General features: G+C 44.1%; 2 protein-coding genes across 2 annotated transcripts; both read left to right on the top strand.

Annotated features, from left to right (window-relative positions):
* Nucleotides 1-10,847: 10,847 nt before the first annotated feature.
* On the top strand, nt 10,848-66,827 carry slc13a3 (solute carrier family 13 member 3). The gene is made up of 13 exons (XM_033041863.1): nt 10,848-11,264; nt 15,616-15,881; nt 24,679-24,857; nt 35,821-35,878; nt 37,236-37,418; nt 38,261-38,386; nt 39,925-40,014; nt 42,075-42,179; nt 45,759-45,856; nt 50,860-50,972; nt 57,255-57,416; nt 61,354-61,491; nt 66,329-66,827. Exons 1-13 carry the CDS (start codon nt 11,154-11,156, stop codon nt 66,482-66,484), a joined length of 1,785 nt encoding a protein of 594 aa, XP_032897754.1. The 5' UTR covers nt 10,848-11,153; the 3' UTR covers nt 66,485-66,827.
* Nucleotides 66,828-82,399: 15,572 nt separating this feature from the next.
* LOC116986381 (osteoclast stimulatory transmembrane protein) lies at nt 82,400-98,400 on the top strand. The gene is made up of 3 exons (XM_033041862.1): nt 82,400-82,496; nt 92,670-93,729; nt 96,791-98,400. The coding sequence occupies exons 1-3, from the start codon at nt 82,456-82,458 to the stop codon at nt 97,172-97,174; spliced, it is 1,485 nt and encodes a 494-aa protein (XP_032897753.1). The 5' UTR covers nt 82,400-82,455; the 3' UTR covers nt 97,175-98,400.
* Nucleotides 98,401-100,972: the final 2,572 nt, after the last annotated feature.

Here is a 100,972-nt window from a genome sequence, read left to right as displayed (position 1 = left end):
TCATAGTCCTACAGCATGGAAACAGGTCCTTCGACCTAGATTGCCTATTGCCCATCTACACCAGTGCCACTTGCCCACGTTTGACCCCCTGAACCTTTCCTATCCATGTACCTGTCCCAATGTCTTTTAAATGTTGTAATCATACCTACCTCAGCTACGTCCACTGGCAGCTTATTTTATTTCCCCATCAAATTCACAATGAAAAAGTTGCTCCTCAGATCAGTATTAAATCTTTTCTCTCCTACCTTAAACCCATGTCCTTTAGTTATTGATTCCCCTACCCTGGAAAATAGGCTCTGTGCATTCACACCTCATGAATTTTTACATCTCAGTAAACTCGCCCCTCAATCTCCTGTGCTCCAACGAATAAAGTCCCAACCTGCCCAACCTCTCCCTACAGCTCAGTTCCCTCAAAATCAGCACTCTTTCCGACTTAATAGCATCATTCCTATTGCAGAGTGACCATATAATACTCTAAGTGCGGCCTCACCAATGTCTTATACATTTAGGTTTAGATTTATTATTGTCACATGTACCGAGGTACATTGAAAAGCTTTGGTTAACATGCTATCCAAACAGATCAGATCTACCATAAAATGATACAATCAGTTCAAACTCAAGAACAGTATGGTGGCATGGTGGGCACAGCGGTAGAGTTGCTGCCTTACAGTGTTTGCAGCACCAGAGACCTGGTCTAGAACAAGAGGGCACAGCCTCAGAATAAAAACATGTACCTCCAAAATGGAGAGGAGGAAGAATTTATTTAACCAGAGGGTCGCGAATCTGTGGAATACATTGCCACAGATGGCGGTGGAGGCCAAGACATTGGGTATTTTTAAAGTAGAGATTGATGAGTTCTTGATTAGGAAAGGTGATAATGGTTACAGGGAGAAGGCAGGAGCATGGGGTTGAGATGGAAAAAGAGATCAGTTATGACTGAATGGCAAAGTCAACTCAATGGGCTAAATGGCCTATTTTTGCTTCAATGTCTTATGGTCTTATGGCACGTTTTTGGAGGGGATAGACATAAAAAGCTGGAGTAATTCAGCAGGACAGGCAGCATCTCTGGAGAGAAGGAATGGGTGATGTTTCAGGTCGAGGTGGAGATCTGCATGGGTGCAGAAATGATAACTGTGGGAGTCGGTGGGTTTATAGTAGACCCAAAATATAGCTCTTCGAAACAAAAAGTTTTTGAAGAGCTGGCAAAGAGGATTTATGAGGGCATTGCAGCAGACTTGTAGACATGGGCTTTGACAAGATATCACATTGTAGGCCAGTCTAGAAGGTCACATCAAATTGGGTGTAACTAATTAGATACAAAATTGGCTTAAAAGCAGGAAGCAGAGGGAGGCAGTAGAGAGTTGTTTTTTAGAGTGGGGGCCTGTGACCAGTGGTGTAACACAGGGATCGATGTAGGGTCCACTCTTGTTTTTTCTTTATTTTAAGGATTTGGATGTGAATGTAGATGGCATCATTAGTAAGATTGCCAAAGACACTGAAATTGGTGGTAGAATTGGCAGTGAGGAAGATTATCTATAATTACAATGGCATCTTGATCAATGGGCTAAAGAGTTTCAGATGCTGTTTATTTCAGATATATGTGAGTTTTTGCATTTTGGTCGGGCAAACTAGGGCAGTATTTACACAGTAAGTGGTAGGCTCCTGGGAGGGTTGCCAAACAGAGCAACCTAGGGGTGCAGATACATGTTTACCTTGAAAGTGGTGACTCGGGTAGACATTGTGGTGAAGAGATTGTTTGTCATTTGCCTTCATCGGTCAGGGTATTAAGTACAGGGGTTGGGATGTCTTGTTAGAGCTGTATAAGATGTTGGTAATGCCATATCTGGAGGACTGTGTACAGTTTGTCCTGCTATAGGAAGGATGTCATTAAACTGAAAATGATGCAAAAAAAGATTTATGTGGATGTTACCATTTCTGGAGGATTTGAGATATACAGAGAGACGGATAGGCGAAGTGTCATCTACCCATGTTCTACAGAGATGCTGCCTGATCTGGCATCGGAGTTACTCCAGCACTTTGTGAGTTGTTTTAACATACATGAAATGTACACATTAAGAACAGTTTGCACCTTTCTGTGAAAAAAGTGGATATTGTTAAGCTTTCCTCATTTAATCAAGAACAATTGGTGAGATATTGCAAGGATACACTTAAAGATCTGGAGTAACCTGCTGCCTATTCCTGCATAAGTTCTAAGTGCACGTGCATGGGTGGCACAGTAGTGCAGCTGGTAGAGATGCTGCCTCACAGCGCCAGAGACCCAGGTTTGATTCTGACCTCGGCTGCTGTCTGCGTGGAGTTCGCACGATCTCCCCGTGACTGCATGGGTTTCTTTTGTGTGCTTAAGTTTAATCCGTGTGCGTCAGTTTCCTCCCACATCCTAAAGACGTGCGTGTTTGTAGTTTAATTGACCTCTGTAAGAAAAATTGCCCCTAATGTGTAGGGAAGGGATGAGGAAGTGAGATAACAAAGAACTAGTGTGGACAGGCGATTGATGGTCAGTGTGGAACCAGTAGGCTGAAGGGACCGTTTCTGTGCTCTATCTCTAAACTAAGCTAAACTAAGTTTGGGAAGTCGCCCTTGTGTAGAGATGTGAAATCGGAACTTACTGACAGTTGTTTACTGACAAATCCAAATCTACTTCAGTAATGAAGTGCAATGTTGCAGCAATTTCCCAACAATTGTTATCGGGAAGTCTGTTCAAACAGTTTTTGTTAGTACAAGGTGATCTGCTCTATTAATTTCAATAAAGGAGAAAACATATAAGAGGTTTGTATGAAATATGAAAGTGTTCATATGTCTAGGTATATCACTTTGGCCAATCTCATACTCTAACACTCTTCTTTCCTCTCGGAGTCGTCATACGGCAGGAAAACAGGGCCTTCAGCCCAACTTGCCCATGCCAACCAGGATGCCCCATCTACACTAGGCGCAGCCGCACGCATTGCACACACATCTGTCTAAACCTTTCCTATCTATGTATCTGTCCAAATGTCTTTTAAATGTTGCTATAGCATAGTTTTAGTTTAGTTTATTATTGTCACGAGTACCGAGGTAAAGTGAAAAGCTTTCTTTTGTTTGCGATCGTCAGCAGAAAGACTATGCATGAGTATGAGGGTCTCCAATGAGGTACCACTTGCACCCCTTTATTCATTCTTAAGATGCTCTGAAATGTTTTCCCATATAAAGTCTAACATCAGAGTAATTTATTTATCTACTGACTGGATTGATGTTTTACTTCGGAGTCACGTGAGTGACTACGTGAAGAACCCGCTCAGCGCGCATGCGCGACATTAACGCCAGCAGTGCAACAGCGGCTGCAGCGGGAGTTAGGCGCTCCCGCTACAGAATGAAACAGACCGTCAGGTGAGTACCCTGAGGTCGGGTTTCTCTTACAAGGGAGCCTTTTTCTGCTTGTGTTTTACAGGCAGAGAAAAAGGCTCTGGAACAAAACTGTCCCCCGTTCGAGGAGGAACGTTTTCCGTCGGGAAGGGGGGCAGCAACAGGCGGTAGGAGCATTTACTCGGTGTTCCGCTATACCCCGACACCGTGCCGAGCCCAGCCCGCTAGTACCTGAGCAGCGGGCTGGATGCATAGCCACCCGAAGAGGCATCCGGCAGATTTGGGACGGGACGTCTCTCCACCCGCACGGGGGGAGAGAGAGCCATCTGAGCCGCTGGAGCGGCTCTCGGTGCAGGTGCCTGTGAGACGCGCTGCTTGAGGGGCGCTCTCGCTTCTACAAGGCACAAAAGCTCTACAAGAACCTGTCCCCCGCTCGACTCCAACGGAGGAGCGTTCCATTGCAGGGGGGGCAGCAACAGGCGGTAGGAACAAATACCGGGCGCTCCGCTATCCCCATCACCGCGCCGAGCCCAGTCCCGCTAGTGCCTGAGCTGCGGGCTGGATGTTTAGCCATCCGAAGAGGCATCCGGCCGGTGGCTTCCGACTTGTCGGAGGGGACGTCTCTCCACCCGTATGGGAGAGAGACAGCCGCCTGAGCCGCTGGAGCGGCTCCTGGAGCAGGAGCTCCTGCGAGACACGCTACGTGAGGGGCAGTCTCGCTGGAGGGTTCAGGCATACCCTCCACAGTGCCTAGGCACTGCCCATCGCTTCCTCCTTAGTGTGGTTAGCTTTGGGGTGACCAGGGCTGGGCTGGTCATGAAGAGGGGGTCGCTGGCTGAAGAATTCGGGAGTATGCCAGGGGTGCAGGAACAGGAAGAGCTGCTGGGTGTGTGTGGACCGCTACGTGGCTACCCCACGTGCAGGAAGGCCATTAGAGCCTAAAAACTAACGGCCAGCATTGACCACCTCTCCGACAGGCACCTACAGGAGTAGGTGGTTAATAAGGCTTAAAATGTACAGCTCGAATGAATTATAGTCCTTCAAAGTGCCGGCAGTCAACAGCCAAATCTGGGGGCACGTCGGGACAAATACTCGGACAGGAGCTGATACTGCAGCGGATCCTCAGGCTCCTGACGTCAGCCATCACACCATTTGCTTGTTTTCTGTGGACAATACGGAGATGACCACTAACTAACAAATCACTCTTGCACTATTGTGCAACACGCAGAGCGAGATAAATTACCTCCGTATATAAATCATAAGACCTGCCCTAAATCCTGAATTTGGGTTGTGCTAAACCCCAGTCAGCCTCACTGCTCTTTGGCAAAAAACCTCATGGGAATAAACTTTCGGCCTCATGAGGGCAGGCCCCAGGACGAGCAAACCCCAAAAATACAATACCCAAGCGGCAGCACCCCATCGCGTCCACCAGTCGACGTCTACCATATGGGACTGGTGAAAGCTCGGGGTCCGCATTTTTTTATGCCCGGGAGTCTTTTAGACCACGGCCCAGAGCAGGACCCCATGGAAAATGCGCCACCCCCCAACATCACTGCCACGTCAGACAACGCGCCAGACTCGCTGGTCTGGGAATAGACAGAAGAAATGCCCATATCCATGGAGGTAGGTGGGTCTGGTGCCTACAAGAATATGTAAAATAAGGAATCTAATTTCTAAGGATACTTTATGGCAAGCATTAGCCTCAAATATGCTTACTATTCAGTACCCATTCAAAAGGATCTACGCAGATACCTAAAATTTACCTGGATAGGGCAACTATGACAGTTAAAGCATTACCCCATGGGGTAACGTCAGCTCAAGGTTATTCATCAAGATACTAAAACCAGCCCTGGCAAAACTAATAAGAAGACCATGGAATTGGCTATGTCAGCTGTTTTTCAGCTACAAAACAGTTTTCGAAACCCTGGGGTTTGTTTTACATCCAGATAAATCAAAGTTGAAGCCATCCACTATCATGGACTACTTAGACTTCACAATTAATTCAGTCCATATGACTGTAACTTTGCCAAAAGACAAAACGGTTGAATTGGCACAATTATGCCACAATTTAATGGTCAACAAGCAACCAACTATTCGACAAGTAGCAAGAATAATTGGGAAAATGGTAGCAGCATTCCTGGCTACACAATTCGGACCATTGCATTATAAAATCTACAAAGAGCAAAGGTACAGGCATTAAAATATCATGCAGGTCATTATGATCGGGTCATGAAATTACCCACTGAAACTATATCAAAACAGTTGGCATAGTTTCAGCCCTATCATTATCTAACAGGTGGTAGATGGACTAACCTAAAGTCATCATTACTACTTACACGGGGCATTAATTATTTAGCGATGTTGGGTGCCTTTTATGGATTAAAAGCATATACATCAAATATGCATCACTGCATGTACGGTTACAAATGGATAATACTACGGTGGTGGCCTACATTAACCATATGGGAGGCATAAAATCGTTATCATGCGACAAATTGGTCAACACAATTTGGCAATGGTGTGTCAAAAAGACATATTTGGCTGTCAGCAACTTACCTATCAGGTAAGCTAAATACAGTGGCAGACACCAGGTCACGCAAATTCAATGATAACATCGAATGGATGTAAAACCCAAAGTATTTGCAAAAATTATCAAGCTATATGGCACGCCAGATATCGATTTATTTGCATCAAGGCTAAATCACCAGATACCTATGCATGTCGCTTGGGAACCAGACCCAGAGGCAGCAGTGGTAGTAGATGCCTTCACGCTGGATTTGGGAAATTCCTTCTATGTTTTCCCTCCCTTCTGCCTCATCAGTCAGGTACTACGAAAAATACAGATGGACTCTGCATCAGGGTTTGATAGTACCCGACTGGCCTACACAGCCATGGTTCCCAGTACTGCATGACATGTTTGTTGAAACACCGATGGTATTCCCCAGTGACCCAGAGTTGTTAACTAACCCGGTATCAGGCATAAGCCACCCATGCCATGAGAAAATCAAACTCATGGGTTGCAGGGTTTTAAACAGACCTTATCTGGAACTGGGATTGTCAGAACAAACCATCAACACCATGTCAGCATCCCTTTCGAACATCCACTAAGAAGCAGTACTTAACCAGCATCAAGAAATGCGAGAAGTACTGCCAGGAAACAAGGACCACGTACACAACAGCAACAGTCACCAACGCACTGGAGTTCCTGGCCTACCTACACCACAAAGAGGAATCAGCTACAGTGCCGTCAACACAGCAAGGAGTGCCCTGTATGCTTATTTGAAACCAGCACCAGGACAACAGCCGATGGGATCCCATCCACTGGTGGTCAAATTAATGAAGGGCATCTATAACATCAAACCCCTAGATCAAGGTATACCCATTTATGGGATGTCAGTGTGGTCCTGACGTACCTCAGGGGATGGCCACCAGCCAGATCCCTCAGCCTCGAACAAATTACCCTGAAAACGCTCATGTTGATGGCACTTGTATCCACTCAGAGGGTCCAGTCACTACATCGATTGCGACTGGACAACATGATGACCACCCCAGACCAGATCTCGTTCATCATCCAGGGTCTGGTAGAACAGAGCAGGCCAGGTATAGCCAATCCAGTTGTGGTGTTCCGGGCTTACCCGCCAGAGCCGCGGTTGTGTGTCATGACCTATCTACTATATTATATAAACACAACCTATAACATCAGAGGGAGTGAAAAAGCCTTATGGGTCAGCCACAAAAAACCTCATGGCCGGGTAACGAGCCAAGCCATTGCAAGATGGCTCAACCAGGTACTAAAGGCTGCCGGAATAGACTAACTTTTTTCAAATCTCATTCCACCAGGGCAGCGTCTACATCAACGGCCGAAAGAATGGACGTACCGGTTGACCATATTCTGACGACAGCAGAATGGTCGAGGGAAACGACATTCAGAAATTTTTACAATAAGCCGTTGACGAAACCTGACTTGTTTGCAGAAATTTTTTACAAACTGCAAATATTTAATTTAAGCCCGGGGGAGCAAATATAATTTGTTATTGTTACTAAATACCATTTTTGTTTCTCGAAAAACAGATTCATTGGTTGGTTACGATAACACACTTCCTCCCTCAAGAACTTCGGCAGTGAGTGAACTAAAATTGTTACACGGTTTGAAATCACAGAGCTTTGAAGTCTTCACGTAGTCACTCACGTGACTCCGAAGTAAAATAGTAAGATTAAACGAGAACTTACCAGTTTGAAGTTTGATCTGTATTTTATGAGGAGTTACGATGAGGGATTACGTGCCCTCCGCTCCCACCCTCATAATATAGGTCAAACTGATAACTGATGTCTCCTTTTCATTACTATGTTTACTTCAATAACTGTGTCTATCTGTGATTCCACACCGCTGCTTGGAAGTATGCCGCACATGCGCGCTGAGCGGGTTCTTCACGTAATCCCTCATCGTAACTCCTCATAAAATACAGATCAAACTTCAAACTGGTAAGTTCTCGTTTAATCTTACTATTTTAATGGATCATTAGCTGGTGGTTAAAGTGTTATTTCAGCAGTTGTTTTTGTAACCGTCCATCATAAAGTCAACCAGCAGAGATGAAAGTTGACAATTTTACACCTCAGAAGAAAACTCAGTTCAGAGGATTGTAAGAAAGAATCAAGAGTGGAAGAGATAAGAATGTAAGAGCAGGACAATCTGAATAGATTCTTTATATTTTCTGCATCAGAGAGGTAATATGACCTAGTAAGATGATTGTTTAGAGTCAGGGACACAAAGGGCTGCAGGTTAATCAGCAGGTCAGGCGGCATCCGCAGAGGCAGAACGATGGGCAACGTTTCAAGATTTATCTTCTTTCAAGGTTAAAAGCCAGCACATCAGAAGCCGATCCTTGTGTGTTTGGAGATTAACCTTATGGTCTGTTCCTTCCACAACATCCAGGCATTTCTCTCTCTTCCTCACTCATCAGATTTGGCTTGGCATCAACGTTGCGACATTTTTCTCTGAAAATCAAAAACGCTGCTAATGTTGAAAATCTGAAACAAAGGTGGCAGATTCTGGAAATACGCAGACAGCACCTGTGGAAGGAAAAGCAGCGTCAACGTTTAATGCTATTCATCTTTGCTTTTCCAATTTCTGATCTGTCGAGATTGCGTGGATTGAGATTGATGTCTGTTCACTGTCTCCTCAAGCTAGGGTTATAGTTATTGGTCATGTACTTCCTGCATTCTGCATCATGAGGTCCATTTTAAATGTCTCTCATGTGCTGTCACATGTGGCCCCCTTTACATCTCTTCTCATTCACTCTTGAATTGGTGCCAGGCAAGAGTCAAGAGTGTTATATTGTCATATGTCCCAAAAGGGAACAATGAAATTCTTACTTGCAGCAGCACAACACATATGTAAACATAGTACCCTGTATAACCCATAATAAACAAAAAAAAGTTATACATGTGTGTGTGTGTGTGTATCATACATTTATAAAACAAACAGACAATAATAGTGTAAAGTCAAAAATAATACTTTTTTAATAAGTCTCTATAGTTTGGATCCTATTTGGAGGTTGTGGTGTTTAATAGCCTGATGAGTGTAGGGAAGAAGCTGCTTCTAAACCTGGACGTTACAGTTTTCAGGCTCCTGTGCCTCCTTCCAGATGACAGGAGTGAAATGAGAGCGTGGCCAGGGTGGTGTGAGTCTTTGATGATGCTGGCTGCCCTTTTGAGGCAACTCTTATCGATCCCTTCGTTGGTGGCGATGTCGGTACAAAATGTTCACCACTTTTTGCAATCTTCTTCATTCCTAGGCGTAATTATAATATCACGTATGAAAATCCAGCCATCAGCCCCATGATATTCAATGGCATTAACATCACTGAGTTGCCCACCATTTGCATCATGGAGGTTATAAATGACCAGGAACTGGCCTGGAGTTGTCAGATACACCATGTGGCTACAAGACCATGTCAGAGGCTAGTAATTCTGCAGTGAGTGACTGATCTTGTAACTCACCAACATCTCTCCGCCATTCACAAGCCTCATATCAGGAGAGAGATGGAACGCTCTGCACTCACCAGCGTGAGTGCAGCTTCAACAACACTCAAGAAGCTCGACATCGACTGGATAGGCACCCCATCCACAACCATCCACTCATCCCCAAGATCGACACACAGAGACATTAGTTTTGTACCATCTACAGGATGCACTGCAGTGACTCAACAAGTTTCCTTAGCTGAAGAAGGGTTCCAACCCAAATAGTCACCTATCCCTTTCCTCCAGAGATGCTGTCTGACCTGCTGAGTTACTCCAGCATTTTGTGACTATCTTCAGTATAAACCAGCATCTGCAGTTCCTTTGTACACAAAATTCCTTCAAAACCCACCACCTCTACCAGCTTGAAGGATAAGGCCAGCAAAAGCATGGGGAACACAACTACCTGCAATAAAAAGGAGCTGCAGATGCTGGTTTAGTACATCAAAGATAGACACAACATGCTGGAGTAACTCAGCGGGTCAGGAAGCATCCCTGGTGAAAATGGATAGGTGACGGTTTAGATCGGGACCCTTCTTCATATAGTCTGAGGAAGGGTCCCGACCCAAAGCATCACCTATTCATGTTCTCCAGAGATGCTGCGTGATCCATTGAGTTACTTCAGCATTTTGTGACCACGGCTAGAAGATGCCCACCAAGACCCACTGAATTGGAAATAAATCCCTGTTCCTTCACCATCACTGGTCATGTCAAGAACCCTGCACTTACAAACTGAGACTTGGAAATGGCTCCAAAAACTGGCGACTCTGTCTACTATCTGAGTATACCTCTGCTGTATAATTGTACTGTATCTGAGATGCTTATATAAGAGTTCATGAGCTCATGTTACAGGAGCAGAATTAGGCCATTCGGCCATTCAAGTCTACTCCCGCTATTCAATCAAGGCTGATCTATCTTTCCCTCTCAACCCCATTCTCCTGCCTTTGCCCCATAACCCTTGACACACGTACTAATCAAAAATCTATCAATCTCCACCTTAAAGATATCCATGGTCTTGGCATCCACCGCCTTCTGTGGCAATAAATTCCACGCATTCAACATCCTCTTGACTAAAGAAATTCCTCCTCATCTTCTTTCTAAAGGAATGCCCTTATATTCTGAGGCTATGGCCACTGGCTTTGGACTCGCCCACTAGTGGAAACATCCTCTCCACGTCCACTTTGTCCAAGCCAAGTGGAGGGTAGTGTTAGTGTGCGGGGATTGCCGGTTGGTGTGGGACTCAGTGGGCCGAAGGGCCTGTTTCCGCGCTGTATCTCTAAACTAAACTAAACTTCACTAAAAGTATCTAAAAGTGCTTATGTGCAGTGATACTTGTACTGAACGGTATACAGCAAGTAACGTTACGGTACGTCGGTACGTGACAAATACAGTAGCATTGAATCATTGAAGCACAGGGTCAAAATCCTGGAAGTCCCTCCCCAGTGGCGAAGCGGGTGCAGCTCCCCTCAAGGCAATTCACCAGCACCCATCATCTCGAGTGGTGTTATCCCCAATCATTTTATTCCGCGATCATAATCACAATACCCAGTGCTCTTTGTCAAAAACGCCCATATTAATCATCTCTGGTTGAAATCCATAACAGGGTCATCTATTTTAGCCAGACACGGACGGCGGTTCGGTGACAAATACTTTGGACCGAGAGGTCGGGCGCTTTGGTTAAAGTCTCTCCCAGCTTTCACGTGCTGCTGACACTGAAGGGGGAGAGAGAGAGAGAAGGGAGAACTGAAAGAGATCGCCAAAGTGCCATTGGAAGTATGGTGAAGATCGGGGTATTCGCCAAGAAGGTTTGGAGCCTCCGTAAAGCCATCGTGGTCTTCGTCACACCTGTGATACTTTCCCCTATTTTGTTCTTCGTAAGTCCCAAGGTAAATAACACTCTGTAACTGCGGCTGTGGACGGCGTTTGACCCAGTCGTGTACAGCAATTGCTTTTAAAAAAAAGTTTGAAGCGATAAACTGAATCGATTTAACTTGTAATAACTTGAATAACATAATAATTCGTTGAGGATTCAGGGTCTTGATACTTGAGTCTTGATTAGGTGAGGATGAATTCTGCCCAACTGTCCCGAACTTCTGAAGAAGGGCCCGTCCCAACGCGAAACATCGTCTGTCCATCTTCTAAGATAGACATCTCCATGATCTACATTTACTTCCATCTACATTTCACTTAAGTTCGTGTACATTGGAGAGCCGCGAATGTAGACACGCGGGTTGGATGGGACACGAGAGATTAACATCTTGAGAAGAAAGCAAATTAGACAGCATATGTGGAGGGAATGGGCAGACGAGATTTCGCGACGGGACCCTACTTCAGACAATAATAAGACTTTAATTAATAATTTTTGGGGGTACAGCCAGCGCTTGAATTGAAATGGTTGTCCAGGTTTTTGCTCACCGGTTGCTGTCATGTTAGGAGCTAGCGTTTGTGGTCAGTGCAGCGGGACGTTGTTTAACATGTTCTTGCTAAATTGGGTCACTTTTTAAGTGGAAATGACAGCTGTAATTTGGATGAGTCAGGAGTTGGAAGTCAGAGTGATACAGTGTGGAAGGTACACAAAATTGCTGGGGAAACTCAGCGGGTGCAGCAGCATCTATGGAGCGAAGGAAATAGGCGACGTTTCGGGCCGAAACCCTTCTTCAGACTGATGGGGGGGGGGGGGGGGGGGGGGGGGGGAAAGAAGGAAAAGGGGAGGAGGAGGAGCCCGAGGGCGGGCGGATGGGAGGGTGGGAGGAGACAGCTAGAGGGTTAAGGAAGGGGAGGAGACAGCAAGGGCTAGCAAAATTGGGAGAATTCAATGTTAATGCCATACGGACGCAAGGTCCCCATACGGAATATGAGGTGCTGTTCCTCCAATTTCCGCTGTTGCTCACTCTGGCAATGGAGGAGACCCAGGACAGAGAGGTCGGATTGGGAATGGGAGGGGGAGTTGAAGTGCTGAGCCACCGGGAGTTCAGGTAGGTTATTGCGGACTGAGCGGAGGTGTTCGGCGAAACGATCGCCCAACCTACGCTTGGTCTCCCCGATGTAAATCAGCTGACATCTAGAGCAGCGGATGCAGTAGATGAGGTTGGAGGAGATACAGGTGAACCTTTGTCGCACCTGGAACGACTGCTTGGGTCCTTGAATGGAGTCGAGGGGGGAGGTGAAGGGACAGGTGTTGCATTTCTTGCGGTTGCAACGGTGATACAGTGTGGAGACAGGCCCTCTGGCCCAACTTGCCCACTCTGGCCAACATGTCCCAGCTACACTAGTCCCACCTGCCTGCCTTTGGTCCAAATCCCCCCAAACTTGTCCCATCCATTGTACCTGTTTAACTGTTTCTTAAACGTCTCTTAACGATAGTCCCAGCCTCAATTACCTCCTCTGGCAGCTCCATCCATACACCCGCCACCCGTTGTGTGAAAATTTAGCCCTCAGATTCCTATTAAATCTTTTCCCCCTCACCTTATATCTTTGTCCTCTGGTCCTCGATTCGCCTACTTTGGGCAAGAGACGCTGTCATCTACCCAAAATATTCCTCTCATGATTTTATACACCTCTATAAGATCACCCTTCATCCTCCTGCGCTCCAAGGAATAGAGTCCCAGCCTACTCAACCTCTCCTTATAGCTCAGACTCTCTAGTCCAAGCATCAGGAGGTTGTAGGTTCAATTAACCTACATATTTAGAATGTGGGAGGAAACTGAAGCACCAGGAGGAAACCCACACAGTCACGGGGGGAACGTACAAATTCCATACAAACAACACCCGAGGTCAGGATTGAACCTAGGTCTCTGATGCTGTAAGACAGCAACTCTAGCGCTGCACCACTGTGCCGCCCATCATCACAGATACAGATGATCAAGTCGGAGGGAAGGCACATTTGCGCAGTTGATAGAGCTGTTGCCTCACAGCGCCAGAGACCCCAGTTCGATCCTGACTTCCTATGCTCTCTGCGTGGAGTTTGCACTGCTCCCTTTGACAACATAGCTTTCCCCCTGGTGACACGGTTTCCATAAGAAGTAAGAGCAGAGTTGGCCATTCAGCCCATCAAGTCTGCTCTGCCATTCGATCAAGGCTGAGCTATTTTCCCTCTCAACCCCATTCTCCTGCCTTCTCCCTGACACCCATACTAAACAAGAACCTATCAATCTCTGCTTTAAAACAACCCAATGACTTGGCCTCTACTGCTGTCTGTGGCAGAATTCCACAGATTCTTAACCCTCTGGTTAAATAAATCTCCAATCCTCATCTCCAATCTAAAGGTACAACCTTTTATTCTGAAGCTGTGCCCTCTGGTCCTAGAATTGCCCACAACTGAAAGACGTGTGGATTTCTAGGTCATTTGGCCTCTGTAAATTGCCCTTAGTGCGTAGGGAGCGGATGCAAACAGTGGAATAACATGCTGTAGAACTAGTGTGAACGGGTAATCAATGACCGATATGGGCTCGGTGGGGATAAGGGCCGCTTTCCAAGCTGTATTTTTCAATCAATTAATCAACTATTCCTTATAGCTAATTTGATCTAATCCAGGCAGCGCCTGGTGTAATTTGCACTCTTCAATTGCCAATGCCATCTTTAGGCCACTCATAAACAAAATGTTGGCATCATGAAAGTAATGAGGGCAAACCTGACGTTATGAGGAGTGTGATTATTATAAAGTCATTTTTATATTTCACTATCTGACTGGAATACATTTCAGATATTTACAGTCAGCCCCCGATGTGGAAACGTGCATGCCAAATTGTAGTTATAAACCGTACCTTGCTGGAAATCCTCAGCAGGTCAGGCACTTCTGTGAAAGGGGGAAGGGGATACAGTTATCGTTTAGGTTTATTATTGACACATGAACCGAGGTACAGTGAAAAGCTTTGTTTTGCATGCTATCGAAACAGATCAGATAATACTATACATACATAAATACAATCAAGCCAAACTCCGGTACAGTAGGTGGAGTGCAGGGAAAGATAGACTTTTGCTTTTCTTATTTCAGATTTTCAACATCTGCAGTTTTTGTTTTCTAATTGCTTACAATCCCAACTGTGGTCCCTGGCGCTGTAAGGCAGCAACTCTACCACTGTGGCTCTGCGCTGCCCCTCCAGTTCCCTGAATTATGCTTGAAGGCAGTGTAGAGGAACTGATTCCGGCTTCAACATTTTATTACATTTCATTGATTTCCTAAAGATAGCCTGAAAATGTACTGGAAGCAGATTCCTTATTTAGGGTAAATTAAATAAATACGTAAGTGTATAAAAGCTGGTAGAGCTGCTGCACCTGGGGGCTGGAGACCTGGGTTCGATTCTGACTTCGGGTGCTGCCTGTGTTGGGTTTGCACATTCTCCCTGTGATCGTGTGGGTTTCCTCCTGGTGCTCCGGTTTCCTCCCACATCCCAAAATGATTGGGTTTGTAGGTTAATTGGCCCTCTGTAAATCACCCCGTTGTGCAGGGAGTGGATGAGGAAATGGAATAACATAGTAGTGTGAACGGGTGATCGATGGTCAGTGTGGACTCGGTGGGCCGAAGGGCTTGTTTCCATGCTGTATCTTGAAACTAAACTTAACTTAAATATGAAGGGTGTATGTAAAACCCTCACTGAAAGAATAGGCATCGGTCAATTGGGTTTAAAAGTCCCTTTCATGCCCATTAAAAATATAATTTAAATAATCACTGCAGTTTTAAAAGGATGGTGACGTTTTGGGTTGGAACCCTTCGTCAGACTCTCCTCCCTCTCCCCTCCCCCTCTACTTCCAGTCTGAAGAAGGGTTTCGATCCGAAACGTCACCCGTCCTCTTTTCTCCAGAGATTCTGCCTGACCCGCTTAGTTACTCCAACACTTTGTGTTTATCTTCGGTATAAACCAGCATCTGCAGTTCCTTCCAATACAAGGTTTAGAGGAATATGGGCCAAACACAGTCAAATGGGATTAGTGTCAATAGGTAGGAAGGAGCTGCAGATGCTGGTTTACACTGAAGATGGACACAACATGCAGGAGTAACTCAGCGGGACAGGAGAGTAACTCTCTGGAGCATCTCTGGAGAGAAGGAATGGGTGATGTGAAAGATCACCTGAAATGTCACCCATTCTTTCTCTCCAGAGATGCTACCTGACCTGCTAAGTTACTCCAGCATTTTGTGTCTATCTTCAGTGTCAATAGGTAGTTTGGTTAATATTGATAAGTTGGGCTAAAGGGGTCAGTTTACACGCTAACTAAATCTATGAATCTATCTCTTTTCTAGGAGGGAAAATGTCTTTATGTGATTCTCCTGATGGCTTTGTACTGGTGTACAGAAGCGTTACCAATCGCTGTGACATCCCTGCTTCCCATCAGTCTCTTTCCTCTCTTTGGTGTCATGCCAGCCAGCATAGTCTGCCCACAGTACTTTCTTGACACCAACGTTCTGTTTATGAGTGGCCTGATCATGGCACTGGCGGTCGAAGAGTGGAACCTCCACCGGCGAATAGCGCTATTTGTCCTAATGCTGGTGGGATCATCCCCAGCAAGGTAAGCAATGGCAATACTAGCACATTGATCAACTGCAAAATATATTAGTAAATAAAGTTTATTTGTCTCTCTCGCACGTTTTTATTTGCTTGGTGAACTTTGGGAAGAAGACAAGAATTTACTGCTCCTAGCGAAGTCATTTTTTATACAGTAATCCCTCGTTTTAACGGACCTCTTTGTAACGGATTCAGTAGTGGAGGACGGACCTGATGTCTCCAAAACATCACCTATCCATGTTTCCCAAAAATGCTGCCTGACCTGCTGAGTTACTCCAGTACTTCGAGAACTTTTGTGTGTTAACCAGCAACTGTAGTTGTCCGTTTCTACTGCTTATCCAATGATAGTTACTTGCTCAGTTATATCGGACTACCGGCAATAACGGACACTGTTTCCCCCTCCATTGTCCATTATAACGAGGGTTTACAGTATATATATATATATATGTCCAGGATAATTCTGAAGAAGGCTCTCAACCTGAAACGTCACCCATTCCTTCTCTACAGAGATGCTGCCTGTCCCGCTGAGTTACCCCAGCATTTTTGTGTCTACCTAATGTTATGATTTCACACTTCTGGAATAATCATTCCTTAATGATGGATCTTGTCTGTTAAACTGCCAGAGGTATATTTTTACAATACGTCCTAACACAAACAAAACAAACTTAAAAGCTTAGGTACACAAAAAAAGCTGGAGAAACTCAGCAGGTGCAGCAGCATCTATGGAGCGAAGGAAAAAGGCAAAGTTTCGGGCCGAAACCCTTCTTCAGACCGAAATGTTGCCTTTTTCCTTCGCTCCATAGATGCTGCTGCACCCGCTGAGTTTCTCCAGCTTTTTTGTGTACATTCGATTTTCCAGCATCTGCAGTTCCTTCTTAAAAACTTAAAAGCTTTATAGATTACGTGCAATTCAAGCCTGATTTAATTACACATGGCTTTCCTGAAAGTGGTGCATTACTCTGTGCATTACTTTTAAACATGCTATCAAGTCTACTTGGTCATAGGATGCAGAAACAGGAATAGATTGAGATTGCTCAACAAATCTGACACCATCTATGAAGAAATGAAATTATTAATATTTGGAAGTCTTGCAGTTAAGTCCAGGATAGTTGAACCTAAATATAATGCCTATTTCACCCTCTGTGTGTCCTGCCAAACTTTCTAATTTTTTTATCCTCCATTTTACGTTTTCCTTTCCAATTTACATTTTGTGTGATATTTCTTTGCCCAGGAGGGAATTGTGAATGAAGATAAAATAAGTTGGGGCAGTAGAGTTGCTGCCTTATAACGGCAGAGACCTGGGTTCGATCATGACTACGGGTGCTGTCTGTGTGGAGTTTGTACGTTCTACCTGTGGCTACATGGATTTTCTCTGAGCGCTTCGGTCTCCTCCCACATACCGAAGATGTGCGTATCTGTAGGTTAATTGGGTTCTGTAAATTGCCCTTAGTGTGCAGTATGCAAAACTGGGATCACATAGAATTAATGTACAGGTGATTGTTGGTCAGCACAGATCCGGTGGGTCGAACGACCTGATTCCATGCTGTATCTCGAAACTAAACTAAACTAAATTGAGCTAGCATTGCGATGGCATGAATAGGCAGGGGAATGACGTACAAAACAAAAGGAACACGTGCTCGTTTAACGTCAATGGAAATAACTTTATGTTCAACACAATAAGCTCCCGAGAAAACACGTAGAAACAAATGTGAAAGGTACACAAAATTGCTGGGGAAACTCAGCGGGTGCAGCAGCATCTATGGAGCGAAGGAAATAGGCGACGTTTCGGGCCGAAACCCTTCTTCAGACTGTGTATTGAGTGGAACAAATGTGTATTGAGTGGAAAATTCTGCCAGGTTCATCTTCCCCAAATCTTTATTATTGGTTCATTGCTTTAGACCAGGAGTGAAACAAAAACCTTTCAATCAAATTCTGAATTAGTGCCTTTGACCTAATTTTAAACTAGTTTCTAAATCTCACAGCAATTGGACTTCGTACACATAGTAGGAGTGTTACAAAATTTTGAGATTTAAAAAATCAAGCCAGTAATTTATCCCATCAAATAAAGCATAAAAAGAACTTTAATTTGATACCCGATTCACTTTCATATCTTCAGCATTAAAAAAGGTATAGTAATTTTCATACTCGGAAATTAGCATCTTGTTCCCTATTGCTTTTACATTAACACAAAAGCTGTGATTGAGGACAGTCAAAAGCCCATAACTTTCTTAAAAGTTAAGAGAATGGAATGAAATTTTCAGTTATTATGGATTGAAGCATTCTGAAACAAATATGAAACATCTTACTTGGATGACCTGAAATTAAAGCATATAATTAGTTAGTTACCTAATTGTAGCTAATTACAAAATTGACCGTTATGACTGAAATAGTAATAAAAACCGAGACTACCTTGTTTTTCCTCAACTTTTCAATTTTGGCATTGTAAACTACTACAAGTTTTTGCTCTTCAAACCACGCATGACATGCCTTTCTGCCCACTACTTTCCCATTAAGAATGTCCTATAGACCATCAAATTTGCAGCAGTCCAAATTCGGATAATCTCTGCGAATGCTGTCTAAATCAGTCTCTTTTGCTGTGCATTTGGATTGACAATTTTGCATTTCTTCTTCGGAGACATCTATTTAAAATGTAAAGGAAAAAAAAAACTGAACAGCATTAACAGAAACAAGTTATTATTTGCAGTTTTAGAAAAAAAAGGTAGAAATGATAAAGTCAAACGCTAAAACAAATAGTAAATACTGAACAAAAAATTCATATTCATCAATCCAATCCAATCCAACTTTATTTGTTAAGCACTTTAAGACAACCAATGTTGACCAAAGTGCTGTACAGAAGAATAAACAAGACATCATAAACAGACAACATAACAGAACATAACATAACAGCTCACATAAGGCGCAAAAATTACATATGAAATACAACAATAAATTAAAAGACATAAAACATGAGTAAAAATAATAGCCACGCAATAAAGCAATCAAAATAAGAAATTAAATCAAGTAAATAAAGTCGACATCTTACTGGGTATCAAAGACCACGGAGAAGAGATGGGTTTTAAGAAGTGATTTAAAAACAGACAGAGAAGAGGCCTGTTTAATGTGGAGAGGCAGATCGTTCCATAATCTGGGTGCCGACACAGCAAAGGCACGGTCCCCTCTGAGCTTCCGCTTAGTTTTAGGCCCACTCAGGAGCAGCTGATTATCTGACCTGAGAGAGCGGGCGGGTGTATAAGGGTGTAGAAGCTCAGATAGGTAGGGCGGGGCAAGACCATTTAGGGATTTAAAAGCAAATAAAATAATTTTTAAATGGATCCTAAACTGAATAGGCAACCAGTGGAGTGAGGCTAAAATGTGCGAAATGTGCTCATGTTTACGTGTGCCAGTTAAAAGACGTACAGCTGCATTCTGTACCATCTGGAGACAGGCGATGGAGGACCCACTAACCCCCACATACAGTGCATTGCAGTAATCCAGCCGAGTGGTAACAAAGGCGTGGATTACCATCTCAAAGTGCTGCCTTGACAGAATTGGCTTTATTTTGGCCAGCTGCCTCAAATGGAAAAAGCTTGATTTAACAACAGCCTTGATCTGACTGTCAAATTTAAGCTCAGGGTCCACTTTAACCCCTAGGTTTGTGATGCTTGGTTTGATATACTGGGCCAGGGAGCCCAGATCTACAGGGGGGGCCCCAGTGGTGCCACCAAAAACCATTACTTCCGTCTTTTTATCATTAAATTTTAAAAAGTTCAGAGCCATCCAGGCCTTTATGTCGTTGAGACACTCAAGTAACAGTCCGACAGAGTGTTCATCCTTCTTTTTAAGAGGCACATAAATCTGACTGTCGTCTGCATAAAAGTGGAATGAAATTTCATGTTTCCTAAGTATGGAACCAAGTGGGAGCAAATAGAGAGAAAAGAGGAGAGGGCCAAGAACTGAGCCCTGTGGGACCCCACACGAGAGAGGAGCAGAGGAGGATACAGAGTCCCCAAGACTGACACAGAAAGTTCGATCAGCCAGGTACGACCTGAACCACTCCAGTGCTATGCCCCTGATACCCACCCACTGCTTCAAACGTGAGATCAATATTTCATGATCCACTGTGTCAAAAGCAGCAGTCAAATCTAAAAGCACAAGGGTAACACAGTCACCACGGTCAGTAGCTAAAAAAATATCATTAAAAACTCTTAAAAGGGCTGATTTGGTGCTGTGCAGGGATTTAAAACTGGATCAGTTTAATCTAATCAATTAAATTAATCTAAATTCAATTACTAGATCTAAAGATCTATCCATTTCTTAAGAAAAGGCTATTTTTTTTAAACGCATAAGCATTTAAATAACAAATAACAAACTGATCCCATTCACACAAGAACCACAATATAACATGATTTTTAAATCTCACTTTGTCATGAATTTATATGCTAAATGGAAGGAACTTGCGTGAAAGATATATCTTCTAGATGTGCTGGGACGCATCCTCAGTGATGTGACCTGGGGTCATTGGGTGTTTCGGGTCTCACAACATCAGACACCCTCACCCGGGCGACCCAGCCGGGGTTGATCAAGCCCCGACTTGCATCCCAGCAGCAACCGCCCACGGATCAGCCCACTTAATCCAAAGCCACCTAGTGGCTTTCTCTGCGGCTTCGCTTGCGGATTGAATGGCCCTCTTCTTTGCCAGCCCTGTAATGCCCAACTGCTTGAGGACTTTGCAGAGTGAGCGTCCTGCAAAGCCTCTACAGCCCACCTCTATGGGATCCTAATATGTCTTCCAGCCGCTGTCCTATCACATCTCCACCAGTTCCTGGTACTTTGCGCGTTTCCTCTCATTAGCCTCTTCAAGACGCTCTTCCCAGGGCACTGTCAGCTCCAGAATGATCAGCTGTTTTGTCACATCGGAGGTGATGATCATGTCTGGCCGCAGTGATGTTGCTGTGGAAATTTCAGCTGTTTGCCCAGATCGACGTGCAGCTGCCAGTCCTTGTTTTTGGTTGTGGTCGAGGCTTCTCTTCAGCTTTGACAAAAGTGATTGATTTCTTTGGGGCATGGTGGTGGTTGCTGTTACCGATGGCAGTGGCTGTGCTCTCAGCAACCACCATGAGCACCTGGTTATGGCGCCACCGATAGCGACTTCCCCAAGGGACTTGGGGCAGCTGCTGAGGAGATGTTCTAATGATCCTCTTCCAGAGCAAAGTGGGCAGGAAGGTGTCTCGCTCTTGCCCCAGATGTGGAGGTTTGCTGGGCTTGGTAGGGCATCATAGACAGCTTGGACAAGGAACCGGACACGCTGGAAGTCTGCCTGCATGATGTTTGACCAGGTAATCCTGCGCTGCAGTATGATCTCCCACCTTGTCCACGCTCCCTGCTGCCTGAGCCCCACCGTCCTGCTCACACGCTCTTCCTCCACACCTGCTCGGACCTCTTCCTGGATTAGTTGGTGTCTCTCCTTGCCCTGGGCCTTGCCAACAGGTGTCTTAGGGAAGTATCCCAAACCCGCTCTGCCAGTTGCCATGACTCCCACCAATGCCTTTTGCCTTAGGCGTGACTCTGCCACCTCCACTGCTTTCTCCGTCCTCCATTTCCTCCCTGTTCTCACCTCGATGCCAGTCGATGACACGTTCTGGTCCCTAGAGTCCCTGTACTGCAGAGCTTCTCATGTCCACGCCACCATAAACTCTTCCGTGAGGCCTCTGAATGGGAGCTGCAAGATGTTACTAGTCCCATACATTGCAGCACTGTTGAAACTGCGGGGAAGGCCAAGCCACCTGCGGAGAAAGCCGCTGATCTTCCTTTCGAGGGACTCAACTGTGGTCAATGGAACAGCGTAAACCAGCAGAGGCCACAGGGCTCGGGGCAGGATGGAATGCTGATAGATCCAGGCCTTGAATCTGCCAGGCAGACCTGACTTGTCGACTTTGGTGAGCCAGGCTTCAAGGTCTTTGATGGATTTTTGAATGGCGGCAGAGTCAGAGTTGCGTCAAAAAGCTTCCCCAAACTCTTGACAGGTTGCTCAGTGATGGAGGGAATGGCAGTTCTGGATAGTAAGATGTGGAATCTGTCAGTCACCTTCCCCTTCTTCAGCACCATGGACCTTGACTTTGTTGGCTTGAAACTCATCCTTGCCCAGGTGATAAGTTTCTCAAGACCTTGTAGGATCCACCTACTTCCTGGGACCGATGTTGTGGTGATAGTAAGGCCGTCCATAAAAGCTCTTATTGGGGGGCTGTCATACACCAGACTTGGTTAAGGGGCCTCTGCATTCCACCTCTGCTGACTTGGCCACCATGTTCATGGCAAGAGCAAAAAGAATAACAGAAATGGTGCCGCCCGTTATTATTCCTTTTCCAAGTCGATGCCAGTCTGATGTTTCTGACCCAGAAGTCACCCTGAGCCTGAAATTATGGTAATAATCCAGGATCAGGACCTTGATCTTGCTGGGAACATGGTGTCGGTGTAGTGCAAGCTCAACCAGTTTGTGCGGTATGGACCCATAGGCATTGGCGAGGTCCCATAATTTTAATTTAATTCCCATAAATTAATCCAGAAACATCCACTCTCAAGATAATCAAAATCATTATTTTTTGCACAATACATGACTAAAACTGTACTGTGGATATTTAGTATGAAAATATTGATCATAGATAGACAATAAGACAAACTATAGATGATTTAGATGTTCTTATGACATGATTGTCCTAAAAAAGAATGAATTTGATTATCTTGAGAGTGGATGTTTCTGGAATGTGCTCGATTGGAATGTTGCCGTTGCCGTTGCCGTTGCCATAAATTTTAAGCCCATATCGGCAGGCAAAACATGGCCGATTCGTATGGGGGCCAAAATAAATGTTTTCGCATTATAAGATTAAAATGAAGCCACACCAAAAAGCAAGATAATATGTTAAATAAAAGACATATCTTTTGTTTTGTCCTGATATTGCGTTCTGTGATGTTAAAGGCGTTGAAGGCGTTTTTAGTCGCGTTTAATTTCAATCCAGCGACGCAATCGTCCAGCAAATTAAATAAAAACACAGGAACGGAAGCGCGAATGATTTTTCTTCATCAGCTAGCAGCCCGAGGAAATCCCTCTCCGACAACCAATAGAAACCTGCATTATAATCCCGCCTCCCCTCCCCCAAAGCCTCCGGAATCGCACGCACAGGCAGTGGCAGATCTGCAGCGCCGCTGAAGGTAAGTTTTGTAACATCGCTACATATAACATTTTTTTTTTGTTCTGTCAGTAACTTTGTGGACTGTTATATTATATCCTTATAAAGAACATTTTTCACCAAATCCACTTGAGCAACAAAATGGCATTCAGTTGGATTATCGTGTTCAGTTTTGGTCACCGTGCTATACAAAGGATATTGTCAAACTGGAAAGAGTACAGAGATGATTTACGGGGATGTGGCCAGGACCTGAGGGGCTGTGGAGGTTGGGCAGGATAAGACTTTATTCCATGGAACGCATGAGGCTGAGGGATGGTCTTACAGAGGTGTATAAGATCATGAAGGGAATAGATGTCTTTTACCCAGAGTAGCAGAATCAAGAACCAGAGGACATAGATTTAAGCTGAGAAGGGAAAGATTTAATAAGAACTTGAGGGGCAACATTTTCACAGAGGGTGGTGGGTATTTAGAATGAGCTGCCAGAGAAGGTAGTTACTATAACAATATTTAAAAGGCATATGGACAGATACATGAATGGGAAATGTTTAGAGGGATATGGGTCAAATAGGAGCATGTGGGACTAGAGTAGAAGCGGGAACCTGGTTGGCATTGGCAAGTTAGACAAAAGACAATAGACAATAGGTGCAGGAGTAGGCCATTCGGCCCTGCGAGCCAGCACCACCATTCACTGTGATCATGGCTGATCATACACAATCAGTACCCCGTTCCTGCCTTCTCCCCATATACCTTGACTCCACTATCTTTAAGAGCTCTATCTAACTCTCTCTTGAAAGCATCCAGAGAATTGGCCTCCATTGCCTTCTGAGGCAGTGAATTCCACAGATCCACAACTCTCTGGATGAAAATGTTTTTCCTCATCTCCATTCTAAATGGCCTACAGATTATTCTTAAACTGTGGCCCCTGGTTCTGGACTCCCCCAACATCGGGAACGTTTCCTGCCTCTAGCGTGTCCAATCCCTTAAGTTGGGCCGAAGGGTCTGTTTCTGTGCTGTATGACTATGATTCTATAATAATTAGCTGTTTGTTGGATGAAAACAAGAAGCTGGTGCGACTTGGGTGAGGGGAGGGGGGGGGGGGGGGGGGGGGGGGGGGGGATAGAGAGAGAGAGAGAGGGAATGCTTACAGCCCTGTGGTATGAATATTGATGTCTCTCACTAGATCACCTATTCATTAAACAATCATGGTCATTTCCATTGCTATTATGAGAAATTAAAATTGGGTATGTTTTATAAAGGACTGGTTATCTGCTCCACATACTGTCCAAATTACAAAGAGAAACATTTCTTCCTCTCGTTCTTTATCCATTTCTCTACACCATCATCTGTATCTCTTGTGTCCCTTAATCCCTAACCCGTCTGAAGATGGGTCTCGACCCGAAACGCCATCCATTCCTTCTCTCCGGAGATGCTGGTTGTCCCGCTGAGTTACTCCAGCTTTTTGTGTCTATCTTCGGTTTAAACAGCATCTGCAGTTTCCTCCTACACATAATGTTTCAGGCCATTGTTTTCGCTCCATTCTAATTCAGAACTATTGCATAAACCAAGTTGTTTACTCAGTAGCGAAGATTTAGTGTTATTTTGTGTTCTGTTTTGTAGGCTTATCCTGGGAATGATGCTAACCACAAGTTTACTGTCAATGTGGCTTAGTAATACTGCCTCCACTGCCTTGATGATGCCAATAGCCAAAGCAGTGCTCCAAAGCTTATTTGGTAGCATGGAAACTACCCTTGAGTCTACTCAGCTTAAAGATTGCGAAGAAGCCTTTGAACTTAAAGGTACCCCTAATAACCTTAAAAACATTGATGTGTATTTGTTACAGCATGGAAACCTGCAATCTGGCTTCTGGTTGTGAAAGTGCTAGAAAGGACTAGACCAAGTGCAGACTTGTTGGACTTGTCCCCCAATGCAATATTCCACCACTCACCCATAGCCCCTAACTGCGCAGGCGCGGCTGATGGGTTCCCGTTGTGACGCCAGAGATCCCTATTGTGACGCGAGTCACGCAACCCTCACCCAACTGCACAGGAGTGGCCAGCAAGTGGGAGCGCAGCTGCAATGTTTTCAAAGTTTAAAATGGCAATAACTTGTAAAATATAAGATCAAGGTGAACGCATCTCACTCTCCCTCTTCAGTCCCCTATTCCCCTCCTCCATTATCCTCCCTCTGCCTACCTTTACCAACCCTCCTCTGCTTCCTCCACTCACCCCCTCCCTCCCCTCCTCTCTCTTCCCCCTCACCTCCTCCATTACCTCGCATACTCCCTCCCCCTCCTCTTCACCCTCCCTCTTCTTTCCCCTTTACTACTCCCCTCCCCCACTCACTCCTTCACCTCTCCCTCCCACTCTTAGGGAGAGGGATGGAGAGGCCGAGGCTGCAGATTAGTCCTTGCCCTGGGTCCCTCTCCTCTCCCTCCCCACTGGCCCGGTGCAGTAGAGCCGCCGCGGCCAGACCCAGCCCCAGCGGCCAGGCCCCGGGTCCCCGACGGGGCCTCTTCTTGACCCCGGATCCTGCACCAGATCCAACCCCAGCCCAAGGCCCGCGGGCAGAAAGGACCCCTGTAGGCGTTTGTAAAATGGAAGGAAACTTACCAGTGGAGCCGTTGGGTCCCCGTTTTGAGGGCAGGCAAGTAGACGTGAAGAAAAATGATGGCGATCTGAAAATCCGAAATGGCCCCAAATGCGCAGGTGGCTGGTTGTGACAGGCACAGGAACCCTCCCCCAACTGCACAGGCGCGGGTGGCAAGTGGGGGCGCTTTTTAAGTTAAGTTTTAAATGTTAAATAAATGTCAATGACTTGTAAAATATGACATGAATCTGAATGAAAATTGCTACTGCACATCCCAGGACAATGGTAAGTAAAGTGGGCCTAAAATTGTCGAGCTATCATCTACCATTTTTGCGCAGTTTCGAAAACAAATATATATAGGTGCAAACAAGATGAGAGTTTCAGTAATATACTAGAGCAACTGGGACCCGTTGGGTCCCTGTCACATGGGAGGCCTGGTCCCCCAATGCAACCCATTCCCCAACACTATATAGCACCACTAAATCGTAGCCCCCATGGGAGGCGTGGTCCCCCAACTGAAGTCATTCCCGAACATAAGATTCCAGCACTCCCCTGCCTCCCTCAGCAGTGAATTTTAAGAACTTTCAAATGCACCTACCCTGCCTGCTGCAGCAGTTCCAATTGCAATATCAATTGGCGCTCCTCCTCCTGTTGAAGGACTAAGTTCAGAGTGTTTCTGTCTTGCAACTTTGTATGGAAGTGTGTTGGAAGCTGTGAGGAATGATTTTAACAGTAAAAATCTTATGAAAATTGGCATTTTTAAAGCTTTAATCCTGTTGAAGGACTAAGTTCAGAGTGTTCCTGTCTTGCAACTTTGTATCGAAATGTGTTGGAAACTGTGAGGAATGATTTTAACAGTAAAAATGTTGGCATTTTTAATGCTTTAATCGCGAATAACTTGTGAAATTTAGGATCAAATCTTGTGAATCTGATCACTGCCTGGAGGGAGAAAATCTGAATCAGAATATGTAAAAATCTTATCGTTACCGTGTAGTGTTTTTGCGAAAATGTAAAGACACACATATACACACATGCAAGATGAGAATTTTAGAGTTATTTATAGATATATAGATACTAGACCAAGTGGGACCCATTGGGCTCCATTCCCCCAACGCGATATTCCACCACTCACCCATTCCCTCAACGAAACCCATTCCCCCAATGCAATATTCCACCACTCACCCGTTCCCCCAACGTAACCCGTTTCAACCAGTCACCCGTCCCCGCAACGCAATATTCCACCACTCACCCATAGTGATTGTGTGGTGGATCACTGCTGACAGGCAGTTTATGTAAATGAGATTCCATTGTGACATCATAGCCGCTAACTGCCACTGCAAGTTCAAATGATTTTTCTCAAACTGGATTTTGTGACGTTTTAAATGTGAATAACCTGAAAAATATAACATCAATCTGAACGAAACATAATACAAACCACCATGGGACAATGGTGAGTAAGGTGGTTCATAAATTGTAGTGCTATTGTGTACCATTTTGGCGTAATTTGAGGACATCACTGAACAGACATCACAGACACATACACATCCCCTTATCCCCCAGTACTCCCTCCCCCCTCTTCACCCTCCCTCTCCTTTCCCCTCTCCTCCTCCCCTTCCCAACTCCCTCCCTCACCTCTCCCTCCCTCTCCTTTCCCTTACCCTCAGTCACTCCCTCCCTCCCTCCATAACTGCTCACCCCTCCCTAACCACCTCCTCTCCCTCTATTAAACAACAATCCTCACCTCGTCCCCTCCCTCTCCTTACAACAATGCTACAAATCTCTCATTGGACTGGGAGTCCTGTCTTTGTTAACATTGTCCATGACCCTTCTCCCCTCCTTACCCTGTGGTTCAAGCCGGTGCGGGCGGGCCTGTGGGGAAGCTTCTCTCCCTCCCTCCCTCCCGTGGCTGGTTGCCTCTCGCTCTCCCTCCCCCTCCCGCGGCCCCGCACGAGCAGCATTTTAAAATAACTGAAAGTCAGTCAGTGACTTTTTGAAGCTGAGGTCTTGATCCGCGGGAGGGGGAGGGAGGGGGAGGGAGAGGGATGTGAGCGGCTCCGGGCCTAATCTTTGTCTGTGTCCGTGTCTGTGTCCAGTGTGCTTTTATCGGGGACAGCTAATTTTTAAATGTAAATGAGATCTCATTGTGACGTCATAGATGTAACTGCCACTGCACTTGAAGTTATTGTTCTTAAAGTGGGGTTTTGTAAAGTAAAAAATGTGAATAACATGTAAAATATAACATCAATCCAAACGAACGTTTGATACAACACACCACATGACAGTGGTGAGTAAGGTGGTGCAAAAATTGTAATCCTATCGTGTACCATTTTGCCGTAATTCAGGCTACAGGCCATGAATCACAGGCAGACTCACTAACAAACAAGGTGAGAGATGTAGAGAGAGAAATAGATAGATAAATATATAGGCAGACAGACAGACAGACAGACAGACAGACAGACAGACAGACAGACAGACAGACAGACAGACAGGCAGACAGACAGACAGACGATTCACTGGGATATTGTGCGAGATGGAGCATGAGGACCAAATGGAGAGGCTAAAGGGGCTGTCCCACAGTACGGGCTATTTCAAGAGCTCTCACGAAAAAAAATCAAACTCGTGGTAAGTACGTAGAATGTACGTTGCGGGTACATCGGAGCTCGGGGACGTCTCTTAGCGGCTTGTAACGCTAACGGCAGGTACTCGGGAAACGCTGTAAGCTCGGGAAGACTCGTGAAGATTTTTCAACATGTTGAAAAATGTCCACGAGAGCCCCAAGTACCTACGAGCGGCTATTACCGTAATTCTCCGAGTTCGAATTAGGGGAAACTCGGGAGAACTCTTGAATTAGCTCGTATAGTGGGACAGCCCCATTAGTTTATTTTCCCTAGCTATCATTATTCAGACTTTATCTTGCACTAAACATCATGCCCTATATCTGTGCATTATGGGCGATTTGGTTGTAATCATGTATAGTCTTTTCACTGACCAGATAGCACACAAGAAGTTTTCCCCTGCTTTCTACCTTGGTACATGTGATAATAATAATAAACTAAACTAAACTAAACTAAACCAAACAGAGGAGAGAGGAAATGACTGGACAGAGAGGGTAGAATGCAGGAAACTTTTTCCCCAACATCAGAAGTAGAACACAAACCAACCTCCCTTCCATTGACTACATCTGCACCTCACGCTACCTCAGCAAGGCCACCAGCATAATCAAAGATGAGTCTCACCCCGGTCACTCCCTCTTCTCCCTTCTACCATCAGGCAAGAGATACAGAAGTGTGAAAACGCACACCTCCAGATTCAGGGACAGTTTCTTCCCAGTTGTCATCAGGCAACTGAACCGGCATATCACCAACTAGAGAGCGGTTCTGACCTGCCATCTACCTCATTGGAGACCCTCGGACTACCTTTAATTGGACTGTACTGAACTTTATCCTGCACTAAATGTTATACACTTTATCCTGTATCTGTTCACTGTGGACGGCTTGATTGTAATCATGTGTAGTCTTTTTGCTGAGCGGATAGCGCACAACAAAAAGCTTTTCACTGAACCTCAGTACACATCCGAATAATAAACTGACCTAAATTATGTGTGGTCTTTTCACTGACAGGACAGCATGCAACAAAAAGCTTTTCACTACTTTCTACTACAGTGCTCGTGATGATAATAATAAAATAAACTAAACAGAGGAGGTTAAGAGAGGAAATGACTGAGGCAGATAAAACGGTGAGGGTGCAGATAGGATAAACTGCAGGAAAACTTGATGACATTGTTTTAAGGTATGGGATAAGAGATGTTTTAGGGTAAGGGATAAGAGATTTGGAAGGGATCTGAGGGGAACCTTCTTCACTCAGAGGGTGGTTCCTGGAATACACTGCTGGATAGAAGCTGAGTTGCTGACACCATTTAAAAATTGTCTTAACGAGCACTTCAATAGCCGAGGCATAGAGGGCTACAGGGGATTAATATGGAAGGGTGTCCACTGGTCAGTGTGGTCTTGGTGGGTCGAATGGCCTTTTTTTTGCTGAATGTCTCTATTGTTGCAGAAATTGCAGTGCCCTCTCTTTCACTGATATATTTTAATCAAGCAGATTGCAGGAGGACAAGAGGGAGAAAGAGTTGAGGAGAAAAAATTATGAATTAATTTCCCAAGGAAGCGAGTGTACAAATTCAAGTCTAGTAAGTCAAGGGTGGCAGAGTGGCGCAGTTGTTAGAACTGTCCCCTCGCATTGCCACAGACCCGGGTTTCAATCTTGACCTCGGGCGCTGGTCTGAATGGAGTTTGCACGTTCTCTCTGAGGACTCATGGGTTTCTTCAGGGTGCTCTTGCTTTCCTCCCTCATCCCAAACGTGTGCAGGATGTAGGTTAATTGGCCTCTGTAAATTACCCGCAATGCGTGGGGAGTGGATGAGAAAGGGGATTAACACAGAACTAGTGTGAACATGTGTTCGATGGTCAGTATGGGCTCAGTGGGCTGAAGGGCCTGTTTCCATGCTGTATCTTCATACTAATCTAAGTCAAGCCAAGTTTATTGTCATATGAACAAGTATGGTGAGGCACAGGTACAATGAACATTTAGCTTGAGGCAGCACCACGGGCACACTTACCCAGACAATTTGCAAACAAATTATACTTAAATTATACAAGATAATGAAAGGAAAAAAAACCTGTAAAAAACAGACTTTAGTGCTCCACTGCTGAGGTGGGATTAGGAGTGTGCAGGTTGGTTCAAGAATCTGAAAGTTATCGGAAAGATGCTGCAATCAATTGCTGGCACACTTCAGTATATAAACCACATCTGATGTTTGGCTGAGTGAGATTTCCTACTTTTCTCCCATTACTTAGATAGAAAACCACCTTCACACATAATAGGTTTCTACTAAGCCACTAAGTATCCAGGACTTTAAGTGGAGGTAGTGTTTAACAAATCCGCTATCCAAATAAACAAAATTTACAGTTACCTGACTCAACACATTGGCCCCGTATCTGAGAAGATATGTGCTGATGTTGGAGAGTGTCCAGAGGATGATCCCGGGGATATGATGAGCGTTTGACGGCACTGTGCCTGTACTCACTGGAGTTTAGAAGGATGAGGGGCTATCTCATTGAAATCTACCGAATAGTGAAAAGCATGGATGGAGTGGATGTGGAGAGGATATTTCCACTAATGAGAGAGTATAGGGTACCGTCTTGGAATAAAAGGACATACCTTTAGAAAGGAGATGAGGTGGAATTTCTTTATCCAGAGGATGATGAAGCTGTGGAATTCATTGCCACAGATGGCGGTGGAGACCAAGTCTTTGGATATTTTTAAAGCGCAGATTGACAGGTACATGCTCAGTAAATGTGTCATTAGTTATGGGGAGAAGGCAGGAGAATGGGGTTAAGAGGGAAAGATATGCTTGAGGGGCAGCCAAGATTGAATGGCGGGGTAGACTTGATGGGCAGAATGGCCCAATTGTGTTCCTATGGCATGAACTCATGAGCAAAAGGATTGCAAAAAAACATTTGGGTGCTGCATACGCATCTATTTAGGTCATTGCTGAGAGCAAGCGGTTTGGAGTGTTTCTTTTGGGTTTGCTCTTTGTTTCATGCCTGTTACTTTCTGCTTCAAATTTGGGTGTTTTCCAGCTCTTACTGTTGTCTGGCATAGTCTGCTTCGCCACTCGATAGCGCTGAACATGAAGAACACAAAACAGAGAGAGTTGGCCTGAGGAGGTTGCACAAATGGAGCCATGATTATGTGATTCAGGTCTCCAGCCAATAGACCATAGACTTGCACAGTTAGTGGGGTGTCCCGGTAATAATAATAATGGCAAGATTTTTAAGATAAATTTGGCAACTATTATTTAGGATAGGATTAGACCAATTACATACACTCTTCCATAATATTCTTACATAGAAACATAGAAATAGGTGCAGGAGTAGGCCATTCAGCCATTCGAGCCAGCACCGCCATTCAATATGATCATGGCGGATCATCCTAAATTAGTACCCCTTTCCTGCTTTTTCCCCCATATCCCTTGATTCCGTTAGCCCTAAGAGCTAAATCTAACTCTCTCTTGAAAACTATCTTTTATACTGCTCAAAACTGCACAGAAATTTGGTACACTTATGATACAGAGCCAATAAAATCATAGGTAGACCCCCTTCCGCTCCTGCAACGGACTGTTCCAGCTGCTACGGTCAGGCAAACGTCTCCGTTGCTGTGCTGTGAGAACGGAGAAGTTGAGAAGGAGCTTCTTCCCAGAGGCCATTAGGACTGTAAACTCCTATCTCACCAGGGACTAACTTTTACTGCACCACTCTACTGCTTTTTTTTAAATTGCTGTTTTTTTCCCTTTTTCCTCCCGCCCACAATATTTAATATGTAAAAGATTATGCGATTCTGTTCCGTTCTGTTTGTAGTTTGTTTGGTTGTTTGTTTGTTTGTCTTTTTGCACAAAGTCCACGAGCATTGCCACTTTTCATTTCACTACACATCTCGTATGTGTATGTGACGAATAAACTTGACTTGACTTGACTTTATTGATTGATACTTTAGTATTATGTGAAATGTCACAGTGAAATACTTTGAAATTCTTCTGTATGGTCCATTGGCTTCATGGTTAACCAGTCAGAGTCAGAATCATAAATAGGCTCTTCAGCCCACTGAGTCCACACCAACCATCAACCAGCCATTTACATTAATCCTATATTAATCCTACGTTCCCATCAACATACAAATCAAAGATAGACATAAAAAGCTGGAGTAACTCAGCAGGTCAGACAGTATCTCTGGCGATAAGGAATAGGTGATGTTTCGGGTCCCGACACTTCTTAAGACTGAGAATCAGGGGAAAGATAAAAGAGTGATATAGACGGTGATATAGAGAGATATAGAACAAATGCTTAGAACAAATACAAGTCATGTAAGTCAAGTGAAATTCATTTGTGGACGGCACATTGGCGCAGTGGTAGAGATGCTGCCTAAAGGGCCTGTCCCACGAGCATGCGACTCCATGCGGCAAGCGCGACCTAAAGGGCCTGTCCCACGAGCATGCGACCTGGGTTCGATCCTGACTATGTGTGTGCTGTCTGCATGGAGTTTGTACGTTCTCCCCATGACCACATGGATTTTCTCCGGGTACTCCGGTTTCCTCACACGCTCCAAAGACGTGCAGGTTTGTTGGTTAATTGGCTTCTGTAAATTACCCCTAGTATGTCGGATCGTTCTAGTGTACGGGGTGGTTTTTGGTCAGTGCGGACTCGGTGGGCCAAGGGCCTGTTTCCAAGCTGCATCTCTAAATGCCTAAAGACTAAAGTCTAAAAGTAAACTAGTAAGGTGAGGCACAGGGACAATGAAAATCTTGCTTTCAGCACCTTCACAGGCACATAGACTCAGACAACACACAAAACATAAATTATACTTAGATTGTACAAGACACTGATCTCGAGCACTCTCAAACGCGCTAGGGGCAATTACAGTGGGCAAATAACCATCAATCCTCACATCCTTGGGATGCGGGAGGAAACCCGAGAACCCAAAAGAAACACGTGCGGCCACAGTAAAAGCGTGTAAACTCCTCAGACAGCTCCCATGTTCAGGATTGGACTTCAGTTTCTGACACTATTAGCCAGCGGTTCTAGTCACCCAAGGAATTAGTTGCAAGTGACCAGGTTCAATACAATGGTAGACAAAAAATGCTGGATTGCAGGTCGTCTATTCCTTCTCCCGATAGATGCTGCCTCACCCGCTGAGTTTCTCCAGCATTTTTTGTCTACCTTCGATTGTTCCAGCATCTGCGGTTCTTTCTTAAACAACAGGTTCAATGCAATGGTCATATTTACTCTATGAATAAGTCAGGTCCGTGCATAACAATAGTACTTCTTAAGGTCAGCCACATACAGGACATTAATTAACACCGTTGTGTACTTTGTTCCTTGAGGATTTAAATAACACCTGTTAGATAATCTGAAGATTTACAGTGACTTGCAAAAGTTTTCATACCCCTTGAACTTTTCCACATTTTGTCACGTTACAACCACAAACGAAAATGTATTTTATTGGGATTTTATTTGATAGACCAACACAAAGTGGTGCAGAATTGTGAAGTGGAAGGAAAATGATACATGGTTTTCCAATTTTTTTACAAATAAAAAACTGAAAAGTGTGGCGTGCAAAAGTATTCAGCCCCCCTGAGTCAATACTTTGTAGAACCACCTTTCGCTGCAATTACAGCTGCAAGTCTTTTGGGGTGTGTCTCTACCAGCTTTGCACATCTAGAGACTGAAATTTTTGCCCATTCTTCTTTGCAAAATAGCTCAAGCTCAGTCAGATTGGATGGAGAGCGCCTGTGAACAGCAATTTTCAAGTCTTGCCAGAGATTCTCAATTGGATTTAGGTCTGGACTTTGACTGGGCCATTCTAACACATGAATATGCTTTGATCTAAACCATTCCATTGTGGCTCTGGCTGTATGTTTAGGGTCGTTGTCCTGCTGGAAGGTGAACCTCCGCCCCAGTCTCAAATCTTTTGCAGACTCTAACAGGTTTTCTTCCAAGATTGCCCTGTATTTGGCTCCATCCATCTTCCCATCAACTCTGACCAGCTTCCCTGTCCCTGCTGAAGAAAATCATCCCCACAGCATGATGCTGCCACCACCATGTTTCACAGTGGGGATGATGTGTTCAGGGTGATGTGCAGTGTTAGTTTTTCGCCACACATAGCGTTTTGCATTTAGGCCAAAAACTTCAATTTTGGTCTCATCTGACCAGAGTACCTTCCTCCACATGTTTGCTGTGTCCCCCACATGGCTTGTGGCAAACTGCAAATGGGACTTCTTATGGCTTTTTTTCAACAATGGCTTTCTTCTTACCACTCTTCCATAAAGGCCCGATTTGTGGAGTGCACGACTAATAGTTGTCCTGTGGACAGATTCTCCCACCTGAGCTGTGGATCTCTGCAGCTCCTCCAGAGTTACCATGGGCCTCTTGGCTGCTTCTCTGATCAATGCTCTCCTTGCCCGGCCTGTCAGTTTAGGTGGACGGCCATGTCTTGGTAGGTTTGCAGTTGTGCCATACTCTTTCCATTTTCTGATGATGGATTGAACAGTGCTCCGTGAGATGTTCAAAGCTTGGGATATTTTTTTATAACCTAACCCTGCCTTAAACTTCTCCATAACTTTATCCCTGACCTGTCTGGTGTGTTCTTTGGGCTTCATGATGCTGTTTGTTCACTAATGTTCTCTAACAAACCTCTGAGGCCTTCACAGAACAGCTGTATTTATACTGAGATTAGATTACACACGTGGACTCTATTTACTAATTAGGTGACTTCTGAAGGCAATTGGTTGCACTGGATTTTATTTAGGGGTATCAGAGTAAAGGGGTCTGAATACTTTTGCACGCCACACTTTTCAGTTTTTTATTTGTAAAAAAATTTGAAAACCATGTATCATTTTCCTTCCACTTCACAATTCTGCACCACTTTGTGTTGGTCTATCAAATAAAATCCCAATAAAATACATTTTCGTTTGTGGTTGTAACGTGACAAAATGTGGAAAAGTTCAAGGGGTATGAAAACTTTTGCAAGTCACTGTAAATCTTCAGATTATCTAACAGGTGTTATTTAAATCCTCAAGGAACAAAGTACACAACGGTGTTAATTAATGTCCTGTATGTGGCTGACCTTAAGAAGTACTATTGTTATGCACGGACCTGACTTATTCATAGAGTAAATATGACCATTGCATTGAACCTGTTGTTTAAGAAAGAACCGCAGATGCTGGAACAATCGAAGGTAGACAAAAAATGCTGGAGAAACTCAGCGGGTGAGGCAGCATCTATCAGAGTAAAGGGGTCTGAATACTTTTGCACGCCACACTTTTCAGTTTTTTATTTGTAAAAAAATTTGAAAACCATGTATCATTTTCCTTCTACTTCACAATTTTGTGCCACTTTGTGTTGGTCTATCACATAAAATCCCAATTAAATACATTTACGTTTGTGATTGCAACGTGACAAAATGTGGAAAAGTTCAAGGGGTATGAATACTTTTGCAAGCCACTGTAATTGTAAAGTTAAAAATTGTCAAACCATGTGATGTTGACATGATGCTTTCGAACAATGAATTGGAAGTCATTTAATGCATCTGCCACCTCTTTTCTTTTCCCCTTTCCAGACAGCGCTTCAAAGGAGTCACTGCCCAATGAGGGGTTACATTTGACATCTGAAGACAGGTACTTTGCAAAAATTGGTGCACATAAAATGTCAGCAAAGGTTGAATGTGCACTAAAAATACAAGGATATGAGAAATCGAAGGAGCAAGTAGCTCTTCAGTGTGATCAGCTGATAGTTGATCTACTTAAAGTCCTATTTCCTGCCTGTTATCCCCTTCCTGTTCACAAATTATCATTATGAAATCGGGCATAGTAATGCAGCAGTACAGTTGCTGCCTTACAGGGCCAGAGACCGAGGTTCAATCCTGGTTATGGGTGCTATCTGTACAGAGTTGGTATTTTCTCCCTGTGACCACGTCCGTTTGATCCAGGTGCTCAGGTTTCCTCCCACACTCCAAAGCCATGCAGGTTTGCAGGTTAATTGGCTTTGGTAAAATTGTAAATCATCGCTCGTGGGTGGGACAGTGCTAGTGTATGGGGTGATCGCTGGTCAGCGCAGACTCAGTGGGCTGAAGAGCCTGTTTCCCCGTTGTTATTCAAAAGTAAAGTCTAAACCTAACATCAAATGTGTTTTAATTAACCCCAAAGATAAAATAATTCCCTGGGCCTTTAACCTGCTTGTTCTAAGGTAACAGGTTCAATAGGTTTCAGGCATTCAGTTACGTGTTGGCAAGAACATACTGTACGGTTTTGGCTAATAATTTATGTTTACCCACTATTACTGAATCCCACACTCTTTCCTTTGCGCCCCCCCAACCAGTGCACACCCATTTCTCCCCGTGTCCCGCCCGAGTCACCCTGTTCCTTTCCCCCTCCTTTGTACAGTCATATCCCATCCCTTTCTGTCCTAGGCCTCCTCCATTGTCAGAGTAAGGCTAAATGCAATTTGGAGGAGCAGTATCTCATATTTCGCTTGGGCAGCTTACAACCCAGTGGTATGAATGGACATTGATTTCTCTAACATCAAGTAACCCCCCTGCATTCCCTCTCTCTCCATCCCCCCCAAGTCATACCAGCTTCAAAGTCACCTTGTTGAGTCTCATTGTCTGTACTCAATCTCACCTGACAAACAGCTAACTATGGCCTGCTTCCTTTATCATTGGTACTTTTTTGCACATCTTTCATTCATTTGTTCTATATCTCTCTACAACACCGTCTATATCTCTCTTTTCCCTTTCCCCTGATTCTCAGTCTAAAGGTCTCGACCCAAAATGTCACCTATTCCTTTCCTCCAGAGATGCTGGCTGACCTGCTGTTACTCCAGCTTTTTGTGTCTATCTTTAATTACCTATTTAAGTATCTATGCTATTAGTGTTCTCAGTCCTGAGAACAGCATTAGTTTAGCTTATGTTCGAACCTGCATTAATTGAGGAAATTATAGCACTGCCTGTATATGGCCTTTGGTTTCCTTCCACAGCAAAAGCCCAGAGGAATTTGAAACAAATGCTAACTTGACACTCAGGCAGCAGAAGGTTGCAGAAGACCAGAAGAAACTATGGAAGGGTTTCCTTGTCTCCATTCCTTACGCTGCAAGTATTGGAGGGACCGCCACACTGACTGGGACAACTCCTAACCTGATTCTGGTTGGGCAGCTGAAAATGTAAAGTGAAACTCACAATTTTGCTTTAAAATAAACATTGTCACTTTTGTCGAGCGATCCTGCAAGAACAGCGAATGAGGGTGATGAAAGTTCTGTCCTGATGCTCTGGGGGGGTGCTTTACTGAGACACAAGTGTTACACTGCTTCTAAGCCGTGTAATATGTAACCCGAGGTTACTTTCCAATATTATGAGAGATAAAAGAATAATGGTTGCTCATTGCTGCTCAAACTTTTAATTTTGGTTTTAAGTTCATAAGTTATAGGAGCAGAATTAGGTCATTCGGCCCATCAAGTCTACTCCGCCATTCAATCATGGCTGATCTATCTTTCCCTCTCCCCTGCCTTCTCCCCATAACCCCTGACACTCGTACTAATCAAGAATATATCAATCTCCGCCTTAAAAATGTGCATTGACTTGGCCTCCACAGCGTTCTGTGGCAATGATTTTCCACAGATTCAGTACCCTTTGACTAAAGAAATTCCTCCTCATCTCCTATCTAAAGGTACATCATTCTATTCTTTGGCTATGGCCTCTGGTCCTGGACTCTCCCACTAGTGGAAACATCCTTTCCTTTTAGTTTTGAGATACAGTTTCCCCCCACATCCCAAAGATGTGCGGGTTTGAAGGTGAATTGGCAGTCTAAATTTCCCCTAGTGTGTAGGGAGTGGGTGTGAATGTGGGATGATGTAAAACTAGTGTGCATGGGTAATTGTTGGTTGGCACAGACCCGGTGGACCAAAGGGCCGTTTGCAATTAATCTTGTGATTTTACAGATGATGTGCTGCGATTTGCTTTGTTTCTCCAAGTTATGAGACTGAGGGATAATCTTATTTTGTTTCAGTTATTTCCCTGCCTGTGACGACCTGAACTTTGCCTCATGGTTCATCTTTTCCTGCCCGCTCGCATTCCTCTTCCTGATCGTTGGTTGGGTGTGGATCGCTTTCCTATATGGAGGATTCAACATAAGGTATCAAGAAGGACATATGGAATAGGAACAATTCTGAGTTGAAATCTTCCTTGCGTGCCTTTAGTCCAGGCCTTGGCATCTATCTCCCACATATTCAAACATTACCGTTAGACTTTAGAGATACAGCGCAGAAACAGGACTTCCGGTCCACCGAGTCCGTGTCGACCAGTGATCACCCCGTACACTAGCACTATCCTACACACTAGGGACAATTTGTAATTTTACCACGGCCAGTTAACCTACAAACTTGTAGGTCTTTGGAGCGTGGGAAGAAACCGGAGCACCTGGAGAAAACCCCACATAGTCACAGGGAGAATGTACAAACTCTGTACAGTCAGCACCCATAGCCTGGATCGCACTCAGGCCTCGGGCACTGTAAGGCAGCAACTCTACCGCTGCATCACTGTGCTGCCCTATTTCAGTCGACCAAATGGAAAATCTCTACTGATCACAAGGTTTCACCAACAAATGAAGATACACGGATAGGAACGGTTTAGAGAGATATGGGCCTAATACGGGAAAATGGGACTAGCTTAAATGGGGCATCTTGGTTGGCATGGATGAGATGGGCCGAAGGGCCTCCTTATGTGCTGTATGACTCTATCTCCACCTCATTGTCAACCACACACTTCAGTTTGTTTCATCCACAAACCTCTTTATCATACCACTACTTTTAAATCATTATTATTTTAAATAAAAACCTAGTGACTGTGTACTGCGTCCCACGGAATAATCCTGGTAACGGCCTTTCAATCATAAAAACACCCATCTACATTCCACCTTTTGCCACTGTGACAATTTGAGATCCACTTTGCCACTCGCCCTTCGATCCCACGGTCTTTAACATTTCTGAATGCATCTAATAATGTTTTGATTGATTGAAATATGCAGCACTGAAACTAGGCTCTTCAGCCCACCGAATTCACATCAACCATCGATCACATGTTCACACTCGTTCTATGTTAAGCCACTTTCACGCCCACACTCTGCACACTAGGGGAAATTTACAGAAGCCAATTAACCTACAAAACCGTATATCTTTGTGATGTGGGAGCAAACTGGAGCACCCAGAGGGAACCCAAGCAATCATAGGACAAACATACAAACTCCACGCAGCCAGCACCCGAGATCACATTTCTCTGGTGCTGTGAGGCAGCAGGTCTATCAGCTGCACCGCTTTAACACATGTTAACGTATGACTACTACATGAAATATAAATAATATATTCAGAAATCCACGTCAACCTGAGTTACTTATGGACTGTTTGCCTCAGTGATTTATATAGAGGGCTGTGAAATAACCATTCTCTCTCAACAAATTACACAGGGATCAAATTCAGATTAAAAAAATAACAAAAGTGCAGAGAATGCTCAGATGTCATTCTATGTTCTGTGTAAAATGTGTGATCTTTTTGACCTAGCTTGGACTATGGTTTCAGAAAGTAAAATTCACTATTATCCAGTGTTGATTCTGTGCTGAAACTTTGTCGTAGTGATAATTCTAGCATTTATTTTCTCCTTTGTCGCTCCTCCCTTTAGGTCGTGCAGGAAGAAGGGAAATACTGCAGAAACTGAAGCCAGAGTAATGAGTGCAATAAAGTGTGAATACAGTAAACTGGGGCCATTCACGTAAGCATGGGTGGATCTACATTGGTAATGTGCTGTATGTTAACTAGCAGGGTCCTGCCAGTGTTTTCCCCTCAGGTTCACTGAAATCTGTGCAGGATTTAGAACAGATGTTTCCGAATAGGCCAACATTTCATAGTTGCAGTGGAGTGATTTATTATCAATTACTTCTGTTGCCAAATGAGATTGCCACCAGCAATACCAGTAATACCAGTACAATTATTTTCCCTTTCGCGGTTCCAAAACGTAATCACATCAATCCAATATCCGTTCCAAAATATAGGTCTCATTCCCAAAATCACATCCTATACCTCCAAGTAAGTTCAAACACAGCAAGCTACAAAATCTCAGCAGGTCAGGCAGCATCTGTGGAGGGAGAAACAGTCGACACTTCAGCTCTGCGAATTTAATGAGAAATCGTCAACATTCCAGGGTGGAAATCTCAAAGACTAGAGGGCACAGCTTGAAGATGAGAGGGGCAAAATTTGAAGGAGAGGTGCGGGGAAGTCTTTTTACGCAGATGGTGATGAATGCCTGGAGCGCACTGCCAGGGGTGGTGATGGAGAGAGATACAATAGTGGCATTTAAGAAACTATTGGATAGACACATGGATATGCAGGGAATTAATGCAGGGAGATAAAAGTTGGCATTATGTCCAGGCAGATAAGCGTTTGTCCTGGCATTATGTTCGGCACACACATTATGGGCCAAAGGGCCTCTTCCTATGCTGTACTGTTCTACGTTCTGTGTTCTAATCACAGACCTAAAGCATAGCCTGTTTTTCTTTACACAGATGCTGCTTCTCCTGCTGTTATTTTTCATTTTGTTTCAGATTTCCATCAGCAGTAGAAGGTTGCTTCAGCAACATTCCGCTTTGGGATCTGATCGGCACCATGTTTAGCAAAGCATTACTCTGTAGCCACTGTATGTGCCACCTGAGTCAGTTAAACTGACTTTGAGTCTTAGATTTTTAATCATTGCACAATAAATGGTTATAGCATTTTATGACTAAGTCTGTCGGCCTCAAACCTCTGGGAGGCAAAGTCAATCAATGGGCAATCTTCGAAGTTTTCTCAGAATCCCATTAATCTTTTGCTAGAGTTCCCTGTTCTACAAGGAGATGGTCAACTTGATCATTTTCTATTCAAATCATTGTACATTTCTTCCTCCTCCCACTCACACCATCTTGTTCCTCTATCCCGTCCCATGCTTCCAGCAACCATATTGCCCCACAAGATGTGGAGATGAAGGCCTTCCACAGAAGAGGATGTATTTGATCGAAGATGTTTCATTTTAATTAAATTATGTAATTCCTATTATATTTTCCCAAAGTACTCACCAAATTATTTAACACCAAATCCTAACACCCAGTCAATGAGGTCTTAACTTAAAGCCCTGTGTGTCCCCTTAGTGTGACATAAAAAACCCCATAACACTCTACCAAAGAATTGCAAGGAAGTTTTTGACAGTGGTTTTGACTTTAGCCAATAGTATAGATTCCTCAGTCAGCGTCATCGACGGTGGCACTGTGCCACACCTGCCTCACAGCGCCAGAGAACCCGGATCGATCCAGACCTGGGTGCTGTCTGTGTGCAGTTTGCACGTTCTCCCTGTGGCCATGTGTGTTTCCTCCAGGTGCTCCGGTTTCCTCCCGCATCCCAAACACGTGTGGGTTTGTAGGTTAAACAGCCTCTGTAAATTGCCCCTGGTGTGTAAGGAGTGGATGCAAAAGTGGGATAACATAGAACTGGTGTGAGCGGGTGATTGATGGTCAGCGTGGACAAGGTGGGCCGAAGGGCCTGTCTCCATACTGTATCTTTCCATCGATCGAAACAAACATGTCATTTGATCATTGTCACATTCAGCACTCCGGTTGTACATGGACTACCTGCTATTTTCCCACATCACCTCCATGTCTATACTTCAAATCGATTTAATTATAATTTAAGTGCAGTGAATAGTGTTCCCCAAATGCCAGGTTTGCAGAAAGTGCTTTGAAACTTCCTGAGATTGTGAAAAGTGCTGAATAAATGCTTGTTTGTTCTTTGTGAATTAATTTTCAGGTATGCAGAGGGTGCTGTCTCGATGTTCTTCTTCTTATTTGCGGTTTTGCTTTTCACGAGAGATCCAAAATTCATTACAGGTTGGGCCATTCTGTTCCCTAAAGGGTAAGAAGACCTTCTTTCCATTTGTTTAGATGAACTAAAAATATTATGAGAGATGTGTAATAGAAATAGAGACAGGACATGGTCATTTGGCCACTCAGTATTCCACTGTTCAATAAGATCATGCCCGCCATTGTCCCAAACACACGTCCCCACCCACTTCACAAATTTATTTTATATCCAACAACCTGTGTATCACTAACTTGAATATACTCAAAGACTAAACATCCTTGGTTATCTCAATAGAAGTGTGCAAAACATTACAACGGCATAGTAAACAACTCCTTCGTTATTGCCTCCAAAGACCATTACTAAGTCCATAACATCTACTCTAGGATCACAGAACCAAGAAAAATATTCACTCAGCCATTTATAGAGAGACCTCGAAGTAAGCTAATGGGTGGAATATAGATACAAGGAAGTGCAGATGCAGGTTTACAAAACAGACACAAAGTGCTGGAGTAACTCAGTGGGTGGGGCAGCGTCTCTGGAGAGCATGGATAGGTGATGTTTGCCCACCGTCTGCCTATTAAAACTCCTTCACCTGTATCAACCAATTCCAACCTATTACCTGGCAGGCTTTGTCCTGCCCTTCCTCTCTTCCAGCTTTCTTCCCCCCACAATTAGATTAAGGAAGGGTCCCGACTCGTAACGTCACCTATCCATGTTCTCCAGAGATGCTGCCTGACCCACTGAGTTACTCCAGTACTTTATGTCCATCTATGAGTGGAATACATTAGTTGTTTAACAAATCAAAGGAAGTAAGCCCAAAACTGACGAATGATCATGAACCCAAATCATTGATTCTGTGTCTCTCCCCTCACAGATGAATATTTCCTGTATTTTCAGATTTTTTTTTCCTTCAGATTTCCAGCATCTGTCTTTGTTTTGCCTTTCGGAACCCAAAACGAATCTTTCATATTCACCCGTGTAGATGCATGTCAGAGTTCAGGTTTATGTATTTAGAACAGTCAGAGAGGACATGTTTACTTTGGCATTTGGAATGGATTAACTGGTTAACAAATAGCTGGATGTTGTAATAGAGAGAAAATATGAGGTGAAGTTTGAACGGTTGACATCAATTACTGCATTCAAATCATTTATCTTGTGTTCAGATCAACTATGGATGTCTTCATCTTTCCTAACAATATAGAAGGAGCCATGTTGGCCCATCGAGTCTACACTGGTTCTCTAAACAATCCTAGTCTCCGTCTGTGGCTGGCCTTGATTTGTCTTGGTCTTTTCTCGCCTCCAGCTCTTCAAACCCCCTCCTCACCCCCTCCTTTCAATCTGAAGAAAGGTCCCGACCCGAAACATCAACCATCCCTTTCTTCCAGAAATGCTGCCTGACCTGCTGTTTTCAAGAGAGAGTTAGACATAGCTCTTATGGCCAACGGAATCAAGGGATATGGGGAGAAAGCAGGAAGGGGGGGGTACTGATTTTGGATCATCAGCCAATATCATATTGAATGGTGGTGCTGGCTCAAAGGGCCAAATAGCCGACTCCTGCACCTATTTCCTATGTTTCTTTGTCACTCCAGCACTTTGTGTCTATCACGAGTCTCCAATAGCCTATCCTCCCATATTCCCATCAACCTCTTCCAATTTCTACCACTCACCTACAGGTACATTGCAGGAACAGGACACAGCAATTAATCTACCAGTGTGGGAAGAAATTGAGCACCCAGAGGAAACCCGTGTTGTCAATTTACATACAAACAGCACCCACAGTCAAGATTGAACCAAGGTCACTGGAGTTATGAGACTCCGGCTGAACGGGGAGGATTTTACTCTTCTAGCTTTAATGTTCTATGATTAATTTATTACTATCATCGATTCTTATCATTATTAATGGCTTATTATTATCGGTTTATTATTGTCATGTGTACTGAGATACAGTGAAAGGTTTTTGTTTGCAATCTGTACAATCAAATCAGATGATACTATACATGAATACAATCAAGCCATTCACAAGCACAGTCATAGAGTCATACAGCATCGGAAACAGGCCCTTCAGCCCAACTTGCCCATGTCGACCTGACAGGTTTAGGTATATTATTGTCATGTGTACCATGGTACAGTGAAAAGCATTGATTTCCATGCTATCCAAACAGATCAGATATATTATACTTAAAATATACTCAAGTCAAAATAAAGCATAATAGGGTGGCATGGTGGTGCAGCGGTAGAGTTGCTGCCTAACAGAGCCAGAGACCGGGGTTCGATCCTGACCACGGGTGTTGTCTGTACGGAGTATGTACGTTCGCCCCGTGACTGTGTGGGTTTTCTCCGGGAGCTCTGGTTTTCTCCCACATACCAAAGACGTACAGGTTTGTAGGTTAATTGGCATCGGTAAAAATTGTAAATTGTACCTGGTGTGCAGGATAGTGCTAGTGTATGGGGATCGCTTGTCAGCATGGACTCGGTGGGCCAAAGGGCATGTTTCCATGCTTTATCTCTAAACTAAACTAAACTAAAGATAGAGCAAAGGGGAACACACAGAGTGTAGAATATAGATTCTCAGCATTTCTCACAGGAACTGGACGGCAGCATTTATCATCTATCCCTAATTGGCTTTGGACTGAAGCATCAGTTCGGAGTCAGCCACATTGGAGAGCCTGGGCTTATGTATAAGCCAGAATAGGCACAATAAATCTTCCTGCACAAAAGACATAAGTGAGCACTTTAGTTGAAGGATTTCGACCCAAAATATCAACAGTCCATTTGCATCCACAGATGCTGCCTGACCGGCTGAGTTCCACCACAAACACTCATCTTCTTTCACTCCAGAGTCCATTCTCTTGGGCCCAGTTTGTGAGCACCAGCTTTTTGTTTCAGATTTATTTGAATTCTCCAGCTGAGATAGTGGGAGATCAGACATCTTGCTCAATCAGTAGTCGAGACAACTACCTGTAGAGACTATTTTCAGTAATCCCAGATATCTCGCCATTCGATCTGGAGTCTGAGTTCCACTGGTGTATTTGAGGAGTTGGACAGCTGGTCCAGCATTGAGTGGAGCAACTGATAGAGTCACTACCTCACCATTTAACCTACCCAGGTTCGATCCTGACCTTAGGTGCTGTCTTCTGTGAGTTTGGGTATCCTCCCTGTGACACATGGATTTCCTCTGAGTGCTACCATTTTCTCCCACATTCAAGCCTCGCTGGTAGATTAATTGGTTACTGTAAATTGGCCCTCATATGTTCATGATGTGGGGAGGTGAAGGTTAGTGGGAATGGGGGTAGGAAGAATGAAATGGATCAGGGTAGGCTGCCTATCTTCCCTCCGCACTTTCAATCCTGATGAAGGGTACTTTTACTTCCACAGATGCTGCTTGAACCACTGGGTTCCTCCAGCAGCTTGTTTTTTTGACTGAGAAATAATTCTTCACACAAATGTTTAAGAAAGATCTGAAGAAGGGTCACCTATTCCTTCGCTCCATAGATGCTGTCTCATCCGCTGAGTTTCTCCAGCATTTTTGGCTTCACACAAATGGTTCTGTTTGCTCCTAACTAGGAGGTGAGGTCAATAGTAAAGGTCAACCTCCTCCTCTAAGCTTTGTTCCACAACGCTCTCTTGCAGTTATGTGTCGGATGCAGTGACGGGAATGACGATCGTTATTGTGCTCTGCTTCTTTCCATCCCAAAAACCTTCGCTGAAATGGTGGTTTAATCCAAAAGGTAGGTGAAGCTACGTACTTGGACTATGGACGAGAGGAGACTCCGTGAAGGGAACATTTGGGAAGTTTGCTTCTATATGGGTACATAATTAGGGTTAGTTTAGGTTCAGATTTATTATTGTCAAATGTCCTGGGCAACAGTGAAAAGCTTTGTTTGCACGCTATCCATACAGATCAGATAACACTGTACATGTGTACAATCATGTGAAACTCAAATACAATAGATGGTGCAAAGGGAATACAAAGTCCAATGTTCGCAATGGATAGAGGTGAATCCTAGCTCATGGAAGGAACCTTCAGAAGCCTGAAGTATTGAAGCCCGAGGTAACCAAGTATTGCTGCAGTTACCTCGGTCCTTAGTGAGACTGCACTTGGAATATTGTGCACAATTTTGCCTTTCCTTATGTGAGAATGAATGTATTGCAATGGAGAGCGCATGGTGAGAATGGGTCTGGGGCCATAAAAGCAGCATTGCTGTCTGAGCAGAGAATGAATAGATTGGGATTGTACTCCCTGGAGTTCAGAAGAATGAGAAATAATTAAATGAAATTTACAAAACAAACATAAGCAAAGAATCTTGAGCAAAACACAAAGTGCAGGCGTAACTCTGTGGGTCAGGCTGCCTGTCCTGCTGAGTTAAGTCCAACACTTTACATTTTTTTTAAATTTGCTCATTTAGTTACTACAACATGGAAGGAGGCTGTAGGAGTGGGATTGAAATTTAATGATCCCCATTTCTACCTTGTAGTGGTAAATTCTGTAAGGTCCCCGAGTCCAAGGAGATAGAGATTGCAGTTGAATTGTACGTGGCAATATGATAACATTCAAAAAGCCTGGAGCTGTGCATTGTGTGTGGGGAGATGGTAATGAAGATAGCTCTATAATTCAGTCTCATACATCAGCAGAGTTTGCAGAGGATTACACTGGAAAATTACTAATGTAACAAAATGTGAGTTGACGATTTACCTGTATTATCAAGGATAGGGTTACTCATTAAAATGGTTGATGTGTTCGAAAGAGTAAAACATTTACACCTAGAACACATACGTGTAAATGCTGAATCATTTGCACAATTAGAACATAACTCTTTTTTTAACCTAGACACCTTGCTGCCTGGTTGTCATATTCAGGGCTGCCAACTCTCACGCATTGAGCGTGAGACTCGTGCATTTGACAAAATTCTCACGCTCTCACGCTGATGTCAGAAGTTCTCATGCTCAATTTAAAAAATATATATATATATATATAAATAAATAAAGTCACACTCCTCCACACTCACCAATGAGAATAGTTTTCTGTCGGCGGGTTTCCCGTAAAGAACGAGCAATATTAGCTTAAGCCCATCGCATACTATTTAAAATGGCAATGTAGACAAAAATGCTGGAGAAACTCAGCGGGTGAGGCAGCATCTATGTCTGAGTTTGACCCTTCTTCAGACTCAAGCATTTCTCCAGCATTTTTGTCTACCGCTCTATAGATGCTGCCTCACCTGCATTCACATACCCGTGCAGATAGTGTGATAGGTGAGACACAGCGGTGGTCCCAGCACCGACCCCTGAGGCACCGCTCACACCTCCCACCATCACCTCCAGTGGTTCTGTGTCCGTCGGCCGCTCCGTCCACACCGCATGGAGTTTTAACCCCGGCCCGGAGCCAGGAGCTGACCGGGTGAGTGGGGGCGTCGGTTCCGCCTCCGGAGCCGCGGGGATGAATCTCGGGCTATAGCTCCGCTCGGATGCCCAACCCCCGGGTCACTGTCCTTCACCTCCCATGGACCCCCGAGTCACTTACCCTCACCTCCCCCGGACCCCCAGGTCACAGACCCTCAACTCCCCTGGACCCCAGCTGGACACAGAGAACCTGGGCCAGCCCGCATTCCCGGGGAGGAGGGGAGAGAGGAAAATGCTCCCCGGACACCACCAAGTCTCCACTCACTCCAGGTGTTGTCGCCGCTTCACTGATACACACTCTCACACACAACCTTACACACACCCTTACACACACACAAGGTTTAAAGGGATATGGAGCTAATGCAGTTAAATGGGACTAGTTTAGATGGGGCATCTTGATCTGCATGGACAAGTTGAGATGAAGGGCCTGTTTCCATGCTGTAAGACTATGACACACTGTAAAAAGGGTGCAATTGCTCTGGAGAGGATCCAGGGGCGACTTATGAACATATTGGCAGGCCTGGAATTTTTTTTAACTTTGAAGAAAGATTTGATAACTGGGATTGTATTCTCTGCAGCAACGGAGGTGAAGAAAATACTTCGTTGAGGTGAATACTATTATGAGTATAGGATCTGTTTCGCTTAACAAAGAGTGTAGGAAGGAACTGCAGATGGTGGTTTAAACTGAAGATAGACACTAAAAGCTGGAATAACTCAGCAGGACACGCAGCATCTTTGGAGAGAAAGAATGGGTGATGTTTCGGGTCGATACCTTCAGACTGAAGAGGTTGAAAACCAGCCATAATACACAATGGCTGGAGATGTGTGCTATCCAACTAAGGGCAGAAATAAGAATAATGTGTTCATCTTTATTGGCGTGACACCATAATAAATATATTACAGAACAAACAATTTAAAGGGGTGGCACAGTGGCAGCACCACAGACCCAGATTTGATCCTGACTACTCCTTATGACCACATGGTTTTCTCTGGATATTCCGGTTTCTCCCACATCCGAAAGAAGTGCAGGTTTGTAGGCTAATTGGCTGCTGTAAATGTTCCCTGGCATGTAGGATACAACTGGTGTATGGTAGATTGCTGGTCTGTGTGGACTTGGTGGGCCGAAGGGCCTATTTCCATATATATATTTTACATATATATCTTAATTTCATTGAACCATATACGGTTGAATATGTGGCATTATTTTCGTCTTGTTTCTATAGTCAAAGGGTAAGGTTGATTGATTTATTTGTGCAGAACAGTGATGGAAGACTGTCTCCTCTTGCCTTTTTTCTATGTTTTTGTTTCTCTATATATATGCATAACAGCATGAATTATAATCTGATTTCCATACATGAATATACTAAGGTTATTCATGTGCTGCGCCTGTTGATCCTGGCTCTACTGTGGAATGTAAAAGGAATGTAATTTAGCTTAACCTTATTCATACCTAATCCAATTTGAAGCATAAATGTTGCATTCAAGTGTAAGTTAAAAGACTCACTACAGTATGCACCAGATTGCATAATTTCAAGCTGAAAAATGCAAAAGCTCCCTACCTCACCTCAACTCTCACCCAATGTTGGCAGCCCGGCATATTTGATAGCACCATCACTGCCCATCCCCATCTTAGTTTAGTTACATTTCGAGATACAGTGTGGAAACAGGCCCTTCGGCACACCCAGTCCACACCAACCAGTGATCCCCGCACACTAACAATATCCTATGCACTAGGGACAATTTACAATTTTACCGAAGCCAATTAACCTATAAACCTGTACCTCTTTGGAGTGTGGGAGGAAACCGGAGATTACGGAGAAAACCCAAGTAGGTCACAGGGAGATCGTACAAACTCCATAAAGACAGCACCAGTAGTCAGGGTCGAACCCGGGTCTCTGGCACTGTGAGGCAGCAACTCTACTGCTGTGCCACCGTATAGCACCATCCCTGTAATGGTGGCCTTCTTTGCCTCTTCCTTAACTCAGCTGCTGCTGAATTTGCCATTCAAATGTTTTTCAGCTCTCGATTTGCTAGTTCCAATCGCACGCTACCCTCCTAAAGATATATCCTAACTTACCATTCCAACCTTCCATCTGCACTGTGTTTGGTGACCAAAGCTAACTCCTTCCAAGCCACGGCCTGCGAGAACACTACAATCTCATTGTTCCCAGCCTCTTTTAGAACTGATATTCGGGTTGGAGGAAGGGTCCTGACCTAAAACACCGCCTGTCCAGGTTCTCCAGAGATGCTACCTGACCCGCTGAGTTACTCCAGCACATTGTGTCTTTTTCTGATATTCCAGAATTTCAATTGATGCACCATTGGTGACCATGGCGGCCTAGACCCTGAACTCTGGAATTTCTTCTCTAAATGGTGTCTTTCAACTATTTCCCTCCCTCTTCTATGATATTTCTTCAACGTTAGCTCTTTAAAGCTGTGAACACCTGCCTTATTATTTTCTTCTATAGTTTGTGTCAAACATTGTTCACTAACATATCTGGGAAGTACCTTAATACGTTTTTGCTACAGTATAGATTGGGTGAGTGTACAGAGCCTTTTACCCAGAGAAGGGGAATCAAAAACCAGAAGGCATGGGTTTAAGGTGAGAGGGGAAAGATGTGATGAGCCCCGAGGGGCAACATTTTCATAAGGTGAGTGTATGGAACGAGCTGCCAGAGGAAGTAGTTGTGGCAGGTACTATAATGACATTTAAAGGACTTTTGAACAGGTACGTGGATAGGAAAGGTTTTGAGGGATAGGTGGTGCGAGTGTAGATGGGCATCATGGTCGGCATGGACAGGTTGGGCGGAAGGGCCTATTTTTTGCTGAATGACCATATGTCTCGATCACTCTAAATGCTCTGTGTAAATTGGTGGTGGGGGGGTTATATGCTGTTACAAATGTCAATCATCTTTGAGACCATTGAGATGATTAGCTTTAAGAACCACTGACATTTCTACCCGAATTTAGCAATTAACAAGCTCTTGCACAGACACAGGGCACCACAGTGGCGCAGTGGTGGAGTTGCAGTGCTAGAGACCCGGTATTGATCCTCATTAAGAGTGCTGACTGTACGGAGTTTGCATGTTCTCCCCGTGGCAGCGTGGGTTTTCCTCGGCTGCGCCGGTTTCCGCCCACACTTCAAAGACATGTAGGTTTTTGTAGGCTAATTGGCTTCCGTAAATATTTTAAATAGTGTAGGATAGTGCTAGTGTACGGAGTGATCACTGGTCGGCGCGGACTCGGTGGGCTGAAGAGCCTATTTCCGTGTTGTATCTCTAAACATAACTAAACAATAATGTGCTTGTTGTTATCCTCAATTGTTCTTCAACAGCTTCGGGAAAAACAAATCCACCGCTGCTTACTTGGTCAAAAATCCAAAGTAATTTACCCTGGAGTGTCATGCTGTTACTTGGAGGAGGCTATGCCATGGCAAAAGGATGTGAGGTACAGTTCGGAGGGATCTGATATCCTCAGTATTTTACATCCTAAAATATTGTACAAACAAAAAACAAATTTGCAATTTAATCTCCATTTTTGGTGTCTTTCCCTAAGCCTGTGGCAAATTTAAAAAAAAATGTTTTAAAATAAACTGCTCGGGCAGCTCACAACCCAACGGTATGAATATTGATTTCTCTCAATTCAAGTAATCCTTGCATTCCCCCACTTTCTACGCCCCCCGCCCCCTCCCTCCTCTCTATTTGTCCTGCTAGTTCTACTGTTAGCATTCCAAATATCCCTTCATTATCACCTCCTCCACAGCCAACAATAGACCATTGTGGGCTCTGCCTTTCCTTGGTCACCAGTGCCAGCCCTGATTTGTTCTGAACCTTTTCATGCCTCAGAACTGCTGTAGCTATGGGAGCAACAACAGCAGCAGGAGTTTAGCAAGAGATACGACTGATTGGCTCTAGCCAAAGTGGGAGGAGAGAAGTGAGTCAGTGCTGGGAAAACAGTTGAAAACTGTTGGTTTGTAAATTGGTAAATCAGGCAATTTATCAGTCAATTTAAGCAAGACTGCTCTTAGCGAGCGGCAGTGAGTGAGCGGCCTTGTGAGGGAAGTGCCCTGTGAGAAAAGTGTGAGTCTTTGGCTCGAGAGTCTTCGGAGAGGAGGCTGAGGAGAGGAGACTACGCAAAACACTGCAGAGGGAGAGACGAAAGAAGGAGATGTCAGGCAAGCTGATTCAGTGTGATGCTTGCAGTATGTGGGAGGTCAAGGACACCGCTGGTGCCTCTGGCTGCTACAAATGCGAAAAGTGCATCCAGGTAGAGCTCCTGAAGGGCCGTGTTGGAGAACTTGAGAAGCAAGTGGATGACCTCCGGTTCGTCCGAGAAACGGAGTCGTTCCTCGACAAGTCCTACAGTACGATTGTTACACCTAAGGTACTGGAAGAGAGAAGGTGGGAGACAGTGAGAACGGGAGGGAAGCATGGAATGCCAACATCCCCGGGTGTTGTACCTCTTGTGAACAGGTTCACCCACTTGGAAGCTGTCGGGACAGAAGAGGTGTTTACACTGGGCGGCGGACTGGCTTGCGATGCGAATAGGGCTGTTGAGCCAAAACCAAAAAGGCCTAAGGCAGGCAACGCCATTGTAGTAGGAGACTCCATTGTGAGAGGTACGGACAGGGGTTTCTGTGGCAACAGACGGGATGCGAGGATGGTGTGCTGCCTTCCTGGTGCCAGGATCCAGGATGTCACGGACAGAGTGCAGAAAATCCTCAAGGGCGAAGGTGAACATCCGGAAGTGGTAGTGCATGTCGGCACAAACGATGTCGGAAAGAAGGGGATGAATATTCTGCAGCGTGACTTTAGAGAGCTCGGAAAAATGCTGAAAAGCAGGACCTCCAGGGTTGTTATCTCCGGTTTGCTTCCAGTTCCTCGTGCTGGCGAGAGCAGGAACATGGAGATACGGGACCTGAATGTGTGGCTGAGGAACTGGTGCACGGGGCAGGGATTTAGATTCTTAGATCACTGGGATCTGTTTTAGGGTAAGGGGGAACTGTACAAAAGGGACGGATTGCATCTTAACAGGTGTGGGACCAGCATTCTGGCAGGCAGGTTTGCCACTGCTACACGGGTGGTTTTAAACTGAATAAGGGGGGTGGGGTGTCGAATGGGCTAGTGGAGGATGGAGTTAAAGGGAAAGGGTTTCTTAAATGTGTGAGCGTAGAGACAGAGGGGTGTAAAATGAGGGTAGAAGCAATAGGTAGCAAGGTGAAAAGTAAAAGTGGCAGGCCGGAAAATCCAGGGCAAAAATCAAAAAGGGCCACCTTTCAACAAAATTGTATAAGGGGTAAGAGTGTTGTAAAAACAAGCCTGAAGGCTTTGTGTCTCAATGCAAGGAGCATTCGTAATAAGGTGGATGAGTTGAATGTGCAGATAGCTATTAATGACTATGATATAGTTGGGATCACGGAGACATGGCTCCAGGGTGACCAAGGCTGGGAGCTGAACATCCAGGGATATTCAATATTCAGGAGGGATAGGGAGAAAGGAAAAGGAGGTGGGGTAGCGTTGCTGATTAGAGAGGAGATTAACGCAATGGAAAGGAAGGACATTAGTTTGCAGGATGTGGAATCGGTATGGGTAGAGCTGCGAAACACTAAGGGGCAGAAAACGCTGGTGGGTGTTGTGTACAGGCCACCTAACAGTAGTAGTGAAGTTGGCGATGGTATCAAACAGGAAATTAGAAATGCGTGCGACAAAGGCAAAACCGTTATAATGGGTGACTTCAATCTACATATAGATTGGGTGAATCAAATTGGCAGGGGTGCTGAGGAAGAGGATTTTTTGGAATGTATGCGGGATAGTTATCGAAATCAACATGTAGAGGAACCAACGAGAGAGCAGGCTATTTTAGACTGGGTATTGAGTAATGAGGAAGGGTTAGTTAGCAGTCTTGTTGTACGTGCCCCCTTGGGCAAGAGTGACCATAATATGGTTGAGTTCTTCATTAGGATGGAGAGTGACATTGTTAATTCAGAAACAATGGTTCTGAACTTAAAGAAAGGTAACTTTGAGGGTATGAGACGTGAATTGGCCAAGATTGACTGGCAATTAATTCTAAAAGGGTTGACGGTGGATATGCAATGGAAGACATTTAAAGACTGCATGGATGAACTACAAAAATTGTTCATCCCAGTTTGGCAAAAGAATAAATCAGGGAAGGTAGTGCATCCGTGGATAACAAGGGAAATCAGGGATAGTATCAAAGCGAAGGATGATGCGTACAAATTAGCCAGAAAAAGCAGCATACCGGAGGACTGGGAGAAATTCAGAGACCAGCAGAGGAGGACAAAGGGCTTAATTAGGAAAGGAAAAATAGATTATGAAAGAAAACTGGCAGGGAACATAAAAACTGACTGCAAAAGTTTTTATAGATATGTGAAAAGAAAGAGATTAGTTAAAACAAATGTAGGTCCCTTGCAGTCAGAAACGGGTGAGTTGATCATGGGGAACAAGGATATGGCGGACCAATTGAATAACTACTTTGGTTCCGTCTTCACTAAGGAAGACATAAATAATCTGCCGGAAATAGCAGGGGACCGCGGGTCAAAGGAGTTGGAGGAATTGAGTGAAATCCAGGTAAGCCGGGAAGTGGTGTTGGGTAAATTAAATGGATTAAAGGCCGATAAATCCCCAGGGCCAGATAGGCTGCATCCCAGAGTACTTAAGGAAGTAGCTCCAGAAATAGTGGATGCATTAGTAATAATCTTTCAAAACTCTTTAGATTCTGGAGTAGTTCCTGAGGATTGGCGGGTAGCAAACGTAACCCCACTTTTTAAGAAGGGAGGGAGAGAGAAAACGGGGAATTACAGACCAGTTAGTCTAACATCGGTAGTGGGGAAACTGCTAGAGTCTGTTATTAAAGATGGGATAGCAGCACATTTGGAAAGTGGTGAAATCATTGGACAAAGTCAGCATGGATTTACAAAAGGTAAATCATGTCTGACGAATCTTATAGAATTTTTCGAGGATGTAACTAGTAGCGTGGATAGGGGAGAACCAGTGGATGTGGTGTATCTGGACTTCCAGAAGGCTTTCGACAAGGTCCCACATAAGAGATTAGTTTACAAACTTAAAGCACACGGCATTGGGGGTTCAGTATTGATGTGGATAGTGAACTGGCTGGCAAACAGGAAGCAAAGAGTAGGAGTAAACGGGTCCTTTTCACAATGGCAGGCAGTGACTAGTGGGGTACCGCAAGGCTCAGTGCTGGGACCCCAGCTATTTACAATATATATTAATGATCTGGATGAGGGAATTGAAGGCAATATCTCCAAGTTTGCAGATGACACTAAGCTGGGGGGCAGTGTTAGCTGTGAGGAGGATGCTAGGAGACTGCAAGGTGACTTGGATAGGCTGGGTGAGTGGGCAAATGTTTGGCAGATGCAGTATAATGTGGATAAATGTGAGGTTATCCATTTTGGTGGCAAAAACGGGAAAGCAGACTATTATCTATATGGTGGCCGACTAGGAAAAGGGGATATGCAGCGAGACCTGGGTGTCATGGTACACCAGTCATTGAAAGTGGGCATGCAGGTGCAGCAGGCAGTGAAGAAAGCGAATGGTATGTTAGCTTTCATAGCAAAAGGATTTGAGTATAGGAGCAGGGAGGTTCTACTGCAGTTGTACAGGGTCTTGGTGAGACCACACCTGGAGTATTGCGTACAGTTTTGGTCTCCAAATCTGAGGAAGGACATTATTGCCATAGAGGGAGTGCAGAGAAGGTTCACCAGACTGATTCCTGGGATGTCAGGACTGTCTTATGAAGAAAGACTGGATAGACTTGGTTTATACTCTCTAGAATTTAGGAGATTGAGAGGGGATCTTATAGAAACTTACAAAATTCTTAAGGGGTTGGACAGGCTAGATGCAGGAAGATTGCTCCCGATGTTGGGGAAGTCCAGGACAAGGGGTCACAGCTTAAGGATAAGGGGGAAATCCTTTAAAACCGAGATGAGAAGAACTTTTTTCACACAGAGAGTGGTGAATCTCTGGAACTCCCTGCCACAGAGGGTAGTCGAGGCCAGTTCATTGGCTATATTTAAGAGGGAGTTAGATGTGGCCCTTGTGGCTAAGGGGATCAGAGGGTATGGAGAGAAGGCAGGTACGGGATACTGAGTTGGATGATCAGCCATGATCATATTGAATGGCGGTGCAGGCTCGAAGGGCCGAATGGCCTACTCCTGCACCTAATTTCTATGTTTCTATGTTTCTATGTTAGTTTCTCTCTACCCTCATTCTCAGTATGATGTAGGGTCTCAACCTGAAACGTCACCTATTCCTTTTCTCCAGAGATGCTGCCTGATCCACTGAGTTACTACAATCTCTGTGCTTCATTTCCATCATTCTCGATCAAACGTTGGGATGGGACTCTGCATAACTGTGAATCAATCTGCATAACTATAAATCCATTCACTCTCATTATCCATTGAGGATATATGGTGGAGAAAGGGATTGTACGATATGCCCTCAAATCATAAATGGAGTATAAATATGTTGGTAGATATCAGACAGCTCCAAGACAAATAAATTGACATAGGAGAGGATTTTAACTTTCTCAATATAGACTGGGATGGCCATCGTGTTAAGGACAGATGGGGTGGAATTTGTCAAATATGTTCAAGAATATTTTCCCAAACAATCTGTAGAGGATCCCTCTAAGTGAAAGTAAAACTTGACCAAAGCTAGATCAGCCATGATAGATTGGCAGAGAAAACTCGATGGGCCGAATAGCCTAATTCTACTCAAGTCATGGTTTTGACCTACTTTTAGGGAATTGGGCAGGGCATGTATTAAGGGCCCATTTACAACAGTCAGAACTCCTGATATACATCAAAGTGAAGCTGAAAGCAAAATAAAATGACTTTAATTTTGACCAGATTAATTTACTGCCGTTTAATATCAGGGTATTTGATGCACAAGGTGTTTTGAATAGTGTTTACAATAGAAGTACCAGCCCCTAAATTTACAGCCCAGACATTAATCAACGGGAGATGAGATTGGGGAAGTGAAAATGGAGAACCAAACTACCATTCAGTGCTGTGCTTGGGTTTGCTCCAACCATTACAATGTTACCGTTTTAGACTCTGGGAGGTCCACTATTAGCTTCATAGAGTCATACATCGTGGGAACAGGCCTTTCGGCCTAACTTGCCCATGGCAACCAAAATGCCCCATCTAAACTAGTCCCACCTGCCTGCTTTTGGCCCATATCCCTCTAAACCTTCCTTATCCATGTACCTGTCCAAATGTTTCTTAAATGTTGTGATCGTACCTTCCTCCTCTGGCAGCTTGCTGCAGCTCGAACCCCTTTGTGTGTAAATGTTATTGCTCAGGTTCCCATTAAATCTTTCCCCCCTCACCTTAAACCTACATCCTCTGGTACCCGATTCCTCTACTTTGGGTAAAAGACTTTTATGCGTTTACCCGATCTACTCCTCTCATGATTCTGTACACCTCTATAAGATCACCCCCTCATCCTCCTGCCATACAAAGAATAGAGTCCTAGCCTGAACAACCTCTCCCTGTAGCTCAGTCCCTCGAGTCCTGGTAACATCCTGGTAAATCTTCTCTGAACCCTTTCAAGCTTGACACCATTTTTCCTATTACAAGGTGTCTAAAGCTGAACACAATACTCTACATGTGCCCTCACATGTCTTATACAACAAACATGACTTCTCAAGCCAGTGAGCTTTACTGTGCCTGTTGTCTTTGTTTTCCAGGTCTCGGGATTGTCCATCTGGATCAGCAAATACGTTCATCCACTTGCAACCTTCCAGCCAAGCATTGCTCTTATTCTGATCTCAATGCTAGTCACCTGCTTCACTGAATTTGCCAGCAACACTGCCACCATTGTAATAGTGCTGCCAATTTTAATTAACCTGGTGAGTTCCCTCCTTTGAAAGTAATGGAAGGAGAAAGGAAATCTTTCATTTACATAGTGCCTTTCTCAACACATCGCAGATAAGACTTGCATTCTGTGTACTATAGGAAACATGCCTCCATTCTGCACACACCAAGATCACACAGACACCAAAGTGAAAGGAACTTTACTGAAATTAAAGTAAGCCGTGGCAAAATCAGGATTGGTGAGATTGCCCTTGCTAAAAAAATCATTTGTGGAGTCTTTGGTATCCACATGAGAGAGCAGAGATGGACAATCTAATGGCACATCTTAAAGAATCCAATGCCAACAGTGCACACCTTCACTGAATGCCACACCATTCTCATGCTTAAGTTCTTGATTAGAGTCAACCCCTCAGCAAATCAAAACTAAATAGAAAATGCATCAAATGTTCAGCAGGCCCAGCAACACGAAAGGAGGGAGAAACATTGCAGGTTTTACAAAAGGTAAATCATGTCTGACGAATCTTATAGAATTTTTCGAGGATGTAACTAGTAGCGTGGATAGGGGAGAACCAGTGGATGTGGTGTATCTGGACTTCCAGAAGGCTTTCGACAAGGTCCCACATAAGAGATTAGTATACAAACTTAAAGCACACGGTATTGGGGGTTCAGTATTGATGTGGATAGAGAACTGGCTGGCAAACAGGAAGCAAAGAGTAGGAGTAAACGGGTCCTTTTCACAATGGCAGGCAGTGACTAGTGGGGTACCGCAAGGCTCAGTGCTGGGACCCCAGCTATTTACAATATATATTAATGATCTGGATGAGGGAATTGAAGGCAATATCTCCAAGTTTGCGGATGACACTAAGCTGGGGGGCAGTGTTAGCTGTGAGGAGGATGCTAGGAGACTGCAAGGTGACTTGGATAGGCTGGGTGAGTGGGCAAATGTTTGGCAGATGCAGTATAATGTGGATAAATGTGAGGTTATCCATTTTGGTGGCAAAAACAGGAAAGCAGACTATTATCTAAATGGTGGCCGACTAGGAAAAGGGGAGATGCAGTGAGACCTGGGTGTCATGGTACACCAGTCATTGAAAGTAGGCATGCAGGTGCAGCAGGCAGTGAAGAAAGCGAATGGTATGTTAGCTTTCATAGCAAAAGGATTTGAGTATAGGAGCAGGGAGGTTCTACTGCAGTTGTACAGGGTCTTGGTGAGACCACACCTGGAGTATTGCGTACAGTTCTGGTCTCCAAATCTGAGGAAGGACATTATTGCCATAGAGGGAGTGCAGAGAAGGTTCACCAGACTGATTCCTGGGATGCCAGGACTGTCTTAGGAAGAAAGACTGGATAGACTTGGTTTATACTCTCTAGAATTTAGGAGATTGAGAGGGGATCTTATAGAAACTTATAAAATTCTTAAGGGGTTGGACAGGCTAGATGCAGGAAGATTGCTCCTGATGTTGGGGGAGTCCAGGACAAGGGGTCACAGCTTAAGGATAAGGGGGAAATCCTTTAAAACCGAGATGAGAAGAACTTTTTTCACACAAAGAGTGGTGAATCTCTGGAACTCTCTGCACAGAGGGTAGTCGAGGCCAGTTCGTTGACTATATTTAAGAGGGAGTTAGATGTGGCCCTTGTGGCTAAGGGGATCAGAGGGTATGGAGAGAAGGCAGGTACGGGATACTGAGTTGGATGATCAGCCATGATCATATTGAATGGCGGTGCAGGCTCGAAGGGCCGAATGGCCTACTCCTGCACCTATTTTCTATGTTTCTATGTTTCTATGTTAATGATCCTTCATTATTAAATGGTATTGAGCAGCAGTGATACTCAGGCTTTTGCATGGACTATGGAAGGTGATATCTGGCTAATTCATCCTACAGATATCGGCACCAAACATTAACCACTCTATGGGAAGAATAAATAAAAGCAAATCTGAAATAAAAAGCTTGTATCAGTAATCAGCTTGTATCTGTATTTGTCAGAAAATGAAAAATATGAACCACACTTCTGAGGTCTGGCTTCAACATGGGATGTATAAAAATGTAGTTAACACCATTACAATAGGAGCAGAATTAGGCCATTTAGACTGCTCTTGCATTTGATCATAGCTGATCTATCTTTCCCTCTCAACCCCATTCACCTGCCTTCTACCCATAACCTTTGAGGCCCTTGTATATAAAGAACCTATCCATCTCCGCTTTAAAAATACCTAACGTCTTGGCTTCTACAGTCGTCTGTGGCAATGAATTCCACAGATTCACCACCTTCTGGCTGTTGACTCTTATCTGCTCACTAAAATAGTTCAGAAAGTCACTCAGTTCCAGGACAATTAGGATTGGGCGACAAAATATCCGCATGGCCATTAATATCTACATCCCATGGCTGGACCTTCTTTTCACGAAAGTAACCAGCGATGTGGTGTGTCTACAATACTGTACTGCAAGTACTATTTAACACAGTACGTTCGCCTTTTCCATCTGTGGTTCAACATAGACATTGAACTAAAAAATTTTTTTCTCTCGGTTAAGATTTAATTTAAGTCGACATTTTAGGTGGTAAACTTCTCCCAAAGGTCGGGACGGTGGTGCAAAAATTGCTCCTTGACAGAGCCAGAGACCCAGGTTCAATCCTGACCATGGGTGCTGTCTGTACAGAGTTTGTACGTTTTCTCCGTAACTTGCGTGCGTTTTCCCCGGTTGCTCCGGTTTCCTCCCACACTCCAACGACGTACAGGTTTGTAGGTTAATTGGCTTGGTAAAATTGTAAATTGTCCCTAGTGTGCAGGATAGTGCTAGTGTGCGGGGATCACTGGTCGGCGCGGACTCGGTGGGCCGAAGGGCCTGTTTCGGCGCTGTATCTCTAAACAAAATAAAAGAATCTAAACTAAAATGCTTCATAAACCGCAGAAGAAATGTTGCCCTATTCTTAATGTAAAGAATTGTGCTCAATCCTTTATTTTACTTTTCCTCACGGGATGTTGGCTTGACTGGCAAGGCCAGTATTTAATGCTCATCCCTAACCAGGGAAAGGCAGGATGCACTTTTGAACCCTACTCCCTGCATGATAAACTTAGCAGTAGTTTAGTGCAAGTGAGGAGCACACAATCTATGGTCCAATGGGACTTCATTTGTCACATGTGGTACTGCACAGTGAAATTATTTTTGCATATTTACACGTGCGGGTGCCGCAATGTTTTGCCGCCATTTCCACAAGTCCAAAGTCCGGTCCGCCCATCCACTCTGTCTACAGGAGCAGTTCCCGATTCAGGCAAGCCCCAGGCTCCTGCGGGGCCTCCATCCATTGCCTTTGACTGGATCATCCTGCGAACCAACGGCCATCTCCTCGCCCAGCCATCTTTGTGTCCTGAGGGCTCCTCCTGCAGCCGGCCTTGACGGTGCTGGAGACATTACCCTCCTACCAGCCCTTGCTCCTCGCGTTTGACATCTCCAGCGGCTCCATCCTGGTATTGCGGACCACCGAGCCTTTGGATTCTTCGCTCGTCACTTATGGCAACATCATAACAATGTGATGGTGGAGATGTTGATGACACCATGGAGAAGTGACTGGACCTTCTCTTGTTGAGGATGCCCACTTCCTTTCCCCTGTACAACTTCAGAGGTTCATAAGTTCTAGGAGCAGAATAAGTTCATCAAGTCTACTCTGCCATTCAATCATGGCTGATTTATTTTTCCTCTCGACCCCATTCTCCTGCCTTTGCCCCATAATCCATGACAGCCTTACTAATCAAAAATCTGTCAATCTGACCAGCATTGTTGTATCTCAGGCAAATGCAGATGCTTGAACCTTGAGCACAATTCAGGTGCTGGAGGAACAGCATCTGTGCAGAGAAATGGACAGATTATGTTTTTGGGTGGGACCCTTCTTCAATTGATCAATGGCATTGATATACAGTGAACTGCCCTTAATCACAAGGACAATATCTCATTCTGTACTTGTTGTTTATTCCAGTCTTTCCAGATGACGGTGAATCCACTGTACTTCTTGGTACCAGCAACTATAGTATGCTCCTATGCTTTCATGCTGCCAATATCAACACCTCCAAATTCCATTGCATTTGCTACAGGCCACCTGAAGGTCAAGGATATGGTACGTAGGATTTCTCTTGTGGGCCAAAGAGGGGATTTTAATGACCTGATCTTGTACTCATATACTTACTTTATGGTGCAATGGAGGCACAGTAGTGTAGCTGGTAGAGCGACTTTCTCACAGCTTCAGCCACCCGGCCTCAATTCTGACCTCCGTTGCTGTGTGTGTGGAGTCATAGAGTCATACAGCACAGAAACAGGCCCTTCGGCCCAACTCGTCCATGCCGACCAAGATGCCCCATCTAAGGTAGTCCCGTTGACATGCATTTTAGTTTAGTTTAGTTTATCGTCGTGTGTACCGAGGTACTGTGAAAATCTTTTGTTGCTTGCTAGCCAGTCAGCTGAAAGACATGCTAGCCAGTCACTAGTTACACTACCGTGATTACAATCGAGCCGTCCACAGTGTACAGATACATGATAAAGGGAATAACGTTTAGTGCAAGACAAAGTACAGTAAAGTCTGATTAAAGATATTCCGAGAGTCTCCAATGAGGTAGATGGTTGGTTAGGACCATTTGGCCCAGATCGCTCCAAACCTTTCCTCTCCATATACATGTCCAAATGTCTTTTCAATGCTATAATACCTGCCTCAACTACCTCTTCTGGCTGCTCATTCGATATACCCACCACCCTCTGGATGAAAAAGTTGCCCCACAGGTTCTTATTAAATCTTCGCTCTCTCACCATAAACCTATGACCTCTGGTTCTAGATTTCCCAACCCTGGGTAAAAGACATTTACCCTCGATTCTCCTCATGATTTTAACTTGCATGTTTTCCCTGTGACCATGTGGGTTACCCCTTGGTGCACCGCTCCCCTCCACACATCTCAAAGCCACGTGGGTTGATGCTAATTGGTGCTAATGTGAGTGGTAGAATTTGGGACAAGTTGATGAGAAAGTGGGAGAAAACAGGCTACAGGGATAATTAGTTGGAAAATGGGGAAGATGCGTGAACCTGCATATGACATAAGGAAATATACTGTAGGTTTAGGTTTATTATTTTCACATGTACTGAGGTACAGTGAAAGGCTTTGATTTACATGCTATCAAATCACATCAGATAATTCTATACATAGGCAAACTCAAGTACAATAGGTAAACCAAAGGGGAAGATACAGAATGCAGAATATATTTCTCAGCAATGTAGCGCATCAGTTCCAAAGACAAAATCCAATTTTGACAATAGGAGTGGCGGTGAATTGGACAGTACCCTATAGAAGGACCTTTCAGAAGCCTGATACCAGAGGGGAAGAAGCTGTTCCTGAGTCTGGTTGGTGCGCATTATCAAGCTTCTGTATCTTCCAGCTGAAGGAAGTGGAGTGAAGAAGTAATGACCGGGATGGGACAATAGCTACTGTATGGAGGCCCTTTGCTGGAATGAATGCAGTTCTAGTTGTGAACAAGATATATGAAACAAGGCGAGGTCAGTTAATAAACAAACAGCTTTTCTTTAAATACTTTGAACACATATACATGTGTTGTCCATCTTTAGTTTAGTTTAAAGATACCACATGTAACCAGGCCCTTCGGCTCACCGAGTCCACTCCAACCGCTGATCACCCATTCATGTTAGTTCTATATTATGTAAGGCATTGCACTAAATCCCAAATTAACTGTTTTTTTTAATGTCTCAGCACTGAGAGCCATTCAGAACTGCAAGTATTGACCAGCAAGATCTAATCCTCCGCAATACAATAGATTTTTACTAATTTAAAGGCATTGAACAAAAAATCTAGCCACAAGGATTGGTGTCAAATTATGTTTGCTGATCCTTCTCGTGATGTACCTTGGGAGGTTTTTCTGTACTAATGGCGTCATCCCACTAATTGAACTTTAGGCTTTAGAGAAACAACACGGAAATGGGTCCTTAGGCCCACCAAGTCAGTGCCGACCAGCGATCACCCCGTACATTAGCACTATCCTACACACTAGTCACAATTTCCAATTTTTACTGAAGCCAATTAAGCAACAAACCTACAGGTACGTCCTTTGGAGTGTGGGAGGCAGCCGGAGAAAACCCACGCGGTCACAGGGAGAATGTCCAAACACTGTAAAGGCAGCACCCGTAATCAGGATTGAACCCAGGTTTCTGGCAAAGCAGCAACTCTACCGCTGTGCTATTGTTAGTTGGTGATCTGGTGGTTCAGTGCTTACTGTGTATACAACGGACTCAGCGATCACAAAATGGATGAACGTTTGATATCCACAATAAATGCAAGCAGCTCTAATAATGTACTGACGCTTAATTTTTTTAATTTTTTTAACTGCTACTTCAGTTCCAAATTATTCCGTTATGGATGTATTTAGCAAACTTGATGGATGGTATTAGCAGTGCCAAAACTGGTCTTGGCACATAAACAATTAACAGAGTTATGTTCACTGGAATCTGATTGACCTTTACACGGCCCATTTTAACCAATCCAATGATTTAACGCCCAACCCTCAATTCATTAATCTTTGTGAAATAATGTTACATTGATCGCATTAGGGCATTCACTTTTGGACCGGAAGGTCCAGCTCTAGCAAAAACACTACCTGTAAATTTCATTACTAAAACTTTAACCAGAAAAAAATGGTAGCTCTGGATCATTGAATTGTGAATATATAGTGGAGATGAGTCGGCAATTGTGTCTCTTTGAACCCTCCTATTTAATGTTTATAGTATATTATTGAACAGGCCTCTCATTTGAATGGATAGTTCTGCAGTTTAACTTTGCATGAATCTCTCTACATTGCTCACAGTACACGGCTAGCTGTTCCGTCCTTATTAATTTTGGACATGGTACAACTTGGAAATGTTTTATTTAGAGATACAGCTTGGAAACAGGTCCTTCAGCCCACCAAGTCAACGCTCACTGGTGATCACCCATACATTAGTTCTATCCTACACACGAGGAACTATTTACAGAAGCCAATTAGCCTACAAACTTGCACAGCATTTAGGATGTGGGAGGAAACCAGGGCACCCACACAGTCACAGGGAGAACATGCAATCTTCAGTACAGACAGCACCCGTGGTCAATATCGAACCTGGGTCTCTGGCGCTCTAAGGCGGCAACTCTACCGCTGCGCCACTGTGCCGCTCTGTAGCTTTTCTTAGCTACAAACAGGCAAACATTTTGATCAAGTCGATCATTCAGATTTTGCCTAAATATTTAATGAATTATTAAAATTATCTCACATAAAGGGTTGCCCATTTTGGGCTGAGATGAAGTGAGATTTCTTTAATCAGATACAGTGGTTGTAAACTTTTGGAATTCTTAATAATGAAGAGTTGCAGTGGATTGGAAAATAGTCCTTGTAACATGTTTATTCAAACATATAGTGAAGCAAAAGGCTGGAAACTACTGGCTTGTCACTTAACATTTACGTAATAGTCACACAACATGGAAACAGCCGCTTCAGTTCAACTCGTCCATAGAGTCACAGTCATACAGTGTAGAAACAGACCCTTCAGCACAACTTGCCCACACCGACCAACATGTCCCATCTACTCTAGTCCCACCTGCCTGCATTTGGCCCATAACCCTCTAAACCTGTTCTATCCATGGACCTGTCTAAATGTTTCTGAAACCATTAAACTACTCTAGTCCCAATTGCCCATAGTTCGTCCATATCCCTCTAAACCTTTCCTATCCATTTACCTGTCCAAGCATCTTTTAAATGTTTTTTTTATACCTGCCTCAACTATCTCCTCTGGCAGCTCAGAAAAGCTATTGCTAAAGATATTATAGCAGGGGACTTTGAAACATTCAAGAAAAGTCAACATTTTATGCAAAGAAAATCGTTTTTGGCCACGTTATTGAAGAATTAACACCTGATGTGGATAATAGGGTACCAATAGAAGCTTTTTGTTCAGAATTCAAGAAGGCATTTGATAAAGTGCCACACCAAAGGTTGTTGCAAATTAGTAAAACTAAGTGTAGGAGTGAACATGTTGGAGTGAGTGGAAGATTTGCTGGTTAATGGGAAACAGTGAAATATTGATGTTTTTATTTTGAGTGTCTAGATATAATGGTCGATGAACTACAGGGACTGAATTTGTACAGGGTCTCAACTTTTTACTATTTATATGGGTAGCATGGATGAAAGCACCAAAGTACTAAAGAGAGGTTGGCCTAAAGAAGGCAAAAAAAAACAAATAAGAGTCCACTCCATCCTGCTAGAGATGGTTAGAACACACAAAGTGCTGGAGTAACTCAGTGGGTCAGGCAGCATTTCTGGAGAACGTGAACAGGTGACATTCTTCAGACAGGAAATATCCTTTGTAGACACAAAATGCTGGAATAACTCAGTGGGACAGGCAGCATCTCTGGAGAGAAGGAATGGGTGACGTTTCAGGTGGAGACCCTTCTTCAGAAGGAAATATCCTTTGATTGGTCTTACTTGTTTCAGTGTAATGAATCCTTCTTGATGCACCAAATAGCTATTCCTTCTTCCCCTGACAATATTCTCGTCGCTATAGCTGGTGCTCAACATGTCCATCAGAAAGACCTGCAGAAATTTGGAGCCCCATTTTATACGTTTATGTTCATAAGTTGTACGAGCAGAATTAGGCCATTTGGCCCATTAAGTCTACTCTGCTATTCAATCATGGCTGCTATCTACTCTGCTATTCAATCATCCTTCCCTCTCAACCCCATTCTCCTGCCTTCTCCCCGTAACTCCTGGCACCTGTCCTAATCAAGAATCTATCAGTCTCCACCTTACAAATATCTATTAATTCAGCCTCCACAGCCTTTTATCACTTTGGTCTTTGGTTTTTATGAATAGATGTTGCTTTAAATTAATTAAAATCTACTGTATGTTGCATTAATCAATTGCATTTATTTGTGCAGGTGAAGTCGGGGATTATTATGAACATTCTGGGGATTCTCCTGCTCATGTTAGCTGTGAACACTTGGGGTAATTTCTTGTTCGATTTCTCCACTTATCCCCAATGGGCAGAGTCTATGCAGAATGTCACACGCAGCTTCGCTAATGGCACTGCGTAATACATGGCACCATGGGACTTCAAGTTACAAGCCCTGGAAGAGTCAATGCAATCCTGCAAAGATTGCTGAAGTGAAGAAACTGTCTCAAGATTAGACCAGATCCAACTGTGACAAATACCTGAAGAATTTACACATCCCATGCATCTTTTTTTTAAATGAGTATTAATCATTAATTTTTATATTGAATATAGAAGGATAACTGTTTTGACAAAAGAAGAACAGAAGTGCTGGTGTAACTCAGTGGGCCAGGCAGTTTCTCTAGCGAACCTGGACCCTTCTTCATATTATTTGGAAAAGTTATTTTTAGATTTATTTCTATTAATGACGATTGTTAAAATGTGAATGAGATAGTGTAGATGGTTTATGCATGCAACCTATAATGTAGGTACCTCCATACCACGCCCAGTCATCTCAGTGTAACTGTGATATCTTCCCCTTGCTCCTCCCTTGGTTCCAGTACGCCTGAAGACTAGATGCAGTCAGTATTGGGACGTGTTTGACATGTGCCTTTATTAAATACTCAGTAAAGTTACAGTGTGTCAGACTTGACTCCTTTACATGGTGTCAGTAAGTTAAACGCGCGCCTCCTGTTTATCGGGTTTTATTTGCCCCTAGTTTTACTAGTGTTTAATTCCCTATTCACCATGGCGTTCTCGTGCCGCAAGCCCTCTCCCCTTGTCTTTGACGCTGACATTGCGGAGCGATGGGCTACTTTCGTGTTGGACTACAACCACTTCATCAACATCGTGCACCGAAATGACCCTGATGCGATCAAAGCCTCACTCCTGCTGAACCTTGCCGGTCCCGATGCTATGAAACGAGCTCAGGCTTTCAACTACAATCCAGCGGTCCTGGATGACAACGACCAGGTCGTCGAGCCGGCGGAATCTGCCAACGACCCGGTATGTCTCTTACGCAAGTTTGCGGAGATTTGTGACTTGCCCTCCAACCGTATATTGGAGCGGGCTAGATTCTTTACAAGGAAACAGCAGCCTGATGAACCTGTTGAATGTTTTATCGCTGACCTGCGCTACCTTGCTCAGCGGTGCCGTTTCGAGACCATGCGTGATCAGCTCACCAGAGATATTTTGGTCACCGGCATACTAGATCAGAAGCTACGAGCAGATCTGCTGCGAAGACCGGATCTCACCCTGACTGAGGCCATGCATGCCGTATAGCTGAGGTGGTTGCCCCGCTACATGGGCAGAGGGGATCTGACAATCGGGCTATTAATCTGACTGGTGTTGCTATGCCCCGTCGCAAGCAAGACAACGTTCGCCCTGCACCGTGGCTGACTTATGCCGCTCGGGTCCCGCTTGTCAAGAAGTGCCACAACTGCAATTATATTCACTCCATGCAGTCGCAGTGCCCAGCATTTGGTAAAGCTTGTAATTTCTGTAAGAAGATGAACCATTTCTCAGCTGCCTGTCGCTCCCGTGGGAATGTTCCTCCAGCTCCCAGACAAGTTTTAAACAACCTTCAACAAGTTGATAATGAATTCGGTTCCGAGTCTTCTGTCGACACTGCTCTCGACTCTGAGCCCAGTATTTCCATGGGAGATGCCAGTGTTTATTCTCTCCTTCATAATCAATCTCGCCTCCCCGATCCTTCTGTGCTTGTCACTGTCAATAACAAGTCCTTCACTGCTAGGCTGGACACGGGGGCGAAAGTGAATGTTATGTCAACATCCCTGTTCAGGAAGATAAGAAATAATGAGCTGTTAACTGCTGATCGCTCCATATTGCGTGCTTATGGGGGAGAGGAGCTAAAACCTGTGGGGAGGGCCACCTTCCACTGTGTGCTGAAGAAATCTTCCCGTGACCTGTCGTTTTTCATTCTTGACTGCGACTGTGTGACTCTGTTGAGCAATCAGGCCTGTCAGGATCTCGGGCTGGTGTCCTTTGACCGTACTGTCCACGAAGTGCGGGTGATGCTGAATCCACTCTCCGAGTACACTGACCTATTCGATAATGATCTGGGTAAGCTGCCCCTTGTATACAAGATCACAACTGACCCGTCGGTTGTACCAGTGGTCCGTGCTCCACACAGGGTGTCGTTTGCCATGAAGGGCAAGGTCGAAGCCATGCTGAAGAACATGGTTGACATGGGAGTGCTTGAAGCTGTCAGCGAACCCACCGAGTGGATCTCCACCATGGTCGCCACCAAGAAGAAGGGTAAGAGCGAGATACGGGTGTGCATCAACCCCAAAGACTTAAATCTGGCAATAAGGCGTCCTCATTACCCCATGAGGACTGTAGAAGATGTTGCTGCCCAGGTCGGTCAGGCCACGGTGTTCTCTGTCCTTGATGCCAGGAGCTCATTCTGGCAAATACCTCTAGACAAACACTCCTCAGACTCAACCACTTTTGGCACCCCCTTCAGAAGATTCAAATTTTTGCGGATGCCGTTCGGCATCAACTCTGCCAGCGAAGTGTTTCAACGCTCCATGGAGGAACTGTTTGCTGGCCTGCCGTGTGCCATTATCGTGGATGACATCCTGGTTTATGGGAAAGATGCTGTTGAGCACGACCACAACCTCCGACGGATTCTAGACCGCGCTCGCCAGATCAACGTAAAACTTAACCCGTCAAAGTGCAAGTTCCGTGTAGCTGAAGTACCCTATGTTGGCCACATCTTCACAGCCCACGGGCTGAAACCTGATCCGCAAAAGACCAACACTATCTCCGAGCTGCCTGCCCCGACCGACGTGACCAGCCTGCAGCGTTTCCTGGGCATGGTCAACTATTTGGGGAAGTTTATCCCCGACCTCAGCGAGTTGAGCGCACCCCTGAGGCAACTGACGAAAAAAGACATTGCCTCGTCCTGGTTTCCCCAACACCAGCAGGCTTTCGACTTTCTCAAAACAAAGCTGATCAGCACACCGACTCTCAAGTTTTTCGATCTGCAACGTCCAATTGTAGTTACGTGTGATGCTTCCCGCTTCGGACTCGGGGCTGCCTGCCTGCAACTCTATGATGACGGCTCGCTGCAGCCCATTTCTTATGCCTCGCATACCATGACAGACACTGAGCAGCGCTATGCACAAATCGAGAAGGAGCTTCTGCCTGCTCCAAGTTCAAGGACTTCCTTTTCGGTACCAGGTTCACCGTCGAGACAGATCATCAACCCTTGGTGACCATCCTCAATAAGCCTATCCACATCGCTCCAGCTAGACTCCAGCGAATGATGTTACAGCTCCAGCGGTTCGACTTTCTGATCGTGTACGAGGGGAACCGAGATGCATGTGGCCGACGCACTGTCCAGGGCCCCCCGGTCCTCCTGTGACAGGCACCCCTATGAGCAGAAGGATCTGCAGGTACTAAATGTCAACTTTGTTCCAAGCAGCTGCAGTGCCTGGTTGAGCACACCGCCAACGACCCCGACCTGCAACAGCTCACAGCTGTCATCCAGCAGGGGTGGCCCAGCAGACGCACCTCACTGCCTGCGGGTGCCCACCCTTTCTTTCTGGTCCGCGACGAACTGGTGCTCCGGGACGGCATCATCATCAAGGGTCACAAGGTGGTCGTCCCTGCCTCCCTATACGACTTGTACTACAACGCTGCCCACATGGGGCATCCCGGAGCCGATGCCACTGTCTCACATGCCCAAGAACAATACTATTGGCCCGGCATGACCAAGTACATTAAAGCCCGAGTAGCCTCCTGTCCTGATTGCAGCACTCTTGCCCCACATCAGCAGTGCCAGCCACTTCTGCAGCAGCCTGCGCCTGCCATGCCCTGGACCTCGCTGGCTGCTGACATATTCGAATGGCGAGGCAAGCACTACCTGGTGTTGGTTGATTCATACTCCAACTGGTTCGAAGTAGATCTTCTCCCTGCTATCACCTCTGAAATGGTTATCAGTAAGCTGCGCAGACACTTTGCTACCTTTGGGTACCCGGTCCGCTTGCAGACCGACAACGGCCGCCAGTTCACCAGTGCAAAATTCCAGGCTTTCGCTGTGAAGTGGAACTTCACTCACTATACCAGCAGCCCCGAATACCCGCAGAGCAATGGCCTGGCCGAGCGAGCTGTCCGCAGTGCCAAGAATTTGCTCGAGCAATTTCGTCTCTCCAATGGTGACTTCTACCAGGGTCTACTAAACCTTCGCAACATCTCACGGGACCCTACCATGCAATCCCCTGCCCAGCGTCTGATGTCCCGCGTGCTTCGCCCACCGATGCCGATCGCCCAACAATCCCTGGTGCCCAAAGTCCTCCAGCCTGCCGCTGTCCAGCAACGGATTGCTCACAAGCATGAGGTACAGCGCCGCTCTCACGACAAGTCCTGCCGCCCGCTCTCACCACTACTGCCTGGCCAGGTCGTCCGCATGCAGACAGCCACCGGATTCTCCCGACTCGCAACCGTTGTTGGTGTGGACGATTCCCCGAGATCTTACCTGGTGGACTTTGATGGAACTGTCTACCGCTGGAGCCGCCAGCACCTGTTGGCCGTTAACGAGCCTCAGCCTCCTCCTGCGGATCCCTATGTTCCTCCGTTGCGTTTCGAGCCTGCCATTACTAATTACCCCACAGCTCCCTGCATGCCCCGGTCAGTTCGCTTGCCGCGTTCTCCTCCCTCTGCACTTCCTGGGTTCGGGCAGATGATCTCCTCCCCTGCTCGTTCTCCTTCTCCTCCTTCTCCCCCGTCTCCTCCTCCTGGATCACCCGTGCCGGTTGGGTCACCTTCCGCATTCCCGGTTGGGTCTCCGCCGACTTTCTCCTTCTCGGCTGCTACTGCTCCGCCTCCTCTTCTATCTGGTGGGGAGGGTGATGGTGCTATACGCACACGCTCGGGTCGGGTTGTCAAATCTCCTGTCCGCTACGGTGATTTCGTTTAAATTTGCATGTGTTGCATAATCACACTGCCACTGTTATAACCAATTTTAGATTTCTAAGGGAAAGGATGTAGATGGTTTATGCATGCAACCTATAACGTAGCTACCTCTATACCACTAACCATGCCCAGTCATCTCAGTATAACTGTGATATCTTCCCCTTGCTCCTCCCTTGGCTCCAGTACGCCTGAAGACTAGATGCAGTCAGTACTGGGACGTGTTTGACATGTGGCTTTATTAAATACTCAGTAAAGTTAGTGTGTCAGACTTGACTCCTTTACAGATAGAGAATGGAGACATCCTATATTTAAACTTTCTCTATGTTACCATTAACATGCAGAGTGATTGCTTCAGTTATCCATTCAGGAAAATTCAGCAACAAAATTATTTCCACTAAGTTTTGAAAAGACCGTCTAATTTTAGCTTTGCAAAATGGTTCATGATCAATGAGATTTATAAGGTTATATATTTTCACACTTAGATAAATCTGGGGTGAAAGGCTGATATTTGTTAGGAACTGGTGGTTAATTATCATTTTAATTATGATGGCAGGAGCATTTCTTAGCAAAAGTGGGAAATACCTGAAGATGTAGAAATAGTTTGAGGAATTATACAAGATTTTACCGAGTTGTATGCAAAACAAAGCATTTCACTCTACCTCTAGGTACATGTGACAACATAGTATAATTGAACTGAAGGCCCACACTGGTACAGACCAAGATGGAGACCTTGAATTATCCACATACACATACTTGCATATTCACACTCATAAATGTAAAAAATTGAGCAAATTGAATCCGTCTACAATTAAATTTGTAAAAATTAGATGTTCTTGCTTTATAACTGGCATTTCTCCTATCTGCAAACCTCCGACAACTGTCTGCACTCAGTGCTTAGACATCTTACAAAGTATTTTGTATTAATCAGCATATATCACCAGTATATTATATTCTGCATGCTGAATTGTTTTAGTATCAGAATCTAAAAATCTGCAAACTAATGACAGCACAGTGGAACAGCGGTAGGGTTGCTGCCTTACAATGCCAGAGACCCGGGATCGATCCTGACTACAGATGCTGTCTGTACAGAGTTTGTACGTTCTCCCTGTGATCGCGTGAGTTTTCTCCCGGTGCTCCGGTCTCCTCCCACACTCGTAAGACGTACAGGTTTGTTAGTTAATTGGATTCGGTAAAATTATGAATTGTAAATTGTCCCTAATGTGTAGGATTGTGCCAGTGTACGGGGTGATTGCTGGTCAGCGTGGACTCGGTAGGCCGAAGGGCCTGTTTCCATGCTGTATCTCTAAAATCTCCTTTCTAAAACTTGTGGTTAAATTTGCTGTCGCTGGAGTGCCGTGGTTTCTCTGTTTGGCTCTCTCTCCTGCCCTTAAGACAATTATCTGCACGGACTTCACTCTTAAGTGCTAAAAATTCTGTTGCTTCTCAATGCCACAGGTAGCTCGGTGAACCCTGGCAGCAGCATCCAATTCGTTTGGACGTGTGCGAGCTGTGAATCAAATCTAACAGTTTATAAAATGACTGGCTGCACCTTAAACTCCTAGCTTGTTCCAGCTCAGTACCAAAGACGATTAAAGCTGCTTTTGGAATGAATGGTGTTAGTGAGGCATGTGACATTGGGACAATCATGTACCACTTCTGAAAAGTTTAGCTTTGGCACAGTTAAGAGCTTACTTATATAACACACTAAGGGCACGAGTGATCATTCACTGCTGACTAGTTACTGATTCCAAAAGCAGAAGGTTGAGTCAAACCAAGAGCAGTGATGCATTCCAGGAAAAAAAAAAAACACACCCACACCCACACCCACACCCACACCCACACCCACACCCACAACCCCACCCCCACCCCCACCCCCCCACACACACCCAAACACACACCCCCCCACACACCCCCACACCCACAACAACACCCACACACACACACTCCCACACACCCACACACCCACACACACACACACACACACACACACACACACACACACACACACACACACACACACACACACACACACACACACACACACACACACACACCAATCAGGGTAAAGAAGGGGGGAAAAAAAGTATATTTCACAACTCATGATAACACTCATGGTTCACTGCCAATGGAGCACTTTTAATTTTGCATGTTGTCATCAGGAAACAGGATGCATAGCAAACTCCCACTACAGAGTGAGATAAGTGCTGAATAATGTTTAGTGATGGTGATTGAATAAAAGGATTTCACTGTCACATGTCATATTTGATATAAAGTATTCATTCATTCATTGGGAGATAAATATTAACCAGGACATCTGGGAATAATCCCAACTCTCATCCCAACCCACCATCATACGCATGCCCTGCTTCCCAATATTTCTATGTAAAGTGTTGTGGAATCTTTATATATCCATCTAAGAAAGCAAGTGAGCCTTTGGCCTTTAATACAGAAGCATTAATACACACATTTGACACAAAGCCATGGAGGGATGATATTATTAGTCATAGAGACTCGGAGAGTCATATAGCATGGAAACAGGCCCAACTTGCCCACACCAACCAACATGCCCCGTCTACACTAGGCCCATCAGCCCACACTTGGCCCATATCTGTCTAAACCTATCCTATCCATGTACCTATCCAATGTCTCTTAAACGTTACGAGAGTACCTGCTTCAACTACCTCCTCCATATACCCATTACCCTTTGTGTAAAAAAAGTTATCCCTCAGGTTCTTATTGAATCTTTCCCCCCTTTATTTTAAACCTGGTTCCCTCCTCTGGGAAAAAAACTCTGTACATTTGCCCAGTCTATTCCTTTTGGCTTCATATACACCTCTATAAGATCACCCCTCATCCTCCTGCACTCCAGGGAACAAAGTCCTAGCCTGCTCAACCTCTCCCTATAGCTCAGGCCCTTGAATCCTGGCAACATCCTCGTAAATCTTCTCTGCGCTCTATTGCCGATGACAAAAACGTTGTCAAAAGTGCAGGCAAATGGATCATCCTTAAGAGGGAAAGGCAGATAGAGATTGCAGAGGTGTGAGGAGGAAGTTGATAAATGGTTGAATGTTGGATACAGAGAAAGATTTGAGCCCTGGTGATATTGCAGGTTCAGAAGTGAAAGAGTTTGTTCCAGAACTAACTGCTCTGGCAGCTTAGTTGTCCAATTATATCTACTACACTGGGATCTACTGACAATATTGCAACAATATTCAAACTCGGCTTCCAAGTAGAGACATAAGGAACTGTAAATTCTGTAATCTCAAGTAAAGCACAAAGTGCTGGAGGAACCCAGCGGGTCAGGGAGCAACTTTTGAGGGAAATGGACAGGCGACGTTTCGGGTTCAGGTCACTTCTTCTAATTGATAGTAGCAGGGAGGAGAAAGCTGGAAAAGAAAGGTTGGGTTGGATAAAGCCCTGCAAGTGATAGGTGGATACAGGTGAGTTTGGCAGATTGGTGGAGATTCCAAGTATCCTGACTTGGAGGTATATTCCTTTGCCACCACTGGGTTCAAATCCTGCAACTCTCTTCCTAACAGTATTGTGAGTTTACCCACATTTCAGCTACCGTCAATTACGAGGTCACCCTTGAGGTAGGCCAAGGAATGGGAACCAGAGGAGGGGAAGAGGGAACCCAGAGCTAGAGAATGGTCCATGGGGCTGGATGGGGTAACCAGGGTGGGAATAACCTGGTTCCACCAATATTTCACTGAAATTTCACGAGTAATTAATATAGTCTTAGAGAGATACAACACAAAAAAACAGGGCCACCAAGTCCATCAACCGCCCATTTACACAAATCCTGCATTAATTCAACTTTTTTATTCTCTGCCCATTTCTATCAATTTCCCTCAGATTCTACCGTTCTGCTACACAGTAGCGACAATTTTCAGTGACCAATGAACCTACTGATCCCCACATCTTTAGCAGGTGGGAGGAAATAGGAGGAAACCAATGCTGTTGGAGGGAGAGTGTGCAAATTCCACACAGGCAGCAGCCATGGTCAGGATCAAACCCAGATCATCAGTGCAGACAGCTCCATGCGGAGCTCCAGTGTCATAGGTACAATCCAGCCCTCAGGTGCTGACTGTGTAGAATTTGCATATTTTCCTTGTGACTGCGTGGGTTTCCCTTGGGCACTCCTCTGCCATACCCCAACTATGAGTAGATAGCTTAACCGGATAGGTTCATTTCTTTCACTCAGAGTGTAATAATTCTTCGGAAGTCCAGCCTTCAAAATCCTTTTCCTTAACCTGCATGCAGCAATTAGCCCTGAAATAATAGTAAGCAGCATAAACAAACGCTGCGTCAGTGAAAAGAGCAGACTACCAACTCACAGTGGGGAGCCATTTAACAAATATGCTTCAGAAATAAAGATGACCACTTAACACATATAAAGTTATTTCCAGGAAGCTGGGGAAGCTCAGTCAATGAGTTCATTCAAACCAAAGATTGATAGACATCTGGACATTAAGGAAATCAAGGGATGCAGGATCAGTGTAGAAAATTGGTACTGAGGTAGTAATGTATAGTTCTGAAGATACAATTAAGATGGTTATGGTACAAAACAAGTATAAATAATGATCCTAGAGAGCATTTCATTTCTATGATGCTCCTATTTCTGAGAACGCATTGAGAAAGACTCACAATGTGGGAAACACCACCTATTTTTGACAATGTACTACATAACAGACTTATCATTGAAGTTGAACACCCAACCGAAAAGGGTCATTGATAGCGTGGATACTGTTAAGGGCCTGATCCACTTTCACGACCTAATTCACGACCTTTTTTACTCGTGGACATTTTTCATCAGGCTAGATAAAATGCCGCAACCTACTTGATGCCACGAGTACCTACGACTAGCATCATGACCTGCTACGACCTACCTACGACCTCCAATGACCTCGTGATGACCATGCTGCGAGTATGAGTCAAGGGCAAACTCGGCAGAGGTCGTGAATTAGGTCGTGAAAGTGGGACAGGCCCTTTAGGAAGCAGCAGCCATAATCACCTAATGTGTTACAGCTGGCATTAATACAAATGAAGAACTAGTTTTGAATCTGACTTCAAATGCAACCAACAAGCAGTTAGTAACTCCAAACTTCTAAGTAGGCTGCATCAAGAAACACTGCATCGATGAAGAGAGCGGACTACCAGCTCACAGTGAGAAGCCATTTAATAAGTATGCATTGGAAACTTACAAGGCAATCACTCAATACTTGTATAAAGATATTTTGTTAAATAACATAACATCCATCAACACTATTGCTTGTTTAAGGCAAGCCATGAGTAGAGAGACATTCAAAGCTCGGTACCATGGTAATACAGGCAGGAAAACAAATAATAAATTTTGCTATGGTATCTAGATTACGTCGAAACCTCTAGGATAAGATCAGGGAAGATTCCATACTATTATCCTCCATTTTCAACAAGATGAATTATAGGACAAAATAGCTGCAGTGGGGAGAAATTATTATCAAATGAAAGTTGAGAAAGTTTCCACAGCCCACCGCGTTCGCGCTGGCCATCAATCACCTGTTCACAATAGCACTTTCTCATCCTACACATTAGAGGCAATTTACAGAGGCAAAGTAACCTACAAACCCACACCTCTTTGGGATGTGGGAGGAAACCAGAGCACCCGGAGGAAACCCACGCGGTCACAGAGAGAACATGCAAACTCCACATTGATAGTGCCCAAGGTCAGGATCAAACCTGGGTCTGGCGCTGTGAGTCAGCAGCTCTACTGACTGTGCCACTCTGCTGCCCTTAAGATCAAAGTTCCTTTGGTCATTGTGTGAATGACGGGTTTTTTTCTGTTTGCTTCTAGTTAATGAAATACCTAGTCAAATAAACTGAGCTATATGATACTTATTCATATTTTGCACAGTTTAATACAGATTCAGTTGTTAAGATCTAAACTAACACGAAAGAGTGCAAAACTCAGGCTTGTCCAGAAATATGTAGCATTTCATACTTACTGTAAGTACAACAAATTTCCATATTCAGGGTAAATAATGTGAAAATTCATTATTTTTATTATTCATTTATTTTAGTTTATTATTGTCATGTAAAAAGTACAGTAGGCACAGTAAAAAGCTTTTTCGTTGTGTGCTATCCAGTCAGTGAAAAGACTGTACGTGATTGCAATCAAGCCTTCCACAGTGTCCAGATACAGGATAAAGGGAATAAGACCAGTGAAGACCAATTAAAGATAGATGGAAATAAATCCTGGTTTTCCCAGTGAAGCCCTAAAATCCTGAAAAACAAATAAATAAATAATATTGAAAACAAAGAACAAATGTGTTCATGATTATGAAATCATGTTTGGTCCTTCTCTCCAGAACACCAATGTTATCATAGGACAAAGAACTGTTCAGCACAAGAACAGATCCTTCAGCCCACAATGTCTGTGCCAAACACGATGCTAAGACCAACTCGTGCCTGCCTGCAAATCATCCAGTAATCCACAAAGTGAAATGTTTAGTTCTTGAAAAATTATGAAGAACGTTTTCTTCCGTTGTCCTCTGAATATCTCAATACCAAAGTCAAATAAAGGTTTTTACTATAAGTAATGTGTCTAGGTTTGAAGGTTTATCAGTCGGTGCAACCAACAAAGGAAAAGATAGAGGCCCTTGCCAGTGCTTGACAATAGACCAGCACTATGCTCTTTCCTGAAGATGGTCTTCAAACATTACTTTGGACTTTAGAGATACAGCGTGGAAACAGGCCCTTCAGCTCAGAGTCCACGCTGATTTGCGATCACCCCGTAGACTTGAACTATTCTACATTAGGGACAATTTACAATTTTACAGAAGCTAATTAACCTTCAAACCTGAAGGTGGACAAAAATGCTGGAGAGAAGGGTTTTGGCCCGAAACGTTGCCTATTTCCTTTGCTCCATAGATGTTGCTGCACCTGCTGAGTTTCTCCAGCACTTTTGTCTACCTGCTGAAGAAACTCAGCGGGTGAGGCAGCATCTATGGAGCGAAGGAATAGGTGACGTTTCAAGTCGAGACCCTTCTTCAGACTGAAGAAGGGTCTCAACCCGAAACGTCACTTATTCCTTCGCTCCATAGATGCTGCCTCACCCACTGAGTTTCTCCAGCACTTTTGTCTACCTTCGATTTTTCCACCATCTGCAGTTCCTTCTTAAACCTACAAACCTGTGTGTCTTTGGAGTGTGGGAGGAGACTACAGCAACCGTAAAAAGTCCACATGGTCACAGGGAGAACGTACAAACTCCATTCAGACAGCACCCGGAGACAGGATCGAACCCGGCACTGAAAGGCAGCATCTCTGTGCCTCCCCCTAAATGGTACATTACTTGAGATTCCTTCTGGATTTTGGTCAGACCATCTATCAATTGTTGAAAAAGAATGTGAAATGAATATTTGCAAGAAGCATGAAGTGAATATTGTGAATGTAAGAACAGATTAACTAGAAAAACTCTCTTTATTCACTAAGTGTAAGTTTATAATAGCACTTGATGCATCAAGCTATGGTGGAGGTGGAATAATGAGCAATGTGATGAATGATGGACAAAAAAACCCTGTGACTTTCACTTCTCATACTCTCACAAAGGCCACAAACACAATTATGCACAAATCAATAGAGAAGCGTGTGAAATGGCATATGAAATCAAAAAGTTCTATCAGTTTCTGTGAGGCAAATCCTTTGCCCAAGCAATGTATCATAAGCCACGACCAATTATATCGGGTCACAATCCAACAAAGGATGCAAAATAGGCAATCGTATGCAATACGACTGTACAATTAACAGGAACAGGAAATGAATCATATGATGTTGATACTCATTCCTGTATTTGTATGGGACTCAACATTTGAAACTGGGTGTTTTTTTAAAGTTTAAGACACAATTAAAAAAATAAACCCTGCTCCTTTCCCCTCATCTATATGATCATCTCCCATCCCGGATTTCCTTTTATCCAATCTTTTCCCTTCCCTGTCTCATTGCACCAATTTCCCTACCTCCAACTCTCTATTTCATCCCGTCTTCTCTCCTTATTTGACACCCCTTTGTCTCCTTCTCACCTGTTGCCTTTGCCACTTACTCCACCCATCTGCCAATTAAATTCCACTCATTTTATATGTGTAGTGGCCATTTGGTTTAATTTTGTGTGTCATAAATTATGGCATTTGCCTTTGAATTTAGTCTGCCCGTAATTATGTGGGTGGGATTTATTACATGGTCGGAGGCGTGTTTGCTGCTGGTTTTCATGCCCAGTAGCTGTTAGCTTTTTAGTTTTAGTTTTGGAGCCGACATGGTAAGAAGGAATATCCTTCGACCATGTGGAGCTATGCTGAGACATGAGAAGTTTTCTAACGTTTCGAAGCGGCATGCTTAAGTTTGACGAAGATTAATATGTATGTCAAAGAAGAAGGTTGGATGAATATCTTACTGTTCTTCTTCAACAATAAAGAAACTATTAATCAAAAGAATGTGTTATGAAGATTTATCTTTCGAGAAGCTCTGAAAGTCTCGTGAAGAACTCACATAAAACGACATTCTCCTAACCCCATGCTGTCTCCTAAGTGGCTAGAGGGAGCAATATCTTGAACGATATAATAATCTGCCACTGTAATATTCACCTATCACTTGCCAGGCTTTCTACCCTGGCTTTCTACCCTATGCCAGAGAACATACAAACTCCGTACAGACAGCACCCATAGTCAGGATCAAACCCGGATGTGTGGTCCTGTAAGGCAGCAGCTCTACCGCTGCACCACTGTACAAGGTTTAGTCTGGATGTGAAAACTGAGATCTTCAGGCATCTAACTGTTGAATCTCTCTTCCTTCCCCATTTATATGACACATTACTTAAAGTCACATGAGGAACTTTTAAGCTCTTGAAGCAGACAAAGCAAGGAAACCACCAAATCACATATCATCCTGATGTGGAAATATGTCCCTGTTCCTTCATTATTGCTGAGTCAAAACACTGCAGTAGAGTGGGGAACTGCAGTGAACATTGGCTTGTTCCCACACCAAGAATGAATAAAGTGACAGCTGTGAGTTGCAAGGCAATTCCAGATGGTAGACAATGACACGAATTGCATACACAAACCAGCGGTGTTTCCTGAAAATGACCCATCCCAATTATCTGTATCTGATAACTTCATTTTCAACTCTTCAACATAATTATTGAATCTATCTATCTATGAACTCTCATGAAACTGCAAACTCCAAACTGCCTGGGTTGCACTAGGGACTTGGTGCTTTGTTTCGTTTTGCACTATATATATATTTTTAATTAATTGAACTTCTTTCTTTGCTTAGTTTAGTTTAGAGATGCAGTGCGGAAACTGGCCCTTCGACCCACGCCGGCCATCAATTCCCCTACACTAGCACTACTCTACAATTTATAATTGGCCTCGGTCTGACAATGGAGGAGGTCCAGGACAGAAAGGTCAGTATGAGAATGGGAAGGGGAGTTAAAGTGTTTGGCAATCGGGAGATCAGGTAGGCCCAGGTGGACTGAGCAAAGGTGTTCAGCAAAATGATCGCCCAGTTTACATTTGGGATAGAGTCTTTGCAGAAGGCAGGGTGGGAAGAAATGTAGTCTAGATAGATGTAGGAGTCACTAGGTTTCGCAACAACCTTTCCTTCAACTCCTCCCACTTCCTCCAAATCAAAGGCGTAGCTTTCAGCACTCGCATGGACCCCAGCTATGCCTGCCTCTTTGTAGGGTACGTCGAACAATCCCTGTTCCTGGTGTACAATGGCCCTATCCCAGAATTCTATCTCTGCTACAGTGACGCCTGTGTCAGTGCTCAAATTCACTTCAACAATCTCCGACACCTCTGTCCCATTTCTTGATCTCACTGTCTCCATCACAGGAGATAGACTGTATTATAAACCTACTCACTCCCACAACAATCTAGACTACACTTCTTCCCACCTTGCCTCCTGCAAAGACTCCATCCCCAACTCTCAAGTCCTCCGTCTACGCCGCATCTGCGCCCATGGTGAGATGTTCCATACCAGGACATTCAAGATGTCTTCATTCTTTGGCGAACGGGAATTCCCTTCTTCTATCGTAACTGAGGCCCTCACACGTGTCTCCTCGGTACCCCGCAGCTCTGCTCTTGCTCCCCCTCCCCCCCAGTTGCAACAGGGACAGAGTCCCCCTAGTCTTTACTTTTCACCCCATCAGCCATCGCATGCAACACAGAAACCTCCGACATTCCCGCCACCACCAACGGGATCCCACCACTAACTATATTTCCCATCTCCACCCCTTTCCGCTTTCACTTTCTGCAGAGACCGTTCCCTCCGCAACTCACTGGTAACAGGGATTTATGCCATTGTTCTACTAGCCAGCCTAGATCTAATGGGCTGAACTTTTGCAGAACTCGTAAAACTAATACATGAGGCCTTTTCACTGTACAGATATTTATTAAATGAAATTTGTGGGTTCCTCCTTTTGCCTTGACTCCTCCACCTGCATCTTTTCTCAAGGGTGGAAGTGTGTTGGTCGGTAGTTGAGACAGGGAGGATGAGGTGACATTTTGTGAATGAGGATAAGGTAGAGCAAATGGAGGTAGGGGTCTTAGGAAACGGGGATTGGGGTTATGTTACCAGGATCTCGATGATATCTTTGTTGAAGTGATTATATTTCCTTTGTGAACTGGATGGTGTATCCTATCTAGTTACGCCACCATTGGGAACATTGGATCTGAACCTGCAAATGCTGGAAATCTAAACGAAACACACAAAATGTTGGAAATGCTCAGCAGGTCAGGCAGCATCTGTACGAGGAGAAACAGTTAACGCTGCAAGTCAAAGATATCCATTAATTGGACGAGTGCAAACATTCCTGTACCAATTAGGAGCGATTCTTAAATACTTTTTAAATTATCCATATAAGGAAAAAAAGGATTTTATTTTCAAAAGAGGAAACAATACATTTTCGAAATGCTCACAGCATCATGCAAATCAGGAAGCTGTCAACTTGTTTATGTTGCTCTCGATTTGATGCCAAGCTGTGCAAGTCATTGTTGAGGCTGTGGAGAGGAGGGTAAACACAGTATATAATTTGGCTCTGTTTATTTTTTATTTATTTCGCAAGTTGGAGGTGCAAAAAAGCGTGCAACTAGAGTGACCTCAAAAATGATGGGGATGGACAACCAACTTGACGATAAAGTAATGAAGTAAGTAAATCATTTTGATGTTTTCATATCGGTACGGTTCCTTGCTCAACTCAAACAATGCGGTTGGAAATAATTTTGATTAACAGTGCCGTTTTTATTACTGAACAAAAATTCAACCTTTGGAGGATTTACCATTGGATTAGTTGGATTTTCAAATGTCTAGTATTGAGTGATAGAGATGATAATTTCACCACATTTGATCCCGAATTAGGGTGGACAGAATATTAGGAGGTTTACTTAACTGACATGTCCCTAAGGAAGACATAAGTCAACATTTCTCTTGTTTTCGTTTAATATTTATTGACTCCTGCAAAATTGACATAAGAAAGGTCAGTCTGAAGAAGGGTCTCGACCCGAAATGTCACCTACCCTTGTTCTCCAGAGATGCTGCCTGCCCTGATGAGTTATTCCAACACTTTGTGTCCTTTTGTGTACAAGAAGAGTCAGGTTCAGCTCCAATGTTCCCCGTAACTAGATAGGATACACCCTTCATCACACAGGAAATATAATCACTTCAACAAAGATATCATAGAGATCCCGGTAACATACCACCCATCCCCACTTCCTAAGCCCCCTAACTTCCATTTGCCCACCCTCAACCTCATCCACAAAATGTCACCTCATCCTCCCTCTCTCAGCTACCGACCAACATGCTTGAGAAAAGATGCAGGTAGAGGAATCTAGACAAAAGGAGGAACCCACAACATTGAATGCAACAATTACATTAAGTATTGTGCGATCATGAAAACTCCCATTTCCCCAACTGTTGTTAAAATAATGTTTGTAATCTTCTCCAGTATATCGAGGATCTGCCTCATACACTCATCAAAAATGTTGCATGGCTAGTCAATAACTAGCCCAACAGTGAACAGGGGAGAAATTCTTGGTCAAGTGCTTAACGTGCGACATGAACCGTGCATTGAATTCATGTCTGTCCACTTGATTTCACTTAAAGCTGAATATGTGAAGGTAAAATAGTAAGATTAAACGAGAACTTACCAGTTTGAAGTTTGATCTGTATTTTATGAGGAGTTACGATGAGGGATTACGTGAAGAACCCGCTCAGTGCGCAGGCGCGGCATACTTCCAAGCAGCGGTGTGGAATCACAGATAGACACAGTTATTTTGAAGTAAACATAGTAAAGATAAGGAGACATCCAATTTATTAGTTTGATCCATATAATGAGGGTGGGAGCGGAGGGCACGTAATCCCTCATCGTAACTCCTCATAAAATACAGATCAAACTTCAAACTGGTAAGTTCTCGCTTAATCTTACTATTTTACTTCGGAGTCACGTGAGTGACTACGTGAAGATTTCAAAGCTCTGTGATTTCAAACCGTGTAAGTTTCATTTCACTCACTGCCGAAGTTCTTGAGGGAGGAAGTGTTATCGTAATCAACCAATGAGTCTATTTGTAGAAAAACACAATGGTATTTTTTAAACAATAACAACAAAGAATTAAGTTGCTCCCCTGGGCTTAAATTAAATATTTGCAGTTCGTAAATCTTTACTGCAAATAAACCAGGTTTTGCCAACGGCTTATTATAAAATTTCTGAACGGTCTTTTCCCCCCCACCATCCTGCTGTAGCCAGGATGTGGTCTATAGGCATGTCCATTCTTTAGCCGTCGACATGGATGCTGCCCTGATGGAATAAAATTTGTACATGTTAGTGTTTATCCCAGCAGTTTCTAGCACCTGCTTGAGCCATCTCGCAATGGTTTGGCTCGTCACCCGAACATAAGGTTTTTGTGACTGACCCACAAGGCTTTTCATCTCCCTCGAATATTTTGGTTGTGTCTATGTAGGATAGTAGGTGGGTCATGGCACATAAGCGTGGTTCTGGTGGGTAAGGCACGACTGGATTAGGTGTTCCTGGTCTGCACTGTTTGATCAGTCGCTGGATAACGACAGATCTGGTCTGGAGCTGTGATCATGTTGTCCAGTCGCAATAGGTGTAGTGACTGGACCCTCTGAGCGGATACAAGTGCCATCAACATGAACGTCTTTAGTGTAGCTTGCTCGAGGCCGGGGGATCTGGTTGGTGGCCATTCCCTGAGATATGTCAGGACCACACTGATATCCCAAATATGGGTATACCTGGGCTTAGGGCTTGATATTGTAAATGCCCTTCATCAGTTTTACCACCAGTGGATGGGATCACATCGCCTGTTGTCCTGGCGCTGGTTTGAGATAAGCAGAAAGAGCACTCTGCGCTGTGTTGATGGCACTGTAGCTGATCCCTACATCGTGGTGTAGATAGGCCAGGAACTCCAGTATGTTGGTGGCTGTAGCTGTTGCGTATGTTGTCCCTGTTTCCTGGCAGTACTTCTCCCTTTTTTGATGCTGGTTAAGTACTGCCTCTTGGTGGATGTTCGAAGGGATGCCGACATGGTGGTGATGGTTTGTTTGGACAATCCCAGTTCCAGGTAAGGTCTGTTCAAACTTGCAACCCAGGCATTTAATTTTCTCATGGCATAGGTGTTTAGCTTACCTGGTAGGTAAGTAGCTGATAGCCAAATATGTCTTTCGACACACCATTGCCAAATCATGTTGACCAATTTGTCGCATGATAATGATTTTATGCCACCCATATGGTTAATATAAGCCATCACCGTAGTATTTATCAATTTGTAACCGAACATGCAAGTGCTGCATATTAGATACATATGCTTTTAAACCATAAAAGGCACCCAACATCTCTAGATAGTTAATGCCCAGTGTAAGTAGTAATGATGACTCTAGGTTAGTCCATCTACCACCTGTGCTGGATATGGAGTTAGTCGCTCCCCAGCCTTGAGCACTGGCATCTGTTTGAGTAACTAAAGTAGGGTTAGTGATAAAGATAGGGCTGAAACTATGCCAAACGTTTTCTCCCACCACTGTAGCTCTAATATTGCTTCAGTGGGTAAGTTCATGACACGATCATAGTGACCTGTATGTCGTTTTATTGCCTGTACCTTTGCTCTCTGTAAATTTTTTGATAGTGCAAAGGTCCGAATTGTGTAGCCGGAAATGCTGCTACCATTTCCCCAATTACTCTTGCTACTTGTCGAATAGTTGGTCGCTCGTTGACCATTAAATTGTTGCATGATTGTGCTAATTCAACCATTTTTGCCTTTGGCAAGGTAACAGTCATATGGACTGAGTTAATTGTGAAGCCCATGTAGTCCATGATAGTGGATGGCTTCAACTTAGATTTATCTGGATGTAGGACGAACCCCAGAGTTTCGAGGAGCTGTTTTGTAGCTGATACTGCTGCCACAGCCAATTCCATCGTTTTCCCTACTATCAGAATATCATCCAGATATGCCATGACAATATGTTTTTGTTTTCTTAGTATTGCCATGGCTGGGTTCAATATTTTGGTGAATAATCTTGGGGCTGAAGTTAGCACATAGGGCAATGCTTTGTACCATCCAGATAAATTTTAGGTATCTGCGATGATCCTTGTATATGGGTACTAGATAGTAAGCATCTTTAAGATAAATGCTTGCCATGAAGTGTCCTTTGGAATTCAGTTGTTTGGCAGTAACATATGTCTCCATTTTGAAATGTATATACTTAACAAATTTGTTTAGTGATGTTAAGTCAATGATGATGCGACAGCCACCATCTTTTTTGGTTTTAGTGAATATATTCGATACAAATTCCAAAGGTTCATGTTTGGTCTTTTCGATGACCCCCTTTGTGATAAGTCTCACCAGTTCAGCTTGTCCCTCACGTTTCTCTTTGACGGAGGGAGAAATACCCTTTGGGGCCAATGTTGAACTGGCGGCGTTTTTTCTGACATGAATTGTATTTTATATCCACTAATGCTGTTGAGTATATACTTGTCACTCGTGACCATACCCCATGCTTCTTTAAACAAGTGTAATCTCCCCCCTGTTAATAAAGCACCCTTATTCTCTATATGCTGGTAGGGACCAGACCCACCTACCTCCATGGTTATTGGCGATTCTGTTTCTTCATTTTCCTGAAGATTTTGTTCTGACGTGCTGGCGATGTTGGGGGGAGGCGCATTTTCCAGAGGGTCCGCTGCGGGCCCTGATCTAAAAAGATATTTGGGGATAATGTGCGGACCCCAAGCGTTCACCAGTCCCATATTGCGGACGTCGACTGGTGGATGCCGTGGGGTGCTGCCGTTTGGGTATCGGAGGTCTTGGTTTGCTCGTCCCGGGGCCTGCCCTCATTAGGCCGAAGGTTTTTGATGCTTCCTCCATCTCCTTCAGTTTTTTATTGAGATCTTTCCCAAATAGCAGCGCGTCCGTCTCCGCAGCTGGGGCTTTACACAAGCCAGCAACTTTGGGATTGAGGGCAGGTCTTCTGTTTCCCTCCGGAGATTGTTGATCTCAAATTGTGTGGTACACATTAATGCCAGCACATCCTGCTGGCAGGTATCCATCTCCGTGGTCTCCACGGAACGAGCAAAGGCTGTGATGGCCGACGTCAGGAGCCTTAGGATCCGCTGTAGCTTGAGTTCTTGGGTCCGGATGTGTGACCCCACATGCCCCCAGATTTGGCTGTTGACACTTTTTACTTTGAGGGCCTCACAGTTTTCTGGTGCTGTGTGTTGTTTCAGCACCTCAGCGAGCACCTTTTCCAGTAATGGTTTATTGGATAGATGGTTGATGCTGGCCGCCATTCTTGGTTCCAGCGGTGGTCCAGCCCGTGGGGTTGCTACAAAGCGGTCCATCACACCCAACAGCTCTTCCTGTTCCTGCATCCCTGGCATACTCCCGAATTCGTCCGCCTGCCCCTGTTCCAGACCAGCCCAGCCCTGGTCACCAATGCTAGCCTCCAGTAATGAGGGAGCAGAGGGCAGTGCATGAAACACTGTGGAGGGGGTGCCTGACCTCCCTCCGCGAGAGCGCTCTTTCTGCGCATCTCGCTGGAGCTGCTCCAATAGCTGTTGGATGCAGCTCAGGCGGCTGTCTCTCCTCCATTTAGGTGGAGACATGTCCCCGTCCGACGAATCGGACGCCACCGGCCGGATGCCTGTTCGGATGGCTAGACATCCAGCCCGCAGTTCAGGCACTAGCGGGACTGGTCTCGGCGCGGTGAAGGGGATAGCGGAGCGCCCGGTAATTGTTCCTACCGCCTTCTTCTGGAGCTTTTGTGCCTTGTAGTAGCGAGAGCGCCCCTCAAGCAGCGTGTCTCGCAGGCACCTGCTCCGTGAGCCGCTCCAGCGGCTCAGGCGGCTCTCTCTCCCTCCGTGCGGGTGGAGAGACGTCCCGTCCGAAATCGGGAACACCTGCCGGATGCCTCTTCGGGTGGCTATGCATCCTGCCTGCTGCTCAGGTGCTAGCGGGCTGGGCTCGGCACGGTGTCGGGGAATAGAGGAACACCGGGTAACGCTCCTACCGCCTGTTACTGCCCCCCTCCCCGACGGGAAAACGTTCCTCCTTGAACGGGGGACAGTTTTGTTCCAGAGCCTTTTTCTCTGCCTGTAAAAAACACAAGCAGAAAAAGGCTCACCTGTAAAAGAAACCCGACCTCAGGGTACTCACCTGACGGTCCGTTTCGTTCTGTAGCGGGAGCACCTAAATCCCGTTGCAGCCGCTGTTGCACTGCTGGCGTAATGCCGCGCCTGCGCACTGAGCGGGTTCTTCACGTAGTCACTCACGTGACTCCGAAGTAAAATCACCCAGTAGCCACCTCTCCTGTAGAGGGTTAGTGTCTCTTGGATAGATTTACTTTCCTGCTGTGTGGGTGGGAGGATAGGATAGGTGTGCACTATAATACCATTCATTGTTGAATACCCTGCTTATGACTGGAGCTGATGCCCATAAAGTTATAAGGGGCTACGTGTTTAAGGAATCCAGAGGAGATGGATTTAAAGTAATTATCTAAGTAGCAAGGGTTTACAGGATCGAGGTCCTCAAGGTGCTGTGGACCTGAATCAACACACTGCAGATACCTCAGTGCTTCATTGCTCTGTGAGTGTAATTCAATTCTGCTCAAAGTGCAGAGTACAACAAAGTTTTATTTTGTATAATTATTTATATTTCATCCAAAGAAGGATCCTGACCTGAAACGTCACCTATCCATTTTCTCCAGAGACGTTAGTTGACCCACTGAGTTACTCCAGCATTTGTTGTCTATCTCTTATTTTGTTTTTTCTGCTTTCCAATGGGATTCTGAGGTGATATTGTGCTTTTGGCCAGCTAGCTTGAATTAGGATGCCGTGTTATAGTTTTCTATGAAGTTGATGAGACCACACCTGGAATATTGTGTGCAGTTCTATCCCCATACTATGGAAAGGATGTGGTTAAGTTAGTGATGGGGGAGAAAAGTTTCACAAGTATGATGCCAGGATTGAAGGACGAGTTATAAGGGGAGATTGGATTGGCTGGAGCTGGGGCAAAGGTAGATGAGGGTTGACCATTTAGTTTTATGTTTAGGTTTATTATTGTCAAATGTACCAAGGTGCAGTGAAACGCTTTGTTTTGCATGCTATTAGATCAGATCAGACAATACTATACATAAATACCATCACGTCAAACCTAAGTACAATAGGTAGAGCAAAGGGGAAAATAACGAATGTGGAATATAGTTCTCAGCATTGTAGTGCAACAGTTTCATCAACAAAGTCCAATGCCTGCAATGGATTTAGAGGTGAATCGGACAGATATTTAGCTTATGGAAGGACCGTTCAGAAGCCTGATAACAGAGGGGAAGAAGCTATTCCTGAGTCTGGTGGTGCGTGCTTTCAAGTTTCTGTACCTTCTGCCGGACAGGAGCAGGGAGATAAGGAATAACCGGGGTGTGACGTCTTTGATTATACCAGCTGTTTTTCCGAGGCAATGTGAAGTGTAGATGGAGTCAATGGTAGGAAGTTTGGTCTGTGTGACGGACTGGGCTACATCTACAATTCTCTGCAATTTCAGCAGCAGAGCTGTTGCCAAACCAAGCTGGGACACAACCCAACAGTATGTTTACGAAAGAATTGCAGATGCTGGAAAAATCGAAGGTAGACAAAAATGCTGGAGAAACTCAGCGGGTGAGGCAGTATCCATGGAATAGGTGACGTTTCGGGTCGATACCCTTCTTCTGAACTCTACAGCAGTGCCACTGTGCCGCCCATTCAAGATGAGAGGGAACATCTAAAGGGGACCTGATGGGCATCATTTTTCACTCAGAGGTTTGTGGGTATGTGGAACATGTTGCCAGAGGAAGTAGGTGAATGTGGATACAATTACAAATTTGAAAGACATTTAGCCAGATACATGGATAGGAAAGCTGAAGTGGGACACGGGCCAAATTCAGTCGAATGGAATTACCTCGATCGGGCAGCTTGGTTGGCATGGAAAGATCATATTTCTATGGTGTGTAACTGTATGACTCTAATTATTTGATCATTCTTTTTCTAGTGTGAAGTCAGCACATTGAATCAAATGAATCAAATCAAACGGATAGCTTTTGTTCCATTATGCTTAAATGTGGGTGCAGGCCTCACAACCTGTTTGCATTGAAAGCCTCTTGATGGAGATTGGGAAATGTTTCCATTTCCCAAACGTTTTAAAATAAACTCATGCGAGTTAGTTCCCATTTTGTTACATTCAGTATTATTCAGCAACTTTTAAGCGTTGGTTGGATAAGCCCTATTGGCAAGCTAAGTAATAATTAACATTTTGGTGCTTCGGTGTTGGTGATGCTTACATTTGGGGAAGACTTCGTTAATGTTAAGATAGACACAAAATGCTGGAGTAACTCAGTGGGGCAGGCAGCATCTCTGGAGTGACATTTCAGGTCAAGACCTTTCTTCAGACTGACAGTCGGGGGAAAGGGAAGCAAGATATGGATGGTGATGTAGAAAAATATAGAACAAATAAATGCAACAAATATGCAAAAAAAGTAACAATGATAAAGGAAACAGGCCATTGTTAGCTGTTTACTAGGTGAGAACAAGAAGCCGGAGCGACTTGGGTAAGGGAGGGATGGAGAGAGAGGGAATATGGAGATTACTAGAAGTTAGAGAAATTAATATTCATACCATTGGGTTGTAAGCTGCCCAAGCGAAATATGAGATGCTGTTCATTGGAGATATTGGAGATCATAGTACTACACAATGCAAAATTACATATTAACATCAGAAATAAAAGCATGTACAATTGGGGTATTAAAGTGGTTAAGCTACTGGACTTATATGCAAGGTGGCATATTAGCACTGGGGTGGCGTGGTGGCGCAGCAGTAGAATGGCTGCTTTACAGCGCCAGAGACCCGGGTTCTATCCTGGCTACGATTGCGGTCTGTATGGAGTTTGTAAGTTCTTCCCGTGACCGTGTGGGTTTTCTCTAGGTGCTCCCATATGCCAAAGATGTACAGGTTTGTAGGTTAATTGGCTTCGGGAAAATTTGTAAATTGTCCGTAGTGTGCAGGATAGTGCTAGTGTACGGGTGATCGCTGGTCGGCGAGGGCTCTGTGGGCCAAAGGGCCTGTTCCCACATTGTATCTCAAAACTAAACTAAAACTAAAGTTAAACCAGTATCTAAAGCTGAGCTATTAATTATGAAGGCACGAGTCCCTTGCTTCACAATAGAAGCTGGAGAATTTAAATTCAAACAGTCAAATTCATCTCTAACCGTCTTCTCTTTATTTCTACAATCTCCTGGGACTGATGTTCAGTTGATCGGCTTTAAACTTTTTTTCTTTTCATTCTGTTGCAACTTACACAAAGTTAAAAACTGTGAAGGAAATGTCTTTAAATTTAAAAAGAATGTATTATTTATAAAATAATTAATTTGTTTCTATTTCTCAAATGTCTCACGCTGAAAAATATCCTGAAACATTGATTGTAGCTTAGTTTGTAATACTCTCATTATACTCTACTTAGAAAATGCCAGCTTTAATTCCACATTTTTGATAATTGAACAGAAAAATCTACACGGCCTGACTCATGCAATACGGAGGGAGTACTGTGCTGCCATGGGTGCTGTAATTTGGATCAGTTATTAAAGTGGAGCACAGTTTGCTCCTTTGGGTAGATGTTGAAGATTGTAGGGCATTATATTGAAGAGGTTTAGATTTAGATTTATTATTGTCACGTGCACCGAGGCACAATGAAAAGCTTTGTAGGGTATTATATTGAAGAGGTTAGGGTTAGATTAAAAGCCCTGTCCCACTGTACGAGTTCATTCAAGAGTTCTCCCGAGTTTGCCCTGTTTCGAACTCGGAGATGTATGGTAATGGCCGCTCGTAGGTACTCGGGGCTCTCGTGGAGATTTTTCAACATGTTGAACATGTTGAAAAATCTTCACAAGTCTTCCTGAGCTTACCGCGTTTCCCGAGTACCTGCCGTTAGCGTTACGAGCTGCTAAGAGACATCCCCGAGCTCCGACGTACCCGCTACATTCATTCTATGTGCTTACAACGAGTTTGATTTTTTTTTAAACTGGGGAGAGCTCTTGAATGAACTCGTACAGTGGGACAGGGCTTTTAGGTTTATTATTGTCACATGTACCAAGGTACAATTAAAAGCTTTAGTTTGCATGTTATCCAAACAGATCAAATATACTATACAATACAAAAATACAATCAAGTCAAACTCAAGTACAATAGATAGAGGAAAAGGGAAGACACAGAGTGCAGAATATAGTTCTCAGCATTGTAGCACATTGTAGCTCATTAATTCCATACTTCTGATGTCCCGGATAATATTTACCCCCCCCCCCCCCCCCCCCCCCCCCCCCCCCCCCCCCCCCCCCCCCTCATCAACACTGCTGTTTGGGGGAATTCTTGGTCCACCAATTGACTGCTGTGTTTCTGACATTACTAAATTGATTGCAGTTCATTGGATGGGAAATATTTTGGGATATTCTGAAAAATGGCATACATAAATACAAACCTTCCTTTGCACCCAGTTTTAGAATGCTTGGGGAAATGTAGCATAGATTTGAACTAAAGCTCCAAATGACAAAGAACAACTTAATGAATATCAAAAATTAGTGGGATTGTCTGAAGGACAGATGCATCATCACAAAAATGTAAACTTAATTAAAGGAAATCCTCAAGATGTCAGAGGTCATCGGCAAGATGAAAGGAGTGTGTGGACAATTCCAAACAATGATTACGCAGCATCTGCTGCCGTTATAAACCTTTATTTGCTGCACTTTCCTATATCCTCTCATATTTTTGGTGTCTTAAGTGTTGCTTTTTGTTATCCCCTCAGATACAACAATTTGAAGACTTATATTTTTTGCTGGCAAAAGTGTGCTGAGAAAATTAAACGAGTCCTACAATTCCTATGGCATGCTTACTCCACTCCTACTCCAAATAACTGGAAGGAACTGCTTGTCCTTTTCCTGTCTTGCTTGAGCATATGCGCCATCATCAGTGGCCTCCTTCACAACTGGATGTTTTCATCTCTGAAGTACGGGATGCACATAAGCTGGATCATAACCAAAATGTTTGCAATCATTATGTTCCTGCTTCTCTTCATAGTTCACCCCGTGCGCTGTGTATTTACTATTGTAATCCCCACGTTAGGCACAAAACAAGGACGCGATCTCCTCCTTTCCACTTGCTTCATGCTTGTGGCCGTCAACAATATCCCCAATATGATGGGTAACATCAAGATGGTTCTCAAGCTCCTTCAATGCATTGCAATGACCTCGATCGATAGCCTTGTGAACTCAACAAAACAAGTAGAGGACATGAAAGATGCACTGGTTAGGCAACTAATATATGTGCAAAAATATGTGGAGAACAAGTTATTTCAATCGGAACTGAAATGGGAATTTAATTCAGATTTCAATCAGTCGTCATTGAAGAACCAGCTGCATACAATCGGCAACGAAATCCAGAGTAAGATTTCAATATTTCAGACTATACTCAGTGAGATCACACTGCACACCAACAGAGCACTTGCTGCCTTTGTTTTCTTTTATCTGGCCATCAGCTCAATTCGGTATCTCAAGGGCTACCTGACAAATCTGGAGTTTGACAATGTGTACATTACTGGCAAGTTAACACAGCTGCTGCCGGCAAAGAAGGGGAAGCCCATGCTGAAACGAAACGCGAGCAAAACGTTAATCAAATCCACAGGGTTAAAAATGTCATCAGATGAAGTGGCCAGATGTGTCAAGCACATGGTACTGAGCACGGCGTATTTAGCCCTGTCCATAGTGATCATAACGGCAGATTTTGTCATCTTTAATTTCACCTCAAGGGTGCTGCAATTGACAGTTGACATTCCATCCATACCTGTCGAAATGGGATTCATATACAAAGTAAATATGCTTTTACTATATTTCTTCCATTGCCCTTCTTTTCAGACGTTGGCTGTTATTCATGTTAATAATAACAGTGACGCAGCTGGTAGAGCTGCTGCTTCACAGAGCCAGACTCCCGTGTTTGATCCTGATCGCGGGTGCAGCCTGCGTGGAGTTTGCATGTTCTCCTTGAGACCGCATGTGTTTCCTCAGGGTGTTCCGGTTTCCACCCACATCCAAAAGACATGTTGGGTTGTCAACTAAATTGCCGCTGGTATGTAAGGAGTGGATGAGAAAGTGGGGTAACATAGAACTAGCGTGAATGGGTAATCAATGGTTGGCATGGATATGGTGGGTCAAAGGGCCTGCTTCCATCCTATATCTCTAAACTAAACTAAACTAAAGAAACAGAGGAATAAATGGGTAGGCGCAAAGAATCTCTTGCACAGAGTAGGGGCATCAAAAACCAGAGGACATAGGTTTAGGTGAGGGGGGGGGAGAGATTTAATAGGAACCTGAGGGGTTACAAATGGTGGTGGGTGTATGGAATGAGCTGTTGGAGGAAGTAGTTGAGGCAGGTACTATCTCAACGGTTAAGAAACATTTAGACAGGAACATGGATAGGACAGGTTTAGAGGGATATGGGACAAATACAGGCAGGTGGGACTAGTGTCGTTGGGACATGTTGGCCAGTGTGGGCAAGTTGGGCTGAAGGGCCTGTTTCCACACTGTAAGATTCTATGACTCTATAACACAATATCATTGAGGATCATTTATAGAGGGTCAGACCTGAAAAGCAGATACAGATGAACCCCACAATACAGTATAGGAGGGGTTTCATTCCCAGAAAACAGTCTATTGCAATTTTCCATAATAGGAAGCCACTTCATCTAAGCATGCATCAAGAAATGCAACTTGAAAAATATATAATTTTCTGGTGATTTATTTATAAGCAAATCTGAGGAACACTGATTTTTTTCATATGAATTCTATACTTGCAAATTTATTATGTATCTCAAGCCTTGGCTTGTGATTTGTGAATTCTGTAAGGGCAAATTTCCTCAACCCAAACGCCCATAAGGTAGAAGTTGCCTGTAAGTCAGTGTAAAGTGAATACATCTTGTCTGCATCTTCATGTAAAGGTTGTAGAATCATTTTGGAGCAGTTCAAGCTGCCGCGGAAGTTAGCTGTTAACCGAATAGAAATTCCCACTTTGGAGTCAGAAGTTTCTCTTCCCATGAGAGCAAAGAACATGAAGAATATTGAGGAAGAAACATAAGTAATGCCGAATAAGAAACTGCAGACGCTGGTTTATACTGTTGATAGACACAAAATGCTGGAGTAACTCAGCGGGCCAGGCAACATCTCTGGAGAAAAAGAATGAGTTTGAGTTTGAGTTTGAATTTGAGTTTAGTTTATTGTCACGGGTACAATGAAAAGCTTTTGTTGTGCGCTAACCAGTCAGCAGAAAGGCAATACGTGATTACAATCGAGCCATCCACAGTGTACAGATACATGATTAAGGGAATTATGTGAATAATGTTTAGTACCATCTACCTCATTGGAGACTATGTTTGATCAGAATTTTCTGGATTTTATAAGATAAAGATAAAATTCCAATCAAACATAGTCTCCAATGAGGGTAGATGGTAGCTCAAGACTGCTCTCTAGTAGCACCCGAAACGTCGCCTATTCTTTTTCTCCAGAGATGCTGCCTGACCTGCTGAGTTACTCCAGCATTTTGTGCTATTTTGGGAAGATTAATAACATTCTGCCCATTTTCTGTGGATGTATATATAGGGTCAAGACAACACTCTGACCTAACCTGGGAAATCACCTCTCCAGGATTATTAGATCATTGAGACTGCACTATCGGCTTCAGTTTAACTTATTTATCTACAGACAAGAAATTTGGAACCTGTGGTATAATTCAAGGACAGAAGCAGAAACGGGACCTGAAATTACCTAGAACTTTCAGTTCTTCATTCCTGCCAATACCCTGGAACTCCCAATCTCACGTTGGGAAATTGGTAGAATGCATATGTGATTTCACCCTCTAATCCTTCCACTTTCAGTAATCATACATCGTGTCTAAAGATGTGTGATATACAGCTACTCTCATTCTACATTACTCTATTCATGAAAACAACCCTCTAATTCAAAATGGTTCCATTGTTAAGAACAATCCTTTTCTCCCTCTCTCCTGTCGTTTTGGCACAGCGATTGAAAGACTTTTGTCACTTACTCCACCCATCTGGCAAGAAAACTTGTATCCACCTATCACTTGGAAACACAAGGAACTGCAGTCTGAACTCTGCTGGAATCTTGGCAAAACACAAAGTGATGGAGTAACTCAATGGGTCAGGCAGCATTTGTGGAGGAAATGGATAGAGGATGTTTCGGCTCGGAACCCTTTCTCAGACTAATTATAGCAAAGGGGGTAGAATTACTTGTCAGGCTTTGTCCCACCACCCGCCTCTCTTTTCCCACTTTCTTCCCCACCCCTCCTACTACAGTCTGAAGGAGGATCCGAACTGAAATGTCACCTATCCATTCCCTCCACAGATGCAGCCTGACCCGTTGAGTTACTCCAACACTTTTGATTTTGCTCAATATTTTAGTATCTACAGGCACTTGTATCTCCTGAAATTATATACAGGTTCTAGCATACAACCAAAATAAAGTGGGATAATTGAACAAAACAAGGGCAAGATTGATTACAATGTTTCAATTGTTATTTGGGATAAAAATGAACGTGAAATTTTAATTTAGAGATACAGCATGGAAACAGGTCCTTTGTCCCACCGAGTCCACGCTGACTAATGATCACCAGTACACTAGCCCATATACTAAGGACAATTTGCAGAAACCAATTAACCTACAAACCTGCATGTCTTTGTAATGTGGGAGGAAACTGGAGCACCTGTAGAAAACCCACGACATCACAGGGAGAACATACAAATTCCATGTTTTGTACAGCCCCTGTGCCACGCTATAGTTTTTATTTACAGATTACAATTTTCTGTGTAGTATATGTCTTTATTTATGTAAGAATTAAACGTGAATTGGTCTTTTCCAGGTAGATGTGGAGACCATAATAGAACGAATTGTGAACAAAAGGTTCCTCCAAATTCAACTGCGAAAGGAAGCCAATTTTCCTTGGAATGTCACCCTTGTATCAGATAGATGCATATTTCATCCATCTCACCCAAATGTCCAGATCATTTATGTCATCTGTCTGCTTTATTCTATTGCCTATATTACAGTGTTTTTGGAAACCTATGCATTGCGTGCACGAAGAAAGATTTCTGCAAGCTTCTTTGAGCAACGGGAAGATGAAAGGATCAAATATCTCCATCAAAAGTTGGTAAAAGATTCAGAACATCAATTCAGTGACAACATAGTTGTTTTCACTGTGTCAGAACAATGTCACGTAAGCTTTAAAGGACAAAGTAAAATGTGATTGTATCCTATTGGCCTGTCATTTTTAGTTACATAAGAAATAATTGAATTGCACCTCAGATCCCAAAGCACTGTACATGCAACATTTCTGTACTAACACAGGAAAAGCAGTATCCACTGACTTTGCACTCAATGTGCTTTCAAAAACAATAATGCTATCATGTTCAGCTAGTCTTTTTAAGTGATTTTAATTGAGCGAAAATAGAGACGAAATTGCAGGAACCCTGGCTGACACATATGAATCATCATTAGACATAGGCTAGTTTTATTTTAGTTTTAGAGATACAGCATGGAAACAGGCCCACCAAGACCATTGCTCAACTGTTCACACTAGTTCTCTGTCATTCCACTTTTGCATCCACTCCCTGCACACCAGGGGCAATTTGCAGAGGCCACTTAACCGACCAAACCACACACTATATATGTGTGAGAGGCAAGATAGAGATAATAGACCTCAAAGTTCCCTCATGTATCAGAAGCTCTATCATCTTTGACCACAACTGTTTGCGGGACAGCCACTGCAGTGACTCCTCCAGACCACTGGGAGTCTCGTGGCTGCAAAAGGCAAATTCAGTTAAATGGACAGATTAGCGTGAAGGTTTTGCAAACTCCAAGGTATCCTGAACCCAATCTGCAGTATTGTCATCTTCACATCAAAATAGACATTAGACCAAAATGGTCAAGTTCCCAGATTAAAAAGCAGCATCAGTTTAAATACAATGATAGCTTTGTAGAATTTGTATTCAATTTTAACAAAAGAAATCTGAAAATAAAAAGCGAAGAGGAGAAAAGGCGACCATAAAATTGTGGGATTGATGTTAAAGTCTAGTTGGTCAGAAAAAGTATATGCTTCAGAGAAGGAAAATATTGTTCTTTGGTCCGTAGTTGCTGCTTGAACAAGTGTGATAATGCGATAAACGGCTATATTATTTTGTAAGAGCCATTTAAAACTAAATGCAGTTCTGTAATCTGCTATAATCTACTGAGTTTGTATTTGCTTTGTTTAATTTTGCTTTACAATAAACCTGATATAATGTTTTAATCTGGAATATAGCACCTGTCAATTAAAAGTCTTGGATCAATTAAGTAACACATCATTCCAAGTGCATAATATCATCAGCAAAATGATTAATCTCTCACTCTGTAGTGTGCCAGTCTAAATTAATTTTTGAAGATCATATTTACTTCATAAAGCACATAGTTTGACCTGTGAAAAGATAGCCACTGAACCAGGTGAAAAATGAAATAAACTACAGTTTAATGTGGATAAATGTGAGGTTATCCACTTTGGTGGCAAAAACAGGAAGGCAGATTATTATCTGAATGGTGTCAAATTGGGAAAAGGGGAAGTACAACGAAATCTGGGGGTCCTTGTGCATCAGTCACTGAAAGTAAGCCTGCAGGTACAGCAGGCAGTGAATAAAGCGAATGGCATGTTGGCCTTCATATCAAGGAGTTGAGAATAGAAGCAAAGAGGTCCTTCTGCAGTTGTTCAGGGCCCTACTGAGACCACACCTGGAGTATTATGTGCAGTTTTGGTCTCCAAATTTGAGGAAGGGCATTCTTGCTATTGAGGGAGTGCAGCATAGGTTCACCAGGTTAATTCCTGGGATGGCGGGACCGTCATATGTTGATAGAATGGAGCGGCTGGGTTTGTATACTCTGGAATTTAGAAGGATGAGAGGGAATCTTGTTGATACATAAGATTATTAAGGATTTGGACACGCTAGAGGCAGTTCCCAATGATGGGGGAGTCCAGAACCAGGGCCACAGTTTAAGAATAAGGGGTAAGCCATTTAGAACGGAGATGAGGAAAACCAGAGGGTTGTGAATCTGTGGAATTCTCTGCCTCAGAAGGCAGTGGAGACCAATTCTCTGGGTACTTTCAAGAGAGTTAGATAGAGCTCTTAAAGATAGCGGAGTCAGGGGATAGGGGGAGAAGGCAGGAACGGGGTACTGATTGTGGATGATCCGCCATGATTACAGTGAATGGCGGTGCTGGCTTGAAGGGCCGAATGGCCTACTCCTGCACCTATTGTTTATTGTCTATTGTCCACACATGCTGATCATCTGAAATCTAGTTCCTCCCTTTCCCAGTCATGAAACATAAATTATTTCTCTTTCCACAGACGCTGCATGACCTGCTGAGCATGTTCTGTTTTCCTTCCAAAGACACAACATTTTCATGAATTTTTAAGGTTGAGTAATTTAAAATCATAGAAGAGGGTAGGATTGTTTTGAGAATGGACTACTGTTTCCTCTGAAGAAATCCAGAACAAGAGAACGTAATCATGAAATTAGAATTGGCCAATTGCTTGAAAATCGGGCAGTGTGTTTTCACAATGACTGATGGATCAATTGAAATGATCAAAATAGGAGGTTAATACAGTATATTTATTCAGATGATAATATGAAAATAAATGGATAATCAACAGGTTCATAGAGATCAAGTCCCATCACCAGTCTGAGGAAGGGTCTCGACCCGAAACATCACCTATTCCTTCGCTCCATAGATGCTGCTTCACCCGCTGAGTTTCTCCAGCATTTTTGTCTACCTTCGATTTTTCCAGCATCTGCAGTTCTTTCTTAAACACGTTCCATCAACAATTACTCAGCAGAATGATGGAAAATGGTTAGAGGGCTGGAAGACTGATTTTTGTACCAAAGTTTGAAAAGAATCGAGAATATGAGATAGCACAGTAACTTTGCTATTGCAAGTCTGAAACGCCCTAAGCCCTTTTCCTCCAATTACGTAATTGGTTTTATAATGCAATTTTCTGTAGATTTTAGAGATACAATGTGGAAACAGGCCCTTTGGCCTACCGAGTCCACGCTAATCAGTGGTCATCCATACACTAACACTATCCTCTACACACTAGGGACAATTTATGATTTTTTTTTTACCAAAGCCAATTAACCTACAAACCTGTACATCTTTTGGAGTAGAGTGTGTGAGGTAACCAGAGCCACGTGGTCACAGGGAGAATGTACAAACTCCATTCAGACAGCACCCGCAGTCAGGATCGAACAAGTGTCTCTGGCACTGCAAGGCAGCAACACTACTGCTGCGCCACTGTGCCAAAATCATGCAAGATTTCGAAGGGAACAGAACTATCGCATTATAGCATTACACCTGTACCTGGACGAAATCCATGCAATCACAGGAAGAACCTGCAAACACCACACATATAGCACTTGCGGTCAGAAATGAACCCGGGTCGCTGGAATTGTGAGGCAGAAGCTCTATTATTTGTACTGCTGTGCTATGCCATACTCTAGATTCTTTTAAACTTTGGATTTTTAAAAATAGGTTTAAGTTTATTATAGAAGCTGCAAGTCAATTTGGATAACACAAAGATTATACCTAAGTTATACAAGATAGTGAGAAGAAAAATTTATGCAAAAACACAACAGAAACAAATCCATGGCAGTGCAAGAGTATTTCATTGCTAAGTAGGATTGGGGTTGTGCAGGTTGACTCAAGAGCCTGATGCTTGTAGGAAAGTAGCTGTTGATGTGGTACTTCGGGCTTCTGTACCTATTGCCTAACAGTACCAACGAGAAGAGGGCATAGCCCTGATGGTCGGGATCGTTGATGATAGATGTCACCTTCCAGAAGCAGAGCCCCATGAAAATGATTCACAGGGACGGGAGAGAAGTGAGTAGTTCGGCGGAGGGGGGAAAGTGCATACAGGCTGGCCGACCATCGGAACCAACTCACACCCATTTAACCCTCTTTGTCACCAAAGACCAGGGCAGGTGTGGCAACTTTGATCTCTCCTCAGTGCGTCCCTTCTCT

Source organism: Amblyraja radiata, chromosome 23, assembly GCF_010909765.2.
Source record: "Amblyraja radiata isolate CabotCenter1 chromosome 23, sAmbRad1.1.pri, whole genome shotgun sequence".
Lineage (NCBI taxonomy): Eukaryota > Metazoa > Chordata > Chondrichthyes > Rajiformes > Rajidae > Amblyraja > Amblyraja radiata.
This window is presented reverse-complemented; position numbering and strand designations above follow the sequence as displayed.

Bases quoted from the DNA above. Each gene is read 5' to 3' on its own strand.
- LOC116986381 (XM_033041862.1), top strand. From the start codon at position 82,456: ATGATGGGGATGGACAACCAACTTGACGATAAAGTAATGAA. The intron at 82,497-92,669 runs GTAAGTAAATCA...TTATCCCCTCAG, and splicing joins CTTGACGATAAAGTAATGAA to ATACAACAATTTGAAGACTT. The intron at 93,730-96,790 runs GTAAATATGCTT...GGTCTTTTCCAG, and splicing joins AAATGGGATTCATATACAAA to GTAGATGTGGAGACCATAAT.
- slc13a3 (XM_033041863.1), top strand. From the start codon at position 11,154: ATGGTGAAGATCGGGGTATTCGCCAAGAAGGTTTGGAGCCTCCGTAAA. The intron at 35,879-37,235 runs GTACTTTGCAAA...TTCCTTCCACAG, and splicing joins CATTTGACATCTGAAGACAG to CAAAAGCCCAGAGGAATTTG. The intron at 61,492-66,328 runs GTACGTAGGATT...TTATTTGTGCAG, and splicing joins ACCTGAAGGTCAAGGATATG to GTGAAGTCGGGGATTATTAT.